Here is a 144,179-nt window from a genome sequence, read left to right as displayed (position 1 = left end):
ACATTTATTCTCTTTGCTAATTTGGTATGCCTCTTATGTTTTTTATTTCTCATGCCATTTCTATAATAAAATGAAATCAATCCTGGCTTTCCCTGTCCTCCATCAGTCTGAAATCTATAGAATTCTAAAACACCTGAAAAATCTGGGAAATAAAGTTAGCAGATTATATTCCATTTACTATATTTAAAGTGTCGTTCACTATCATATTGTTGTTATAGCAAGCTGTCTTATCAATAGAAGCCAGTTAATATACATGAGTCATTATAGAATTCTGCAAAACTTGTGGCCTAATGGTTTTCAAACTCTAAGCTTAGGTATACAGAGGTCACTTTTAACCTACTCCATTTTACTCTTAGATAATTATAAGCTATTCTTGTGGACTAAAAGCATACCAGTCTTAGAAGACCAAATAGAATTGAGGCTACCTCTGTTAAGTGGATACAAGACTATTTTAGATGTCTGAAAAATTCTAAAATTCTATGGGATTAGTAACAGATCTCTCCTCCTATAATCAAAGGAAAGTATGAAGGTAACCCAAAAGTGGGACATATAAAAAGCAGAACCCTTTACAAATTGGAGGTACAATTGCAAAAATTTATCTCACTTATTCTTTCAATAGGTATCTATTAAGTGACAATAGGTATAACATTGATAACCCTTGCCTGTCCCACTTTCAAAGAATATAGGGTCTCATGTGGAAAACTGGTAAGAAAGCTAGCTTGAGTCTGAATTAATCACCACTAGGATCCCAGCTCCTGAACAAGGCTTGGCACTTTATAGGCATTCAGTACACAGGTTGAATTAATTTACCATATTTTTTTTTCTTATTTGTTCTTCTGTTAATTTATCTTATTGTTACGTCATGAAGTTGATTTGAATATCAACAATATGCAATTTCTCTTTTCAAGGCACTTAGAGACCATCAATATCCAGAAACTTGTAATAAAATTTAATAAATGTATTGTCAATTATGGACAAAAACACTATGCAAGAGAAACTAGCATGCCTTGAGATGCAAAGGAGATCAAGATACTTTCAAAGAGAAAGGAATTTCTGACTTGAGGCACTGGCAGGGAACGAGAGTGTAAGTACAGTGAGTAAGCAAGAAGTTAAGAGGACCAGAAGGCAGCATGCGTGAAAGCCAGAGCGGGAATCATTTGAATAAATAGAGTTCCCAAATGCAGGGCATACAACAGAAAATAACAAAGAAGAAGAGACGAAACCAAAATCCCTTCCATGACACTTTTAGGGGCTAATGAATTAGAACTTGATATCAAATGCTTTCCACAGCCAATGGAGAAAGTCAATTATGGGAGTGATCAGTTATGTTTCACAAATATCATTCAGGTTACAATAGAAAAATGTATTAGAAGAAGACAAGTCTGAATGCAGAGAGACCTCATGGGCCAAAGTAATCCATAAGACAAAGCCAGCTATCAGCAGTGGGAAAGAAGAGAAATATATGGTTCCGCTAAGGGTGTAGAATAAATAAGATTCAGTCAGCACTGTTGTGAGTGATATATGTCATGGAGCTGTCAGTGAAGTTCCTGCTGTTCACAGCTAAAACCATGGTGGTGCTGTTCATTTAGAAATGATGTACATCAGGATGAGAAGATTTGCAGAGATTTAATAACAAGTTCCACTTTTTCATATTGTGTTGAACAATACTCCTGTGACATTCAGATGGGTTATATGCTGCAAACAAGTTGGCACAGGAATTTGGAACCCACCATCCAGAGATATAGCTTTAGGCATCTCTTGCATAGAATAGTTGCAGTCACAAATGGGATGAGATTTTTCTGAAGATCATTCCGAGTGGGAAATACTCATGGCATGCACAGAACACAGAGGAAAACATCGAATCTACAAACAGAAGGCGTGCCAGCGGAATGTCTCATTTGAGACCACAGAAGAAATTCACAAAAGGAAGAGCTTCAGCTGCAATATCAAAAGCTGTAAGAATACACTCAGTATGATCAGCAAAACATAAACAAAGGGAGGTCACTGGTGAACTCTTTCCTAAAGTAGTTTCAGTGTAGGAGTGGGTGTGTATATTAAATGAGATTGATTGGAGGAAAGAAAAAAAGTGGAGAACGTGAGCTTGGGCAAAACGTTCCACAAGCACTTTTGAATGGAAGTAGAGAAAAGTATAACTAAATGGTATCTTGGGTCAAAAATTAATTTTTAAGGGGCAAGAAAATTTAAAGTGTTTATATGTATAGCTAAGAACCAAAAGAGGAGGGAAAAATTAATAGGAATACCTGGGCTGTGGATAATTGATGAAGTGAAGCCCTTGAGGACAGTGAGATTGTGAGTTAAGAACAAGAGTGAGGTGTTAACTGTAGACAAGGAGAGGGACGTGCTTTTCACAGGAATTACCTAAAAAGATAAGGGCCTTACATCCTGAAGGACTATTTTCTTTATTTTTCATTTGTTTGTTTTTGTCCAGTAGGCAAGGATATCTGTCGGGATTAAGGGAGAAAATCCAGATGTACAGGAACCCTTAGAAATGTGATAAAGCTTAGAAATAAGTAAAGGTCAAAGCACCACATGGTTAGACACATTTGCATGAGAAATGCTGAAAACAATGTTTCTATTAGAAGAAATCTGTGCATACATGTATTTTATTCATGATCTATAAAGTATTTTTATTTCAGTATTGCAAACTGTTGTCTATTGCTGTACCTTTTATGAGTCTGTTGGCTCTCAGCATGCTCCAAACTCCTTAGCACCCAGAGAATTCCAGTGGGAGCATTGGCATGGGAGGGGGATTAAATGCAGGAAGTCTCGGTGCTGTGCCTTGGGGGCACAGGCTCCTCTTTGCAACTCCTGGCAGCAGCCAGGGCATGGTTTCAAGCAGAAGGAAGCTGCAGCAACCGGAGTTGTACCCCTTCTTGCCCTGGGCTGGCCCAGCCTCCCACCTGCTAATAAATCCCTTTCGCTTTTGCTCTTGCGGCCCATCTAACAACTTTGTAACTGATTTCTTGTGCTAAACTCCTCTCCCTGTGAAAGCTCTAGAGTAATTTCTACATTCAGGTTGACACTGACTGATGCAATTGCCAGGAAACAAATTAAAATTTTATAAAACTTATTGTCTGATCACTAATCATTAGGGAAATGCAAATCAATGAGATATCACCTTACACCCGTTAGAATGGCTGTAATTACCAAGACAAAAAATGAAAAATGTTGGAGAGCATGTGGAGAAAAGGGAATCCTCAGACTCTGCTGGTGGGAATGCAAACTGATGGAGCCACTATGGAAAACAGTATGGAGATTTCTCAAAAAATTAGAAATAGAAATACCATCCAATCTGGTTATCTCACCAATGGATATTTATCCAAAGAACTTGAAATCAACAATTCCATGAGACTTATGCACCCCTATGTTCATCGTGGCATTATTCACAATAGCCAAGATGTGGAAGTAACCCAAGTGCCCACCAACTAAAGAAAGGATAAAGAAGATGTGGTATATCTATATATCTCCATATATATATAGATATATGTATATATATCTATATATATATACACACACATAATGGAATACTACTCATCCATAAAAAAGACAAAATCGTCCCAATTGCAGCATATGTTAAGCAAAATAAGCCAGCCAGAGAAAGACAAACTCTGCATGATTTCACTCATATGTGGAAGATAAACTAACACATGGGCAAAGAGATCAGATTAGTGGTTTCCAGAAGGGAAGGGGATTGGGAAGTGGGCATAAGGGGTAATGGGGCACATATATATAGTGACTGACAAATAATAATGCACAACTGAAATTTCACAATGTTATAAACTATTATGAACTCAATGAAATTTTAAAAATGAATACAGTGTAAACCAAAGATAATTAATATATATATTTGCTTAGTAATTGAATACATACCAAAAAAAGTCATATCTAAATTCTGAGCTCTAAGTCAGTGAACCAAATATAAAAATGGAGCAAACACCTCACCTAATGACCTAAGCCATCAAAATTGCATTATAAAGAGATTTTTATAATGTTTATCGAGTTGCATAAAATAATATACCATCCATAGTTAATGAAAGGTGAACTGCATATTTTAACATAGTATTTTCTCTTATATTGTGATTGCTAATTAATCTGTTTATCACCTTTTATTGGCACTTTTATAATGATCCCACTTCTTTTCTAAAATAGCATATTTCTAAGTTTAGCTCAGTTAAAATTGTATTTTCTTGGGGTTCAGGTTAATAAATATATTTTTCTTTTTCTTTTTAATTAACACATCTATTTCCTCTGACATTTACTTTTTTTGTGTATGTAAGAATATTTAAGTTCTACTCTCAGCAAATTTCAATTGTATAATGCAGTGTTATCAACTGTAGTCTCTATCTTACACATTTCCAGACCTTGTTCATTTTATAATTGAAAGTTTGTACTCTTTTATCTACCTCTCCCTATTTCCCCCACCCTCCAGCCCCTGATAACAACTTTTCTACACTTTGTTTCTGTGAGTTTGTTTTTTTTTTTTTTGTAGATTCCACATAGAAGTGAAATGATGCAGTATCTATCTTTGTCTTTCATTCAGCATAATGTCCTCAAGGTCCATCCATGTTGTCACCAATGACAGGATTTCCTTCTTTTTAAAGGCTGAATAATATTCCTTTGTATATGTATATATTGCATTTTGTTTATCCGTTCATCAGTCAATGGACGCTTAGATTGTTTCCATGCCTTGGCTATTGTGAATAGTGCTGCTAAGAACCTCGGAGTAGGGCCAGCCCAGTGGCACAGCGGTTAAGTTCCCACCTTCCCCTTCTCCGCGGCCCGGGGTTTGCCGGTTCGGATCCCGGTTGCAGGCATGGCACCACTTGGCACGCCATGCTGTGGTAGGCATCCCACGTATAAAGTAGAGGAAGATGGGCACGATGTTAGCTCAGAGCCAGGCTTCCTCAGCAAAAAAGAGGAGGACTGGCAGTAGTTAGCCCAGGGCTAATCTTCCTCAAAAAAAAAAAAAAAAGAGAACCTCGGAGTACAGGTATCTCTTCAAGATAACGATTAAGTTTCCTGTGGATATATATACTCAGAAGTAGGATTGCTGGATCATATGATAGCTCTATTTTTAATTTCTTGTGGAACCTCTTTACTGTTTTCTGTAGAAGCTGTACCAATTTGCATTCCCACTAACAGTGTCCACATCCTCACCAACACTTGTTATCGCTTGTCTTTTTGGTAATAGCTATCCTGATAGGTGTGAGGTAGTATCTCATTGTGGATTTGATTTGTGTTTTCCTGATGATTAGCGATGTTGAGCACCTTTTCATGGACCTGTTGGCCATTTGGATGTCTTCTTTGGAAAAATATCTATTCAGACCGTTTGCCAGTTTTTTAAATGGGTTATTCATCTTGTTGCTTTTGAGTTACATATTCTGGATATTAACCCCTTGTAGGATATGTAGTTTGCAAGTATTTTCTCCCATTCCATATGTTACTTTGCATTTTGTTGGTGGTTGCCTTTGCTGTATGGAAGCTTTTTAGCTTGACATAGTCCCACTTGTTTATTTTGGCCTTTTGTTGCCATGGCTTTGGGTGCCAAATCCAAAAAAATCATTGCCAAGAATGGTATCAAGGAGCTTACCCCTTAACTTTTCTTCTGGAAATTTTATGATTTCAGCTCTTAAATTTAAGTCTTTATTCCATTTTGAGTTGATTTTTGTGTATGGTGTAAGATAAAGATCCAGTTTCATTCTTTTCATATGGCTCTCCAGTTTTCCCGATACCATTTATGGAAGAGACTATCCTTTTACCATTGTCCATTCTTGGCTCCTTTGTCATAAGTTAATTGACTATATACACAGGGATTTGTTTCTGAACTCTCTATTCTGTGTCATTGATCTATGTGTCTGTTTTTATACCAGTACCGTACTCTTCTGATTACTACAGATTTGTAAATTTGAAATCAGGAATGTGATGCCTCTACCTTTGTTCTTCTTTCTCAAGATTCCTTTGGGTATTTGGGGTCTGCTGTGTTCCATAAACTTTAGGATTTTGTTCTTTAAACAGATTGCTGTGCATATTAATAGATCAGCAACGTAATATGCAATACCTGAATACAGTTACCCTGGCTGTTTAAAGCATTGGTGCTAAGCACCTGATCACAGGTATAATTTTCCCTACAGGCCTGGTAAATTCCCACAGAGAAAACTTTGTTCTGTTGTTTCAACCTGCACCCTTCACCCCAGCCAGCTATCTTGTAAAACCATAACTGTATCGGTTATCTATTGCTGGATTACAAATTACGCAAAACAAATTTTTATTATACCACATAGTTTCTAAAGGTCTGGAATCTGCGAATGGCTTACCTAGCTTCTTCTGGCTCAGGGTCTCTCATGAAGTATCATAACCTGATCTAAAGTCACATACCATCACTTCTGCCGTATGTTATTGGTCACACAGACCAACCCTGGTACATTGTCGGGGGGGGCTACAAAAGAGTGTAAATACCAGGAGGTGGGGATCATTGTGAACCCTCTTGGAGGCTGGCTACCACAATGCCCCTTACGTAGCATTGGCCCAATGAGGATACAGTGATTTCGGGGAATGGAAATTGGTTAAATATATACCCTTGGAAAAAAATTAAAAATTCAATATAAATTGCTTACCACCATTTCATCTTTAGCATCATCTTTGCTTATGAAAAACAGAGTATGTATGCATCAAAAATTCTTCTCAAAAGTGGTACATACTTTTAAAGTAAAAGAGAAATAGTTTAAATTTTGTAACAAGAAAGATCATAAAAACGAAGGACTTGTCTTGTGATGTAACAGTTTTTAGACAAAAATCACTAGTAGTGTGTAAGTTCAAAATTTTCTTTTTCTTTTCTTTTTTTTTTTTTGCTGAAGAAGATTTTCCACGAGTTAACATCTGTGCCAATCTTCCTGTATTTTATGTGGGATGCCACTACAGCATGGCTCAATGAGTGGTGCTAGGTCCACACAGGGATCCGAGCTTGCAAACCTAGGGTCACCAAAGCAGAACGCGTGAGCTCAAACACTACACCAGTGGACTGGCCCTTTGACTCTCTATTTTAATCCCAATCTGGTTAAATGTTGCTTTTAGTAGGTGAATTTCAACCATTTACATTTGTTTTGCTTACTAATTGATATATTTAGATTTATTTCTTCCATTTTAATCTATGTTTTTGATATGACATGTTTTGTTTGGTTCTTTTTCCTTCTTTGCTTTATTCTCTTAGATTTATATGATCTCTATATTTACATTTTCCTCTTCTAATGTGGAAAGCGTAGATTATACTCCCCTTTTTAGTGCTTCTCCATACTTATTAACATATGTACGTGTAATTGTCAATTTCTCTAACAAAATCTAGTTTGCCAATTTTTATCACAAATGGACTTAAATTTTAGGTAATCTCATTCTCATCTCATATAAAGTTATCTTTTTATCAAAATTTTAAAATAGTTCATTAAACTTATTTTATATCTATTATTGTATTTGCTCATGATTGTTTATTACATTTCACAACTTTCCCTTGGGATCATTTTTATTTTCTTTGGAGTATGTGCTTTTATAAGTCTTTCAGTGAGGGTCTGAAAATATGTCTACTATTTCTTCAGTTTTCAGTTATATTTAAACTGAGTATATGGATGTTCATTAATTCACAAGGGGTATTTATTGAATTTCTACTTTACACCAGACACTCTTCTAATCACTGAGGATAAGGCAATTGACTAAACATATAAAAGCTGTGCCTTGATGGAGCTTATGTTCTAGTTGGGGAAAATGATGATAATGAAAAAGCAAAAAAGAATAGAAAGAATAGACTAGCACAGGATATCAGTTAGTTATAAAATCTGTAATGGAAAATTAAAGAGAAAAAGAGAGACTGTAAAGGTATTTTACTTTAGATATTGTGTCAGGGAAGGCTTTCTGAGCAGCTTATGTTGGGAGAGAACCAACTAAAAAGTGGAAGAAAAAGTCTGGGTGAAGAATGTACCAGGCAGAGGTAATTTATTCTCTAATACTGGTTCTCTTCTATGTCAAATAGTAATAACGAATAATAAGATTGTAATAGTGATCAAATTAGAGCAGTTACATTAAGGTATTTTGTAAAACTTAAAGCATTATACAAATGAAAAATAATGCTTAATATCATGGATAATGCATAGAGCGTTCTTTTTCCTTTTATGAAGAAGGATTCAGTGTTCATTATTATATAAGGAATAAATGAGAAGGCAATGTGCTGGCTAGATTAAATGAGTTAGCAAATTTTGAAGTGTTTTTTATATTGTAAAGCAGTGAGGGTATATAGTGTCTGTGTGTGTACATGTAAATGCACATATATATATATGTATGTATGTATATTTATACACTTTTTTTTTTTCTTTTTTGGTGAGGAAGATTAGCCCTGAACTAACATCTGTTGCCAATCTCCCTATTTTACTTGGTGAAGATGTGCCCTGAGCTAACATCTTGCCAATCTTCTTCTATTACGTATGTGGGATGCCACCACAGCATGGCTTGATGAGCAGTGTGTAGGTCCGCACCCAGGATCCAAACCTGCGAACCCCAAGCTGCTGAAGCGGAACATGTGAACTTAGCCTCTACACCAATGGGCTGGCCCCTGATATATTTTTTATCAAGAATCATGAATAAGTATTGAATTAAAGAATTCAGATACTTAGGACTTTATTGGTTACCTAACCCAACAATCTAAGTCAGTAGTTCTCAAATCTTTAGTAATCTGTTCTTCATTTTATTTCATTTCTTTTTTCAGTTTTATTTTTGCATAGAAGTTATATTCACATGGCACAAAAATCAAAACGATATTTTAAAGCCTACCCTAAAATGTCCAGTTACCCCCAACCTACCCACTTCTGACCTCTTCCTCTAAGCAGATAATCACTATTTTTAGTTTCTTGTGTTTCTTTACTGATTATCTGTATTCAAATTCAATAAAATACATTTATAAATTCTTAGTCCCATTTTCTTACACAAAATATAGTACTTTATATACACTGTTGTACACTTTGCTATCTTTTACCTACTAAATCCTGGTTATCTTTCTGTAATAGTTGACAGATTTCTTTCTTGGTCTTTTTCACAGGGGCATGGCATTATAGTTTATTACAGTACCATATTTTATTTATTTAGAGTCCTACTAAGGAACACCTTATTTCCAGTTTTGGGCTCTAACCACAATTCTGATATGCAAAAAAATTCAACTTATTCAAATGTGATTTTATAAGTTCAAAATATACAGGTAAGAAAAATTCTCAGGGGTCAGACTGCACCGTTGATAGGTAAATGCTTTTGGAACTTGATATACGTTCCCAAATCACTCTCAAGTGGTAGGAATTTGCACTTGCTCAGTCAACGTGTAATAATGTCTGTTTCCTCCCAGACTCACAGAAGGTGTGAGTTTTCAAATTTTGGGAGCTTTGCCAAAAGTGTTACGTTAAAATTTTTGCTTCTTGTATTTTAATTTACCTTTCTTTTACGAGTTGACTTGAACATACTTTTATACATTCAAAGAAGATTTTTATTCCCTTTCATATGCACTAAATGTTGATATACTTTATGGTTTCTCTAATGTTGTAACTGTGGGCCCTCCGAGACCAGTTCAACTGACCCCATCTTTTCAACAGTGTAATTAAGAAATTGTCTTTCAGAAAATTTGCAAAGTCACATAAGCAGAGCATGTGCAGAAGAAGAAATATTGACCTGAAATGATCTCGGAACCAAAGATGCTCCTCCCCATGGCACCAAAGGACAGGACACGACTGGAACTTAAAAATTGGACTTATCAAAAGTGAGGGCTCTGTCATCTAGGACAATTCGGTGTTAAAATTCCTTCCCCATCTCATCATAAGTGTTTAGAACCTCACCATAAATGCTTGAGGAGTGTTTAGAACCTTACTGTAAATGTTTGAAGCCCACCAAACAAAACCAGTCCTGCCAGTGTTTCCACATGCCAGCTTGTTCTCCCTAACCTCTTCAATTTTACCCCAAATCCTGAATCATGGAGACAGATCTGAGGGTGCACACCCAGTGTCTGCCTGCAGGTCAATCTTGCAGAATAAAGGTGAGTCCTTTTCCCAAAAGCTGATGCCGTAATTAATTGATTTGTTTATGCACATCAGACAGAAGAACCCCATTTTTGCGTGATAACAATGTTGTTGGTCTTTCCTTATGATTTCTAAGAGATCACCTATATTTTTTAATATCAGCTACATGTATTCTGTTCTCATTTAATAGATTATAATTTGATTTTACTTATGATATTTTTATGATATAGTTTTTAAAAAAATTTTTATATAATCAAATTTCTTCTGCCTTTTTTTAAGGCTTCTTAGATTTTTAGGTTGAAATATTTCCCCCTCCAAGTATAAATATAAAGTCACTTGTGATTTCCTCTAGTACATTCAGGGCTTTTAAAAAATGTCTGAATATTTAATCCACTTGAAGTTTACCCTGACATAAGGGATGGCTTTTCAAAAATGCAAATTCCAAAAAATACAAATTCCAAAATTTTGTCATCAGAATCTCTGGGGAACAGATATAGGTTCTGCAGTTTATCAAACATCAGAGATTAAAGATGATTTCGGTGCAGGTGATCTGCAGACCACACTTTGAGGGCATATGAATTACCAATTTCTGTCATATGATTTCCAATATGTCACCATTTGAATCATTCCAATAACATGGAACACGCTGACTCCTGATTATGTCCAGCAGAACAATAAAAGAATAAGACTGGACAATACACATACATACATAAACACACTACTTAATTGTGCAACATGATTATTTGATCATTTGAGTTTCTAGAACTGTGTCACTCAGGGTTCATCAAAGAAGCAAAATTACTAAAAGTAATATAAACTAAGGGATTTTTTGTAAGGATTTAGTTTTACACAATGTCAGGGCTGGTTAAACAAGTCATATTAGACTCTGTCTTGTGCTGGCTCTGTAGCATCAGGACAGGCGTTTGAGGGAGGGGGAGGGAAGAGAATTTGCATGTGAAGTGGAAAGCGTGGAGGAGCATAAACAAACTGTAGCCTATGAGGGAAAGCTGGAACCTGCACTGCTCTCTGACCCTCTGTGAGCCTTCGAAATCCAGTAACAGACAGCAAGTGCCCCTTTTTATTTAGCCCAGGAATTGGAGAAACTGAAGGGACTGTGGACCCAATGACTGCCCCATGGGTGGAAAATGCTGGCCCAGGATTCAGAAACCCAGAGCTAGACTTTCAGAGAAGTGGTGAGCCAGTAGATCAGCGATAGCATGGATGCGCTGAAACAGCAGCTGGTGCTCTGATCCCAGCTTCTAAGCATAAAAAGGATCTGGCTGCTTCGTCTTAGATGCTTGACTTCTGTCATGCAAATTGTGCACAAAATATTTCCTGTGGCTGAAACTAACCTGCAACTATTTGCTCTTTTGGGAAATGTAGTCCTATCTTAGCACAGTCCACGAAGGTCTGCCCATTGTCAATTTGGCTTCACTTAACTGTGCTTACATTCAAATTAAAGCAACAGTAAAATCATGCTATTGTCTAACATAACACAGTCTTCCCTGTAAAACTGAAAACACATCAATCAGAAGTGTACCCTCGAAGAAGGATGCACCATTACTTTATCTTTATAGAAGTTCCTTCTTGCTGACTCATATTCCTCCTTTAATATTTCCAGTAAAGCATTTACTGAGATATACAATTAAGAAATATTATGTCAGATGGCATGGGATTGAGAGAGGGGAGAAAAATTGCAAAATATATTTACAAATATATTTATATAAAAATAAGGAATAAATTACTTATGACCATTAAAGTCCTTGATTTTGGAACTAGTATGGCCATAGCTGGTATTTATGACTACTTTCTTCTGCTATCCATTTCATATTCTCTTTGGCATAAAAAGCTTCTCAGATGCTCCTGGTTCTTTGCCTGGTGGAATGACTCAGATTTCAAATCAAAAATGTTTTATGTGCAAGTAACTTAGAGACAATGTTTTGAGTACCTGATTCATGAATTTCCTCTACCGTTCCCCAAGTCGAGTTTATACACCCAGGGGATGCACTACCTTCTTAGAGAGCCCAGAAAATTATCAAAACAACAAAAGAACAAGAATATACCATACATATGTATTTTCACCTTAAATGTCATTTTTACATAATTAAACTATTGCCTAATTCAGATAAAGTCTATTGTTCATGTGTATGTCCCATAACACGTAGAAAGTATAGCGCATCTTTGGCATTTCTTTTCCATCCTTACTGATTTGGAAACTAAACACCCATTCGGGAGCCAGCCCAATGGCATAGTGGTTAAGTTCACGCTCTCCACCTCAGCAGCCCAGGTTAGCTGGGTCATATTCTGGGCATGGACCTACACACTGCTCAACAAGCCATGCTGAGGCAGCATCCCACATAGAAGAACTAGAAGGACATACAACTAGGATATGCAACTATGTATTTGGGGAGAAAGGAAAAATCCCCATGTAACTTGTCATCTATCCTTAGAACATAAACAAGGGCAAAGCAAGCTCTGTTAGGCCACATTGACAGGAAGATGTTATGAATATCTTCATTTGTAAATGCTAGTCTCCTTTTAACTCTCAAATTTATGCCTCATAAAATTGTAAATTCAATGTCATGGTTGTTTAAAAATAGTTAAAACTGAATTTTGCGTATAGTCCTCACTAAGTCAGCAAACAAATCTTATGTGCTAAGTGCTAAAGAAATCAAAGGAGGAAGGAAGTTATGTGGGCTGAGTCAACGTGGGTGCTTTTCTCCAACAAAGAGATGATACAACTCTATTATTCCTGGCATGTGCTCATATGATTAAGGAGACTACTCTCTATCAAAAATTTTTCTTTGTAGGAAATCTGTTTTTTCTCTTCTGGAAGTCTCTAAGATTTTTCTCTTTATCTTTGATGTTTCACAGTTACTATGGTATGTTTGGCATAAATGTATTTTTATTTACTGTTTCTGGTATTCGGTCTGTGCTTTGTTGACCTGAGTCGTCTTTGGGAAATCTAAGCACATAGTGACTTCAACTCTCCACCATTGTTTCTTATCTTTTCTTTCAAAGTTATTAATTTATGTCGGGATCTCTCAATCTACTCTAAGTATCTGTGGACAAAAGGGTTCTTTTCATCTTCTCTGTCCTTGGGACTAGTCTGTTGAAGGGGAACATTTTTAGTGCCCTTTAACTTGTAAGAACCAAATGCCAACTACCATTGCCAGCCTCAAAACCCAAAGCACAACAGTCTGGTGGCCTCACTCTAAGTATTATTTTGAGTTACTTTTTAATTTTCTGGTCAAAAGAGATAATTACTTTGTTTTTCAGGTAATCTATGACTTCTTGTTTCTATTGTTATATTTTCTTTCCCATTGTTATGTGAAGGCAACTAAGAGATGCATCAGAGAGTGACCTTACTCTGCCAACTAAGCCGGAAGTCCTTTAATCATCTTCTAACTCTGCATTTATTAGTTTCTCCTCTTTAAAACGTTTCTTATTTTTAAAATTTTTCTCATTTTTCCTTTCTTCAAAAGTCTCTCAATAAAGTATAAACTTTCGATGGCTTATTTTTTTTTTCTTTTTTCTCCCCAAAGCCCCCTGGTACATAGTTGTATATTCTTAGTTGTGGGTCCTTCTAGTTGTGGCATGTGGGACGCTGTCTCAGCATGGCCTGACGAGCAGTGCCATGTCCGCACCCAGGATTCGAACCAATGAAACACTGGGCCACCTGCAGTGGAGCGCACGAACTTAACCACTCAGGCACGGGACCAGCCCCTCAATGGCTTATTTTAAACTTACATTTATATACATATATCCCATTCCAATGCATTAGCTTTATAGTCATGTAATACATCTCTATACATGTAATTGTTGGGATTAATATATATCGTATTTGATGGCAGTTGCATAGTTATGTTTATTTAAAGTAGAAATAAGAGTAGAGAGTGTTTGGGAAAAAATACATATTTTAAAAGTTTAGGGAAATAAGCATGCTATATGAAATGGAGCAGAGAGAATAGTGTAAATCATAAATATGAAACAGATCACAGCTTCCCATGGTCAAATCCTAACCGTATCCTCTCTGAGGAGTCAAACCCAAAGTAAAAAATTAAAAAAAATCAAAGAAAATGCTGTTTTGAACAATTTACTAGCTAATGACAGAATTATATAAATATAAATCTTAAAAGAATCAAAAATAGAATGAAGAAATGGAGCAAACAGAAAAACCTGTGAAAAATTAATTCCCAGGATAAGAATGTTCAAACATGATAATAGTGTTAGGCAGGCAAAGAAAAATGTGTGTCATCCTGGACAAGAAAAGAAATATGCAAATGTAATCTTCACTCAAGAGTCTGCATGTTAACAAGCACAGCCCAGCAACTAATCAGTCTCCAATATCCCAAAGCATTGTCTCCTGCTGTAATAGTAATGACCTACATCGTGATGTTTCACTGAGATATAAATATGTAAGTGGAAAAATTTCAGGCAATTGTTTTAGGATGCTGGGCTTTTTAAAAGGTATAAAAGCAGCAAATAACGGCTAAGAAAGGATCTGGGTTCTAATCTTTTTTGTTTGCCCATAGGAAATTAATGATTCCCCATTTTAACCTTCTGGATTTCTTTCCCCCACATAAACAACATAAAAAAACAAGGCTGTTATGTCTTTTCCAGGAAATTCAACTCTCTGCAAGGGGAAGTAAAAGCAAACAAACAAGAATATGTTTAGCCACAGATCATGCCAACTCTGATGGAAGATAAAAATTACCACCTTTTTCATATAAATTACTAAAAAAAGTACTCTAAATTTATTTGGAAATAAAATAAATGAAGTGAAAACTAAATTAATTAAGTTGACAGATATGTATTGAGTACCTTGTTTGTGCTAGATATTTGGGACAAATGAGCATGCAAAACAAACTTAGATGACTCTCTTCGGGGAGCTCACACTGTGGTAGAAGACAATAATTTAATGATAAACAAAATGACTGTATGTTAAGTACATAGTATGTTAGAAGATATTAAGGGCTATGAAAAAATAAACAAGTAGACCAGGGCAGGCAGATTGGCAATGCTGTACTGAGAAAATGTCATTTGACCAAAGATTTGAAAAAGATGAGGGAGTTGGGTATGTGGATGTCTGAGTGATAAGGGTTCCAAGCGGAGACAAAAACTAGCATAAAGGCCTCAATTCAATCTTAAATGTTCTCACCACAAAAAAGAAATGGTGATCATGTGACATGATGAAGTTGTTAGTTAATGCTTTGATGGTGCACTGTGCAATTTATAAATATATTAAATCATCATGTTGTACATCTTAAATTTACACAATATTATATGTCAATTATATCTCAATAAAGCTGGAAAAAATAAAATGAACAATAAAGTGAAAAAAAGAATAATGTTCCTGGTGTGTTTGAGGGAAGGAAGAGGCCAGAGTGAATTAATGGAGTGAGTGAGCAGTGGGGTACAGAATTAGTAGGAGATGAAGTTGGAAATACAACAGGGTTCATATCATTTGGACAGGGTTTCTCCATCTCCACACTGTTGGGTACTCTTTGTTGTGGAGGGGCTGTCCTGTGCATTGTAAAATATTTAGAACTTTCCTGGACTCCATTCACCAGGTGGCAGTAGAAGCCCCTACCGATGCAAAATAATCACATTTGTCTCCAGACATCCCCAAATGTCCCCTGGGGGTAAAATGACCCTCACTTGAAAATACACTGAGGTAGAGCCTTGTGGACCATTGTAAAATTATTGTAAAGGCTCTTTCTTTTATTTGTATCAAAATAGGGGATTACTGGTGGATTTTGAGCCCAAGGCTTATGTTTTAAAAGATCACCCTGGCTACTACCTTGAAAATAGATTGTAGGGCAGCGAGGGAAATTTGGGGATACCAATTAGGAAGCTAGTGCAGTGGTCCGGGCAAGGAATGTTGGTGAAGCCAACCAAGTTCTAAGGAGTGGAGTGATGAAGATGGGTGGAGCCAACATGATTTCTCTAATAGTTTGGATGTGGGATGTGGGAGAAATTGAGAAGTCAAGGTTGATGCCAAAGTTTTTGACCTGAATAACTGGAAGGGTGGAAATGCCATCAAATATGATGGACAAATAATAAAATAAAAATATGGTATTGGGGCCAGCTCTGATAACCTCGTGGTTAAAGTTTGGTGCACTCTGCTTTGGTGGCCCAGGTTTAGTTCCCGGTTGTAGAACCACACCACTCATTTGTCACTAGTCATGCCGTGGTGGAGGCTCACATAGAAGAACTAGAAGGACTTACAACTAGAATATACAACTATGTGCTGGGGCTTTGGGGAGGGAAAAAATAGAGAGAGGAAGATTGGCAAGTGATGTTAGCTCAGGGTGAATATTTCCCAGAAAAAAATAAAATATATATAAATATACATATTTATATAGTATTAGGGTATTTTAAAATTTCAGTTATTTTTCTTCAATAAACTCGAGACAGTACTACTTAAGTCTTAGGGGAAGATCTACTGTAATTTTAAGATATTATAAATATGTAAGCCATTTGGATCCACAATAAATATTGCTTCTTCTTAGTTACTCTGTTGTTCACCAGAAACTTCCATCTGCATTATTCTACATAATAAAAATAATATATTCCAACGTCCTGAACAAAAAGAACTTAATCTCCCTTTACATAATTCTCTTCATATTAATTTCTACATTTCAACTCTTCATATTAAATAACTTGCATTAATAAAAGTAATATTTCTTTTAAACTTTATAGTAAACATTGAGTAAATTGGACATGTGAAAAATCAGCCAAGCAAACTTCTCAGTGGAACCTGCAAATCCTCTGCAGAATCCTCAATAAATGCCCTTTCGCCAAACCTTCTCACTTATTCGGTTTAGAGAAAAATACTTCTTGTGAAGTCCCCATCACATGCTTTCTCTTTCTAGTAAAGCTTTCTCTCTCACATGCCAACTTTCCATTCTTGTCTGCCTCTCACTGACATACATGATAAAAAGGGCATTATGCTGACAATCTTATTCTTCCTAACTTTTTACTTATTCACTAATTCATAAGTTTGTGAAATAGTAATAGGCTGTAGGTAAAAGAGAAAAGGAGTCTGTTGTCAAATTAATTTTGAGACACTGCATTTAAAGGCAAATTTCACCTGGTTTCTCTACCCCAGAGCTTCTCAAAGCCTTGTATATGCTGAATCATATCAGGAAACACCAAATTAGGTATATAGATTACAACTTTTCTCAAAACAATTTGAATATGGATATATTTTTTTCTTTTAAACGTATGTGTAACATCTTATGGGTCTAATATTCTAAAGAATATACTTTGAGAAAGACTACCTTAATATCCCTAACAAATCTACTGTAACTTCTAACAGGAAATTCAAATTGTTATATCTTCATGTTATCTGCCTTTTGGGGAAAACGTTGTTCTCCATCAAATTCTTACCCTTTTGCATATGAGTATTCTGCTTGTGCTCTTCCTCATTTAAGCATATTTTCCTAAATAAGTCTTCTGCATATCTGATCCTTAAAGATAGGAATTTTGTAAAATTCTGTTTTCAGTACCTTTGAAAAATGCCCTACATTATATTTTTTTCATCCTTGCCACCACAATTATCTTCTCTATATGCATGGCTTCTAAGTCTACAGTTTTATTCTGACTTCCTGATCTTTTCACTTTAATTAATTTTTGCCTGTTTATGTAATATCTCCATCTGTTTAAACAAACTGCAATGTCTCAAATTATATTTTTTCTACCTCTTCTCCAAATTTTTCACTCTGCTGTCTTTATTAGCATCAAAATACTTTCAATCTATCATACTAAAAATAGCAGAAATAATTTCAGTTTTCCTTTTTGTTGAGACATAATATTCAGTTGGGCTCCAAATTTTTCCGCGTTCAACTTTAGCGTCTCTTCAAATTTTATTTTTGGTACAATCTTATTGCTGTCCTTGTTCACTTAATCATCCTTCACGTGAATTGTTAACAGGCTTTTAGCTAGAGTTTCTGCTCCAAGCTTTCTCTGAATAAATCCTCCTGGTGCTGTCATGTTGTATGCCTCACCACCATCATGGGCTGAATTGTGCACACGCGTTTCTCTAAGTCTCTGCTTGCTGAAAGTGATCTAATAATTTCATAATCACCACTTCCTATCATAAATTCTTTTTTATCTCTCCATTCATAATAGATCACTCTCTTCTTTAGCCATCCAAAATACTATGTATTTCTACTGATGTGCTTATTGTTCTACTCATTGTAGGTAAATTAGTTGCTCATATTTCTGTCTGTTCTTTTAGATTATAAGCAATATGGTGCTGTGTAAAATACTTGCATTTGGGGATAATACACTCACTCTCTGTGTGACTTTTCCTTTAATTTAAATAACATAATATACATGAGAATTAATAGCAGAGTCCTTGTCAAGTCCTCTATATTTAAGCTCCAGAAACATCTCCAGTCTCCTTTATATACACTCCTCACAATTTTTACAAATGCTGCCACATACTAGGAACTAAAAAGTATTGTTGAACAAAAGAGAATAGTTACATTTCCTTTCCATTCCATTTCCTTTCCATTCCATTTCCATGAGAATGGGGACCAATATTTATTCCATTTGACTGGTGGTGTTCTTTTTAGCAGAATATTCTATGAAGAACTGACACTAATTTTCTGTTGTAAATAAAATTTTTCACAACCAAAGTAACAAATTCAGGGGGCTTTTCCAATCATTTATTCCAAAATGACTTTCCCTTTTTTTTTTATAAAATCATTTTTTAAGAATTCTGCTCATAGCTCTAAGGCCAGATAACAATCATTAGCATTTATTGACCTTTTGCAGTAGTAATTTAATCTTTAGGGGAACAAAGTTGATTAATCATAGCTTGATGTGTTGAAATTTGGCATAATTCTTTCCCAAAAGTGCTTATAGGACAGCAAGTTCGGGGCATTCAAAGTAATAACTAAGGCACATGTTACAAATAAAATGTGCTCAGAAGAGTCTTCTAGAAATTTAAGTCACCAGTTTTGGTAAAGTCTTTCCATCCAGGAAGAGTCTTACCAAGAGTCCAGATGAATTGAGCACATGCTTTAATCTCACCTCCATCCAGAAAATCCAGGAAAATTATGGTTAACAATTTAAAAGAAAGAAAAAGAATGAATGCATAATAATGAGGATAATTCAAAAGAGTCTATCAGTGGGTGAAAGGTTTTGAAAATATGACTGACTTTGAGGATTAGCTAATTTAACAGACATTCAACATCATCTCCTAACATTAAGAGGTTGGAACACTAAAAACTGTATTTTTCAGATCTCATTAGAGAATCTTATAAGATTTCATCAATAAAGTATACTCATAATAAATTTAAATTTAGAACTGGGGAGACAAATGGGGAGAAAAAGACAGTGCTGGCAATTACAGTGCCAGAGGTGGTAGGTTTTTTGCATCTTTCCAAATCAGCAGAAAACTTTCTGATTTTAGCAGAAAGGCCGTGGATCTGGAACCGTTATTTATAGCAGGAAACTCCTAATTTGGTAGGCTGAGTCTTCTTTTTTTCTTTTCTTTTTTCTCCCATATCCCCTCAGTACATAGTTGTATATTTTAGTTGTTGGTCCCCCTAGCTGTGGCACGTGGTACACCGTCTCAGCATGGCCTGATGAGTGGTGCCATGTCTGCGCCCAGGATCCGAACCTGAGAAACCCTGGGCCGCTGAAGTCGAGTGTGCAAACTTAACCACTCGGCCATGGGGCTGGCCCCTTGGTAGGCTGATTCTTAATTCTACAGTCTGAATGTGACAGAAAGCACCTTCTAAGGAAGCCCATTTCAGTACAGTGGCTTTAAAGTTCAGAAATTCAGTCTAGATTAAGTTTCTTCAAACTCCCAAATAATTCAATAAACTATTTAACATTATGAGATCAATTCCCCATCTTCATGCTCGTTGAAGTAGATTGTGTTCTCACCTCTAGTCTGACCAATAGAAAATTGTGTCAGGGATTTCTGTAACTAACAACACTCAACAATATGGAAATCTGGGTTTAATAATCTAGACAGATAGGTTAGAAGAGATTCAAGATCGTGTTCACTTTGTGTATAGGATATTGGCTATTCATATTATAGAATGACAAAACGATCAAGTCATTATCTGTAGCAGTGAAAATGAAGTTCCTATTGAAGGCCAGGCTTTGACACTGGCAGCTGCTATGATAAAACCTTATGGTGACAACAAAGCTTATCTTCCAGGTTGTTAAATTATTTTCAGTTCCCAGTTTCACTTGGTCTCTCATCTTAAAGTTATTTGAATAGAGTTGGACCCTGTGTTGTGCAATGAGGATGTCTGGATGGGTAGAATTAAATAACACTGAAAATCACAATCCTCTTAAAGCCTCTGGGCCTGCCTTGTCATATGAGAGGCCTCCCTGCCCTTGTTTTTGAAGGCTGTCCCCGCTTATCTTGTACTGGCCTCACTTAAGGTCAAGGCTTCCCCAGACACTCCAAGGGATACCGGTTCTCCTTATCTCCCAATAATGTCATTTATTTCTTTTTTTTTTTTTTTTTTAAAGATTTTATTTTTTTTCCTTTTCTCCCCAAAGCCCCCCCAGTACATAGTTGTATATTCTTCGTTGTGGGTCCTTCTAGTTGTGGCATGTGGGATGCTGCCTCAGCGTGGTTTGATGAGCAGTGCCATGTCCGCGCCCAGGATTCGAACCAACGAAACACTGGGCCGCCTGCAGCGGAGCGCGCGAACTTAACCACTCGGCCACGGGGCCAGCCCCTGTCATTTATTTCTTAATGCCTCCAAACTTCAGGTTGCCACCCTGTGGGCAAGAAAATATCTGACCAGAAAAACAAAAGTTTTCCATCAGTAATAATATAAGATTTTGGTTATCTCCAGAAGCACGGAAAAAATGTATGCTAATGGATATAAAACTAGTTGAAAACAAGCATACTGCTAGATTGAGTTGCCTTATAAAGAGAGCTTGAGAGAAATGAACAAAGATTATTAATTATATATCCCAGTTTATGTATCTGCGAGCAGATCCATCTCTTTACTTGGTTAGTAGATCAATTGAACCAAGAATTAAAATTAGTCTATGATTACTGAAGTTGTGATGCCTGCAATTCCTTGTTGTGATAAAATGAAAGAAACTCCAAAACTTGAGGAAATATAAATGTTACAAAGAATTCACTTTATGTAACTTATTTTACTATCCCATAGTTGTGTGGCCAGTAGACTAAGGAACTGTTTAATTCTCAATGATATTGAGGAATATATCATATTACTGTCATTGAAAACACTGCAATGGTTGTTCTCTGTATGACAGGAATAAATATAGGAAATGATTGAAATTAGCTAATTGGTGTTCATGGATATGGTGGAATTCTGTAATGTCAGAGGCAAAGAAACATGTGAATAACATCTACAGGAAAGGTGGACTTGCTTACCATAAGTGGAAACAAGGTTATAATTGGGATGGTTGGCACACTGGAATATGGGCGGTGACTAATTGCTGATCCCAGGACAGAAAGAGATAACCAGCCATCTAACACTGTACTCTTTTGCATAATCAAAATATAAATCTGTCTAATTAGCAGTAGAAAAGTCAAGAATTATCACAATGGAGTGTCATGAACTGTCATCCAATTCCCCTACCTGGTTAAGTTCAGAAAGGTAATGTCGCTCACTTGAAGGAAGAGCAGGCAGGTATTCAAGATTTAATATCTTAATTATGTACCATAAAACTTTCTCTTAAACCTTCCATCCAAAAAGAGACTTGGCCATTTACCAGTATAAATCTTCATTCAGGGAATAAACATTTTCAGTTATTTGATTGATTTATTGAGCTATTAGTAATCCCTTGTGATCCAGGAGTGGTCTACTAGTCAAAGTGGATTTGGAAACTGATTCCATCTCACCATGGGTTTTCTATGTTCATCAACTCAACCAATGAGTACTTTCCCAGATCCTCAATATATTAAAATATACACACTCAACAGTTAACAAAAATACCACCTTGGTTTGCCGAACTTAAAAGTAAGAGTAATTATTGTAGGATAGGGGAAGTGGAATCTCTAGAACCAAAATTCTTTAGCAAAATACCCAAGTAACAGCAATACTATATTCCTGAGTAAGCTTCATAAATAAGTGTTACTATAAACACTTGAAAGTGTGTATAGCATATCCACATTTAACTCATCTGACTGGTCTGTACAGGAGACAGACATGTATTGAAAAATGATAGTAGAAAAAATTACTGCATCCCCTGGCATGAAACTAGCCATCTGCTAAAGGCTTCTTCTCCATTCTCTAAGAGAAAACACAGATACAATTTGATTCAATCTATCAGGAAACGGCAGTATACCCACATTTTCCTACGTCTGTATTATATTAACTCTCCTGTTAAAGGTTCTAATTAACACACAGGGAGCTTGATCATTACACTACCCTGTAGCATACATAGCATATTGGGCTATGACATTTATAGTGCCAAGATCTGATGGGAAGAAAGAAATAGGTGCTCTGAATGAGTTGGTAAGATACATGCGTTCTGGAGGCTAAGAGAGAAGCCCCATGAAAATTCCAGGTCTGCCTACTGAGTGGAGTTTCCAGGAGTTGTTTTTTTTGAGGGGGATGATGTCAGGATAGTCCTTCCAAAGTGAAGTACAGATTGCAGCTCCATTTATCTACTACCACTGAAAGAGAAGCACAGTATTGTTTGGATGTTTTCAGCTTTGGAAACAAAAGTACTATAGATAAGTGTACTGTTCTGACTCATTTTACTAAGTAAGTTGAAGGACTACACGCTTTGATAAGAACTCAAAGCAAGAAGATGCTCTCCACCTTGTCCAGGGTTCATGCCCACCAGCACAGTCACTCGTCCTTATGTCCCAATGGACAAAGTTAGAAGACAAGCAGTAAACATCACAAGTATTGGTTAGACTGCAAGGTAAACACACAAAAGTCCATTTAACTCAAAATGCAGCTTAAATATTCCTTATTTGATTTGAAAAATAAGTTGAAAACTATTTTTGCAGTATTAGAAATGTGTATATAGAAAAAATAAAATAGAGAAGCAATACTTAATGTCAGTGTAAACTTCATAAATTTAAAATGAATAAATATTGATAATAACTTAGAAATAAAAAGTGGAGAAAGAGGGCAATATAGTAGATCAAAAATGCTGCAGAGATTACCCACAAAATTTCAAAATCCTTTTTTAGAGGTGGATATGCAATAGATATTCCTATTTATGGACTGATTTGGAATGCTTATTAGTACTTGTAATTGTCAACAACTTTTCGCAGTTTTCCCTACTAGAGGAGAACTCTCCTGCTCACTTTACCTCTATCTTTAACTCCGCCGAGCTGCATGTGCAGAATGTTCTCACCACTGTGCTGGTGGGGGAGGGGAAGGTTCTCCTTTGGTTTCTCTGTTGTCCTTGAGAGATGATTCTGACGTAGGTTTTCATTTTATATGCAGATGATGATGAACCATAAATTATCTCAGATACTAGGCAATGATCATTACTTTCACAGGAAGATAAGAAAATTTACTGATACAAGCCTTGGGCAGAGGTGATAAAATTGTTTTTAATTCTGGCAAAGGCTAGGCATTTAGCTCTGTGGACTCTCAGCTACCACATTTCTTGTGTTCTGATCCACGACCTTTGAAATGGCCTCTCCCGGCCAGATTGCTCAACATATCTTTCAAAGAGGGTTCATTCTAGATCATTCTCTCATCTTTGAGTTTCATCATCTTCCAATCACATTCATTCCTATACTGCCACCCAAATCTTTTTACACTTTATTTATTTACAATAATTGGTGATGGAAAATGGAGTTCAAAAAGAGTGGATTGTTCAGTTTAACTAGAAGTCATATCACTAAGGAAAGACAGTTCTACCTAACACACAGGTAAGAAAGTTTCGTTCTTCTTAAAGAAAATTGTCCAGGCATCCGTTCCTATAAACAAAGTAAGGGAGATATTTCTTTCTATCCAGGGAATTCAGTTCTTTCTGTGAGAAACATCCCAAATACTCCTAATATAGCAAAGCAAAGATAAAAATCTTTTCCTTCACAAAACAGTTTAAACATTCACATTCAGCTAAGCTTGGATGTTTTGGGTTTGCTTTAGAAAATCTGGATTGAATTTTCCTAATCTTAAGGAAAACATTTCTTTAGGAATCAAAATGATATAGACTGTTCTGATGTAACCTGGTGGTAATTTGAGAAGGGATTTTTGATGATTAAAGATGACTGTTTGTATAAATAATACATTATTTACATGAACTGGAATCGAGTTTTTTACCCGGGACGTAAAAGAGAGCTATAAGAATTGTGTTGGATGTTTTTCCTCAGATAAATGATGAATGGGAAAGAAGCAAGAGAGTTTCTTCAGACAGTTCTTGTGACAGTCACTAAGTGAATTTGTAACTAGATGAAGGCCAAATGGTTATAATTATCTCTGAGTGCAGTGTAAAACAATTTGAAACAACACTGGCACGTAACATGCGACACATTGTTGAAATACACTGTTGTAAGAAAACTGATTATAAGTCACAAATAATCATTGTTAAAGCTACTCAAAATTGTGGGAAATAAAGGAGCATATTAGTGAGGTAAAACATTTTATAAAATAGAAACGTGGATTATGTTTTATAAAATACAAAAGTTGAAATACTTTTTTTCTCATTTTGATGTAAAATAAGGCAAAACTAAGCCAAAAACAAAAACATAGAGGAATCATTATGCTTTAAATCAACTAAACATCTCAGGTTGTCAAAAATATCTATGTACATGCATATGTATATGTGTCTGTGCCAACACGTATGCACGTATACATGTACGTAGTTACACACAGACACACTTATATACATAGATATGCACACACATATGCAATTGATCAGCTGTTTTTTTTAATATGCTAACTGATGTGGTTGCTTAGACATTAGAATTTTGCTAAATAATTGATTATGCAGTTTTCTTGGCATGGTTTCTGAGCAATGATATTTTGAGGCAGATTTTTTTTCCACCATGAGAGGATGCACTGTATCTTGATTTTAAACGGTTAATGTTAGCTTGTATAATTTTATTTCAGACAATGCACTAATCAAATCCTTTTGGGGCAAGGTGCTAATTAGTCATTAACTTTGAGCAAGGCATGTAGGAAATGCCCATGAAGGGATGATTAACAGGTCTTTGAGACATATAATTTGTGATAGTAATATGCAGAATTTTGCTGATATCTTTATTTTCTTTTTGATGACTCTGATATCCCTTTACAATTATTTAGCTGCAGCCTTTTAAAATTTGCTCCTTATGTTTTTCCGACGTGATGCTTCCTTCATGACATTTGTCTTTGAACATTGATAATATATCTCTTTTGTTATTTATTTTTGTATATTTAATGAAGTATATATATCATTCTTAATATATGTCTTTATCATATCTAAATCACTTCTATATAATTGTAACCAATGTGCCTCAATTTATTATTAATGAGCTTCCATAAGATGTGATAAAACTGTCTAAAAAATATTCTTTATGTATCAAAATTTCTGTTCATTCAAATTTGGAAGTGAGTATTATATTTCTAATTTTAAAAATGAAGAAAATCTATCCTTCCTTTTTCTCCTCTCCCTTCCCTTCTCTATAGATATAATGGAATGGCCACAATAATTGCAAATCCTCTTATCACAAGTTAATACCCAAAAGAGGGCATCCACTGTGGAAGAGAACTAAAGAACCATGTAGACAAAATAAATTGTTCAGTTGATGGTAGCCAACTTCTGTTGTTGGCTATCCTAGAGTTAGCACAGAATGCACAAGAATGAAATAACTATGGTGGCAGGTCTGGTGGCTATACATTGGCATAACAAGCTTGGTGAAGCTATTAACATTTTTTTTTTTAAAGATTGTCACCTCAGCTAACAACTGTTGCCAATCTTATGTTTTTTCCTGCTTTTTTTTTTTTCTCCCCAAGTCCCCCCAGTACATAGTTGTATATTTTTTTTTAGTTGCGGGTCCTTCTAGTTGCGGCATGTGGGACGCCGCCTCAGTGTGGCCTGACACGCGGTGCCATGTCCACGCCCAGGTTCCGAACCAGCAAAACCCTGGGCCACTGAAGCGGAGTGTGGGAACTTAACCTCTCAGCCACGGGGCCAGCCCCTACTATTAACACTTTTGATGTTCAACCTGCAAGCACCAAGAACAAATGTTGAGCCCCCCAACCTTTGAGGAGAGCATCTGGAGACTTGGTGGAAAATTGACTGCCTCAGATTTCTTCTACCCTAGAAGGGGTAGCAGTTCATTTTTGACAGGAAAGACACACATTCCAAAATATAGGTTACTTTCCTACATTCAGAGTCTCAGCTAGCAACACTCTCCAAAGACTTACAGAATGATTCACCTGCAAAAAATTTCACATAACATGTCAGACCAATGGGTTGCACAAAGAAGATGCAGGAATGACTCCAAGACCATGATATTCATTGATTGTTTCACAACGACAATATCCGAAATCTAGAGGACTGTTAGAGCAATAGAATGGCCAGTCAAATGCACAGCTAAAGCACCAGCTCAATGGTAACACTTTATAAGAGTGAGGTGCCAATTTCTAGGATTCAACATATCAAAGACTGTTATATGGTGACATGTCCTAGTAGGAAGAATACATGGTTCAAAATCCAAGAGCTGGAAGCAGGAGTAGTCTCATTTACCATTATCCTAGGGAGTGCTCTTGGGATCAATATTGGTGAAAGCAATAGTAAGGAAGCAGGATTTGACAGAGGAAAAATCAAGCTGTGTTACACATTTAACAATAGTGTGGGCTGGCTCAATGGACAGATCCTTTCAAAGCTTCCCCATTTGGGATGAGGGGAACCATGGGCCGCCATGAGACATGCTTGATCCTGGTGAGACAATTCAGTGACTCATTTGGGAAATCTGGACTTCATGTCCCTGCAACTCTTAGCCTCATAGATTGTAGGTTCTATATCCGAGAGGAGAAACACTTCCATCATGAGACATGTAGCAAGAGTCTCCTTTAATCATAAGTACTGCTGTTACCTAGGCACTTCAAGGACTGTCTGCCAATGGTCCAGCCAGCAAGAGGGGAATTCACCATCTTGTCTAGGAAAATTGAACCTGATTATCAAGAGGAGGTAGGGAGGTAGACAGAAACACATTTGACATCTGGGCAGGCCATTTTGGTGCCTTTTGACACTCCTTTGACTAATTTTGATGTTTAATGGATGAACTCAAGAACCTTGAGCTAAGATCATGTGACCCATGACTCGACTCTCTCAGGGAGGAAGGTCTAGGCCATGCCACCAGGTTGCCACGAAGACCATCAGAAGTTCTGGCTGAGCATAGAGGAAATATAAAATAAATAGGAGAGGAGGGAAACTATGAATATAAATTGTAGTCCCAAGATCAGCTTCAATGCCAGGGTCTCTAGTTCATCATCTAACTTATCTCTTTTAAGTTTCATTTAAGAAGTGGTCCATCAGAATGCTGAAGGAACTGCTGTAGGAACATATATGAGGAATAGATCTGAGCAATACAAGAGGTGGAAAATGAAGGAAGCTCTGATGTTCTTATTACTCCAGCTATTGAGAATTGCTCTCAGCTGTCAAGAATCTTTTGAAATTTTTTCCATGATGAAAACTACATCGTGTCTCTTTCCCTGGGCAGCCGGTATTCAATGACTAATCAACATAGGGTATAAAGACGTAGTCTCCTCACCCAACTTGGAATAACTCTGAGGGAAACTCCCCATTGGGCCAGCCACATTAGTATTGAGCATGTGCCACATGCCCAGTCCTACTTCTTTACTCTCCCTTTCACAGATACATGCATGTAATAAATCTCCTGGGTGCTGATTTCCATCTCACTGTCTGCTTCCTGAGCAACCTAACTTAAAGCACTTACAAGAAATTCATTATGTGCCCACAATGTTCTAAATATTTTAAATATATTAATTCATTTTATTAATAGACATATGTATTTGAACATCCTATTTAATAAACACCAATTACATAAGAATATAGAAATGTATATACCAGCTGATCAGGTCATTAATATGACTAAAATAATATTTTTTAAGCTAACGGAAAGAAAACTATCCCATAAAATATGAATATAAGCAATCTGTTTCCAAAGTTACTATGAATATTCATTATCATACACTCTTTAGTTATAATCAGGTGATATAATGACTATTTTTGCCAGGAATTCAGTTTTGTGGACATTAAAAATGTATATGAAATGTAAAATAATCTTATTCTTTCAGTACCCAAGATATTTGTTGTATGTGTGGAGGTTATTGACAGTAATATCAACTCTAATTGCCATCATCGATGATTAAAAAAATAAAGCAGAATATCAAGTAATATATTCTAACGACTCACCAGCTCTTTCGGTTATTTGCTCTTAATCATAGTTGCTAATGCTTACTCCTCCATTTCCATCAAGGGAAACATTGTTTTAAAAAAAGAATACTTTTTAATGAAGTGTTAATTTATACTAACATGAAAGTGAAAATAAGCTATGACAGAAACTCATTACAGATTCTTCCAGAGGGATAAAGAAACTGTAGAAACGAACACAGTTTTATTTTAAAATTAAAATGCATTCAATTTAGAAAGAGTTTAGAAAAATTACTTTGCTTCAGTAACAAGTTTCCCAGAATAAAGTGTTCCAATTTACAATTTTCTTTTGTTATGACAGCAAGTAGAGAAAACTGCCATGGGTAATAAAATGCACGAGCCTTAGATAAAGATCACTGCTTTGCAAGTTAACCTTTTCGTCCCTCTCCAAGGTAATATACAGTGGTTAGTTTTACTTAGGAAATTGTAGGCAAAAATAGCTTTTGTGCATGGAAAATGTATCTGATTACTGATTTTTATTCCTTTGACCTGAAAAGAATTTAAGCTCTATTTTATATTTTTTACTTCCAAAATACACTAACCACACTTGTAAAATTTTTTTCCAAAATAGGAAGTAATTGTGCAGAGGTAGGTAGGTGATTTAACCGTGAATTAAATGAATGACACAATTTGTTAATCAGAAAACAACATTGGGAAGTTCTATTGTCAATTTGCTTGAGTTTTTACTGTATAATTATTCTGAAAGCATTCTTTTTTATAGTATGGTGAACCAAAAGGAAAGTTCGTGGAGTCCTCTTTTATTTATCTGAAGCACATGGAATTATAAATAATCATGTATGAAAACTTTTTATTGTTCAGTGACCTACAAATGAATAGAAATGTACTTGAATTTAAGTAAACGTTACCCCCAGGAAGGAAATTTTTTGGACAAGAGACAGTAATAATCCTGTCATTCAACAATCAGTTTGAAAGTGGAAACCTGGGAGAAGCTGTAGGGCGAATAAGGTATATAATTCCATCAACAAACTCTTAGCCCAGTATCTTACACAGTAAGCAATTTAAGAGTAGCATACATTTACAGCTTCATATAATTCCTTTTCTACATTGTATTATTAATTTATATCTTATTTACTCCTCAATGAATGGAATGAAAGCCATAATATACTCACTTTTTACTCTATTGGAAATTAACAAGCATTTCTGCTAGCCAATAAAATAATCCTTTAGGGGTCAGCCCCATGGCATGTTGGTTGGATTCCATGTGCTCTGCTTCAGCAGCCCGGGTTTTGGGGTTTGGATCCCGAGTGCAGACCTACACCACTTGTCAGCCACAGTGTGGTGGCAACTCACATATAAAGTGGAGCAAGATTGGCACAGATGTTAGCTCAGGGCTAATCTTCCTCAGCAAAAAGAGAAATCCTTTAATTTGAAAAAAGCTATTATAATACATAAATATAGCAAAAAGTTCATTTCAATACAATCACATCGTAAGACATTATTATCCTATTATAACCATGTAGAATATTTAAATTCTATCAGCATATACAAATAACAGATGTCTAGCATTTACAAGCAAGAATTATCTCAGCTAATATTTTTATAAAATGATAATTATTCATGGATTGTAGGGATTGCTCTTATTAAATAAATATTATATTCATGCTGAATTATAATTAGAGAAACAATGAATTAATTTGTTATTAAACATTCTTTAGCCCAGATATGTATGGTGTACCCTTATTCAAGAAGTTGAATGGGATATTATTTTAAATGAAATAAATATTTGATCAATTTGGAAGGCCATTTGTCAAATTTCTGGATTCAAAGATTACATATACTCAGCATTTTCTAAAATACATCCTTGATTATAAGAGATATCAGGTCAGAGACTGTGAAAGCATCAAGTAATTCTATTATCCATATTGAAAAACTACACATAAAACAACAACAAACTTTGAGTATTGCTCCTTAAATGATTGTATGATCACTTAACAGAAATGTTGGGTATATAAAACTGATCAAGGGGGCTGGTCCAGTGGCATAGTGGTTAAGTTCCGTGCACTCAGCTTTGGTGGCCCGGGGTTTGAGGATTCAGATCTTGGGTCAGACATATACACCGTTCATCAAGCCGTGCTCTGGTGGCGTCCCATTTACAAAATAGAGGTAGATTAACACAGATGTTAGCTCAGTGATAATCTTGCTCAAGCAAAAAAGAGGAAGATTGGCAACAAACATTAGCTCAGGGCCAATCTTCCTCACCAAAAGAAAAAGTGATCAAAACTAAATTTATAAAATCAATATTATGTGAAAAATTATTTAATACATATTTGTTTCATCATAAATGTAGAAAGCACTGCACTATTATTCTAAAAACTGAGGAGCTGGACAAAAAAGAATGAAATATGACTTCCTGTTTTTAGTAAACATACATTAGAAAATGCAAGTCATATAATATTGAAATAATATAAAACAAAAATGTGAGCTCTTATACATGCATCTTACTAACAGTAAATGACCTGCATATATTAGGCTAACTAGATGGAATATAATACAAGTGTTCGGGAGTTCAGAAGACTATGTGTATTTAAATGAGCTCTATTGGCTAGATGGAGCCCAAGTCCTGAGTGCTTACTACTTGCTAAGAATTGTACAAGTTACTTTGTCTATTATCTCCTAAAACAAACACATTGAATGGATGGGTGAAGTTGGAAAAGGATGGAAGACCAACAGATGGATATTTTAATAAAGGAGACAATATCTATGGTTACATAGACCAACTTTAAATGGAACATCAGAACTGAGGAGTGCAATTGGCAAAGTTTGCTAGGGCTGATGGTGGAGGGCTCTGGATGTTAGAAGAGATGTATCTGTTATAGGTGCTATGTTTTATTAAGTAGTTACTATATTTGTATATTTAACATTTATTTCTACAAAAACTGTATTGAGTAAGCACTAGCATTTCCTCCATGTTTATAAACAGTGAAATTAAGAATATAAATTAAATGAATTAACTTGCTCCAGGTCACACTGATACCAATTGCTATAAATAAAATTTATGCCCGAGCAGTCTGATGACAGAGCTCCTCCTCTTAATCACACAGTACGAGGCCATTGCAACGAATGAACTTATCTTGACTCTTCATTTTGTTATTAATTTTAGATGGAATGTCTCTAGCTACTCTACAGGACAATTATCTTGGGTGTCTATTTTAAACACATATGATCTATAATTTACGAAAATATATTTTTAGTTCATGGTGTAGTTCACAAATAAAATTGAAATTTTAAAAATAATTAGAATCTATTCATATAATGATATTTGCATTTTTATATTAGTGATTAATAGTATAATTATAAACAATTTTTCTCCTGTTAGACAAGTTCCATTAATCTTCTCATAAAAGGATATATATCTATATATTTACAATTCATTTAATTAAAGTAATCTTTATTATATAAAGGATATTTATTATTGAAAGAATCAAAGGAGAATTCACCATTTACATTTTATAGTATTCAGTTTTCTATATAGAAGTTAGTCAAATTAAGCTATATTTTATTTACTTGTATTCTCATTTTTCACTTATTTCTGGATTACAGATGCTTTCTATTTATAAAATGGCAGATACTATAGAATGTTAGAGTGAAAGCAAAAAGTTCACTTTCAACATAATCCAGTTTTCAAAGTCAAGAGCCAGTTCCCCTTTCCAGACATAATTCTGTCACCAATTTGATATGTGTCATTCTAGAAATGTTCGTTTGAGCCTATATGTGTTCCCACATGTATGTATATACATATGAGGAGGTTTCTTTTTATGTAGATAGGGGCATACTTTATATATTGTTTTTGATTTCAATTTCTTTCAACTTAATTTTATTGCAATTAGATTGATGTCAATATATATAGATATACAGAAATTTTGTAAAGAGTATATTGTATTCCATGTTATTCATGTAAAATTTTATTTAATAATTTATCTATTGATGATCATTTAGATTGCAACCATATGCATAATATATTTGCATATGTAACATTGAAAAACACAAAAACTTTTGGCAAATGTGTATACGATATAACTTCTACTAGCTACTGTAATCAAAATTTCTCCTCAAGATAGGTGAATTACACTCCCATCAATCACGTTGGCACATATATATATCATCAAACTTTAAAGTTGTACCAATAGGCTCTCTCATTATTTTTTTTAAAAAAGCACAGTAACAAAAAAGACAAGTAATGGTTATATAAAATATTACAATACATGTAACTGACTACAGAATAATAATAATATATAAAAATCTCCTTGAATCAACTAAGGACATTCAAATAACCCAGTTGTAAAAGAGGTAAATTATATAAAAATACTATTTAGAAAAGAAAATACAAATATCAGTAAATACATGAAAAGACACTCATATTGCAAGAAATTGGAGAAATGTAAATGTGTGTATTTGTGTGTGTGTGTGTGTGTGTGTCCTAACTTGCATACTGTGGTTTCCCCATTTACCAAACAAAGGATTTATTGTCTCTGTTACGATGTCTTCTCCCACTGTTTAATAATTTATTAATCAATTTTAACAAAAACAACAAAATATATTGATTGAAACATGCAAGAAATAGTCTAGAAATTCTGCAAAAATTCCAAGGAGGATATAAAAGTGGCTGTTACACACAAGTTTTAGGGTATCTTGAGTATCCTTCAAATAAACAATTGAGGAGATGGGAAATTGGGATGCATGCATGTACCTTCAGAAATTTGTCTAGTAATTACATAAATAAAACCAAGAATAAAGTGTGACTATAATCTTATCAATCAGAAGATGTAGCAATTTGAAAAGTGACACTTTTAATAGAAATACATTTTCAGCAAAGTTATGAACATTTCTTGTTGAATCATCTTATACGTATTTTTATGGTTATGCTCTTGTTGGAAGTAAAAATGTTTCTTCCATTGTATGATCTATTTAGTAATTGAAATGAACTGATTTTTGTATTTTAACTTTGTTAACTTCAGTACGGTATCTAATAGTTTTTCAACTGATTTTCTTGAAATTTCAGGTACGTAATACCAGATAAGAATGATTTTGCTTCCTTGCCAAATTTAGCCTCTTAATCTCTCTTTTTACATTAGTTTTGAATATGATTGTTGGGATACTAGAAAAATAGGCCTAGAGTGGTTATATTCAGCCAGTGTTGCATTTTTTAAGCTCATTTCTGATTTTTAATTTGATATATGCTTATATAGCTAGAATTAAAATATCTATTTTATCAAAAGACATCCTGCCATCTAGGAAAATTATATTTTTCTATTGACTTTAATATTTTGAAATATAGAAATAGATTTCCTATGATTGAACCATGAAATAAAGCCCCATTTGCCATGCTGCATAATCCTTTGAAAGTTCTTCTGTCTTCTACTTTATATTTTATTTAAGATATTTGCTTCAGTATTCACAAGTGAGATTGTTCTGTACTTTTAGGTTTTGGCATCAATATCATACTGACTCTATTAAAGGAATTTCAAAGCTCCTCTTTTCTTGCCGGGCTCTGAAACAGTTTAAATAACATTTGGCATTATCTATTCCTTGAAGTTTTCAAAGACTTGGCTTTGGAGCTTGACACTTTTTGGGAAAAGTAATTTTTTGACAGCATTCTCAATTGCCTCCAGAGCAATTGGTCGGTCTGGATTTTCCATCTCTTTTACTGCTTATCAATACTAATAATTAGAATAAATAAAATAATTTAGTAAATCTGGCTTATTCTCTAATACTCTACAATATAAAAGACTTTTCTGAGAAGAAGCATTAACTATTTAGAAAAGAGTAATAAAGAAATCCCACTCACGAATGTAAAAATAGATGACATCTAAGAATAACCATAAGAAAGCCTGTGTAGTACCTATATAAAACAACTACAAAATCTTAACAAGAAACAAAGAAATATGGACAAAAGGGAAGACATACTATTTATTTTCTGGATGGAAACACTCAAAGATGTTAATTCTTCTACAAATAATCTAATCATCCAATTCAACTCTAAAGGAATTTAGAATGTCATAAGATTATTTGAAAGTATATCAGAAAAAGAACGTGTGCAGGGATGGTCAATACAGTGTGAAAAAAGACCAATGAGAAAGAACTTGCCCTATACAGTATCAAAACATATTCTATGTCAATATTAATTAAAATAATGTGAGATTAAAAGAGAAGTCACCTCACAGGGCAGTGATACAGAATGTTATTTAGAAACAGGCATATTTTGTGATTCAGGTAATATTTTTAACTAGTGGATACTGGATACTATGCTCATTAAAGAATATCTATTTAAAATATTAATATGTTAGAAAAATAGATGTAGGTACATACATCATTCAGAAATGAATAGTAATATTGTAAAAGAAAGGGGGAAAGTTTTATAATTTATAAATTAATTAAGGCCTACTTAGAATAGGCAGCAGCCCACAAAGCTCTGACACTTGCCAATCGGAGGGAACAGCAAATTAGGTACTGGCACAAGTGCTACAGAAAATGCACAGTCAGTTAGTAACCGTTCTGGTTCCTGGGTAATTCGCTGACTAAATACTAACCCCAACTTTGACGATGCGTAAGCTTGTGTTGTGGTTTACATTTTCTGGACTATCTGTGTTCATTTCTGTCTCAGACATATTCCTGCATAATAATGAGTTGAGATTTTTAAATTGTGTTCTGGATTCTGAAAAGATTTCAATAACAGAAAGGTTCCATACCATGGTTTAATAAGACTCATCTACAAACTCACTAGAATTTGTTTTATTATTTACTCAGTATTTCTTAAGTCTTCGGGGGTGAATTTTTTAGCTCATTTCCAAGTAAAATATCTAGCTTATTTAGTTTTTCAATAATAGTTATGAGCTTCTTCAGGTTAGGGTGTTGAAATTTGCAGGAGAATTTCATTTCCATTCTAACATTGTGAAAATATTAAATAAACTACAAAATAATAGCTTCTTAGAAATATAAACAAAGTAATGCAAAGTAATGTCCAGAGGAGTAAGCCCTTTTTAGGAGAAAATAGATCAAGTAATGCTTACATTGCTGCCTCACAGCGGGAGGAGGTGTGAACCCAACAGTGACAGAGGACATTTGCTGGAGTAAGGGCAAAATTTCCCTGCTTTTAGTGGCAGGCGTTGGCTGGGGTGAGAGATTAGAATCCCACCAAGTCTCAGAGCTGGAGTGAAACCACAATTGTTTGCCAATTCTTTTCCATGGGACCTTCACCAAGTACACAGAGCCAAAGTCTGGGGAAGTGTAGGAGTGTGGACAGGACACTTATAGTTACACAAATAATCCAAGACTGTTAATGGAGGATATTTTATGCACCATCAAGAAAGTGAGCAGGATGAACTTTAAAATTGTTTTCTTCCCATTCTTAACATTAGCAGTTACAGCATTTTCATACTGTAGCTATATTTTCATTAACTTTAAGATTACCTAAATCTACATTTTAATATTGCAACATAATTAGTTACTAGCATTTTGTTAGGTAACAAAAATAGCATCTTTATATATAATGGTTGAAAAAAGTTAAATATAAATTATCATAAGGTTAAAATACAAATTACTATATAATACTAAATTGCAAATTTTTAAAATATAATAGAGAATACATATTAGCGAAATGGTATAATTATAAGTTGTAGATACTAGGAGTATTAATATTTCTTGCATCAAAAGTTATTAATTTAAAGTTTAGAGAAAAATAATTGTAAAAACTCTATTAATTTTTTAATCATATTAGCTTTATTGCTTTATATGTACTTACTTTATAATAAGAGATTATGGTTTTATAAATTGTATTTTAACATTTTTGGAGCAACAAGAATACGTCTGTCGTGTAAGATAACAACACTCTAAATTATTGTTTTATAGACCAAATTTGCTTAAGGTATTAAGGTTGATTGTGCTTTTTTGGGGGGGTAAGTGAGGAAGATTGTCCCTGAGCTAACATCTGTGCCAATCTTCCTCTATTTTATATGTGGGATGCTGCCACAGCATGGCTTGATGAGCAATGTGTAGATCTGCCTCCAGGATCTGAACTGCAAACCCTGGGCCACTAAACCAGAGTGAGAGAACTTAACCACTGTGCCACCAGACAGCCCCAATTATGTTTTGATTATCAATGTAGAAAAATGTGTAGTCTGGCAACTGGAATTTTTAGACTGTATTTATCTACATATTATTTCATATTCATATATATATATTTTTTTGGTGAGGAAGACTGGCCCTGAGCTAACATCTGTGCAATCTTCCTCTATTTTATATGTGGGATGCCTCCACAGCATGGCTTGATGAGCAGAGTGTGTGTCCATGCCTGGGATCCAATCCCACGAACCCTGGGCCGTTGAAGTGGAGTGTGCAAACTTAACCACAATGCCCCTAGCCTGGCCTCTGTACTTCTATATTTTTTTCAGTGAGTTTCGCTAAGGCATGTCTCCTGTGTTATGAAGAGTTTCTGTGAATTATCTTCAGATGACACCATAATGCTGGTGAAAGTGAGAGGTGAGAACTGCAGATGCCTTTCTTAACAATTCAACTATTCTGAATTTTATTACTTTACTCAATATTTATTTTTATACATATTTTCATTAGATTATTTATATTTTTACGGTTAAAACAATTAGAATCAAATTCTTTTACTCAGTAAATACTTTGGGTGTCTAATTTTTGTCAGACTAATTTCAGGGAGACAGGTTTATAATGATAATACATGGATATCATGAACCATTTGGGGGAGCACATTTTAAAAATGCAGACTTTCATACTGCGAAGTATTATTTACTCTGATCTCTGGAAATCTCTATTCTGTTCTTCATCTGTGTAATTTTGTAATGTCAAATTATTATATATTAATTTCAGCATAATTTCCTCTATCAATATAAGTTCTTGCATAAAATACTGTAATTTATAGAGTGTGTATTGACACAAGGATACACAAATAAGTCAATGGAATAGAAATATACCATTTCAAAAATAAACTTACACATATATAGGCACTTGACATTTGACAATGACACCAATGAAATTTAATGAGAAAGGAAAAGATTATTCATAAATATTGGTGGGGGCAACTGAATATTCATCTGGCCAAAGGTTAACCTTATCTCCTACCTCACACCACACACAAAATTTAATTTCAAATGGATCATCAATCCAAGTATAAGGTTTAAAACTGTAAAGCTTCTAGAGCAAAGCCAAGAAAAATGTTTTTTTGACCTAGGTTTGAGCAGAGATTTCTTAACAGATTTCAAAACTCATAAAAGAAAAGTTACCACAACTAGAAGGACCACAACTTAAAATATACAACTATGTATTGGGGAGATTCGGGGAGAAAAAGCAGGAAAAAAAAGAAGAAAAAAGGAAAAGTTAGACACAGTAAAATTTTAAAAATACTGTTCACAAAAGATGTCATTAAGAAAACTCAAAGGCAAATCAAACTGTGGAAGAAAATACAATATATTTATCTGGCAAACCTTCATACTTGGAAGCCTTCAAATATACATTTGTCTAACGTAGGTCAACATCATCAGTTAACAGTATTACTGAAATACAAATTTGCGCCGCTTTGCATTACTAGTACACCCCCTCAGAATAACTAGAATTCAAAAGACTGATAAAACCAACTTAATAAGTGGATATGTGATAACTGAATCACTCAGATGTGTTTAGTGCAAAGAGCACAATGAAAAGTTCTTGTCAGTTTCCGATAAATTTGAGCGTATGTCTAATCTGACCCAGTTCCACTCCTAGGATATACATGCAAGAAATAAGGGCATATGTTCATACACACAAAAAAACTTTAGAATTATTCATAGTTGTTTTACTTATTATATGCCCAAACTGGAAACAGCTCAAATGTCCATCAGCAGAACAGATAAACAAATTGTAAATTAGTTCTATTGAATGTTACACAGAAATAAAAGTGATGCTTGCAACTACATGAATTTAAGTTAATGGCAATACTTGACCCAAAGAAACCACACACAAGAATGTTAATGTTTATATTACATGGTTACATTTATATGAAATTCTAGAATAAGAAAACCAATGTAATTTAATAGAATTCAAAAGAGTGGTTAGCAAGGCAGGCGGGAGAATTGAATCCAAGGAACATGAGAGAATTCCCTGCGTGGATGAAAATTGTCTCTGTTTCGATCTGGGTAGTGGTTACCCAGGTGTAGTATAGGTTAATATTCATCAAGCTGCATGCTTAAGAATTATGCATTTTACTTTGTGTAAATTGCACTTAATATACAGAAAAAAGAAAGAAAACAACAAAACAGCTTCCTGTCTGAGATAAGAGGTGGAGAAGAAAGGAAGGAAAACAATGACAAGATCATGTTTCAAAAAACACTGGACACATGGGATTTAATGTTAGCTACACTGATCTATAGAAACAGAGAGGATGTGCCCTTCTGGAAAAGATAACATAACTGATTTTATAAGAAGAATTTAAGGCTGTTTAAGCTCACTATATCACCCCTATTTCTTCCCAGCATACCCTCAACAAATAGCTATCTGCTCCCAAAGACGTATAATGACTGTAAGGAATCAATATCAACGTTGTTATACTGTGCTATGCTGTGCTATGTAGAGATGCTATAAATGAGTACAATGTCATGAGAAGAGGATATTTAAGAATATCAGAACAATACTCCCAGGAAACTGCAAAACTGCCAAGAAATAATTCTATGGAGACTCAAAGAAACTAATGGCAAGATGATTTCCTTTAAAAAATCATGAAAATAGAGACACCAAGCATATAGAAGCCAGGGAAGAAATATATAAATGCAATTTTATGAAGTTACCACCATTTTGAAGCCTCCATAAGAAACAAAAATATTACTGAAAGCCTTGCCGGGGAAATTGAAGTGGTTTGAAGGAAATACAAAAGTAAATGAAAATGAAATGAAATGAACTATCAAAAGAATACAGATATGAAAGAAATGTAAAGGGGGATCACCACGTGCATAACACTTGCTCATTCTTCCATTCAGCATGTTTTGTATACTTTCACAATTTGCCCTCTGTATGTGTTCATTCAGGACCTCTGAAAATCACCAAGGAGTTTATTAGAGGTCGTGCTGCCTAAGAGAAAAAGAGATAGGAGTCAAAAGTATGGAAAAGCAGTCAGTAGACAGAGGAGTTCTGTGTCTCTTAGGAGCGAACCTGCTTTAATCATGCCTCCACACTCTGTTATTAGCTTGAAGCAGCCTGTGGGAAGCATGGTCTTTGCATAAACAAAGGATGGATTGCAGAAAGTTGCTGCTGGGGTCTTTAGTCAATACAACTTCCTGCAGGCGGAAGACCGAGAGGTCCATCTCACAGCTGTCAAATTAGGCTTAATGTATACAGGATGCATGTTTATTATGGAGCACTGCTTCACCAGTCTCCTTCTTTCCTTTGGAGAACTTGATCACTGATTATACCATGTTTATCTTTGCAGTGCTTCAACCATTCTTATGACAGCTGAGTCAGTACTAGATGTGGTTAGTACAAAACTAGTGTGCTCTTCATATTTAATGATACATCTTAAAGCTATTTTCATATCAGTGCTTAAATATCTATCTCATCATTTTTAATAGTTAACTAGTATTCCATTGGATAAATTTTCCAAAATATGTTTATTCTTGTATTAATAAGAATTAACTTTGCTTCTAGTTGTTTGCTATTAACACACTTGATTGAACACACACACATACACACACACTCACACACATTACTGTGAATCTATCTAAAGTTAAAAATCTATTGCTGAATAGAAGCGAATATGCAATTTCATTTTTACAATCTCCAAATTTAAAACAAAACTAGTGAAGAGAAATTATTTTATGTATAACAAATCCAATGTATTTAATGTAACTAATAATACTTTAAATTGTCATTTATATTTGGCTAATAATTATAAAGAGTTAATTGTCTTTTTTGTTTTCATACCCTGAAGGAATTTATTGAGTTTAGGTATATATACATTTCAAGCTTTTTTTCTCAGAAAACTGACATATAATTGATATCAGGTACTTAACACATACACATTAAAAAGACTTTTTGAAATGATCATGTTTAATATATCTATATAGTATTTGTCATAGAAAAGTTGCACAAAATCATTGGAACCGTTAAAATTCTTGCTAAAATGCATAAATATCATTTATTGTATTTAAGTACGTAGTAGATTGATTTGGCAGTAAACAAAGAGGTGTTCAGAAACATCTCAACTTACGACGTGAATGGAAATAAGTTTATATTTGCACTTTCAAGTTTGATGTGATGAGATAAATTTGGATAAATTTTCCATTGGGTGTTGAGTACTACTTAGATTCAGTCCTTATAAAGCTTTTAAAAATTATTTAGTAAGTTATTTAAGAAGACTCACAAATAATACATCTTTTTTTCTCCAACTCTAAGCTAGAATAAACTTGGGTATGAACCTGTCATTTAGACCATAAGCTTTAAACTAGTTTCTCCATGTCTACTTTAAAGTAGAATTTTTAACCTGTTTAACGGAACATGGATGAGAATACTTTGATCTACATTTCCTACAATTTTCTAACTTTCAGAAGGATCAAAACTAAGGCTTAGAATTAATTAGAAAGGATACCTCACATCAAAATGTCATTTAAATGTTGTCATATATTGAAGATTATATTTCAATACCTTCATGTCTGCTTGGTACGTGAATGGTATAAAATCAGAATCCATAGCATTAGGTATACACTTATTTTATTCAAATTTTCAAGATGAGTATAAAATTTATAGTCACAAAAAACCAGTGTAAAATATGATTACATGAAACTATTTTCTGAAATTCTTTAGGAATCTAAAACTGGAAAAATAATATTTTAGAATTTAATTTTCAACATTCTATGTGATATATTAAGTACCATTCTTTGTTATGATAAAGATATCAAATTCAGGGGCTGGCGGTGGCGCAGCGGTTAAATTCGCACGTTCCACTTCTCAGTGGTCTGGGATTCGCCGGTTCAGATTCTGGGTGCGGACATGGCACCACTTGGCATGCCATGCTGGGGTAGGCGTCCCACATATAAAGTAGAGGAAGATGGGCACGGATGTTAGCTCAGGGCCAGCCTTCCTCAGCAAAAAGAGGAGGATTGGCAGTAGTTAGCTCAGGGCTAATCTTCCTCAAAAGAAAAAAGAAAGGTATCAAATTCAAGGGAATAGTCTTCTGATGGAGAAGGAGATTTCTTTAAATGCTATAGGATGCATGATAGACTACTCAGGATTATTCAGACTCCATTTTTAATTACTTGATTATTGCATTTTGGGTGGTTTTGGCTCACTGTATTCAAGATACGGTAATGTTTTGTGAAGGCAGAAGTAAAGCTGAGAATGTTTTATCCTATTACAAAACAGAGGGAAAAAAAGGCAATACTGAAATCACCTTTTATATTTTGAAAGAATCTTTCATTGTATATATATATGTATTTTTTTTTTACTGGATATTTATTTTTTAGGTACTCACAATCTGAGAATTCTTCTAATCATAGGCCACAGGTCATTGAACATTTTTGTCACTGACCTCTCTCTAGGTTATTTCTATATCAGTTCATTTTAAATTCTATTTTCCATTCCCATGTATTTTCTCCATATGTATAATTATTATATTATGTTTGTATGGACATTTGTGTTCTTCTGAAGTAAATTTTTTGATTTATGTGTAAATGTGTTTATGTTTATGTCTTGTCCATTGCTTCTAACCAATACACAGTGCTACATGATATATCTATGTACGTACTTCCCACTAATGGTTAACCAGTTTAGTTGGTATCATATTTAGTTTGGGTTTAACAGATATATTGACGTGCATCATAGTTATTTCTGGAGTCAGCCCCACTATCGTTGCATGAGGAGGTCCTAGTTAGTTCTAGTATCTTTCAGTTATTGCTGGTCATCCTCCTGTAGGAATGTCTTCCCACTGTGCAGTCTCATCTGGCATCATGACATGAATGAGTGGGATATAATGAGATGACTGTGGCCTGTGTCATCCAGCCCTGCAGGATCTAAAGCATACAGAGCCAGAAAATCGTAGACAGATTTTTTTTTCCTCCAGTCATTAGATGTGTAATATTCTAGGAGGAATGTATGGTTTTCACGGATGCATATTCAAAATGAATGTTCTCTTTTTTTCAGAAATATATTTGGTAATACAGTGCATACAATACAAGGACACAAATATTCCTTTATAATAGGAATCATGGGAGGAGGATTGTATCTTTATTTGGAGAGAGCAGGGAATACAAACAAACAATATGCCTGGATGTGAAATCTCATGTTTATGCATCTCAATGTATCAGATAACTTAGCATAGCTGACACAACGTGTTCTGACAAAGTCACCAGCTCCAAATTAAGTGCCATGTGAGATTGCTATTGACACAGAAAAACTGCCTGAAGATAAGTGTTCAGTGACAAAACGCCTACACATATTCACTAATAAGTAAACGCATGCTGTGAAAGAGTAATTTGGTTATAAAAATATGTAGAAATATGTAGGCAGATGCAGTACAGGGAAGTTTTAAAACACATTTGACATGTATATATTTTAGAATATTTGTGAATTTTTTACTGAATTATTGGTCATGCTAAAATGCAAACATATAAATATCTTAGTGGAAGTACACAATGTAAGCTGAAAGAAAGTATGGTATTTTTCAGCTTTTCCAAATTTGTGTTTATTTTGACTTCTGTTCCCATTTAAAGTAATTTCTTTTCTCATATATATTTAAATTTTTTTTAAAAAGAGACTAAAATTTGCATATGCCTCAAGCCTCATAAAATCTGCTATCTCTACCTGAAAATTTATTTCTTTAAAAATTGCACTGTTGAATTACTTTAGTATATAATGTAGAAATTCATCATCTACATTCATATATCAAATAGGCAACTAATAGGGTATTTCCTCATTTGTGATGGTTGTATTTACCTGAGTAAATCAAGATTATCTAGTCTCTAAAAACAAAAGACCTCTTGTTTTGTTTTGTTGTATATATTTAGGAACAACTTATATAAGCTAGAATAATATATAATTCAAAACTTTGATACTATTCATTCCCTGGTTAAACCGTTTGAGTTCATTATTATAAAAAGATTATTTACTACCAATTCATTTTTAATAGTTATTTTTAATTTCTCTTTTTATACTGACTTTGCCGTTTTACATGTTTCTAGGATTTTATCTATATTTTCATTTTACATTTTATCTATATTTTACATTTTATCTATCTTTTACATTTTATCTATGTTTTCAAAAACGTTAGAGAAAGTGGTTCAAAACATTTTAACATGTATATAATGTCTGGGGAAAAAATATGCCACCCCAAAGTGTGTCTCTTTGGCCTGAGGATTATTTTATGCTGATTATTTTTAAGAGACAGAAAGACTCAGGAAATTTTGCTTTTTACTTCCTCAGCTGCCTGAAAGAATTTAGACAGAGGGCCTGTTCCGGGAAGAGCACTGTCACCAGAGATATCTACAAAGAACATGGGCTAGGTGTGGTGGGGGCAACTCAGCAGGGCCAGAGATCAGAGTCCTCTCCGTGTCGCATTGTCTCTGCATGACATGGCAAACATTTTTTCACCAAACATTTGCTTTTTGCATCTTCCTGGGAATTGTTTTCTTCCCTTTTAAAGCCCCAAAACCCTACCCTCTTCTCCTCAGCTGAGGATAGCGTGTAAAATCTCAATTGCCGACTGTCAGGAAACCTCATATTCTGGGGATTCCCATACATACAGAATTAAATTCGATTTTCTCTCCTTAATCTATTTCATGTCAGTTTAGTTCTTAGAGCATTCAGAACAACTTAGAAAAGCTGGGATTGGGGGTGGGATTTCTTCATCCCCAACAATAATTTAGCATTTTAGTATATACATAATTATATCCTTTTTTTATTTTTGTGCTTTTACATAGATAATATCTATATAAATATACAAAAATTTATAATGTGATAATATCATTAGTGTTGTCAGAGTTCTGTTACTGCACAAAGTTGGAGTTCTCTTGCCAGATGGCCATAAATAAAAAAAACTAATTAATTAGAGCATCAGCTCTTGGGGGAGAAATCAGCTTTATTCTATGAGATCCATCTGCAGGCAGACAGGGGAAGTTCACCCTCAGATCTGTCTCATCCATTCAGGATTCAGGGGAAAATTTAAGAGGTTAGGGCGAACAGGCTGGCATGCGGAAATGCTGGCAGGACAGGTTTTGACTGGTGGGTTTCAAACATTTATTGTAAGGTTTTGAACATTTATGACTATGACAGAGCTCTAAGCATTTGTGATGAGGTTCTAAACTTTTATGTTAGGGTTTTAAACATTTGTGATGAAGTGAGGAAGGAATTTTAACACCCTGTCTTCCTGAATGAGGGACCCCTCACTTGTGATAAGAGTCCAACTTCCAAGTTCCACTCATGTCCTGGTCCTTGGGTTCCATGGGAAAGAGGATCTTTCATTCTGCGGTCATTTCAGGTCACAATTTCTTCTTTTGTGTATGCTCTGGCTGTGTGACTTTGCAGTTTTTCCGAAAGACAATCCTAATCTCTGTTAATAAAAGATGGGGTCTGTTCAAATTGGCTCTAAATGGGCCTATGGTTACAGTTCTACCATTTTTTATTTTCAAATAACTCACCTTTGTTATTTTTTATTTTGTTTTTATTGTTCTTAAGCTTATTGATTTTGTCTCGCAGTTTAATGTTAATATTTTCTTTTTTCTGTGGCTTACTCTATTGCTTTATTCCATTTTTTTTAGTTAAATTCTGAACATTTTTGTTTTGTAAATTGTTTTCTTAATAAATAAAGCTAAAATTAACCTATGTTTTGCCTTAACTAGATCAACCAAGTTGTGCTATGCAGGATATTATTAATCAAGTCTAGGCTTTTCTTTCTTTCTTTTTATTTTTTGGTGAGGAAGATTGGCTCTGAGCTAACATCAGTTGCAATCTTCCTCTTTTTCTCTTTGCTTGAGTAAGATTGTCGCTGAGCCAACATCTATGCTAATCTTCCTCTAGTTTTTATGTAGGATGCTGCCAGAGCATGTCTTGATGAGTGGTGTATAGGTTTGCACCAGAGATCCGAACCAGTGAACCCCTAGCTGCGGAAGCGCAGCACATGAACATAACCACTACACCACTGGGCCAGCCCCCTTAATTTATTTTTTAAAAATTTACCATGTCCTCTTTTTTTAGCCCACATATTACTTAATACTGTATAAGGTAATTTTCACAAGTATGGGACATTATCAGGTATCCCTTTGTTATTAATCTATTGTTATAATTCACTACTCTGAAATAACATAGTCTAGATAATAGAGATTATTTGAAATTTTTTGAGGCTATTTTCATAGCCTAATACATACTCTATATGTTCTATTTGTATAACACTTGTCCGCATGCTGTAAAGACAAATGAAAATTTAAAACAGAAGCTTAATTTTCCCTGTGGAAAATAAGGGCAGAAGTTCTCCTTCTCTCCTTTTTCTTAGAGCATTTATTCAGAAAACGTGTAATTCTAAGTACTTTCTCCTCTCTTTGAAATGTACATAAACCCTTTTGAAAACTAGGTAGTCCCTTTCTCAGCTTTGAGACCCAGGAATGTGTTTCTCAAGGACTCAAGAAGCATCTCACTGAGGGGCTGGCCCTGTGGCCCAGTGGTTAAGTTCGCGCACTCCACTGCAGGAGGTCTAGTGTTTCGTTGGTTTGAATCCTGGGCACGGACATGGCACTGGTCATCAAACCACACTGAGGCAGCATCCCATGTGCCACAACTAGAAGGATCCACAACGAAGAATATACAACTATGTACTGGGGAGCTTTGGGGAGAAAAAGGAAAAGAAAAAAGAAAAAAAAAAGCATCTCACTGAAATGTAAACATCAAGGAAGATAGCGCCCAGATCTCCCAGTTTCTGTGGGAGGGTAGGAGCCTTTGGGGGTTACTTAACTCCAAGTTGCAAAAGTACTTCCTGTCATAAACAAAGGAGAAGTTTGTTTCTCCTCCGAGTAAAGCCAATTAGCTAAGACAGGTGGTCACTCCAATTACCAGGTAAATTTCTGATGAACTACCTGTGACAAATGCTGCTGTCAAGTCCTCTTACTTGAGAACTAGTTTTTGTTTATCTGGAAACATGTCTGTAATGGGTTGTATCTGCTTGGCCATATAAAAGGGTGGGATTTCTCTCTGTCTTTGCAGTTTCTTACAGGCTTGCTTGTGATTTGCATCACATTCTCGTTCAATGCTTATTCAATAATAAAAGTGTTTTCCTGCTACAAATGTTGATGCATATATTTCTTCAATTTTGGCAGGTGTTGCACTTATATTGTGAAGCTATATTGTTAGTTACCTACATATAGATGACAGATAGTCTTTCTGTATTTTTTATTTTACCCATTTATAACTATTTTCTATTTCTTTATTTTTGCCTTAAATTATATATATATATATCTCAGATGTTGATATTGATTCCAAAGATTCTCTTTAGTTCACAAATTTTTAATATATCTTTTTAATAGTTATTTTGAATATTAAGATTTATTTTGGCTTGCTTATTATATTAAAGTTATTCTTTATAAAGAACATCTTTTGCATGTCATATAATGCCGTTTGTGTTAGGATGTGTGAGTTCAACTCATTTATATTAAATTAACACCTATTTTATTTGGAGTTATATTTTCAGTTTTATTATTTTTTATTTTGTAGGGGAGGAAGACAATTCCTCTACCCACTGTGGGTTCTTCTGGCTGGAGAACGAATTAAATTCACATGAGACAGAATAGCAGGAGAAAATTAAACAAAGCTTTATAACATGTATACATGGGAGAGGCTCAGGCAAGCTGAGCAACTCACCAAAATGGCTGAAGCTACCACCTTAAATATTGTATTCAGCTAAAGACAAAGGAGGATGTTGGGGGTGGGGGGTATCACTTACAGGAGGTTACCAGACAAGCACAATAAACAGGAATAAGATTATTATGCATATTTAAGTCCTTGCCTTCTGCATTGAGAAGAGTTTCTAGAGATAAGGTCACCTGCCCTCTTCCTGGTACAGAGAGGGAGACACCTTTACAGATGGAGATTTCCCTTACAATCGTAAATGTCTCATAACAAAGGGTAAGTAAATTCTACTTTTCAGTTGCTTTCCTGTCTGCTGTTTATTAAAAGTAACCAGCCCCAAACAGTCATCATGCCAAAGAGACACATCTTGGGGTGACCAATTCCAGGCCCCCGCAATTTCAAATCTACTACTCTATATCATCTTGTCTTGTCTTTGATATTTCTATTTTTCTCCTCTCTTGCCTTCTGCTGTATTGAGTTATCTTCTGCATGTTTAAAATACATACATATTTGTTGTAAAATACAATCCTTAAATTAAGACGCATGTCATCATTGTTAACCAATTTTCATATCTTATTTGTAATCATATATATCTTTTTCAGATCAAGCAGTATTTTAGCAAACTCAGATCTCTTTGTCCTCTTCACTTTTCAGCCACCTTTTGTTAACACAGATTAGATTTTATAATGTATTTTTAGAGATACACTTTCTCATTTTTTTTTAATTCAAGAAATGTTTATTGAGCAATTACTATATACCAGGTAGCCCTAAGTTCTTGGAATACGTCAGTGAAGTGCACAGGCCAAAACCTCTGCCCTCCTGGACTCATATTCTGGTCATTGTTCTCTATGGCCCTTACCTTTATTCTTTGAAATATTTTTTTTTCCATTCTGCTTGGTCACTTCTGAAGAGGGCATTTTTAAAATTCAATTTCTAAGCAACTTTTTAACCCATTTTCTGCTCGGGAATATTGAAGGCCCAGTACTTTTCTGAGTTTTATACAATCTCCTTCACCTTTAATCCAGGCTGGTAGCACTTTTGCCCTTACAACTCCCTTAAAAATTTTTGGGCTTCCTATAAATATAGTTCATATCCACAAATGTGGCAAAAGCCACAGCCAAAATTCTATTTGAGACAAACTTCTTTTTCTTTAGTTTTTTAATTTGATTTAAACAATTTATTTAAATTGAAAAGAAAAAAAAGTCACCCATAGAACAATGTTCATATATTTCTGAAAATATTTATATTACCTAAATAACATATGTAAAATATGTATAAATAAAATTTTATATTATTGATAAAATATGGCATGAAATAGAATTCTAATTTCTAGTTATTTACCTGTAAGACCAATTATTATACCTTTTTGTTCTTTGCTATTCATTATTTCCATTAAAAAATCTGAATGTGATCAGATAGTTTACCTTTTTTGCATGACCATTTTTTCTTCTCTGGAAGAAATAGAAAGTTTTTATTATAATTCATGTTTTTAAATTTTATTTTAGCATGTCAAGTATATTTTTACTTATCTTTCATTTGCAAGTTCATACATAAGTAAGAACAATCCTCCCTTTTGATTCTTCATTTAATTTCAAATTTCATGGTCCTCTACTTTTTACAAAAAAATTGAGACTTTCAATATTCTGATATTAGAATCTTTCCTTTTGTCCTGCTTTTTCATTAATCCAGCAAAATGTAGTTCCTATCAATTTTTTTTATTCAGCCTTAAATGAGCAGCTCTTCCAACTCAGTAATTTATTCTTCATCTATATCCATGGTGTTACTTATCACATCTATTTCTTTCTTCATTTCATTTTTCACAATTGGTAGTTTCTATTTTTTTTTTTTTACCATTTATTATTGCAGCATCACATTGCTCATAATTACCCTAATTTTCTTAAATATATTTAATATCTTTATTTTTAGTCTATCTGCTCCAACAGTTTCACTTCAGATAGCATATACTATTGATAATTTGTATGTTTTTATTGAAGGCATTCTGTTATTTTGGTCTTGGAGTGCATATTCTAGTGGAGGCATTAGCTGTTCTTAGGTGAAGGAGATTAGAGAAGGGCAGAAAGGCAGGCCCTAGACTGATTCATTTCAAGTGATTTTCAGGATGGTGCAGAGCAATGGGCTCTCTCCTCTCACTGTGATCTGAGCCAATTAATCTCAATGAGTTAGAGATCAAGAAAGAAAGTTTACTCGGATTAGATTAGCCAGCAAACCAGAATATGGGTGACTAATGTCTCAAAAACGCATCTTCAAGGATGACAGAATTTTGAGGCAGTTACATAGGGAAAATGAGCAATAAAGAGGGAGTTTAAAAATATGCATGACTCAGGCTGGTGGCGTGGCTGAGTGGCTTAGTTCATGAGCTTTGGCGGCCCTGGGTTTCACCAGTTGGGATCCTGGACCCGGACCTAGCACCACTCATCAAGCCATGCTGAGGTGGTGTCCCATATAGCACCACCAAAAGGACCTGCAGCTAGAGTGTACAGCTAGGTACTGAAAGGGGGTTGGGGAGTGGAGGAGGCGAAAAAAAAAAAAAAGATTGGCAACAGATGTTAGGTCAGGTGCCAACCTTGAGAAAAAAAATATATACATGACATACATGATGGACTCTAGGATCTCTTACTGTTCTTTTCTTCTGTGGCTGATGATGAATATTCTACAGGTGCTCTTTCTTTCTGAAGGCCTTCTCATTCCCTGGGAAACTTCATTAAAATTTTATTAAGAATGAAGCTATCAGATTACCTCAGCAGGGGTGCATGCACAGGCTCAGGGCCAGAAAATCATGAAGGTGTGCAGCAATTTATAATGATCACATGCTAGAAAGATTTCAACTAAGAAAGGGTTATTCAGTGTAACAAGATGGCCTCACTTATGTTCACTTACAAGATGGCCTTACTTATGTTCTTACAAGGAGAGTGAAGAGACGAGCCCCTGGGCAGAGCCCAGGTACCAAAGAACCACAGAATTTTGTTTACTGGTACATAAAAGCTGACTATTTCGCCCACAGTTTAACTTCATTGCTTTAGGAGGAGCTGCATTTTTGAAAAAGACATCGCTCCTGGTAGTCATCCATCTATCTTGGATATTTTGAGTGCTAAATATCAAAGGAGTGAAACCTAAAGCTGAACTCATTGACTGGCACAGACTTTCCTCAGTCCTCAATACTGGCAGGAACTTCTGTGACCCTAGTGTCACCTCTGAAGTCTGTAGGAGAGAGGCAAGGTAAAAAATGAAATATTGTACACCAAAAATCCTTTCAATGTCCTTTCTGAGCCACCTGCTTAAAAAGCTCAAAGCCACTCACCAACTCCCAAGTTAATTACATTATGGTGATCAGAACAGGATTCAAATTCCCCTTGCAGTTTCTCACATATGTTGTTGTTGTTGAGTTATTGTCATTGCTGTTATTGCTGTTGTTAATTACACAAAGCCAAGCTCTTGTCAATTTTAACTCAAACCCATGCTGTTTATTTTCATGACTTTTTAAAAAATGATACACATTTTATATTCGTATTGTAAACTTACCCCAAACTTGTCTGTGTAATTTTTTGTCTATTTTAACATGCGGACCTAGAAATGAAAGCCAGATGGAAAATGACCTAATGCTGGAGATAATAGGTCAAATAACAATAGAACAACCTAATTTCCAAATTTAGATTTCCACTATCATCCTACAATCCCTTAATAATTTAAGATACTTATAACTTTATCTCTCCACTTGTAATTGGACTTATGTGTTGTATTTCATGAAATTAAGCCTCAGTGGTATATAATTTATGACTCATAGAATTTATACTTGTAAATTAGATGGAAAATGAATTAACTTCAACTGAATTTCTAAGTGTATTTTGTAGTTCCTACTGTAAAAAACAATAGCTGTCAAAATATGAAATCATCCATTAAATAACATTTAAATTGGTCATACTGAGAAGAAAGTATCATAGCACTTAAACTATTATACTCATAATGTACTTTGAAAATAAGTATAATGCATATACTTATGTAAATAAATAAATATATGATATATAAAATTTTAAAATATTTAAAATTTAAAGAAAAGTCAAAATAATGAGATACAGAAAATTATTCTTAAATAGGTATCTGGTAGAAAAAGCAATATTATATGTGAGTGAGTATAATGGTAATTTAGTAAACTATGGTCTCAACTTTGGTGTAGAATCTACTCTTTTATTTCATAGGAAAAATATTTAAGGATATATGCAACTTAAAAAAATAAATGAAATAATTGCATTAAGTATGATGAGCAAATTATTTTGGCTTGTTAGATTAACCTTAAATACAAATACATACAAATGAATGTTGTGGTATGCAGCATAATGTCACCCCTCCAAAATAATGTCTACGTACTTATCCCTGGAACCTATGAATTTGTTATCTTATGTGGCAAAAGGGACATTGCACATGAGGAGATGATTCTGTGTGAGCCAAACTACTCACGTGAGTCCTTATAAGCAGAGAACCATCCCAGCTGTGGTCAGTGGGAGATGTGACTTTAAAGAATGGTCAGAGATGCAGTGCTGTTGGCTTTGAAGATGGAGGAAGGTGGCCACAAGCCAAGAAATGAAGGACACCTCTAGAAGTTGGAAAAGCCAAGGAAATGTATTTCCCTATAGAGCCTCGAGAAAGGGGTGTGTCATGCCTGCACTTTGACTTTAGCCCAAGGAGACCTGTGTTGTATTTTTGTCCTACAGAACTATAAGGTAGTAAATTTGTTTTGATTTAAGTATTTTGAATTTCTAAAGAATTTATATAATTTCTTAAGATTTATGTAAGAAATATGCCCCTATCAAATAAGTTTACCAAGTTAAGTATACAATTTCCATTGTTTGGAAGATTCAAAATACATTTTAGCATTAGATAGCTATATATTATATTATCTGTTATTACATATTTTATTATATGAAAATATCTGGCGTTGCTGTATTAAACATACTAGTTTGACTATTAGGAAACCTAAAAAACAAATTACAAACTAAAAACAAAGCAAAACTAAAATACACAACAAAACTCATTAATTTTATCATTTGCAGAGCATTAATATTTGAAAATATAAAGAATTACTAAAAATTCAGGAGAAAAACACTGTCACATAATTGAAAAATCTTTGAAACTTATAAACTACTAGTTCTCAGACAAATCAACACAAATGACTCTCTATGTCTATAGGAAAAATGGTCAATATCACTTATGATAAGAGAAGGCACATTCACAATTCACTAAGATGCAATTTCCTATCTACTAAAAATCCAAAAGTGTGCCAGCCCCAGTGGCCCAGTGGTTAAGTTCAGTTTGCTCCACTTCAGTGGCAAGGGTTTGGTTCCTGGGCACACACCTACGTAGCTCTGTCAGTGGCCATGCTGTGCTGGCGGCCCACATACTAAAAATTAGAGGAAGATTGGCATGGATGTTAGCTCAGGGCAAATCATCCTCAGCAAAAACAAAAAAAATATAACAAACAAAAATCCCAAAATTTGGCAACGTACCCCCTGGATATGATTGTGAGGAAACAGGCACTCTTATATAGTGACTGTACATAAACGAAACAGTGGGATTTTTACTCAAGAATACTTAGCAATGTCTAAATATTTTCCATTGATCCAGCAATCTTTGTTTTGGCAATCTATTAAAAAACAAGTCCAATATATCGAATAGCATATATATAAAGTTATTCATGGTAACACTACTGAAATAAACAGATCCTAAAAGATGCTTACAAATCCATCAAGAAGAATGCATTGAACAATATATGATATTGCTACAACATAGAATACTATGCAAGCTTAAAAAAAGAGGTGAGAAAATAGCTATATATCAATAAGGAATGATCCCTAACTACATTATTAGATAAAAAGTACAATATATAGAATAATATTTAAAGTACGATAGTTTTGTGAGAATAGGGAGACATGAATAAATACACATGGGGGCTTACATGTATCTTAACATTGCCAATACAGTCCAAAAATGAATAAAAAGTAATTCACTGTACAGGGAAGAAGTGAGCATAACATAGTGGAAGAGTTGCGAATTTAAATGTGACTTCTGTAAATGAGCTTTGCTATATAGTTTTGACTTTTGAACTATTTAAATACTTTTGCATAATCAAAAGGAATTAGGTAAAATTAAAACACACACATAGCAACCCCTAAATATTAAAACAAATTACCTAATTTATATTGAGTTGATGGCAAAATAACACAGGGAAAATAATTACGTTATGGGATATAAAAATACAGTATTTTGAATGTACGTCTTTAACGATATATTTTCCTAAGGAAAGAACTACAAAGAAATCTTAAATTGTTTTCAGTAGTCTTATTATCAATAGTAGATACAGTGAATCACTATATTTATTTTGAAATTATTAGAGGTCTATTGCAGAATAAATTGTGCACATAGTTATATTAGTGCCAACAGGGATCAAAATGTTCAGTCAGAGAAGAGACACAAGTGTAATAACAAAGAACATAAATGAAATATAGTAAGCTTACAATTGAAAGGGAAACATGGATGTGAACTTATATTCTCTAGTGAAACATATGTATATGTGGATGTGTGTGTATTATTTATATACAAATAATTTTGTGTATATTCCTATACAGACACACACATATACACATAAATTCACATATACACTCATTTTTTTTCCTAGCATTGTTCATGAAAGAAAGACCTGGAAGCAATAACAATTCAATAGAATAAACACCTGAAACATCAAAATTGTGATGTTAGAAGCTATTTCTTACTAAAAGGAAATAAAGACACTTATAAACATAGGTTATTCTGAGTCAAGGGCAAAGCAAACCAACAAAATGTACAGGAGAAACTTGGGCATCTTCTTTTGCCCAGTAGCAGGGATACTATTTAATGTTTTGGGGGACATATCAAAAGGACACAGGAACCATCTTAAAGACCTGCCTCCAACCAAGGATGGACGTACTTAATCATCAAGCAAAAGAATGGCTGGAGTTTTCATTTTTCTTACACACATACACATTAGTTAGCTAGCTAGCTAGCTCTCATCTGTCTACTTATCTCTCTATTATCTGCCTAACTACTACATTGTTAGGGAACCGACTCATTACTAGAAACATTGAAAAATAAAAATAAGGTTAAATAATTTGACTGTTAAATAAATAAATACATTTCAAACTGTATTTCAAGGTACCTGAAGTATCAAATGAAAGTTCTCTACATAAGATTCTAGCTGTATTGTTTTCTAGGTCTGCTGTAACAAGTTACCACAAACTGGGTGGGTTAAAATAACACAAATTTACTCCCTTGTAGCTCTGGAGGCTAGAAGTCTAAAATCAGGGTGTTGGCAGAGCCATGCTCTCTCTGATGCAATCTTCTCTTCTGTTGTTACATATCTTTCCTTCCGTTGTGTCTGGCTCTGTGTCTCTGTTTCCCCGTTTTATAAGGACACCAGTCATTAGATCAGGGCCCACTCTAATCCAGAGCAACCTCATTTTAACTTGATTATATCTGCAAAGATCCTATTTCCAAAAAGGTGTCACAAAGATATTTGCGTCCCATGTGAATGCTCACAAAAGGGTGACCTCAACAGAGGGAGATTTTAATAATGAAGTTAGTAGAATGACCTATTCTGTGCATACAGGTCAGCCTCTTTCTCCAGCCATTCCTGTCACTGCCCAAAGCACGCATGAACAAAATGGCCATGGTAGCAAGGATGGAGGTCATGCATAGGATCAGCAACATAGACTTTCACCTACCAAGGCTGAGCTGGTATGGCTACTGGTGAGTGCCCAGTCTACCAGTAGCCAAAACCAACACTGAGTCCCTGATATGGGAGCATTCCCTGGGATGACCAGCCAGCCACCTGGTGACAGGTTGATTCCATTGCACAACTTCCATCATGATAGGGTCAGTGCTTGGTTCTTACTGTAGTAGACACTTACTCTGGATATGGATTTGCCTTCCCTTCACAGAATGCTTCACCCAAATCTACTATCTGTGGATTAACATAATTCCCTATCAACCATCATGATATTACACACAGCACTGCTTCTGATCAAGAAACTCACTTCGCAGCAAATGAAGTGTGGCAATGAACATTCACTGGTGTTATCCTGTTGCCCAGCAGCATACTGAAACAGCTGGCTTGAGAGAATGGTGGAATGGCCTTTTTAAGATGCAGTTACAGTTGCCACTCGATGGCAATACCTTATAGTACCAGAACAATGTTCTCCAGGAGGCTGTAGGTACTATAAATCAGCTTCCAATATATGCTGCTGTTTCTCCCAAAGCCAGGATTCACAGGTACAGAAATCAAAGGGTGGAAATGGTAGTGACATCATTCACCTAGTGATCTCTTAGCAAAATTTTGCATCCTGTCCGTGGTAACTTATGCTCCATTGATCTAGAGGTCTTAGTTCCAAAGGGAAGAATGCTTCCTCAAGGAAATACAACAATGATTCCATTGAGCTGGGAGTTAAGACAGCCATGCACCTACTTTGAGCTAGTCATCTCTGAATTTGCAGGCAAACAAGATAGTTACTTTAATGCTGGGGTAAACGATCTTGATTACCAAGGGGAAACTGAGCTGCCACTACACGATGGAGGTAAGGAAGATTATATCTGGAAAATAGGAGATTCCTTAGGGTGTCTCTTAGTACTACCATGACCTGTGATTAAAGTCAATGGAAAACTACAACCCGATTCATGAAGGACGACTGTGAGCTCAGACCTTTTAGGGTGAAGGTTTTGGTGAGCCCATCAGGCAAAGAACCACAACATCTGAGGTTTGCTGAAGGCAATGGGAATAGGGAATGAGTAGTGGAGAAAGGTAGTTGAAAATGCCAGCTACAACCATGTGACCAATTGCAGAGATGAGGACTTTAATTATTATAAGTATTTTCTTCTTTTTTGTTTTGAATGTGTTTTTGTGTTTGTGTGTATGCTTAATATATATTTATATATATTAAGCAAATGTTTGTGTTTTCTTCCCTCTCTTATCCCCTTATCATGTAACATAAGATGTATTAATAAGAGTTAATTTTGAATCACAATGCTAAGTCACAGGGTATCAAGGAGGAGAGCTAACAGTACCCAAGGACTTTGCATCCTTTTCTGGGTAAAGGAATAACATGTTGTTAGTTGTACACGGGATTGTTGTATCATGTTAGGTAGAAGTGTGACTGTCATAGTTTTTATTTGGAGATTCAGTATGGTTTAAGGAAATATGTATAACTGTCAGATTGACAAAATGTGGACTGTGATGAATAGTTTCACTTGTCCATTTCACTAATCTGTAGTACCCACTTATTCAAGTAAGCATAAGTGTTGCTGTAAAGGTATGTTATAAATATGGTTAATATCTACAGTCAATTGAGTTTAAGTAAAGAAGATTATCCATGATAAGATGGGTGAGCTTCAATCCAAACAGTTGAAAAGCCTCAAGAACAAAATTGAGGAAAGCTCCCTCTCTCTCTCTCTTTCCCTCTCTCTGGTACTGGTTCTGTTTCTCTTGTAGGACCCTGATTGATACAGAAAGTATGGGAAATAGAGCAATAAATTGAAAAAAAAGATGAGGAACCAGTCAGCCAAATCTAAAATGTATTCTACAGAACCAAAGGTCTAACTTCTCCAAAATCTTTTTTTACCAGTAATTTTTATAGTTTTTTATTAAAAAAATTTTATTATTTATTTATTTAAAAAATTTATTTTTTATAATATTCACTATTTTATTTCACTAATTTCTGCTTTTTAAAAATATTTCTTTCTTTCTAGAGTTTTTGGTTTATTCGAATTTTATTTTCAGCTTTGTTATTCAATGTTTAACTCATTCACTCTCTTTCTTGATTTTTAATTAAATATATGTATCTAAGGATAAATATTTTCCTCTAAGAATCTCACAAGATCCTATTTTTATACAGTGCTCTTATTTTCTTTCAATTTGAATATAAGATTATGTTCAATTCAATATATAGAAATATTACTCAAATATTATTTAACTTATTTTCTGTCATTCTGTGTTGTCCAAATATATATGTGTTTTGTTTTTCCTTTGCTTCTGGTTGTGGATTTTTATAATTGCTTTCATATGTTACTTCATTCTCATCAGAGAAAGTGAATTTTTCCCCCTTTAGTGTTCATTCAAGCTTTCTTCATAGACTTGATCTGATCATTTTTTTAAAACATAATATTTATTTGAAAATAGTATTTATTAAAGTTCTGAATATGCCTTTCACAATTTTTCCTTGGGTTGTTTAAAGGAGGTAACTTTATTGTTGTGAATAAAAGTACTGGCTTTAGAATTGAACTATTCCTGGTAATATATTTTCTAGTAGTTTTATTTTAGATTAATTACTAAATCTCTCTGTTTAGCAGTTAGATCATCGTTTAAAGGAGGATAAAATTATTTCCTTATCCAAAGAATTGTTCTGAGTATTCAATTAAATAAATAATGTAAAGTGATAATGGTAGTCTTTATGTAGTTAGGGTGTCAGCTATCATTATTATTGTCTTAATCAGTTTGTTTATTACACAGTCTTGATAAATATTTTCAAACATGATTATAGATTTGTTAATCTAATTCAAAGAAATTTTGTCTGGTGCATAATATTTTATCTCTTTTATATATTTGTTGGTGAACTCCTTAAATTTTATATTGGCCAATAAGATTATTGCCACACTTTGATTTTTGTTATTTTCTTTTCAACTCTTTTTTTTAATTCCTTGATTTTTAAATTCTATCATTATCGTATTAAAGAATATATTTTGAAAAGCACATAAAGTTAAATTTTTTTCTACCCATTTTTGTGGGGTTTAATCTACTTTTTGTTTGGCTTATATTTACTGAATATTTATATTTATTGCTTTTATCTTATTTAATATTTTCTATTTAGAATGCATTCCAAATGCTCCAATATTTTTTTGCTTCTTTGCTTTAAATGTCTTTTCCTCACTCTTTTTATCCCTCTGTTAATTGGAGAATTAATCATAGTATCTTAATATTCTTTGACTGTTTATATTTCCTGCTATACATATTTCACATACTATTTTCTTATAAATTCTAATTTGTTACCTTCTGAATTTAACTAGAAGTTTTAGAATATTTTAACTTTCCTTTTCTACCTTCTTTTCTTGTTCAGATACTTGAGATCTAGACTTTTAGTTACATCTTATCTACCACCTATTGAATTTTTTATGTTAATCATAATTTTATTTATTTAAATAAATTTGCCAAGTACTGTGCTCATCCTTGCATCAAGCATCTTATTTCTTCTTTCTGGGTTTCCTATTATAGTCATTTTTGAATAAGCATCTTCGGTTAAGATCAACTAGGTAAAATATTGTAGACTGACAGGTATTTCTCCTTTTGCTTTGACACCACCATCTATTGCTACTGACTGGGAATCTCTTGTCAGTATATTTGCTGTTATTCCATGGAAAAATCTGCTTTATGATTTTCCCCTACAAATAGACATATTTTTATTTTATCTTATTAATATTTAGCATTTTAACTATCCCTTTTTGGTCTTGTTTGCTATCATTTTTCAATCTAAATGTCTCTTCAATTCTAGAATAGTTTCCACCATTATCTTTTAAAATAATAAATCTCATATTTCTTCTTTCTCTATTTCACAGCCTCTAGGTGCCCTAACTTATGTTTTATTTCCTGTCTCTATATCTAACTGACAGTTTTCTTCCAAGGGTATTCCCCGTGATTCCTGGTTTATGGCTGTCTCTCCAAGAGGATGTCGTCTTTGCTGTTGGTAATTCCTGTTATTTTATGGGTCCCGGAGCAGCTGCCTTTGACTGCAGTTTTTGCCCTTGTCTCATGGACGAGAAAGCATTAATGAGGCTGTAGGGACCAGCTAAGATAATAGCTACTTCAACTCTTGTTCACTATTGCGGCTTTAAATTTCTTTTGCAATTCAGTGCCTTTGGGATTTGATTTTATTTCTTTTGATCCTTGATATGGAAAAATATAAATATATCATATGTATTAAATACATATATATTCATCAGTAAATTTTGCCTTGTTAATTACTGAATTTATTCTAAGGCAATCTTGAGGGAGCTATATAAGTATATCTAAGTTACAATAAATATTCAAAATTTCTATATTTTTTATAAACTAAATATCAGCATTTCAGGTCTAAACAAGTACTTTCTTAATTGTTTTACTATGATTCTTGTGGCAAATTTTAGAGAGTTAAAATAAGATTGCTATATAACTTACAGGGAAATTTTCTAATTATAAAAGCTGATTATTGGTCTATGAGGGAAAAAATACTGGAAAGTCAAATATGCATATCTTTTATATTAAATTTACATGGATTAGGATACTACAGAACCTTACATCAAAATTTTCAGTGGCCAGCCCCGTGGCTGAGTGATTAAGTTCGCACACTCCACTTCAGTGGCCCAGGGTTGCGCCAGTTTGGATCCTGGGCGCAGACATGGCAGTGCTAGTCAGGCCATGCTGAGGCGACGTCCCACATGCCACAACTAGAAGGACCCACAACTAAAATATACGACTGTGTACTGGGGGGATTTGGGGAGAAAAAGCAGAAGAAAAAAAAGATTGGCAACAGTTGTTAGCTCAGCTGCCAATCTTTAAAAAAATAAAATAAAATATTTCAGATTAAAATTGTTTTTATGACAGTAGAAGAGAAATTTTCAATGTATTATTCTCCTAATCAACAAGTACTTGATTTATAATATGCAAGACATAAAATCTAATGAACTGGTGTGAGTGTAGCTGGACTGAATCATTAATGTATCATAAAAATAAATATCTATAGGAACATTTATACCTAACTACTCCATGAGCCTCCTTATTCTGTTTTACTAACTCCCCAAATAATTTCCTATTGCAAAAAGGTTAATAAAGAAAACCACAACACAGAGCTCTACCTGTGTTAGAGACCCCCTGGAAAGCAGGAGAGGAGTGAGGTTAAAGAAAGAGTGAAGAAATCTTTGATCTATTATTTGAATTGTAGATTAGTCTGTGGAAATTTTGGAAACTTTATGGGTGTGTGTACCACTAAAATTGTTTTTATTTCTCACTTTGTTTTAGAGGATCCAAAAAGTAACTTTTCAAAATGTCTGACTGCAGTGATGGACACATCATGTAGGCAATAAAGGGAATTTTTTTTCTAGTAATCACAGCTGCTAGAGGGAAAGGTGGCAGGCAGAAGCAGCAGGACGGCAGCAGGAAAGCCATCTGCTTCACAGACAGCAATATGCAAGTCTTTGGGATTGTTGATTAAACAAGCCGATTTCACTTTTTTTTGGAGAAAGATCTTCCGAGATCATAAATTCAGTTAATAGGTCATTCGTTATCAAGAAAAGGATACCTTCATTTTCATTTTACATTTTCTCCTATGTTAAGCTGCTGCCTGTCTATGGTACTCTAACATTATTAGATTTGCAGATTGTGCTATCCTATTTTCATAGGAACTATGTAATCAATTAAGGGCAATCCACATCCTACTTTCACTCATCTCACATGGAAAATTGCAAGTTAGATATAATTTGTTAAATGCTATTCAAACATATAAAATAATCATATAAATACCTGGAGTCGATTATCAATAATTTACGTCACTTAGATTGGTTTCCCTTATGATTACATCATCAATTTCATCAAGAAGGGAAGAAGTGGAAAAATAGTTCAATTCACACTGGTCAATGTAGGTGGAACATAGATTAAACCCTAATTAAAGTGTTTGTGAAGACTTGCCTGAAGTTTCTTCCTCATAACCAATAAAAATGACAGAATTTGGCCCCTTATCGTCCACCCTTTAAAAATAATTTAAACTCGATCACTAATAAAAATGGAGTAAAGAATGGCATGAGTAATTGAAACATAATTTCAAAACTGTGTCTAGCCAAAGGATTCATTTTCTTCTCCGAAATATATTTTACAAGAGTAACAAGCAAGTAACTTGACTGGAATTTGATTAATTCTTCTTCTACTCATTTCAGTTCTCTCTATTTTGCCCAAAGCAGAGGTAATTAATTAAGATAAAAATAATATGAGATCAGAAGCAATTAAATTGGTATAAATTTTCCTTATTTAAGTCTCTCAACTTGGCAGTTTATCATTTTGGCATTTTTTTTTTTTTCAGATATAGCTGAACGAATTGTCAGATATTTTAGGGGAAAGTGGTATAATGATATATTTGTATATACACTGTAGCAATGCACCTTTTGTTAGCACAGAATAACTTGATTTTCTTTCAAAATTGTTACTAAGTTAACTAATTATAAAAGAATAAAAACAAAAAAGAAATTGTTATTTTTCAAAAAGAAAACAAATGTGAATCCAGTTTTGCCTGGAGTGTTGAAGCCCCCAGTGTTTGTGATTATTTGCATCTTCATCCAAACAGATGGCATGCTTAAATTCTCCAAGCGCTATCAACCTCTTTGCCTTTCCCAGTTCTCTGTCAAAGTAAACAGTAACTCTTAACAGAAAAAATAAAAAGTATAATGAATAGTACAAGGTAAATGATAAACTTATCATTCCTGTATCAAAAATATTCATTAACAAATTAAACTATTAAAAGTTTAACTATTTTACCAAATTAGCAAATTAAGTTATTAAACAATATAAGCTAGTAATATAAAAAGAATAGGATAACTGAACTCAACCCAAAGATCTGATTGTTTTTTGGTCTCTCATCTCATTTTGGAAAATATTGGTTGGAAATATTTTATTATGATAGCAGTTCTTAAGCTGGTTGGGTCTTGGATCTTATTGAGAATTGGATGAAAGCAGGTACATAAACACCACACTGTCAATTTACACAATCAAGAGTCTCTCTTGTGCTCTTATGTCCTCCTTCCCTCCCTCCATCACTTCTTCCCTCTCTCATTCTCCTTGTCCCTCTCCCTGTCTCTCTTCCTCTGTCTCTCTCTTTGTCTCTCTCTCACACACACATGGAGACACAGAGGCTCACAATTTAGGAAGCGCTATAGACCTCCTAGATTTTGTGCTTTGATATTGATTTTAAAATCAGGATGTAGACTAAAGGTTATTGTTTTAAATATCACTTTTTAGCCACCCTCCTCCCATCACATCAGTTGATATCATCACATGGTTTTGACCTTTTCATCATTTAAGTCTCAAATGAAACACCAACTCCCCAGAGTGCCTTTCTCTAGTTAAGTAAGCAGAGTAGCCTAGTTCTGTCACCCCACACTCTATTCCATTATCCTTTTTACTTGGTTTATGGTATTAATTGCCATTTGTGATTCTCTTTCTCATTTATTGGGTTACTTATTTGTTTTCTACCTACCCTTACCAGATTATAAATTACATGAGAGAAAGAACAATGTGTGTTGTGTTCTTTGCTACAACCACAGCAGCTGTAACAAAGCCAAACTCAAGGAAGTGTTCAGTAAATTCTGGTTGGAAAAAAATGAAAACTGAATGAATTCTATTTCTCTAAAAACATCAATGAAAGTTACTAATCATGCGGATTAAATCATTTCTTTCATAAGTAATCCTTTTCTTAAAAAATTAGTATTTAATAAGTGAATATATCTTTTTCACATTTGAATATGAGCACAGGCTTCTCTCAACTAATCTAAGAGCTGGATGGATATTTTTTTTTTTTAAATATTGGCACCTGAGCTAACATCTGTTGCCAATCTTCTCTTTTTTTTTGTTTTCTTTTTCTTCTCCCCAAGCCCCCCATAGTTACATATTCTAGTTTTAGGTCCTTCTGGCTGTGCAACACGGGACACCTCGTCAGCATGGCATGATGAGTGGTGCTAGGTCCATGCCCAGGATCCAAACCAGTGAAACCCTGCGCCGGTGAAGTGGAGCGTGGGAATTCAACCACTAGGCCACAGCACCAGCCTGGATTTTTTAAATCAACATTAACAATATAATTTCAATATTCCAGATGACTGTGTTTACTGAAATGGGGTATTGATCCCTTTAATACTCAATGTCCATTTATGGACAGGAAACAAGTATTACAATGAAACTATGTATTTGAATGTTATAAACAAAAAACAAAATTAAATATACAACCCCTAAGTCTGAAAAAGAATCGCTTTGTGCTCTCTGAGAACTTTGTATCTATTTTTTTTTCATTAATTGTAAGAAATTTATTTATTTATTTTTAAAGATTGGCACCTGAGCTAACAACTGTTGCCAATCTTCTTTTTTTTTTCCCCCTGCTTTTTTCTCCCCAAATCCCCCCAGTACATAGTTGTATATTTTAGTTGTGGGTCCTCCTAGTTGTGGCATGTGGGACGCTGCCTCAACATGGCCTAATGAGTGGTGCCATATCCATGCCCAGGATCTGAACCCTGGGCCACAGAAGCGGAGTGTGGGAACTTAACCACTCAGCCATAGGACTGGCCCCTGTAAGGAATTTAATAACCATTTTTGCTTGCTTTCAACACAATGAGGGCAGGGCACGTCCTTGTCTTCCACTTTTCTTGCGAAACACAAGTGTGGGAATTAATAATACCTCAAGAACTGTATGTTAGGAGGAAAATATCCCTGTGTATTATTATTCTCCACTAAAATTTCTTAGGCTTACAATACAGCAGAATATCAGTTAAAGCTCATACAGTAAAATAATGAGACTGGAAATGAATATCAGCAGAAATATATTCACAGTTTTACAGCTATACATGACAAATTATATTTCATTATTTATATCACAAAATATCCCACAAAAAAGTTACTATCAGTAAACTTTAGTTCTCAGAGCGTCATCTTATTTGATAGTTACATGTGGCAAATAACTTGTTTGCTTAATATGTACAGATTGTGCATTTTTTGCAATAGATTGCAATATACCTTAAATTATTGAAAAAGTGCCATTGTATAATTTACAAGGTTTAGCTGATTTAATCTTTCAAAAAAATCACAAGAATATTTCTATGTGATGCATATTTTCCCTCATTATTCAGCATCTTAAATGTTATTAAGTCATAAGATTTTAAATAAAGTTTATATATATTGCTTATGTACCGCCATGGTTTTTTGCCATCAAAAAGATATATATTATACAGCAAAACTAACTTGAATTGAAAACCAGACAATTAATTTTTCCTTATTGAGGTTTTTTAAAATATTTAGATATAGCTTAGTCCTTGAAGTTATAATCTGGCAAATTTTGGAGATCAAAAATTAAAACTGCTTCCCAGATGTCATTTATGGCAAGTATAAAATGTCACTATGTACTAATCTGCTTTTTTGAACTAACAAATAAGAATCAGTTTGCTAAAAGCTATTTCCATAAATGCTAAGACTATTTTTGCTTAGAATTTGTAAAACAATGTGGCATCTGATTCTAAATAAAGTGAGAATTTTGCAATTTTATCTAAGGAGCATATTTGTGAGATACCCATATGATCAAGGGAAAATTGAAAAATAGCCAACACAGCAATTACTCCTCCTCTTCACTACAACCACCACTGCTATTGTTAATAATCACGACGTCAATAACAAGTCACACTATCGGACAGTTTCTCTATGTTAGGAATTGTTCTACCCTGTTCAACTCTCCTTGTAAACCTATAAACTAACTTTTAGTATCTTCCATGTAGTTATTTGTGTGTGTGTGTGTGTGTGTGTGTGTGTGTGTGTGAGGAAGATTGACCCTGAGCTAACATCTGTGCCAATCTTCCTCCATTTTACGTGGGATACCGCCACAGCGTGGCCTGGCAAGAGGTGTTAAGTCCGCTCCTGGAATCTGAACCTGCAAACCCCGGGCTGCTGAAGTGGAGCACGTGAACTTAACCACTATGCCACTGGGCAGGCCCCTATTACCTTCCTTTTATGATGAGGAATCTTAGTTCAGAGAAATGAAGTAAGTCAAGGTCATAAGTTAGGGTGCTGCGAGAAACCTAGGCCAGGAATTTTGCTGTAGCAAACTTGTATCAGTCTCCCAAAATAAATATTTTTATTAACATGAATATATTAATCTATTTCTCAGAATTTAGTTATTTTATTACATTTTTGCTTTTATCTATTTATTTTTGTTTGAAAATTTTAGGGACTTATCGGTTCCAAGTTTTAGGATAGAAACCCTCCAGGATCCCATCACACCTAAGCATCAGGACTCCACACCCCCAGCTGCTCTGGGATTAGGCAAATGTTTGCCTGTGTAGACTGCAGATCAATCAAAGGAAACCACACTGCAGTAAGCTACTCCCTCTCTTATTTCTTTGGAATATGTTTAGATCCCTTATTTTATCTATAAGAGCTTTTGGTATTTGTCTGGACAAGAGGAAGGAATCTAAGTTCAAAATGGTGGCAAATACACCTTTGTGGATTTATGGGTTATATGGTCATAAGTCACCACAGAATCTCTGTTAAAAATTGGCTGCAAATTTGTACTGACAAGCTTATTTATTCTGCTTTTCTTCATTCTGCTTTTCCTACTCTTCTGGTCTTCCCCATCATATATTATAGATGATTGTGTTATGCTGAAAGAGAAGAGAAATTTGGAAACATGCAAGATATTATTTTGGAGGAAGGGGCTTTTTATTAATGACTTAAGCCATACAAAGGGAAAAACAACAAAAAAAGCAAACCAGGCTTCAGCATCACCAATATTCTCTAAGGCTTATTTATTGTATGAGGATAAAATCTCAGATTGGTTATGGTGTTCTTTTAAAGTTGCCATATATCACCAACCAGTTTAAAAGAAGGTAACAAAATATTGTCACCTGTTGTACTTGTTTAATGGGTTATCTTAAATTATGTTTTAAATTATAAATTTATGATCCAGGTGAATTCATAAGAAAGACAAAGGTGAAATTCTACTTTTCAGTGAACTATTACCTAACAAAACATGGATACAATGCATTAATTAAGGTTGTGGTATCTGCGGGCATTAAGCCACAGAAATGCAGGCTTAATACAAGTAGAAACTTATTTCTAAATCTAATAAGAGACCAGTGTTGGTTTTCCTGCTCAAGGGCTGAGATAATTGAGTCTAGGAAGTCATTAATGCACCAAATATGCCTTGGGAACAGGTAGGTCACCATCAGATGGTGAACGAGCATAGAAGAGAGATTGTGTGTGGTATCAGAGGCAAGATGGAAGTGGCACACTGCATCTCTTCTTGCATGCCATGGGCTAGGATGCAGTCACAGGGCCAAAGCTAGATATAAGCTTAGAGGAAAGGCAAGTTGTGAGTCCAGGAGGAAGAAAACCACACATTTTGTTGAGCAGCCAGCATTCTCTCTCCAAATCTCCAATTACATATATTTTATTTGTATATAGTGATTTGCAAAGATTTTATGATTCAACATTTTTTTTGTAAAAATGAATGAAAATAATAAATATAATAATGACTTTTATAGGCTTTAAGTGTATTAGAAAAATATACACAATATATTGCCAGCATAGTGGCATAAAAATTATATTTTTCCAGAAATTAGTTATATTTCTCAAAGATTATTACATTTACTTATATGGATTCTTTTATTTTGTTTTAATGTATTTTATGAGATGTGCTTTGAGAAGACTTTCTTCTGAATCAATAATTTTAATTATACAAGTTTTAACTAAATTTAGGTGGTACTGTGAATGCAATTATTCCTAAAGCCTACTTGAAGTGTTGCAAGTAACAAAGAGAAAGATAGAACCAAGAGCATTTGGATAAAAGGTGACAAAATCTTAAATGAATAAAAGATAAGGGGAGATTTGATATTCAAGAATTCCAGAGAAGAGTTTGGTTAACAGGATAATGAGTAGCAAAGCTTCCCATCTCTATTAAACAGGTGGAACTCTCTCTTCAAGCTGCAGCAGAAACAAGCGTTTGAATAATCCTCATGCAGGAGCCAGAGGAGGAAAATAAAGAATCAAAGAGAAGAAATACTTTTTCTAAGCTCCTAAATGACTTTTCTAAGAGCTTTCAACTTTTCTTAGGAGCAGAATTAGAATAGAAAAGAAAAGATTTTGCAGACTATTATCTAGAATGTGGTCTAAGTTTAAAATTTGTCCAGAAATTACGGCAACACATAGCAACATGGAGCTAAGGAATCTTAAAGAATAGCTATTTCCTGGCAGAGACGTATATAAAATCATCAAAAGATCAAGAAAAGTTATTCCATATAAAAGAGATGATTATCAGAACAATGGCATTACCCACTTAAAAAAAGTATTATTAACTGTGTCAAGCTGTTATACATCTAATTTTACTCTCAGGAAGTATTAATTTCTTAAGCTATTTGCATCAATTTACTACTTAATTGGTTTTAGCATATATGTAGAACATCGATTTTAAGTAAAACAAAAGTTAAATAAGGGGCTGGCCCAGTGGCGTAGTGGCTGGGTTTGCACATTTTGCTTCATCAGCCCAGGGTTCATGGGTTCAGATCCTGGTCACAGACCTACACACAGCTCATCAAGCCATGCTGTGGCAGCGTCCTATATACAAAATAGAGGAAGACTGGCACAGACGTTAGCTCAGCGACAATCTTCCTCATGCAAAAAAAGAGGAAGATTGGCAACAAATGTTAGCTCAGGGACAATCTTCCTCACACACTCACACACACAAAAGTTAAATAAAAGATAGATTAATTATCATGTTTAATAATAAAATATATATGATAATTTACAATAAGTAGTAATAGTAAATTACCAAGTGACACTCATTACTACCTCCACAGGAGGACTTCCATTTTCTGGAGTTCAGCAAAGAGCATAACAACACCTGCCACCAGGGGCAGCAGGATGTCAACCTACTGCATAGCTTGCAGGTGTCAGAGTGGCCAAGAAAGGCATAACTTACACAGGCCCTGAATGGAACACAGAGATAGGAGGCAGAGTGAGGTCAGCGTCAATAGTGAGCGTAGGTCCCCTATGGCCAGAATGTCTCGCCTGCATGGCGGCTACAGGGAGAGATGGTCTGCACGCACCCAGTGCTACAGACAAAGGACCCTATTGCTTCCCCACTGGGAAGGAAAACAGCAGTGGGGTTGGCCAGGTACTACATGATGCACACACTTAAGCTGAACAAAGAAGTACACATCCAATCCAGCACAGGGGAGGACTACCAAATAAGTCCTTAGGAACAACCTTGTGCTCCTGATAGAAAAGGGAGGAATTATTTTTTATCTATTATTACTTTCTCCAAGGCAGAATGTGTGGATCTTTGTTAAAATATAATTCCAACTTTCTCTTACTCTTCTAGAGACAATGTGACAAAATTTCTCCCTAAACCATGAAATTGAGTCATAGGTATCAAAACTAGCAAGCAAAAAGGATTTGTAAACCACAGCGTTTCAGCAGTGGAATTACAAATGAGGCATGTCTGCCCTTGTGCTTCACATTCAGGCAAAGGTGTAGCGAACTGATATTGATGAGTATTCCCAGAAAAAAATGATTGTAGTGTGGACTCCATTTTAAGCACTACTGTATGGATGGCTAGCCCTGAAATTGTAAAAAGGTACATCCCAAATAAAAGGTGGACAATCGAGGTGGACAATCTCAGGTCCCAATTACAGGCAAATTCTCATCATCATCTCATTTATTTAGCCATGCCACCTGAGCAAACTACTTGAAATTATACAAGTAGTCTCTACGGACTTTACTTGACTCAAATAGTTTTCAAATTTTATTCCACAATCCATAAAATCATATGAATATTTCTCCTACACATCCGATATATCATGGAGAAAGTATCTTACGACTGTGGTCTGGTTTTTCCACTGAAAATGGCAAAGTGCAATTGGTCATATGCACTAAATGCACTATTTGTACTATTTACTTCTTCATTAATTGAAATCAACAGAGGAGAGGAGCCTAAGAAAGCTATAGCAGAAATATGAACTCTCGCCAATCCACAACCACCTCAAGAAGCACAAGAAACCAAACTCTCAGACATTCATCACAGCATTCCTGCTCCAAGACGGTGTGGACACAAAATAACCAATAACCATTCTGTAGATAAGAGAAATAAGCTGAATTTTACTTGAGCCAAAACTGAGGATTATAACCCGGGAAGGCCTTTTCCAGAAAAGAAGAAAGCGTTCTGGAGAAGCGTGGTTTTCAATACAGTCTTATACTTTTCTTAAAACGAAGAACATATGTTAAAGACACCCAGGGTACATATTCACCAAAGTTTCAAAGAGGTATTCAGTTGCAAATTAGCAGGTCAACATGCCCCTGATGTCAGGAAAGGAACTAATGTGGGCCTTACCAATAGGGCGTTACTGATAGGGTGTAGGAGTGGAAGTATGCATTCTTTTCTTGAGAGAGGGCATTCTTTGCCTTAAGGGTTAAAGCAGATGTACAATGTGTGTTTGATAGGCCCTGAGTCAGGCATCTTTATTTCAAGCTGAAGCAGTTTTGAACTGGAACAGTTATCCCATATACCTCAGCATGTGAAAAATCTCTTGTCAGAAGGGATGTGTCCTTTTTCTCACATCAAAGGATTATACTTCTAGCTGAGTTCAAGATGGGGCGGGCTATTAGTGGAGATGGTGCACCTGGCAAAGTGGATTTCAATTCATCTTGCACGTCATCCGCACTCGGGACCCTAGGTGTTTTTCTGGTTACTTGAAACATGGTAGGCATGCAGACACGTAGGCAGACTTCCCGCAAAAGACAAGAAGTTCCAGGAAGGTATATCAAAACACCTTGAAAATGCAAAACAAAGCTTCTTAAAGGACCTTATACGTTTCTCACCTTATCAAGTGGTAACAATTAGTAAATCTCTGTTTGGAGACTTGAGGGCCAGGGCAAGTTGCTACTCTAACCAGAAGAACTATATCTTATGTCTTGAATGACCTTCTTCACAGTTAATTTCTTGTATTATTTACTTAAAGAAATATGTAACTTTTACGTGTGTAAATCTCAGTGTCTGAAAGTAAATTCTGTGAAAAGAAGTTATAGCTATATTACTTGGGAGTGATCTGAGGAAGCAGGAGTGGGAATAAGGAGTATGAGATGGTGAATATGAAACAGCCACAGAAAGGTGTTTTGCTTGTGAAGTTCCTGCTGTAGGCTATGGGGACTCGACTCACCTGAGACCTCTGAGCCCAGAGCTGACTGTCTGAAAGACAAGAGGCTCTGCTGTTCATTTAGCACTTGGGCACTACTGTCCATCTCCCATTGGCTGAAGGTTGTTGCTAGAGGTATTAATTGCCCCACACATCGGAGAAAGCTCTGAGGAAGAAAAGCAGAAAGATTAGTGTCATGAAGGATATCTGACATTAGATTCTATTTCTGTACACAAAACAGTCCATCATCGTTATTGTTGGTGTCAGAGATGAGCTGTGGGAAGATGGCATAGGGAACAAAAAATGACTGCTCCACTCAATGTCTTTCCATTAATCGCTGTCATCCTTTTGCGACTGTGCACATACCACACATACTGAACAGTATGGAGGTGTGTGTTTTTCAGTCATTTATACTGTTTCTACTTTTAAGAAGACCAATCCTGTTTTAGCTCTTGCCAACAAATTATACCATGAACTCTCCCACTTCATATCTAACATCTACTCAAATGCAGGATACTATTTCCCATTCACTGATGAATTTAGCATCTAGCTTGTTGTTCTCTTTTCTGTCTCTACTCTGTCCCTATTATTACCGTTATAATAGTTTTATCTCTTTCCACAGACATCCATTTCCATGGTATGCACTTTGCTCACTATAAAACACTGTACCAATTCCAATATATCAATTTCAGAAATCCCTTGCTCTGGTGGCACCACTTATATCACCAGTTCACATACTCGAATTCTATCCATTTCAGTAATTCTTTGAGATATTGATTCATCCCATCCATTAACTCCATCATTATTTCTTGGCCCATCACCTCCTTTATATACTCAAATTTTTTTATGGTCTATTCTTGTAGTTGTTCACTTAATTTCACTTTTAAATATCCCTCTATGCTATATCTACTTCTTTCCGTGTTACACTCACCTAGTGATAACAAATCCAGGTTAAACCCCAAACATCCACACCTTGTCTGCCTAAATCTAAGGAATTAAATGTTGAAGTGGGGGATAACACAGTGGTCCTGATATTTCTCATTTTATAATCAGAATGCTGAACCTTAACATATATTTTTCATCTTAATTTAGCTTTCCCATTTCCTTGATTGACTATTTTATCTTTCTTTTCTCTGAAAACCTCTAGCAGACTTGCCTTTTCCCCGTAATCTCAGCTGTTGTCCTTATCTTTTGTAGAAAATATAGAATAAATTAAACAGATACTCACTCAGCTTCCAAGGACCAATGTATAAACTACCCTATGTCTGTGCTCCTATTTTCTAGTTTGCTTCATATGGATGGGAGATATATCCTTACCCCTTTCAATGCATTCCAACTGCTCTTGCTTTATTTTTTTTGCATTATTAATTTCTCTCTCCCACATGAGTCATTTTCAACAACATTCAATATGCTTTAGTATGTCCCATCTTGAAGGAAAGACAAATAATTAAATTGAATAGTTATCCTTGATATTGGGGTTTTTTCTCTGCTATCATTGATAGAAATATCATTGGAAAAGTTTTCTTTAATTATTGACTCTTTTATATAACTTTTGATGAATAAATGAAAAGCAATATGATATTTTGGAGTATATGAGAAAGCCATTTGGTTTGAAACTAATTCAGCCTGACATTGTTTTTCCAGAAAGTCATGACATGGCCTGTTGAGCATGCATTGTACATCTGCTTTAAACATTTACAATGTCCCAAAGACAAGAAAATTGCCCTTAAAGATAGAGATATAACTTTCTCCCACATCAGCATTTCTTTAAGGATAAGCATTTCTTCCCAGAAACCAAGGATTAATTACTGACCTGCTGACCACTGACTTGCTGTGCTCACCTTGTGACCACTGGCCTGCCATGCTAGCTAAGCATCTCATGACTGTAGTAAAAGAGATGTATCCTATGCAATGTGTGCTCTTTGTTCTAAGATTTTATATAACCACTCTGTACACTCTACTTCTTTCATGTGCTTCCTTCCTTGTGGAAGAAAGTCCCCAGGCTGTAGTCCCCAGACCGGGCTCATACAATAAACTTATACCAATTTTGATTTATAGATTGAGTATGGATTATTTGCATTGAGATTTTTATTGATTTTAACATTCAGCAGGTAGGCTTTTCTCCTCTGGTGAAACAGCTTCTTTCAAGGTCAACAAAAACTTGAATGTTGTAGGCCCATTGGCTGGAGGATTTATTATTAATTATGCTCAAATAACTATGAAATAATAAGGTTTAAAGATAAATCTACATTTTTAATTCTAAGTGTTAATAGCAACATTGCTAGGATAGCTGGTTATTTTAAGGAACAAAAATTATATAAATATGAAAATTCAAAATTTATATGAATGTATATTTATAAAATATTAAATCAAAATACATTTTGAAATGAAACCATATTGCATTTCTCCACAGACTCATCATGTAGTCATAGGAAATTTATATTAAAAATTCTTATTTGATTATTAATAGGACATCAGTATGTAAATGATAATAATTACAGTAATTTTAACTATCTTAAAATTAAAATGCTGGCAGTTTTCCTGTTTGTTTTGCTTTGTTTTATTTTTATTTTTTTTACTAGCCAAAAACTTCCCAAATACTGAATGCACTCCTCACATATTTTGGAAATCTATCATAGATTTATTAAAAAAAGAACATATTTTCTCTATATCTTCTAAAGTGAGATATTAATAATCTATCTATATCGTTACCTAAGATTTTAATTTGTTCTTCAATAACTAGAAGAAGATTTAAATTCTTTTGTCCAGATAACTTGATGTGATGCTATCTATTACAAAGTACTTCTTTGCAGAATTGGTTATGCTACATACACATACAGTGAAATTTCTTAAAATAAGATACAGTACACTTTTCAAAAATTATTATATAAGAAACTTAGAAACACAGTATTAACACTCGGTGTCATATATAATATGTTTTCTTTAATAAGAAATTTAAATATTGTTAACCTTTTAAAAAGATATACGATAAAAGATTTCACAGAAATAAAACTTTACTAAATGGATTTTCTTCGTGATCTTAAAAATTATGGACATATACAATATACTAAGTTGGCTAATGTGTACCTATCTGTGTAGCATCAAATATAAATTTACTTGATTGCTTAACATATACATGATAACCAAATGGAATAGAAGTCTAAAGACATAAAGAAGGTTACACACCTTTATAACCTGAACAGAAACTGTTCAATATTATATTTTAGAAAATTAAGTGTGAGATGGTGAAGGGACATTCTTCAGAGCAGTTTGTAAAATCCCATATTTTAAAATTATTTTCACAGAATGCCCTCAGACATTTTGAATTTCATATATTGATAATACCCACATACACAACATTTTTATCCCTTTTCGTTTACAGTGTTAGAATAACATGAATTTCAAATAATCTTTGACATAAGGATAGGATGTTAAATGATCTAGCTGCCATCAGAATGAGAAAAGAAGCAAACATGTGAACATGCAGATAGTGACTTTCCAGAGTCTGATCCTTTATGGATGAGGCAGTTCTTTTCCAGACTGATTACTCTGTCATTCACTGGAGCCTGTCTTGTCTGGGGCTGTCACGCTCGGTCTTTGACATTAACAATAAGATTAGGGCCAGCACTGACTGTCACAACAGCAGCCGGAGTCTGGAAAGATAGTAGGGAGCTCGCTCTGATACAATTACATTCAAAGAGAGACCAGTAAATCCATACTTCCAATTATTCTTCAGCTATACTGAGGGAAAAAAGATTGCTGAATTTTTACACACTTTAAGTTCACAGTGTGAAAGACATACACAATGTAGCCTGATAATTATTGGATTATTTATTGATCTAGTTAATGCATCTTTGCCCTGGTGATGAAAATCTCAGTAGGAAACTTTACATAGTCTATAATGAGTAAAGAATAATTTGAATGAGCTTAAATCTTCCCTTTGAGCTTGACAATACATAATTTCTGAGCATGAAGATGTGTAAGTTTTTAACACTGTTACTCATCAGTTTGACTATCTACATCAGAGAAAGAGTCATTTTCAGAAAATCAACAATATGAAAGGCCTTCTGCTTTTAAAGAAACATTTTTCTTTTTTATCTCAAGATCTATATAAAATATGGAGTAATTTTTATACTTTATATGCATATTTTGTACTTTTATATAAGTTTCTTCCTAGTGCATATGTTAACTTGAAAGAATAGTATTACTTAATGTTGAGATTTTCTGATAAAAGATAATGAATTATAGGAGACATGGCATGAAGGTAATGAGACATTAGTGATCATATAAGAAAAGCTGAGATCTTTGGAAAAACAGTATTTAATAATAGTATTACAAAAAATAATAATATTAGTTTCCTATTCTGTGTAACAAATTACCACACACTTATAGGTTTAAACTAGCACATATTTATTCTCTCTCAATATCTTGGGGTCAGGAGTCGAGGCACAGCTTAACTGGGTACTCTGCGCAGGGCCTCAGAGGCTTCAATCAAGATGTTGACTGAGGGGCCAGCCCCTTGGTCAAGTAGTTAAGTTTACATGTTCTGCTTTAGCAGCCTGGGGTTCGTTGGTTCAGATCCTGGGTAGGGACCTACACACCACTCATCAAGCTGTGCTGTGGAGGCATCCCACATAGAAGAACTAGAATGATCTACAATTAGGACATACAACCATGTACTGGGGCTTTGAGAAGGAAAAAAATAAGAGGAAGATTGGCAACAGAAGTTAGCTTAGGGCCAATCTTCCTCAAAAAAAAAAAAAGATGTTGATTAGGCTGTGTTCTCATCTGGAGGCTTGACTGGCAAGAGTCTGCTTCTAATATCGTTCAAGTAGCTGGGAGAATTTATACTGTTGCAGCTAAAGGAGGATCTTCTTTCTTTCTTTTTCTTTGTTAAGTTCTGTGAGAGTGGGCACTGCCTCAGATAGCTCAGTGCTATATTCTTTTTTTTTTTAATGAAGATTGTTGTACATAGCCCTAGTACATAGTTGTATATCCTAGTTGTAGATCATTGGAGTTCTTCTATGTGAGATGCCACCATAGCGTGGCTTGATGAGTGGTGTGTAGGTCCACGCCCGGGATCCAAACCAGTTAACCCCAGGCCACCTAAGCAGAGTGTGCGAACTTAACCACTATGCCACAAGGCTGGCCTCTCAGGAGGCTAAATTTTATGAACTGCATCAATGCACTCATTTGTTTTCTGACTTCCACTTGGATTTGGTCAAAGGGAGGCACATGAAAAAGATCAGACTGAAGAAAGAAAATGAAGTAAAAATAATAATTTACTCTTTTAAATCCCCAAATTCCTAATTGGCAGCCATTACTCTTCCTGTTGTATAGTGACCACTCCCTCTTTCTGCCTCTGCAGGCCAAGGGTTAGTTTCCTGTGGTTGTTAACTATGCCCTAAGCTCTTATTAATTTCTCACATCTTCATAAATTGTTGTGACAGGAAACATGAGATCTCTGATTCAGACTGTTTATTACTCACATAGCATCTTAGATTCAATTTCTTATTCCAGGATTTTCCATGGGGGACATGACAAGAGCCAAGTGTTCACCTGTTCATTCGTGGAATTACACCACAGGAGAAAGACCATGAAATTATGAGACTCATAGTTTGTATGTGGTGATTGGCACATTGGCCCAATCTCCCCTCAGGAGAAAGACCTTTACTCTGAAGTAAATGCAAATAATCTCGTGAGAGGAGAGGTGAAAGTCTCTCTAAAACGTAAGCAAACAGTTCTGAGGGAGATAAGCATATAAATATCTATAGAACAATACCTAATCTCTAATTTCCAAGAAATGTTTTCCATTCAATCATCCTTTAACAATGTTTTTTGGTGCTCTTATAAAAGCATATTCGTGGATATTTGTCTCTTAACCTCCTTTATTCAATTTTTATCATTTAACCCATTTCTATTTCCTGCTGGGACCTTGTCTGATACAGCTAATAAGTAGTACAACTGAGACTTTAACCCATACAATTTGGCTCCAAAGACTGAGTTATTAATCACCACGGTATATGTCCTGAATCCATGAGTGTTATTCTGATGCCTGCAACAAAGGAATTATTCACTTAAAGATCTTCTATCTGCTACACTAGCAGGATCTGTAATTGAATTAATATTTTCAACATCTTCCCAACAAAACAGTACAGAAAATATCAGCAAAAAATGAGAGATATTAATAAATTAGAAACAATTGAATAATTCTTCACTTAATATGGTATCCTTTCAGCTCAGCCTTCCTTAATGGTTCCAAAAAATTGCATGTGAACTAAGCACAAAGACATCTTGTTATTCTCTAATCTTCTGCTGTGTTTGTTCCAGGTGATTTTCTTCAGTTCACAGCCTATGCCTTCACCTAGACTATAACAGGAACATAGAAATTTTCTTTTCCAAATAAAAATACCTTGGAATTTATCTGTTTATAAGCATTAATATGAAAATGTAAATGACTGGTAATAAAAATAGCTTTCTTCATTTCTATAACCCTGTAAGATCCTGGCTAGATTACTTACCCCATTTCCTCTTTCCATGCACATGGAATGAATCCTTCTCACAGTCTCACTTGTGTTTACGTTAGGCCTTGTAACAAGGTTCTATCTAATGTAATGCGGTTGTAATTGATGTGTACCTCCTCTAGACTTGATCCATAAAAACACCTTGTTCCACCCTGAAGTGTTTCTTCAGCCAGCTCTTTAATCTGGCAGCCTCAAAAGTCAGATGGAGACTGAATCCCTAGGTCAACACTTGGAGAACATCTGCCAAACTGAGTTTCTCACTAGCATTGAATTATGACATGAACCAGAAAAAAATTATACTGTTAAGCCACTGAGATTTGGGAGTTGCTTTTTATATCAAAAAATAAAATAAATTACTCTAGCTAAACACCTAACTTCCCTCCACTACCCTCCATTTCATAAAACACAAATATATTGGTAACAATGATAAATTAATTGTAGATACTGATAAATTAGGTCAGGTATTGTTTCAGTTTCAAAAGACCTCTGACTTAACATCACCATCGTCATCTTTAACATACTGGGCCTCCCAAATAGCCAAATCCTCTACCTAGTGATATCATATGACCTCGGAACCAATTGAAAGGACTGGGAAATCCTGAGGTATTTCTTGTATCATTCTGGACAAGTTTGTTGAGGTCTCTTGAGATGAATAGTCTAAGCTGAATCTAATGATTCCACCTGAGCCACAGAGTTAAACAGCCATTTCAAAATGGGCTGCGTTTAACTCTTCCTCGTCAATAGATTTCTTTCTCTTGACATTCCTTCACAAGTGCTTTCATAAGGAAAGTAAAAATTTCCAGGTATATAAGAAGTGTTAAACTAAGCACTCTGAAATTCTCTGAACAAATGAAATAATTACATTACATTTTTCTCCTACAGTTAAATATCTGCCAGTCCTCAAATATGTTAAATGATAGTGTTCCAAACAGCAGCTGTTATCCACGAATGAAAATATTATGTATGTTAAGAAACCTACGGTGTTTTTTGTTTGTGCATTTATATATATACATATATATATATTTTTTCTTTTTACATAAAGGAGAATGACCTCTGGAAAAGGTAAAGTCTTAAACGCAAACAGGCAATTACAACAATTCAGCAAACTATCTGTTCCAATTATAGGAGGAAGAAATAGAAGTGAGGATTTTAACAGAGATGCAAAACATCATCAAAAGTAAAATATCTAATGTTTATTGATGGAGATAAAATATGTTGACTGCATGAGCAAGGATTATACATAAACTAGTGAAACATACATAAAAGAGTGAAAGAAAATTTAAGAGGTCTTATAGGAAAACTATTCTGTGCCAAGATGCTTTATTAGACTGTGGAGGGGTTTTCTGAAAGATATACAGCATCGTCATTTAAATCTTTTGGAGATAGACAAGAAAAACTCTTCCAAGATAATTATCTAAATACAGCCCTGCCCATTTGCTATTGACAACAGTATTATTCTGAGTAATGCTCTCACAAAATGCTCTGAACTTCCTTTTTCCCTTTCTTTAGCAATAATATTGACATTTTACCCACTTTATAGACATAATTAATTATCCCTCCAAATAAATGAGGTTAAGTGTGTTTTTATTTTGATGATTACTTTTAATCTCTTTCCCAATGGTTGTGGGAAGTTTGGGAAAAAGTTACGAGGAAAATAAAATACCAACCATTGAATTAACTAATTTGCTTGATAAAAATCTCTTTGAGATTAAAATGCAATTTTAAACTATATATCTTTCTGTCTAGAGGTTGCAAAGCTCATTCTATTACTCTAAACTCAAAATCTTTTTGACACAGTTTCTCCTATTTCCAATGAGTTAGGGTATCTCAGAGCAGATCTCTGAGTGAGGGTAAGTGCCAAGTAGATACCTGGGGTGAGAGCGTTGCACAAGGGGTGACAGCAATTTGAGGTCTCTAAGAGGTATTTGAGATGGGTGCCTGCTTGACCTTTCCCAGGAACTGAAAAAAAGCAAAACAAGCCAGAGTAGTTACAACAAAGTGAGTGAATGGGTAAGTCAGAAGATAAAGAGGGTTAGCTCAGGTATCAATTTCCAAATCATGGTAAGGATACTGAATTTTATTCTGAGATGGAAATATTAGAAAGTTTTGAGCAGAGATACACCTAAAAGATTACTCTGGTTCTGTATGAAAAGAAGAGACTGTAGGAAGGCAAGAATGGATTCAAGGAGGGCAGAGAAAATAATACTATCCAGAGAAGAGAGGATGGTTTTGGGAACTAAGGTGGTTGAAGTGAAGGTGGAGAGAGAAATGGTCAGACTCTTGATACATGTTAAAAGAAGAGGCAATAACTTTCTCTAACAGACTAATAATGGGTGTGAGGGAAAGAAAGTACAGAATAATGCCATGTTTTTGGGCCTGAGAACTGGATGAATGGAATTGAAAACAATTGATATGGAGCAACTAGAGTAAAGAGAGGAGGGGACAGAGCAGATATAGAGGAAATAAGAAGTTGTCTTTGGACATGTTCATTTTATCAAACATCCAAATGGAAATGTTTAGTAGATAATTGGATATATTTATCTCTAGAATTTAGGAAAATGATCAAAGCTGGCCATAGGAATTTTGCAGTCATCATCATATAGATACTATTTAAAGACTTCAGTGTAGATAATATTAACTAGAAAGCAGGTATAAACAGAGCAGTGAGAAGTCTCAGAACTAAGCCTTCACTTTGAGATGTCAAGATGAAAAGGAATATCCAGGAGTGTAGGAATAACTATAAGAGAAGTCATTCTCTTCTGATTGCTTCCATTTCCTCAGTAAATTGAGGAACAAGCAAGCAGCTGAAAGTGTGTCCCAAAGAAGAGTACCAAAGATTTAGTAGAGTATAAAACTTATGAAATATTGGAGTGTAGGAGAGTGTAACGACTAAAGAAATGTAAAGTGATTGGTAATCAGCATTGAGATTCCACCTGAGCTTTGTGTAATGAACTGAAAGTCAGTGTGGTTGTGTGTTTTTCACCAAGCTTACCCAACTACTTGGCAACAGATAAAGAAAAGGTGGGAATCTGAATTTCAATCACTGTTGGCATTTTGCCCAAAATATTTGACAGAAAGCAAAGGATAAAATCGTTGCTTATATATTTAAATGAGTACTTTGAAGTGGAAGGTCAGAGATAGTAAGGACAACCAATTTGGGGTCCTAGTAGAATTCAAAATTGTTAAATTGGGATTCTATAGTGAGTGAGTTGAAAAGTTAAGATGTGATATTCTGAATGTCAGATACTTGAAACTGATATTTTGAAGAGCTTGCCAATATCAAGGTCTTCTAATGTTTGACCATGGGAACGGATCACTGAATGGATTAAAAAGAAGACGCCAAAGGGAGAAGACATCTCAAACATGAAAAATTAGGATATTAGGTCGAAACATCTATAGAGAGTGTATATTTCGATAATAATGGCAGGATAAATGGTTGGGAAGGAAGTGTGATCGAGGTCTTAAAATCTCCAATGAAAGCAATGGTAGATGGCTGAAGCAATGGCGGCTAATGGGTAAAATAGATGGATACCATGTGCTTCGAAGTGAGTAGGTGATAAGGTTAGAAATCTGGAGAAACAAACACTGAAATGTCAATAAGGAGTAAGGAGGACTCTTATTTCATCTCCAGGCTCCATTGTATGTGAAGTATAGGAGAATGAAAAAACAGCAACAGAGACTACTTTAATGGAGTTTGCACAGGATACACTAACGCTAAATGACAACCATTTTTGAGTAGAGAAATAAAGTGACAGGAACACAAAAACATGTTGAGGGTATAGGAAATTTTGCTGCTGACAGAGTTCAGAGAAATAATAGAAGGTTTGGTATTAACTTTGTAGGCTGTGACATTGGGCCAAATTAAGAAGTATACAAAGCTATATAGAGATGAAAGAGGTTAAGTCTTGAAATTCTTATGGGAGATGAGATAAATAGAGATATAAGGCATGATGGGGTTAATGTTGACAGTCTCTGAGAAGGACATGAATAATCAGTTAAAATTAAGTCTTCTTCCTTGGAACTGATCTCTTAGGCCGTGTTTCGTAATGAAGCGGGGGAGTTATGGGAAGAGGGAAGGGTATTGCTAGGAGAATGCTGAGCACTGAGGGCCCAATCTTCAGTCCTGAGGAGCATGATAGTAAGATCAAGGTTGTTGCTCAAAATCAAAGAGGAAAAACTAAATGAATTAGATTTTGAAAAATTTGAAAATAATTAATTTCAGGTAACTAATGAAATGATTAGCAGATAAGAGTAGCTATATGTCCAAATTTAATGTAAAAGTGATTTTTCATTTTGCTTTACTACATTAGTCTTTTAATATTCCCCCAAAGGAGAGGCTTACATATTTCTCTCTTTTCTCTTTCTTCCCCCTTTTTTTTCTTTTACCTTCTTTCATTAACTTTTGACCTCTTGTTATGTGCCAGGTCCATTACAAGGTCAATGAGTGGTATAAGGAGAACAAGTTTTCACATTTTTGAAGATACTACTCTCCAGGAGAGGAGATAGTTACATGAACCAAAAGCGTAGTTCTAGATAGCTTATCATATGTGGTAAATTGAAGTGCTGTGCTGCTTATGGAAGAGGGGAAGGTGGCTCCTGTATTAATTTGGTCTGACAGACCCAAGTAAAATTTTATCTGTCTGGGCAGTGGAAAATAGATCATGTCTAAATAGGTTTATGTTGGGTATTTAGAAGTAGTAAAGGTAAGTCGAAGCAAGTGAAAATGGGAAATGCATGCAAAACTTTTCCTTTGTAAAGAAACTTTTTTGTAGAGCTTTGTCTTTGGGAAATATATTTGTGGAAAATAGTCATATAGCATTTTTCCCTTGATGATCTTGCTTTCTCAATATTTACATAATGGTCCCTCTCAAATATGTTCCTACAGCTAATTCTGCAATATAAGTACAATTTTAGTAGAGACTTGGAATGGGGCATATAAACGTAACCTTCCCCTGGCCTCACATTCAGGACAATGTGGATTGGTACACTATTTGGCATAAAGCAAAAAACCGGTACTCCTATAAGTTAATTTCATCAAGGATCATGATATCAGTCCTTTTCATTTTATTGATGAGGAAATTGAGTCTCAATAACATTAAGTCAGTTATCTATGTAGGCACCATTTTTCAGGACAAAATTAGTAGGAAAATTATAAAAGCTGACATTTATTGGGGGTTACTAAGTGCCAGTCACTGGACTCAATATAATAGTCACCACTTAGATGTTCGATGTGTCTTCCACTCTACTACACTAAGAAACAAAATGCGTTCAGGTAGGTATGTTTTAATACAATAGAAATTCATTAAATGTCATGCATTGAGAAGGAACTTTAAATATCAGAATATTAAGAAGGAGCAAATCAAGAATTTCTTTCTCTTTTAATTTAATATAATAGACTACAGGTGCAATTCATAATGAAAGTTTGATAGAGAATTTTGCAGAACATTTTGAAAAGTCAACATAATGCCATCAAAGTTATGTCTTAAATACACTTTATTTTATAATTCGGTTGATCATTTTAATTAATATCAGAGTAAGGATACTGTACAATTCCTGTAAAATTCCATTTTATACAATTCCAAATTACTTTGGAGAAGACAAGAAGAAAATCTAAACCAATTCTGTAATGGTAAAATGCCTCTTGAAAAATTATTTTACCTTCCAAACACTGAAACCAAATTGGGTTCTTTAACCTATCTTTGTTAAATTCCTTTGATTCCACTTACATCTAATTTGCATATATTATTTTTATCTTTCCTAAACAGTAGCCAAGTAACACTGCCCGAATCAATGCAGGTGCCCTTATTATATTACAGTTTAGTTTCTATTTTGCTTGTTTTGCTAAATCACATTTCTGCACAAAATATTAACTCTCAACTATTTTCTCAACTAACTAAGAGTTCTAAGATCCGTTAATCTGAGACAAGGAGAGCTGGAAGTCATTGCCTTTAATAATTATAGTATTTTCTTTATAAAGAGCTAATAAACATTAAAAATCAAGTTAAAGATAGCTCGGCAGGACATGGGAACAAATAAAATTCTGCTGAAAACTGCATACTTACAGTATGAATTTTAAAAAGCTATAATCATAGAAAGATAAATTCCTTTCAATACTGCATAAGCAATAACACAAGAATTGACCAGTTTTAATGTGCATTTTGGAAATAAATTAGAAATGGCACAGAACAAGGGTGACCAAAGATGCAGATGTGAAGGAAAACATGCCTGAGGAAATTTTGGCTGTTGGTGGAAGATTTCGGATCTCATTTTAATTTTACTTTTTTAATTGTATTTTGATACTTTGCAATTTTTATTTCCTCTTGGTCCACTTTTGCCATTTTATAATTTTTCCAGAAATGTACCATTTCATATTGTTTTCCAAAGTTTTTTGGCATACGACTGTTGTATATTTCATTTTATTTTATTCTATTTATATTTTATTTATATTTATTTTATCTTACTGCATCTCCAGTTGTTTTTTCCCTCTTCTTTATATATTTCCTTACTTTAAAATATTTTTTCTTGTTTCATGTTGCAAAAGTTGTTTATTTATTAATCACTTTCCAAGAATCAGATGTTCTGTTTTATTTAACTGCACTACATTTTTCTATTCCTCTCTTCGAAGGTTTTTGTTCTTATTTTTATCATTTCCTTTTGTCTTACTTATTTGACTTTTCTCTATTGCTCAATCTTCTTGAATTGAATACCTAGTCCATTTTTAAAAATTTGTTCTTAATTTCTGATAAACATATCTAAAGTTTTAAAGAAGTGACACTGTCACACAGGATGTTTTTGTAGTGTTTTAATTGCCCCTAATTTTAATTATGCTATAATTTCCTTATACTTTCTTATTTAACACAAAGGATTTTCATGTTATACTTTAGTCTTTAAGATATATGATTTTGGATAATCATTTTTTTATTGATTTCTAATTTACTCAGCTTTTCCGTTGGAAACTATACACTTCTACAGGTGTTTTTAGGCTTCCCTCAAGATCTAATGTGTGTCTGACTTTTTAAGATACTGCATTTGTGATCCAAATATTGTTGTTTTTTTTAATGTATTTATAATTTCATTGTGTGTTTGATCAGAATTGTATACTACAAGACAGATACATCTTATAAAACATTGTGGATTTAATTAATTATGAAATATGACAATTTAGAAGAATAATTTGTATAAATATGAATACATAGTTACAAAACTTTTTAATAAATATTTGAGAGATATACTCACATCTCTGGGGATTTATACCACATGATTGCTAAGTTTCTATTGACACACTACCATTTAAAGAGAAGGTTACCCTCCACCTCTCTTTCGCTTTCTCTCTATGCAGGCACACACACAGACACACACACACACACACATACACACAGAGGAGTAAGTCTGTGTTATGGATATAAAAGGAAATTAGGTGGGCAAACAGATAAAAATACAATAAAAATGACTATAGGGACAGGACATTGGATGGACTGTCAGAATCTGTTAAGAGTTTCACCTATATTATTTACTCATTACGGATTGAAAACTCAAAGATATAAAATCAAATTCAAGGTTACCTAGACAATAAGTATTCAAACCAGGATTCCAGTGTTTATTTTACATCATATTTTAGAGAATGCACGAATATTTTGACAACACTGTGTTCTACATGCTATTTATAAAGAGATGTAGTTGGTTCTGTATAAATTTGCATGTGTATCAGTGTAAATCACTATTCAAACAATTTTATAGAGCTATTCCATAGTAAGGATTCATTCACTTTTCAAATGACAACTTGTTTTAGGATAATACGCTATTAAGGGAAGGAACTCTTAAGAGATTGTGAGTCTGGACCAGAGGGAGCGAATTGATAACTGTAGTCAGGACTAATTTTGCCAAAATGTATGCTAACCTGGGCACTTAAGCTCTTCAGGGTAATGCCAAAACAAGATAAAGGAACGCCGACCATCAGGACTTGCAAACACTGCGACTTGGCAACATTCTAGATTTTTATTAGTGATTATTTCCCTTGAAAATAATAGAACTTGTTATTGCTCACATCAATTTATTCATAACAAGAATTTAAGAACTGGACTGTATGTCACAGTGAGCCCAACGGGCTCCACAGTATCCAGAAGAAGAATTTGAGGACTAATAACGCTCACAACATCTCAAAACTAGTTAGTGGCAGGGCAATTTAAAAAAAAAGTGTTTTTATAGCACCCAGGCCAGTGTCCAGAGCCTATTTATGGTGCTATTAAGCCATACAAATAATAATTACCTTTGTACATGTTAGGACTCTTTCTAACACAGAGCTCAGCTATTGAGTCTTAATACACAATGTCTAATTGCCATGTTAACTTATGCCAAAGTCTCCAATATACACTAGCCATCCACATTTGTATTTGGAGTCAGAAAAAGATCCCAATAAATTATGTAATATCATTTATCTTTCCCTTTTTTACTGTGATGTTTGGAAAAGGAAATTTAAAAGAAAAAATTTTTTATATATGATAATGTTTTCTGCACAAATTCAAGACCCTAAAAACTTTTGAAAAAAATTTGGCTCAGTTAAACCACTTCACTCACTATGGATATTTTATTTACAGAAAAGCTAACCAATTATGTAATTACACTTTACTTAATATTAGACCTTACTTCAGTAATTTAAACGTACTTAATTTTAATCAGAACAATTTTATGTGTAAAAAATCTGTACCATATTAATGTGACCAAAAATTACTAGTTGAAAAATAATTCTCGAAAAGTTTGACATTATTATCCCAAAATATATTAGTTAAAATGCAAGGTTATGTATATTAATGCAGACAGCTAGTATTGTCATTTCTCCTTTAAAGGATAAATATTTTTTAGTCTTAAATTGTTAAATAGTTGAAAAAACAAGAACATTTATATTTTACTGGAGTAATTACATCACCCAAAATTTAGACTCATAAATTATGAAGCATATGTGTATGTCCCAATATTGCTTATAGCAGAAAAGAGTCAAACTTTCTTGAAATATGTTTTTGAGCATTATAAATTTCACTATGGTACCTAAAAGATCGTTCAGAAAAATCATAATTATTTTCTTGAATTGAATATTTGTAGATTATGTAAATTCATTCCAATGAATTTTAAGTGCATTGTTGCTAGAAATTGAAGTAGAAAAGATGAAGATATTTCATAAACCTCATTTGGGACTCCTTTCCATGTGTCAGCTACAATTTCAACAGCTATTTAGAATTCAAACTCTTTAATTTATAATTTAATACCTTTAAATGCTGAGGGATTAATTTATGCTGATTTTAGTACTCTATGCTGATTTAGTACGTTTTGGATCATCGTTCAATATGTTACATGGCTTAATATGTTATATGGCTTAATCTTAATAATCTTGTTGGACTTTCCCACATTATTGCTGATCTTTTTAAATGCAAGCACTCCGAAGTTATGTGTTCTGTTAAACAGAATAGACAATTTTGTGCCTAGAGAAATGTCACTACCCACATTTGATAAGTAAAATATCATTCTATTGATAGGAATTGTTATCACAGCGTGCCATTTCTAGGTCAGGAGTGGATAAACATAAATGATAACAGGTTTTATTTGAATGTATATATAGATAAAAATATCAATTAATAACCAAAACTTCTTTCTCTCTACACATATATTGTATGGAATATGATGAGATGTATATGCATTTTTGTCAAAGTACCTAAAAGGAAATATAAGACGTGCTACCATTTCAGGCAATCTCACCATCTATTAACCTTCTAAGTGCCTCCTTTAATCATTATGGGCAAGGAATCTTTCCCTTTCTTTATTTCTGCTAGATTCCCTTTTTCCATCTGAGCTGACAAATATTTTTCCTACTCATTTTCAAATAGCCAGGAAGTTTATGAAAATTATCAACCTGTCATGAACCCTAATTTAATAAAATTTTTTCGGGGGAAAGGTTTTTATTTTTTCTAATTAGCTGCAAACTTTGGAACATTGGAGGGAAAGAGGCTGGAAGTGGGTGAAGCCCACACTGATTGTAGGGTTAGAGCTGTGGGAAAGGAAAGGATTGTGACGATAAATGTGAGGTCTGGAGGTTTGAGTAAAGAAAAAAAAAAGACAAAAAGAAAATTCAATACCTCATTTCTTCCACATCAGTGATATCGCGAGCGTTCATTTATTGGGAAGAGCAGGTTATGGTGCAGCCTGCTTGTCAAGTTAATTTCTCCATCATTAGTCTCCCATTTTTTGATATGAACCATTGAATTTTTTATACCTTAAGTAAAAATGCAAAAGCAGCTTCTAACAGTTTCCCCATTCATCCCTTTTCCCACTTGCACTTTCAAACTTTTGCCAATTTTAAACTTCTCTTCTTCGGAAATCTGCATGTGAAAGGCAGGCTTTAGGTTTCCAGGTGGTCAGTTTGGAGCCACACAATCAGCTACCTGACCTTCAGTCAAACACATCAATGTTCACATATTCTACTTAAGTAAATTTTATTATAACCATGTTATAGCTTGCCTTCTGCTCAAATACTCTTAGCACATGTGCTACACGCTACTGAATTAAGAGCATAAACTGGTGCAGACAACAGAATACAGACTCATAAATCTATCAATAAAAGATTGAATCCCCATAAAACCAACAGTTCTGCATATGAAAGAATATGTTCTGCAGCACATGTAGTTTCATGGCTTGATAGATTAAACTGAGTATGTGTGTGCATGTATGTGCATATGGAAAGAAAGAGAGAAAAAGGGTATCGGAACAGATTTTTTTCTCCTTCATATTTAAGATAGTGCTGTAAATTGCCTATGCAGGCCAAATGTATTATTTTACTAGAGAAAGGAAGCCATACCAGGAGGAAAGTGGCTACCTCTGCATAGAACTAGTCCTTCTCTAGCACAATTCAGTTTTAGGTCTTAAGCCTGAGTGATCCGTGCATATACCATCCTAGATGAAAAGGACCACTCAGGACCTCCGGCTTCCTTTCACTCCAGCAGATGGTCTATAATCTTTGAATATTCAAAAGGTTAGGATGCCATTTTCTTTCCACAAGAAGTCTCCTTGGCCTCCCTGTAAAGATTTCAACATCTACTTATTAAGAGGTAAGGAGATAGTCGGTCTTTGACAAGAAGAAAATAAAAAATAAAAAAATAAAAAATATGTATAAAGTAAAAGGGAATACTCAAATGCTTTTAAGCTAGATCATATTATTGCAAATATTTACTTAGTACATTTATTTGCTAGATACTGTACTAATGAATTTATATCAATTATAGCATTTAATTTGCACAACGAAACATAAGGTAGAAATTATTTTTATCCATGTTTTACTCTGGCTTACAGGGTCAAATGACTGGGCTGTATTTAAATTGGCTAAGAAATGAGAAGAGAAGTTTTAACCACATCAGCAGTCTCTAAAGGCCATGTTCTAAGGCAACTACACATCTCTTCCACTAGAAAAAGGAGTGATTAGCAACATTTAAATGGAAGTTGTTCTCATTAGGAAACACATGTAAAGATCTGCTGCAGCGCATAATCTAAAAAAATCCATGTATATTTTCTTTATTAAAACATATTTGTACCTGATCTAAAGCAATTTTAAAAATTAATATTCTTGCTATTTAACATAGTCAAAAGTTCTAACTGATACAGTTCTCTATCTTCTCTGTCTCTGTTTTGCTAGTGAAACCAATCAGGTTATATAGACCGAGTAATTAACCAGTGAAAAGAAGTCATACTCCAATCAGATTGCCTTCGTTTATGCGCATGTAATGTTAACTATTCAACACAGTTTGTTGAGCTATTATCTAATAAATGCTTGACTACCAAATAGCAAAATACTCGTCTTTTCCCAACTATTTCTTTGCACTACATTCAGCTTGTCTTCACTGGGGATTGTGGAAATTATGAAGAGTATTGTGTTTAATTATTACAGTCATTTCACGCCTTGCTTATAAAGAGAAGCTGTGCTTGAAAACTGCTTCAGAATTATCAACATCTCTGATTTAAAACACACACAGTTGCTTCAGTTATCTATTGCTGGTAACACTTTACCCCAAAATTTGTAACTTAAACAGCCATCATTTTATGATACTCAAGGTCTGTGGGTCAGGGATTCACACGGAGTTCAAGTTGGCAATTTTTCTGCTCCATGTGCTCCATGTGCCTTAGTAAGGTGACAATGGTATTCGGTGGACAGCTGGGTCGTGCTGGAGGGTCCAAAAACGCTTTGCCCACATGTCTGACACATAGACGTGGATGATTAGAAGGCTGGGCTCAACTGGGCTGTTCTCTCTCTCCATTATCTGCCAGGTCTCTCCACTCAGTCTCACCAGCGGCATAGTTGAACTTCTTACATAGCAGTTCAGGAAATGTTCTTTGAGAGAGGCAGTTGAAGATCCTCCAGTCCCCTAAGGTCCAGGCTGGAAACTGCAATGGCAATACTTCTGCCACTCTGCATTGGTAAAAGCAGTCCCAGTGCCTGTCCCAATTCAGGGGGAGGTGAAAGACTCACCACTTAATGTGCGTTATGTGAGAGAATTTGTGGCCATTTCTAATCCACTGAAACAAATAAGAAGCTGACACATTTGAAGAAATATGATGTTTATATTCTATATTTTGATTGAATATATGTCTTGTTTTTAATCAGGAGAATCTAAGCATATGAACACATATATAATTATGTGTCAAATTATATACTTTTATTAATTATACTAAATATCTTCATTAGGTGGAAGAGAGAGACTTTTTTTTATTTGTCGTCATAGGTTAGAGTAATTTCATTGTTGTGTCATTTAAAAAATAATAGGTTTTACTTAAAATTATTAATCGTATACATTATTCCAAGAAAAAATATATTTATCCACCCAGGAAATTATTCATTTTGAAAAATGTCATCTTATTTAAAATAAGTTCCTATGCATATATGCATAATAATATAGTTTTTGACTCCAACAACAATAGTTACACTTGCATTATTCTGAAAACCTCTCTAAAGATCTTTAACAAAATCATTGTAATAGCTTCAAAACTTCAGCTCTATCCTTCTTCCTCTAATTTTGTAAAGGAAGGAAATTATTTGGTTATCAACCAAAAGCAATGGAAGCTTCTATAAATCACTTCAATTTGTAGGCATCTTTTGACATTATAAAGCAAAAATATCTGCAGACAGCAGACCAGCATTACTTTATTCCAAGTGGTAAAATTAACATGCAGACCAGTAAATGGAATTTTTAGTTACAATTCATTAATAAGTTGTTAAGCATTTTTTTCCTTGGGAACTATCCATGTACAAGAGAGTCAGCACTAGCTCCTGACAGCTGTCCCCTGTATGCTTTCTGTAAACAGAAAATGAAGCAACATCCCAGCCATTCTCCCTGGAAAGGCAGCTTTCAGAGCTTTATGCAAATAACATGACCCTCTAGCTGTGGCACATTCTTCAAAAAGACACCTACCTTCAAAAGTGACAGCAAGTAATAATGTGACAAACGAGCATGCAGCCTGCACATGTGCCACATATTTCACCTAGAATCCTTGGATGTGATAAAATTAACGTGACCTCTATCACCAAGGACATTATAATCAATGGAACAAAGCCATAGGAGAAGCAGAAATGGTGGGGGCCGGGTCCTCATTGAGTAGGCTTTTCATTAAAGCTTTCTAAAATCAATTTCTAAATTTTAAAATCAATTTTTTTCTTTTATTTTTTGTCCTGAGATACTCTTACTTGTAAAATTTCTATTGTTTTCCTTATAAGAAGAAGGAACCATATTTGCTGATCATCAAGGAAGAAAAAGAGAGGTTACGTATGATATACTCGAGTAATTAAACTGTAGCTAGGCAATATAAAACTTTAATGACTATTGATATTGGGATTAAAGATCTTGGCTGATTGTTAGTATAGCCTGCTCTACATCTTGCTTTGTTTTACAATTGATTTTTTTCCCTTTTAAAGAGAGAAGAAAAATGATGCACCTTTTCCTTTTTTTATTGATGAGAGAATTATGCAAAGAAGTGTGATAAAATATTTCCAACTGACTTTGTAAAATAAGTAATGTACAAATGAACTCTTTTTAATGTACCCCCACACTTGAATGCAGTAAGCACACCATGAGAGTTTTATTGGATCTTGATTGTAACAATCAAATTTAAGAAAAAACAATAGGACACTTTTTCAATCCTCCTTCACAGACTTGGCAAAAATTAAAAAGTCATAAACAAAAATAATCTTTGTGGCATCAAGCTGAGATCGAGGCCAACAACTGATATGGACATCAAAATGCATCAAAAGCAGATTTAGACATTTGCCTATAATTATTTTGAAGCTACTGAACAGAATATTATCTTTGCATAATTTATATTCAGAGTTCACAGTTACTGAAGATATGTGGAAAATGAACAAGAACTAACGAATGTGATGATTACGTTTCTAGTAACGGAGTTGTGAAAGAAATTAAATGTGTTCATCATAAAATAAAAATGCATTCAAAACACAAACAAAAAGTATTGTTTGATCCCAGGTTCAAAATAGCACTATCCACTCATTTCTTATATTTTTTAAATATGTATGTAGTAATTAACAGAAAAAGACCTGGATTTTAACTGTTATTCAAACAGGACATCGAATGTTGGAAAAGATTACCTATACACACTCCAAGGAAATAAAAACAGGTCAGTAGATTAGGAATGAATTTTTAACATTACTTCTAAAGACAAAATGACCTTTGAAATTACAAATTGAAAAAAGGAAAGGTAAAACTCTGTTCTATTTTACAAGGAATCCCATCTGTTCATATGTTTCTAATTACACATAAAAAGGAGTGGGCATAGTAAGGAGATTTGCTCATTTTATAAAAATGTTTTTAAAAGTTTGAGAGATTTCAAGTGCTCAGAAGAATGCAAAATTATGGCTGTTTTCTCACTATTAAATTTGACAGACGTTGAATCTGATATTTTTGTTTGCTATTTTTATTTTTATCAAAATTATGCATGCAAAATTATTAAAGGCAAGTACTTCCTTCTTGCCTTGTTTTCTGCAACCCAGAGGCAAGAACTTTGATTATTCTAGCTGTTTACTTTGGTTTTGACCTTCACGACTCTGAATAAGATGTTTCTGTTTCTATTTCTTTATCTTTCAGTTTTAGGCAATTTCCAATTATTTGCAGTTGGGATAGGTTTTCAATCTTCTTCTCACATCGACCCTGAAACACATGCACACAGCTCTGCCCTATCTTTCCAATAAAACCGCATTATAGATTTTGTGGGATCAATATTTAGATTTCACATTGTAATGGCGATACAGACACTATTCGCAAGTGACTCACCATGTATGATTCACCATGCAAGCACCATTCTACAGCTTATTTCCCATTCTAGTATACACTTTCATATTCGTTAACATAATTTTTATTTTAATGCTTATTTAGCTTTCTATGTACTCATTCTTAATGTCATAGCCATTTTTAAAGACATAATATTTCCTCATCACAAATATTCTCATGTATGTTATACTTATTTTCTATTTCCTCTGTCAAATACCAGTTTCTCATACAGAAAAAGAGAAACTTTCTTGACTTCTGAGTTAGTTTTATTTCTTTATGTCTTTATCTTGTTTGTTCTACAGACAATATTGTTCTGCCTTTAATGTTTGAATGTATGGATTGTGAGTATGTGTGAAATCAGATTAAAAAAATAAGTTCCTATAATAGTCTATTTTTTTGGATCATGTAGTTTTGACTTTACTGCAAATATTAAGGAGCAGTTTATATCTCACATCTTCTACATCTGATATTTCCTTTGATCTTTATCTCTGAGCTAAGGTGGATGGAGATAATTCTGTTTTATCAACAAATTTGTTGTCAAATTTTCAAACGCTTATCTAGATATAAATCACAAACTATAAAATTCATCCATTTAAAATGCACAACGCAATATTTTTAGTATATTCCTAGATTTGTGCAACCACTGCCATGATCTATGTTTAGAATATTTTCCTCTCTCCAAAGAGAAATTTCACTCCCTTTACGGTCACTACCCTTCCCTTTTCCCTCAAGCCCCTGGAAACCACTATACTGTCTCTATAGATTTGCTTGTTCTGGACATTTCATATAAATGACACCACGTAAATTTCTTTTGTGACTGACGTTTCAATTATCTTAATGTTTTCAAGTTCTATCCATGTTGAAGAATATATTTATATTCATTCTTTCAGATTTCTGAATATTCCATTTAGTAAATATACTATATTTTAATTATCTATCCATCCACTGATAAACATTTGGATTGTTTCTACTTTTTGGCTATTATAGAGAATGTTGCTATGAACGTTTCTGTACAAGGTTTTGTATGGATACGAGTTAACAGTTCTCTTAGGTATACATTTAGCGGTATAATTGCTGGATCCAATAGTAACTATGTTCAATATTTCGAGGAACTGCCAAATTGTTTTCAAAGGTGGCTGTACCATTTCACCTTCCCACCTGCAATGCATGAAGATTTCAATTTCTTTCTATCTTCATCAGCACTTGTTAGTCTGTCTTTTTATTTTAGCCATTTTAATTTGTGTGAAGTGATATCAGTATAGTTTTGATTTGCATTTATCTAACGACTATTGACACGTATTTTCTTGGGCTTATTATTGTATTTTATTTATTATTATTATTGTATTTCTTCTTTGGAAAAATATGTTTTCAAATCTTTTTCTCATTTTAAAATTGAGTTGTCTTTTTATTGTTTTATAAGTTGCTAAATCTGTTTTGCTAGTACCTTTTTGAAATTTTTTTGCCTATATTCATAATGTACATAGGTCAGTAGTTTTCTCTTTTTTTTCATGATATCTGTGTCTAGTTTTGTTATCAGGCTCATACAGCCCTCTTAGCATAACTTGGGGAGTGTTTGCTCCTCTTCTATTCTTTGGAAGAAAGACTTTGTGAAAGATTGGTATTAATTCTTACCTAAATTTTTGATAGAATTTGCCAGTGAAGACATCTGAGTTTATGTTTTGTTTTTCTGTTTTTCTTTGTTTTATTTGAGGGAAGTTTAAAAATTACTAATTCAATAGTTTTGGTTGTTAAAAATTGATTCAGATTTTCATTTTCTTTTTTCTTTTCTTTTTTTTGTTTTGTTAGGAAGATTGTCCCTGAGCTAACATCAATGCCAGTCCTCCTCCATTTTGTATGTAGGCTGCTGCCACAGCATGGCCCGACAAGCAATGTGCAGGTCTGGGATCTGAACCCTCGAACCCTGGGCTGCTGAAACAAAGCATGCAAACTTAATCACTATGCCACCAGGGCAGCCCCCAGATTTTCTATTTCTTTTTGAGTCAGGTCTGATAGGATGTGTCTTTCTAGGAATTTATCCATTTCATCTTAGTATCTTAGTTATTGATTTTGTTGGCATACAGTTGTTTTTAGCACCACCTTATATTCCGTTTTATTTCTTTTTTTTTTAAGATTTTATTTTTTCCTTTTTCTCCCCAAAGCCCCCCGGTACATAGTTGTATATTCTTCGTTGTGGGTCCTTCTAGTTGTGGTATGTGGGACGCTGCCTCAGCGTGGTTTGATGAGCAGTGCCATGTCCGCGCCCAGGATTCGAACCAACGAAACACTGGGCCGCCTGCAGCGGAGCGCGCGAACTTAACCACTCGGCCACGGGGCCAGCCCCCCGTTTTATTTCTTTATGGTAGGTACTGATGTCTTCTCTTTCCTACTGGTATTAGTGAATGCTGACATATCCAGGATTTTTTCCTTTGGTTGGTTTGTTTGTTTTGGTCTTGCTTTTGTTTTTCTTTAGTCGGTCTGGCTAAGGATTAGTCATTTGTGGTGTTCTTTACAAAGAACCAACTTTTTGTTTGATTGATTTTCTCTTTTGTTTGTCTATTTTCCATGTCATTTATCCTGTTCTATTAGTTATAATTATCTTCCTTTTTTTGTTTTTAAAGATTGGCACCTGACCAAACAACTTTTGCCAATCTTCTTCTTTTTGTTCTTTCTTCTTCTCCCCAAAGGCCCCAAGTACATAATTGTATATTGTAGTTGTGAGTGCCTGATCGGTGGTGCCATGTCCATGCCCAGGATCTGAATCAGCGAAACCCTGGGCCCCAGAAGTGGAGTACGCAAACTTAACCACTTGGCCACAGGGCCGGCCCATCTTCCATTTTTCTACTTGCTTTGGTTTTAGTTTGTTTCTTTTTTTTTCTAGTTCGTTAGGAAAAAATGTCAATTTATTTGAGATCTTTCTTCTTTTGTGCTATAGGCATTTGCTTCTATAAATTTCCCTCCAAGCACTGCTTTATCTACATCCCATAAGTTTTGGTATATTGTGCTTTCCTTTTCATTTATTTTACCTCAAACTATTTTACAATTCCTCATATGATATATCCTTGACCCATTGGTTATATAAATTTGTGATGTTTGATGTTTATTTCTCCGTGAATTTCCCATATTTTATTTGGTTATTGACTTCTAATTTAATTCTATTTTGGTCTGAGAACATATTTTTATGTGATTTCAGCTCTTTAAACTCTATCCAGGCTTGCTTTATTGTCTAAAGTATATTCTATCCTGGATTGTGTTTCATGTGTGCTCAAGAACAAAGAGTATTCTACTGTTGTTGATTCTGGTGCTACATAGATGTCTATTAGGTTTAGTCATTTTATCATATTATTCAAGGATTCTACTTACTTTGTGATCTCCTGCCTATCCACTATTAAAAGTGGGGTATGGAAATTTCCAACTATTATTGTTGAGTTGTCTATTTCTCCCTTAAATTTTTTAAGTTATCTCTTCATGTAATTTGGGGTGATATAGGTGGTTATAATTATCATATCTTCAGAGTGAATTTACTATTTTATCATTATAAAATATCCCTCTTCATCTCTAATAAAAAATTTTTTGTCTGAAAGTCTATTTTTTCTGATATCAATGTAGTCATTTAGCAATCTGTTGGTTACAGTTTGCATGATATACATCTTTCCACCTTTTTACTTTCAACCTATTTGTGTCTTTGAATTTAAACTATGTATCTTGTAGACAGTATATAGTTGGATCATGTTTTTGTATTCATCCAACCATCTCTGCCTTTTAATTACAGGGTTTAATCTATTTACATTTAATGTAATCACTGATTTGATAAGATTTATGGTTTCCATTTTGCTATTTGTTTTCTATTTGCTATTTGTCTTATGCATTTGCCTCTCTTTTGCTCTATTATTGCCTTGTTTTATGTTAAATAGATATTTTCAGCATGCCCTTCTAATTCCCTTGTTGTTTCTTATAATAAAATTTTTGAGATGTTTCCATTGTGGCTTCTAAGGGGATTATATCATAACTTAGAAGAATGGAGATCAGATTAATAGTAACTTAATTCAATAGCATGCAGAAACATTGCTCAAATGTAGACCATTTGCTCACCCCTGATTTGTGTTATTTTATGATAATAACATCTTTATACATTGTTAGCCTATCAACATGGTTTTATAATTATTACTTTATAAAGCTACATTTTAATAAGGAAGTTACAAAAATACCTTTCTGCTGTTCTTTATATTTACCTATGTAGTTAACTTTGCAAGTGTTCTTCATTTCATGGTGCTGATTTGAGTTGAAGTGCCCTTTCATTTCAGCTTTAACAATTCCCTTTACTACTTTATGAGGGGCAAGTCTGCCAATCACAGATTCTCAAAATTTTTGTTTGTCTTGAGCTATCTTCATTTCTCCTTCATTTTGGATGGATAGTTTCATTTTGATGGATAGATAAAGATTTCTTTGTTGACAGTCTTTTTTCTCCCCCACCACTTTGAATACAGTGCTCTACTGCCTTCTGGCTTCCACGGTTCCTTTGATATGATGACGTCTTTTTCTTTTGTTGCTTTCAAGATTCTGTCTTTGTCTTTTGAAAGTTTGACCTTTATGGGACTAGACGCGGATCTTTTTCATTTAACTCTACTTGGAATTTGTTGAGTTTCCTGGGTTTCTGTAGATTGATATTTTCATCAAATTTTCAAAGTCTTCAGCCATTATCTCTTCAAATATTTTTTCTGCCCACTTCCCTCTCTCCACTCTTTCTGGGAGTCTTATTATGCATATGTTGTTGCACTTGATGGTGTCCCTCAGGTCTGCTCATTTTTGTTCGTTTTTTTCTTTCTCTTCCTCAGACTGGGTAATCTCAATTGACCTATTTTGAATTGCACTGATTCTTTCTTCTATCAGTTCAAATTTGCTCTTGAGCCCTTCTAGTAAATTTTATATTTTGCTTATTGTACTCTTAAACTCCAAAATTTATATTTGTTTCTTAATTTCTTTTTTGAAATTTTCTATTTGCTGAGATATTGTTAACATACTTTCATTTAATTCTTAGACATGCTTTTTAAAATATATTTATAATAGCTGATTTAAAATCTTTGTCTAGTAAGTTTAACATCTGTCTTCTACCTGGGATAATTGCTATTGATTGATTTTTTTCTATGTTGAGACCACATTTCCAGTTTATTTTCAAGATTTCTATTTTTTGATTAAAAACTGGATACTTTACTTAATGTAATGTGGCAACTCTATATATCACATGGTCCTCCTCCCCAGGGTTTTCTGTTATTGCTATTTTGTTCTTATTGTTGCTGTAGCTATTGTAGTGGACATTTGTTTGTTTATTGACTTTCTTGGGCTAATTCTGTAAAATTTGTTTCCTTTCTAATGTGTGACCACTGAAATCATTGCTTTGTTAGCTAAGTGGTCAGCTAATGATGGCTAAGGAGTTCCTTAAATGCACTGAACCAATAAACCTTCTACCCTTCATCAAGGGACTCTGTGTATGAATTGAGGCATGCCTTCAATTCTTAGGCAGTTTACAACTCTGCATTAGCTTTTACTCCCTGCTTGTGAAGGGCCTCAGGATTAGCCAAGCTGAGATCTTGGCACCCACTCAGATCTTTCCTGGGCATGCATACAGCCTTGCACATGAGTGTGACTTTCTAGATTATCCAGGAAAATATTAGAGCTTTTCAAAGGTCACTCTATGAACATAGCATTTCCAAGCTTTTCCTTTTAAGTTTTGTCCTTGCTCTTGTGTGTATCATGAGGTATTGCAGCCTCAGTCACCTACAATATTAAACAAATGCTACTGATTGCTTTCAACGAATACTTTGGGGGTAAGGCATTTCACAAAATGGAGCTCAGAGCTGAGTCCACAGATGACAAAAATGCCTTGAAAATGAGTCTTTCTCATGGAGTTGCAAAAGAGGTCATGAAGTGAGAATGCTATGGAAATAGGAACTTTAAGTAATCCATATATTATCTGTCCCATTTGGTAGTTTCAAGTATGCTAGTTTCATATCCACTGTATTTGCAAAGTGATAGTGATGAGTGTGTGCTGGGAGGAGATTAATTTACAACATTACAAATTTTGTTATTATTATTGAGATTCAGCAATTGTTCTTGAATAAACAATTCTTAGATTTTTTTAAGCCTTTGTTTAATTTGCAGAGTTTGAAAATGTTGATTTTGACCATTTTTGCCAGAGTTTTCCTTCCTTTCATGGAGAGTTAGGTTATAGAGTTCTCCATCCCGCCATTTTAGCAGTCCCATCAATATTATTTTATTTTAAGTCATGAGTTTTACTCTATTAACAATCTCTGTCCCATTGCTTAAACCATGAAATAAAGAGGCACATTTTATTCTTTGACATCTTTGCCATTATGCAGATTTTTTTCTAGTCTGCTTTTCCTTACATTGTATTCCCATCAAACTTAGTTTAATGAAGGGGGTTTCAGGTTTGACCATAACCACAACAGAATAGTTCAAGTTGGATTCAATCTATACATATACAGGTTTTTGTTTTTGTTTTTGACTAAACCTGGGGTAAAGACAAGGCACTTCTCTGGACTCATGGATGGTGTTAATTTTGATCTCCTTTTGCACAGGGGCTCATCTTTATGTAAGAATCTCATATCAAATCTCTCACTGTATGAAGGTCAAATGCCATTATTGCTTGTTCATTTGGCTATTAAATCTCAGATCATAGCCCTTAGAACTTAAATTTTTCTTGAATCCCATTGGGCCACCACTTCTTTAAATTTTGGCTACCCTTGCTGTAGCCTTCTCTCTTTGAGTTCAGAGATATGTTGAAATTATTATTAATATCTTTATTTTTGTCCAGGATCTTAGTGTGCAACACTAAGGCATATGTACAACCTTAGTCCTCCATGTTCCAGATTTATTCTTTTATTGCAAATATAATTTTTATTTTCATACCCAAATTCACTTCAGTAACTCCCCACTCTTAATGTATATTTAGTTACGTTTGCCTGCAGGAGAATTTATCAGTGATATGACTCCTGACAGCCTCTTCAACTTCATTTCTTAGAAAGTACTCTTTTTCATATGTTCTTTTCAATTCTGTTTTATGGATCTGGGTTACACATTTGCCAATCCCTTTGAATTCTAAGAACACTTCTTGGTTTTCTAACTTTTCTTCATCCTTCAAAGACTTCTCCTTTATGAAGTTTTTGGCAAGCTAGATATAATGCTTTCACCCCCCCCAATAATATAAATGTTTTTATCGTTTATTGATTAAAGGAACTGTGGTTAATTTGTATTTTTGTTTCCAGTACTCATCACAATTTCTGACTTACTTTATACACAGAAAATATATATTTACTGAATAAACATGTCAGTATACCATATAGTATATGATTCAGAAAACTGAATAATGATAACAATAGAGGATCATACAGCACAAAATATTGTTCACCTACGCATTTAAAATTTATTCATATTTGAAGTAATCAAAAACATTCTGTATAGAATGTGATTTATTTCAATAAATATGACTTTCTTGGATAAAATGAGTGACTATGTTCATTAAATAATCAACTTTAAGGTTATTAGTAAATTGTTAGGAAAACAATGATCAGACGATTCAAAGAAGATAAGCATTTTCAAATGAAGTATGTCATTTGAGGTAACAATTTTCAAGTCAATTAAGAACCAAGTAAATGGTTTCCAACAGGATTAGATTTAGGGCAGAAAAACATATATCTATTTTGTTTTATTTATTTTTTTCCCATTAAAGAATAGCATATATGCCATAAAATATTTTTTAAAACAAAGTAAATATGATGTAAAATGTTTATTTCCAACATTGTGCCTTATAGTTGCTATTATTATGGTATATTTTTATCTAGGTTGTAAAATGCTCTATGCATATCTCTATCTATCTATCTCTTAATCAAATGGCATTACTGCTAATATTGTAATGTTTCTATTAAAATATGTTACTAACATTTATGCAAATGATTTCAATTATTCTATAGCATTACTCTTAAATCTTTTGATTATCCTTATTTATATGTGTACCAAATTATATTTAGCTTATTCCTATTATTGGATAATTAGGTTATTTCAATTATTTATGAATATATATGGTGCTCTGATGAATGTTCATTTATGCTTATGACTCACATAGTATATAAATATTTTTGTGTGTATTGTAATTTTGTATATTTCCTCCAGAAATTTGAAATTTATTGGAACATATAGTACATAGTCTACAGTCCATAATGTTGTGGTATGTTTAGCCTATTTGTATTTATAACACTTTTTTTATTAATATATTTATTTTCTTAGTAAATAAACTTGCCAGAAATTTGTTGTTTCATTGCATGTTTTAAAAACAACTATTCTATGTTTATCAATTTTACTATTTCATTCTGTTGTATATATCCTTGATTGTAGCATTGTGCAATTTTTCCTTTCCAGAAGCTAATTCATATTTTTTTTATGGGGCAAAGCAGAGTGAGTATTGAAATGCAGATGTAATTAAGTTACTCCATAACGAACATGTGAAATATGTCTGCCAGAATGACTTGTCATTGTATACTGTCTTTTATTAAATAATGTAGATTTACTGATTGTTATATCTATGCAATTCAATTTCATTTGTAATTAAGGCCACGCTCTCACAGTAATCAGTAATTACATTATCTTTTCATTCTATTATTTAGACAACAAGATAAGTCATTTGAAAATTAGAACATAGATCAAATTTAAATAAATTGTTATTGTATTTTAAATATTGCATTTCATGTACCACCAAGTTCAAAAAGTAATTTAGAACTCTGTAAACTTTTGATGCAATTGTTTTTAATTTCAATTTTTTTAAATATGATATTAGTTTATGTAATTATTTAACATGTACCCAAAAACACAGATTGAATTTAATAAAAAGTCATGTCTACTGATATATTTAAATTAATTATATGCTTGCTTTTAAGAATTCATGATTTATACAAAAATATCAAAGCAGTCTATTATATTTAAGGCAAGGTAATAATATTTAGTATGTCATTTCACAAAAAGCCACAGATACACTAAAGCGTGTAGTTATAATGTTCTAATTACTTTTGGAATAACAGCACTCATTCCTGGTTAAACACACACACACACACACACACACACACACACACACACAATGAGAAAAAACAAAGGAAAGAAAACATTACCACTATCCATTAGATATACAATTTCCCACTCCAGAGATAACCATTCTAACAGAGGACTAATATTTCCTTCTGAATTTTCCAGAAATGTCTCTCCAAATGTGTGGGGAGAGGGGCATGCATGGATATGTAGCTGATAGTGTGCTAAATACTACATTCCTTGTTTTTCTCTTGCTTTACTTAACTACTATTCTTTTAATTGGTTGTGATTCACTGACAGAATCCACAGAGCCTCCATTTTATTAAATTGTGGACCACTATAACTTTAAATGGAAGCAATTTAATACACCTAACTAGTCTTCCATATAACTTTCTATGGGAGCAGTTTAATATACACAATTAGTCTTAGCATACAGTTTTCAAATATTTTATCAAATAATGCTTTGATAAACAATTTTTTAAATCAAACAATAAATCTTTTCTAATATTCACATGTTTATAGGTAAAATAAAATTTTACCCAGTACAAATCAAAACTTTTTGTTAGACATTGCCTTTCTCCAAAAATGTTTAATAATTTTTATTGACACCTGGAATGCATGATGCCTTTTTGTCACATCATCATCAACACAAAGTGTTCTTAACTCATTTACACTTTTTCTTTGCCGAATAAGTAAAATCTAAGTTTTCATAATTTTAATTTGTATCTTTTTTTATAAAGATTGGCACTTGAGCTAACAACTATAGCCAATCTTCTTTGTTTTTTTCTTCTTTTTCTCCCCAAATTCCCCCAGTACATAGTTGTATATTTTAGTTGTGGGTCTTTCTAGTTGTGGTGTGTGGGACACCGCCTCAGCATGGCCTAATGAGCAGTGCCATGTCACCACCCAGGATCCAAACCAGTGAAACCTTGGGCCACCAAGGCGGAGTGCACAGACTTAACTGTTGGCCACAGGGCTGGCCCCTGAATTTTTTAAATTATGAAAGAATTTGAGAATCTTTTCAAATGAGTAAGAAAGCAAAAGCCACCTGAAAAATAAGCTATTCTTATTCTGCCGAGTATACATTTTACTCACTTAAAAATATTGTTTGAGAGTCTAATCCTACTACAATTCATGACGCAATGAATGACACATTTACTGTAACTCTGACTCTCAGGAATTTTACTAATGGTCCATTTAACTTTCCATGAAGGTGAACATTTATACTGAAGGAAAGCTGGCAGCCACAATGAACACCGCAAGCTGTCGAAGTTGACAGTTGCAGCTTTATTTCAAGAAGGCATTTTAGCAGATTTCTCCCGTTTGTAAATTGGACACAAAAATTTCACGAAACAGTATAGCCACACACAACTGAGGATGAAATTGCCTATTATAATGTCCATGGTAAGATTAACATCATTCCTGAAGTTTTGATGATAAAATTTGATAGAACAGCTTGAAATACAGGTGTAAAGGAATAAACACGTAGTCCTGTTGTTGCTTCAGAAAGAATTGGGATAGCATCTTGTTTTCTGTTTTTTTGCACCAAATGAGCTATGTTTTCCTTAGTCATTTATTGCTAAGGACATTTGTTTACCTATAAAGTTCAAGGAGTGATAGAATATTAAGGTTAACAAAAACAAGAATGGACATTGGGGTTATAAAATGATTGCTTCCCCACCAGCCTCAGTTAGCCACTTCTTCATTCTGTTTTTGTTTTCAGAATTTAACATTTTTGAGGGCTTTTTTGTTGTTGTTAAAACATGTTGTAACATTCACCCTCATCATGCTTTTGCATCACTATTGCTTTTAGTAATCAAATTATTTGAGACTTTGTTTATGATGACTATCCACTGAAAATAAATTAAATAACGAAGGATTTTTAATATAATTTGTACTCCTAAATTTTCCCCCACAACGTTAGAGATCAGCAGTTTGTGTGATTATGTGAGTTTGTGTGTGTATATATTCGCTAGTTTGCGGTTGGGTATTAATCTAAGTAATAAAATCAGGATAACTATCCAAGATTTCTGTACGTTCTTTCTCTTTCTTTCCTTCTTTTTCTTTCTTTCTTTTTCTTTTTCTTTCTTTCTTTCTCTCTCTCTCTTTTTCTTTCTTTCTTTCTTTTATTGCAGTAACATTGGATTATAGCGTTATATAACTTTCAGTTGTACATTGTAATATATTTCAAATTCTGTGTAGATTACATCATGTTGACCACCCAAAGACTAATTACAATCCATCACCAGCAATTTGTGCCTAATCACCCCTTTTGCCCTCCTGCCTCCCCCCTTCCCCTCTGGTAACCACCAATCCAGTCTCTGTTGCTATGTGTTTGTTTGTCGTTGTTTTTATCTTCTACATATGAGTAAGATCGTATGGTATTTGACTTTCTCCCTCTGACTTATTTCACTTTGCATAATGCCCCAAGGTCCATCCATGTGTCACAAATGGCCAGATTTCATCATTTCTTATGGCTGAGTAGTACTCCATTGTATATAAATACCACATTTTCTTTATCCATTCGTCCCATGATGGGCACCTAGGTTGCTTCCAAATCTTGGCTGTTGTGTATAATGCTGCAATGAACACAGGGGTGCATGTATCTTTATGAATTTGTGTTTTCAAGTTCTTTGGATAAATACCCAGCAGTGGAATAGCTGGATCATATGGTAGATCTATTCTTAATTTTACGAGGATACTCCAAACTGCTTTCCATAGTGTCTGTACCAGTTTGTACTCCCACCAGCTGTACTTGGGTTCTCTTCTGTCCACATCCTCTCCAAGACTTATTATTTTCTGTCTTGCTACTTATAGCCATTCTGACCAGACTGAGGTGATATCTCATTATAGTTTTGATTTGCATTTCCCTGATAGTTAATGATGTTGAATGTCTTTTCATATGCTTGTTGGCCATCTGTGTATCTTCTTTGGAGAAATCTCTGTTCAGATCTTTTGCCCATTTTTTAATTGGGTTGTTGGTTTTTTTGTTGTTGAGACTTATGAGTTCTTTGTATATTTTGGATATTAACCCCTTATGTGATAGATGGTTTGCAAATATCTTCTCCCAATTGTTAGGGTGTCTTTTAATTTTGTTGATGGTTTCCTTTACTGTGAAGGACCTTTTTAGTTTGATGTTGTCCCATTTGTTTATTTTTTCTTTTGTTTCCCTTGCCTGGTCAGACATGGTAGTAAAAAATATGCTGCTAATACTGATGTCAAAGAGTGTACTGCCTATGTTTTCTTCTAGAAGATTCATAGTTTCAGGTCTTACATTCAAGTCTTTAATCCATTTTGAGTTGATTTTTGTGCATGGTGTACTTTCATTATTTTGCATGTGGCTGTCCAGTTTTCCCAACACCATTTATTGAAGGGACACTCCTTTCTCCATTGCATGTTCTTGGCTCCCTTGTCAAAAATTATCTGTTCATATGTGTGTCGGTTTATTTCTGGGATCTTGATTCTGTTCCAGTGATAAGTATCCTTCAGACTCAGTACAACTGAGATGAGTGTCCTACTATCTGGCTTCACTGGCTATTAACTGCAACAGGGGAATACCCCGAGAAAAGCTATTGGAGGAAAGCCAAAAAACTCTTAAAACCCCTCTTAAAAAAAACTCTTAAACCCTGGCTCTTAAAAGACCCACACGCAAATTCATCTGTCTCAGAGAGCAACCTAAAATCACCAAAAAGAAAGCTGCACAGTCCCTTGGTGAAAAGAGACTCATCTGGGAGGCTCTGGGTACATCTCGACGAGAAGTGAGAACTCTCCAGAGATTGAGACATTGGTGGTGGTCATTGTTGTGACCTAGTAGAGGTGTGCTAACACAGACCCTGGCAGATGCCATTGAAGTTCTTCCACTGGCTGTATATCTTAGGGTGGCTCCCACCCAGCTGGCTGTGAAGCTCTGCTTCTTGCAAAGGTGGCTTTTTTTCTCTCCAGAAGGAATTTCTGCCTCTTCTGTCTCATTGAGGACTGTCCCTTGTGGGGGTTCTTTTTATCCAGTTTTCAGTTTTCTCTCCAGGGTAATTTTTCCATTTCTGGATGTAAATTCAAAGGAAATGGAATCAATATATTTGGGTTTTTTTGAGGAAGATTAGCCCTGAGCTAACATCTGCTGCCAATCCTCCTCTTTTTGCTGAGGAATACTGGCCCTGAGCTAACAACTATGCCCATCTTCCTCTGCTTTATATGTGGGATGCCTACCACAGCATGGCTTGCCAAGTGGTGCCATTTCTGCACCTGGGATCCGAACCAGCAAACCCCGGACCGCTGAATCGGAACATGTGCACTTAACCACTGTGCCACAAGGCTGGCCCCTAGAATCACTACTCTGAAGAGATATCTGTACCCTCCCATGTTGATTGCAGCATTATTTATAATAGCCAAGATATAGAAACAACTTAAGTGCCCATCAATGGATGAGTGGGATAAAGGGAAAAATATATATGTATATACATACATACATATAATGGAATATTATTTGACCATACAAAGGAAGGAAGTTCTGTCATTTGTAGCAACATGGATGGGCTTTGAGAGTACTTTGCTAAGTGAAATAAGTCAGAGAGAGAAACACAAATACCGTTTGATATCACTTATGTGTATAATCGAAGAAACCAAACTCATACAACCAGGGAATAGATTGGTAGTTGCCAGAAGTGGGGAGTGTGGGGTGGGAGAAACAGATCAAGGTGGTCAAAAGGTACAAACTTCCAGTTATAGAATAAATAAGTTCTGGGGATGTAATGTACAGAACTGTGCCTATAGTTAATAATATTGTGTTGTATATTTGAAAGTTGTTGGAGAGTAGATCTTGAAAGCTCTCATTATATGAAAAAAATAGTAAGTATATGAGGTGACAGCTGTTAACTAAACTTATTGTGGTAATCGTTTCCCAATATGTACATATATCAAATAATTACAAGTACACCTTAAACTAACACAATGTTATATGTCAATTATATCTCAATAAAACTGGAAAAAATATCTTTAGTGGGTATTATAAATGTAAATAGTGTTAACTCTGCTTTGCAAAGCAAATTGAAAAATATTTCAAATGTATAAAATGGATTGGAGAAGTAAGATCATTGGTGGATTTCAGGAAACTTTATTTTTTATTTCTATGTTTGGTGCAAGTTTTTCAAATTCTAGAGCCCAGTAAAAGGAAACAATACGATCAAAATAGTGAAAAATCTAAAATTAGCTAATATATTGTTAACTAAATACAATCTAATTTTTCATATCAAATAGTTAATTTAAAAGGAAGGAGTATTTCTTTGTAATATATAAATGATGCTAACATTGGTCAAATAAATTTTTTAGAGAATCTCATCACTCATAGGCAATGGTGATACCTCCTTTTCAATTGTTTATCAAAACAGAATATTTTTAATATTTAAATATCACTTATTTAAATGAGATAGTCTGAGATGTTTCAAACACATTACCATTTCAATGTTAAATACTTTAGAATGATTCATATTGTAATGGAAATTATATTTACTGTACTTAAGTACTGAGAAATATGGTAAAATAATTAGGAAATAAAGCATTACAAATTATGCATCTTCTTACACATTTGTGCTTGATTACTTTTTAATATATGACAGGATGCTTTAGCAACTCTTGCTTCCTCATTAGTATATTCAAATTTAATGTTTCCTTTCTAGAGCATGTGTGTGATTTATTTAATACTAGCTTATAAATTTTAGAAAATTAGGTTCTATGTTCATTAAATTTGAATATTATGATAAATGAAAGTATGACTTTTGAGTCTTTAATGATATATGAACTAACCAACAGAGAGCTTGTTTTCAAGTTTCCTTTTTGTAAAATATTGTATCAGAGAAGAAATTATTGCCAATGTCTTCATTATTTTCCTTTTTTTATGCTAGACTATCCCTACAGAGTAGACAATGCTGTGTGTGGGTGTTTGTATAATAAAATGATATAGAAATATATATTACATAGTAATCATAGTATTATATTTATTAGTATAAATGATGTGAATTCACTTAAAGAAATAAACAGGTTTTTATGCAAGTATATTACAGAGAAATCACCTGAGGTAGACTAAGAGATTAGGGAATGGTTTTCTGAGAAAATTTTGCTGAAGGAAGGTTAAGGATATAAAATTATATATTTTGATTGTCTTGTTGATTTTGAAGTATCTTCATAAATCTACAAGTAGAAATGATGAGTGGACAGTTGAAACGGTGTTTCTAGACCTCATAGAAGAAATCTCATTTGTGATATAAATTTGAGCTATTGGTATTTATGTAAAAATTAAAGATTTGTCTATAACTGAGAGAAGTTTCTTATGGAGAAGATAGAAACAGAAGGTAGGGTTATATTTATGTATTCATAATAAGCATAGGTTTTGAAAAGGGACAGAGTTTTAGCTGACAGATAGGTTATTTAAAAAATCAAGATGTGTGCCTTCAGTGAAGCTAAAGAAAATGACAGTGTCAAGAGGTGACTAGTTAATAGTGGTAAAGAATCATGTGTTAAATCAGTGATTTTTTTCAGTACATAATTTCTTCTGTGTTATGCTCTGTTCTATGCCTTGGAGATGAAGCAGTAGATAAAACCACGCCCCTGCCCTTATGGAAGTCATATTCTCATTAAGGTAGAAAAACAATAAAGAAATAAGCTAACACATACTATGTAAGATGGTGGGAAGTGCTATGAAGAAAATGTGGAGAAAGAGAGTTGGGGTGTCGTAGGGGAGCTTGCTGTTCTGGAAAGGGTGGAGAGGGAAAGCCTTGCTCCTGAGGTGTATTTTGGGAGAAACCTGAAAGGCCTAAGAAAGCAAATTATGTTGATAACTGAAGGAAGAAGTTTTAAGACAGAGTGAATAGAAATTGCAAGGTTTCTGAGGCAGGAGATGGCTTCTAGAACCTCCAAGAAGCCGCGAGGTCCCTAGTTAAGCATTAAGCATATTAAAGATAGAATAATTAGAGATTAAGGTGACAAAGGTAAAGAATGCAAGATCACGTGGGACCTTGAAGGCCATGCTAAGGGATGTAGATTTTATTCTGAGGGAGTTGGAAATCCAAAGTGAGACTTGGGCAGAGGAAACTAAAATACGACTTACATTTCAAAAGAAACCTTAGGTTGCTAAATTACTGTAATAAGCTGCGGAAGGAGGTTAATACACCAAGAGGATTTTCTCTTCGTCTGATGTGGCTTGCATTAGACTTTAGCTGTGGAAATGGTAAGAAATGCTTGAACTCTGCATGTATTTTAAGGTAGAACTGCAGGATTTGCTGAAGAATTGTATACAACTAGGCTTATTAGGAATGGATTCTAAAACTATTCTCTAAGATATTGACTAATATTTATTTAAAATAGTTTCAGTTTCAAAATGTTATTCGTTTAAAGACGCATTTTATTGTTTTCTGTATCTTGTGGACAGAAGATTTTCTTTTTTTTTTTTAAGATTGTCACCTGAGCTAACATCTGTTGTCAATCTTTCTTTTTTTTTCCCCTTCCTCTCCGTCTCCCCAAAGCCCCCCAGGACATAGTTGTATATTCTAGTTGTAGGTCCTTCTGGTTGTGCTTTGTGGGTTGCCAACTCAGCATGGCCTGATGAGTGGTGCTAGCTTCGTGCCTAGGATCCAAACCTATGAAATCCTGGGCCGCTGAAGCAGAGTGCGTGATCTTGACTACTCAGCTACAGGGCCAGCCCAGACTGAAGCTTTTTAAATTTCTTATTTATCAGAATCCATATTGGTTAACATTTCTTTAATTTTATAAATCACAGATTAATGTAACATCCAATGAGAGTTTTCTTTAAATTGAAATAATGTGAACCACTAAATTGTAAAATTTCAACCTAAAGCAAATACCTATAACATTTTACTTAGTTTGTTTAGACATCTCAAAATTAAATTATTTTTTTTTAAAGATTGGCACCTGAGCTAACAACTGTTGCCAATCTTTTTTTTTTATGCTTTTTCTCCCCAAATCCCTCCAGTACATAGTTGCATAGTTTAGTTGTGGGTCCTTCCAGTTGTGGCATGTTGGACGTTGCCTCAGCGTGGCCTGACAAGTGGCGCCATGTCTGTGCACAGGATCTGAACCAGCGAAACCCTGGACCGTCCTAGCGGAGCACACAAACTTAACCACTCGGCCACGGGGCTGGCCCCTAAATTCTTTTTTTCTAAAAAATTTTTATTGAATTTATGATAGTTTACAACCCTGTGAAAGTTCAGCTGTACATTAGTGTTTGTCAGTCGTGTTGTAGGTGCACCACTTCACCCTTTGTGCTTTCCCTCCACCTCCCCTTTCCCCTGGTAGCCACTAATCTGTTCTCTTTGTCTATGTGTTTAACTTCCACATATGAGTGGAGTCATACAGAGATTGCCTTTCTCTGTCTGGCTTATTTCACTTAACATAATACCCTCAAGTTCCTTTAACTTTTACAAGGGTGAAATATAGGTATACCAAGTACTATCTTCATGACCCTAAAGATTTCTGGAACTTCAGGCTGAGAACCACCATGAAACCTGGAGGACAAACTACTAAAGAGTCAGGGTGAATCTGCAAAATGACTTCAATGAGATTGAAAATTTAAAAAAAAAAATGTAATAGAACTTTTTTAAAAGAGCTGCTTTGGGGCCAGCCCAGTGGCACAGCGGTTAAGTGCGCACATTCTGCTTCAGCGGCCCGGGGTTCGCCCATGAATCCCGAGTGCGGACAGGGTGCCACTTGGCAAGCCTGCTGTGGTAGGCGTCCCACATATAAACTAGAGGAAGATGGGCACAGATGTTAGCTCAGGGCCAGTTTTCCTCAGCAAAAAGGGGAGGATTCGCAGATGTTAGCTCAGGGCTAATCTTCCTCAAACAAACAAACAAAACAACCAAACAAACAAAAAAAAGGCTGCTTTGTTTTTCAAAAACTAAATTTCTTTATTAAAGATGGAAACATAGATTTGAAAAACAATTATGAGAAATTAAAATCATAATATGTTAGTTAAGCACACTTTCAGTGTGATCTAACAGGGTGTTACATCTCCAAATAAACACTCACTCTTAACCCACATTAGTAGAAACTGCTATTTCCTAACCACAGGAAATATTCCCTTGTATTTTGTATTGATTAGATCATTTGAAGAATATTACATTCAACATCAGATTCATTTTTTCATGTATTCATCCGTCTTCTATTTATCTACTTATCAACTGTGTCAAGTATCATCCTCTCTTCTGGTGATACATAATGTGTATGTGTTTGTATGTGTGTATGTGTGTGTGTGTATACATATTGTGGGAGATCAGAATTTGCCGTCCCAAAATGTGCCTCTTTGGCTTAATTATTATTATTATTTTTTGAGGAAGATTAGCCTTGAGCTAACATCTGCTAACCATCCTCCTCTTTTTTGTGCTGAGGAAGACTGGCCCTGAGTTAACATCTGTGCCCATCTTCCTCCACTTTATATGTGGGACGCCTGAGACAGAATGGCTTGCCAAATGGTGCCATTTTTGCAGCGGGGATCCAAACTGGCAATCCCCCAGCTGCTGAAGCAGAACATGTGAACTTAACTGCTGCACCACCGGCTGGCCCCCTGGCTTAATTATTTTTAAGAGTAAAAGACTCAGAAAGAAACTTTGACCTTCCCCCTAACTTCCTAAAAGAATTTAAGATAGAAGTTCTGTCCCAGGAAGGAACTATCGCCATAGATAACTCAAGGTGTGGTAGATAGGAAAGCACTAGCAATGCCTATTTTATCAAAATTCTTTCTTGGGTCCCATAGTCTATAAATGGGCCAGCAAATTTACCAAAAATTTGCTTTTCCATCTCCATGTAAATTGCCTTCCTCCTCTTTTGAAGTCCCAGACCACTAGCCCCAACATCCTCCTTTGTCTTTAGCTGAAGATGGCATTTAAGATGGTGGCTTCAGCCATTTTTGCAAGTTACTTAGTTTTCTTGGGTTTCTCCGATGTATACGTTATTAAATTTGCTTGATTTTCTCCTGTTATTCTGTCTCATGTCAATTTAATTCTTATACCAGCCAGAATGACCTAGAGGGTGGAGGAATAGTTCTTTCACCTCTACAATACGTACATACATATATTCTCACCCAGCTCAAACATACAGTCTAATAAGTGGAGCAGGCTACAGACTGTAGTAGCAAATATATAAAGACACAAACACAGCAGGAAGTAACATATTGGTGAGAATTTGGATACTGTGGCTTTTGAATAATAATGGGTTCAGTCAGGGAGGAAAAGGGATGAAAAATACATATATATGTTTTACATACATATATAAAAATACATATATATATTTTTAAAAATACATATATGTATATATGTATATATATAACCATAACGTGAAAGGTGAATATTGGTAATAAACTGAAAGTAGAAAATGGGATACAAATGAAAGAAAATGTCTTCTTTTCTAGAGCACAATTCATATACAATGAAATTTTGTGATGACCATATTTTAGTTAGTGTTAAATATATAATATGCATATAGGTAAACAATGTAACATAGTACATATCATATATCGTATGGTGGTTGTATTTTTATGGTCCATAATAAATACATTAAATAATCTACTTAAAAACATGATACAAATATAATGCAATTTCAAAAGGAATAAAAAATGAAAAAATATTAAATAATTCTTCTCCTGCAAAATTTATAGGAGGGTACAACTTTGAGAATCATAAATACATGTATCTGCGAGTTGTTCTTTCAAGCTGATCTTTGTGACTTCGTTAGGGAGCTGTTGTAACTGATAAACTTGACCTCTCAGTAATTTAACAAAAGAAAAATTTATTCCTTATGTAAAATATGATTGGGAGTGGGAGTGGGAGTGTTGGATTCAGCCTAATGGGATCCTGTCATCTTCAAGCTGGTGCTGCCCTATCTCGCTTGTCATTAACAACTAACTGACAGTTGGAAAAATACGAGGTTTTAAGTGGTCATTCCTAAAATTGGTGGACAAGTTTTGCCACCAGTCATTGGCTATGGCTCTGTGATATCACCACCATTGTCTGCAAGGGAGATTGAGAAACGGAGCCTAACTCTGAGCTCAGGAGGAAAGTGCTGTGAATTTTCTCAACAGCTAGCTAGTTTCTGTTATATTTGGATATGCATGACTTTAATGAATGTTGATAATTTGGCTGGAAGACTTTTGTGTGTTTTTAAATTTATATTAAAAGGAAGAAATTTGGGGGCTGGCCCAGTGGCGTGGTGGTTGAATTCAGACTCTCTGCTTCGGCAGCCCAGGGTTCATGGGTTCAGATCCTGGTTGTGGACCTATGCACTGCTTATCACACCATGCTGTGGCAGCATCCCACATACAAAATACAGGAAGATTGCCACAGATGTTAGCTCAGTGACAATCTTCCTCCAGCAAAAAGTGGAAGATTGGCAACAGATGTTAGCTCAGGGCCAATCTTCCTAACAAAAAAAAAGAAAGAAAGGAGGAAATTTTGTTTCTGAATCATATTGAAAATTCAGGTGACTTTTGATAGTATACTAGTAGTGAAATCATAGAAAAATTTAAAGTCTCTAAAGAATGTGAAAGAATACAACCAATTCTTTTTGTATGACTGAATTTTATCTTTTAGAATATTTTGAAATTTATGGGATGTATTCCTAGGGGAAAAAGATGGTTTATGTATGCATATACCCTGAAATTTAATCTCATTTTGATAGTATATAGGTTCAAAATTCCTGTCTTAGAAATTGTGTGACACAACATACTTATGTTATAGGTCAGAAAGGTGAAGTTCAAGTGATAAACCAACTACAAATTGACAGTGAGAAATACAAACACAGTATGTACAGCCCTTCACTCTTGTTCTTTCCACTACTTCACATTATCCTGCCACGTAAGTGTTATCTTGTTCTGAACTTGAGTTAATGCCAGAAAGACACATTACATTTTTACTGTAGCAGATAAAATGTAAAAGACCAATGCGTGTTAAATTCAAGTTATTCTCCAACATAAATATGTTTTCATCAGCTATTTTTAATCACTCATTTTAAAATATTTCTGCCAGAAACTGAATATAACAGGTATAGTCTATTACACAGAGCATAATTGAACACTCTCACATACTGAACTCACATATTCAACATTTTATAAGCTCTCATGCTCATTGTTTGTGTGGATGAATGTCAGTGAATTAAGTGAATTTTCTCTATCACAGCTGGCTGTTATATTCAGTTTGTACCAAGATTTATTGAACTTGAATGGAACTTAATGTGTTATTATTTTTCTTCCTTAACCTTAACTTAAAAAATATAATTGTCTTCTCAGCATTCCATTTAATGAAGCACTATAAACTATAGTCATTTAGAGGATTGCATTTCTTCAAATTATCCTGGTGTGCAACAAATACACATTTTGGCAGAGAGGAGACAACTCATCTCTAGTTTCTGGTATTCAAAATATTTATGAGGTTGGAAGATAATATCAAGGGACTGTATGCTTACTACCTATTGATATAGACTTTTAGTAATTCAGCATAAAGCTGTTAAACGTTTCATACCTCCGTGATAGGTCTTCGGAATACAAAGGTTAATGAGAATGATACTCAACCTACCGAGAGCTCATAGTCCGGAAGACAAATATGACTCTAGTTTCAAGTGAGCAGTTTTATACTGGAGGCATGTATATCATGCTGTGGAGAAAGAGAGCAGTGAGAGACTGCCTGGTGAACTGAAGGAAGTTTTTCAAAGGACATGACATTTAAAAATGTCTTGTAGTAAGAATAAGAGTTCAGCATAAGAAGATGGGGAGCTGACGCTCAAGGTAAAAGGAATTGCATGAAAAAGGTAGCACAGAGACACCAAATAAAATACTTTTTGTTCAAAAACAATAGACCATTGCATTATAATGTCAGATTATAGAAGAGCATGGAAGATATGTGCCCAGGACTAAATGAAGCACATAGCACTTTGGCTTATATTCTTTTATCAAGAATTTAGTCACAGATGATCACACTTGACCAGGCTCATCTGATGATCACAGGACCCATGCAGTTGCAAAGGGCCCGTGCTTAGAATGGCCTGTGTTTGCTTTAGTTCTCTCCCTTCACCATCTGGAAATTCTTGATAAGTTTTCAACAAGGGGCCTCATGCTTTCATTCTTCACTGGGTCCTGCAAATCATGTAGCTGGTTCTGCTCCTAAAAGCAAAGGAGGATAGGCAATATAGTCTAGCCGTGTTCCATGGAGAAAGGTATATTTGCCTTCAATGGCTATCTAACAGGCTTTGCCAAGATATGTATGACAAAGCAGTGATAGAACCCCAGTTAATCAGTCAGAGATTATGTGTCATGCTTTTTATAATGAGCTTGGTTCTCTGACTCTAAGCCCATTGATTTTTTTTCTTTTCAAAACTGAATTTATGACTTATTCTATAGTCCTATGTGTGGAATTTGAAAATACTGTCATGGAAAAGTAATGAATTTTTTGTTTACCTTTCTTTTGTTTTTGTTTTGTTTTGTAATGTTTTCCCTGAGAAAACTGTACAAAAGTGATACACTAAAAAAAAAAGTAAAAGGAATTTACTCATCTAGAAGCTGTTGCCTGAGTCACCTTGTTAGACAGCTTTACCCAAAGTGAAATAAGCTAAAATTTAATTTTTGTTTGAAGAGTTAACTAATTCAGTCATGTAATACGAAACAAGAAAATGGAGCTTATCTTAAGAAATAAGACTTCAGTAAATAGGAAACAAATTGGAAAAGAGAACTGTTACTCTGTGTTTACATGAGGGAATATTGGAAAGAGATTATCCCTAATCAGCATGATGAGCTAATCAGGAGGTTTAATTGAAAGCCAAATCCTCAAGTCAACATTTCCACAACAACAACAACAACAACAAAAAGTAAAAGAAAGAATCAAAATGTGGTTAAGAAGCCCAAACAAAAAGAGAACATGAGCCTTCAGGTACAGAAAACCTTCAGTTGTTGCTCAGTGTTAGAGTTATTATATTTTTAAATAAGCAGTGTGAGGCAGCATGCATATGTGAGGGGATGAGAGAATAGTTAGGAATTGAAGTTCAAGGGTAGAAAAAGAAAAGAAGGAAGAGAGATGAGGATATTGGAGGAACAAAAGAATGGGAGAGATCACCTCCAGATATTCTTAGCTTTGCCAAAATTTTCATCAAGCTGCCATGCCTAGTTAAAATCTCTTCTTTTCATGAAATCATTTTGTTGTAGTCATCTTATACAAAATTTGCACCTATCTGCCATCCAAGAAGAACACGGGTATAAATGGACACAGGTACATAGTACATATGGATGTAGTATATCACACAGGAAAAACTGCTGCCTAGTTGAAGATCATTTACTCTGATTATTGATGGATTTCTGAAAGCAAGCAAGTGCTACCAAGAAAAAAAAAAAATACAAACCAATAACTTGTCCCATTTCTTTCTTCAAGGATTTGCAGCTTTTCTTGATACTTTTCCTGCATTATAGATTTTAAAAACCACTCATCCATTATATGCTTTAGAAATAATCTGTTAAAAGAACTTCATTCTAGAAAACAAACGTATGTCCAAATTTTTTTATATTGAATGGCATATTCACATTTACACAACTAGTTAAGGAATTGAGCTAAGGAGGCCTGATTCCTTTCTCTGAGTTCAAGTCACTGTCCTGGAAGGGAAGGAACGAGAGGAAAGTGGATGGAGATGAGGTCAGTTACACAGACAGGGTTTTGATCATTTAGGGCCAGAATAGGAAAGACAAGGAAATTAAATTTCTTCTAGGCATCTGGTGAAGGAATGAAAGAGTTTTGAATAAAAGTGTATTTTATATTCATGTATCAAAAATTATTTCTGACTTCTTAGTCTGAGAGAATATAGTGTGGAAGTAAGAGACTAGTTGGAGGCTATTTCAGTGGTCTACGTGAAAGATTGTTGCAGTTAGGACTAGCTATAGTTCTTGAGGATTCACTGGACTAGGGCCATATTTGGAGGATAGAGAAAAGAGGATTTGTATGGGGATTAGATATCAAATGTAAGGACAGGGGAATCAAGTATGAATCCTAGGTTTTGAACTGAAAACTCACTGATGGTTCCATTTACTCAATGAAGGTGATGTTCTGAGTTAGAAAAGAAAAAGGAGAAAATATCAAGAGCTTTATTTTGAGGTGTTTATTTCAGCTTTTCTATATGGTTGAAGACTTCATAAGAAAGACATGAGAAAAATTAGTCTTTTGAAAAATACAGTAGAATATCATTATAATGTCATAAATAGGTGAAAAATTTCAATTACATAAAATATAGGATTAATGCAATGTATCTGGCTTAAGCCTTTTGCAGAAAGGGGTTCAATGACGTATCTGGATTCACTTTTTTTTTTTTTTTAAAGATTTTATTTTTTTTCCCTTTTCTCCCCAAAGCCCCCCGGTACATAGTTGTGTATTCTTCGTTGTGGGTTCCTCTAGTTGTGGCATGTGGGACGCTGCCTCAGCGTGGTCTGACGAGCAGTGCCATGTCCGCGCCCAGGATTCGAACCGACGAAACACTGGGCCACCTGCAGCGGAGCGCGCGAACTTAACCACTCGGCCACGGGGCCAGCCCCTGGATTCACTTTTTAATGGGGCATGTAATTGAAAATTGACATTCTGCAATCGTTTAAGGCACATATGGGGCATCGAAGTCAAGTTGTGGAGTAAAGAGGTGAATATATAAATCTGGAATGCTGGAGTGAAGGGGAGAAATCAAAATCTGGCAATAGAAATGCAAGAGCTATAGAGACTGAAACAGAGATACAGAGATAGTGAAACAGATAGAAAGAGTGAGCTAGTGATAAACATGAAGATGGAGAGCTATGATATTCCTTTTGTCCTGGTTTTGATAAATACATTGGTGATGAGAGCCGAACGTAAGTGGGAAGGGCTGTGCTAATTTTCTTCTCTAAGTGGGAGGTGAAGGTAGGAGACACTGCTATTCAAATAGGCTGCCTGATTTCAACATAGGTCATGTCATTGCTTTTAGCTTCCAAAGTGTTGCCATAGTTCTCATTATAGGCAGAAGAACTAGAATGGTATTGGAACAGCCTGACCTACAGAGATCTTTGGTGGTTGCAAATATATAATCAATCACTCAGAATCAAATAGATGGTAATCTTGATAAGTAAGTTCTTACATGATCCATGTAATCATAAAAAATAATATATCTGGTAAGCTAAGACTTGATTTGGCTTACCGTAATAAAGTGTCAGGAGCTTTTACTCAGTTCTGAGAGAGGATTCAACTGAGAATCCTAAAGCCCTTGAATAAAAGTGTATCTGGTACACTTGAGGGAGGACTCTACAATAAGTCTGTACAGGATCTTCCTTAGCCTTTGGATCAGGGAAAATGGTAACTGCATGCTTGGAAACCGAAGCTATTCAGCCTGTTAGGAGTTATGGAGCACTGCTCTGAACCAGTCTCTGGGAATACAGAATGTAACTGTGAACTACCAATTAGAGTGAAAGCTTGTGGAATTTGGGTTGGAAGAGGGCATTTCTACCTGATTGTACCTCACAATGGGTAAAATGGAATGACAAATTCATACTCACGTCATGTCCCAAAGTCTTGAGCTATAATTAAGATATATATGCTTATCTGTGTTATCATCATATTGGCTCTCCAAATCAAAGTATAAGGGTCATTGGGGGAGAAAGAGAAAATGAAAGTTTCTGTATTTACTGTTCCATCAATTGCATACACCAAAAGGAAAAACACATCTGTGGTAGGGACAAAGATACTAGAAATGTGATTAATTTACAAAAGATAAATGAGCAGTAGAGTGCAGACGGATTTCAGCAATGGGTCCCATCTGCTCCACACGTGTGACTTGCTTTGGCAAACAAGATGTTAACAAATAGGATGCATGCTGAAGCTGGAAAAGTAATTGCGCAGTAGAATTTGCTCTTCAGCCCATTTTGTTGTTCTAACTAACCATCAAAATGTACCCTGGTAGCCTGCAGGAGGATAAAATGTGTGGAGAAGGGCTGCTGGAGAGCTGATTATCCCATCTGAGGCCATCCTATACCATCCCGTCTTCTGATCGCAAATGTGTGAATGAGATTAGCAGATAGCAGTCAAGTCTGGTCCTGGTCAGCAAAGCCATCCAATGGAATTTAGATTCATGAGAAATAATGGAGCTGTTCTTTTAAGCCAGTAAAATATTGCATATCTGGATATGCAGTATTATTGGATCAATAGTTAACTGTCACAGGTGGTTACCAGACCATCTCCTTTATTTCACTTCTTAACCTAAAGCTCAAGAGAGAGTGATTTCATAACATGAAAGTGGATTATTTTAAGTTTAAGGAGGAAGTAACTTCAATTTAAGCTATTCATCCAGCTGTTATCTCCTTACTTGAGGAAATTAAACACAAATAAAATTCTAAGCACTTGTTTTACAGCTAATTACAAAACCAGTTTTTTTAAAATTGTTATTACTATTGATTTGGAAATTCAATGTCTCTCTTCCTCTCTCTCCACATTTCCCCTCTCCCAAGCACTCTGAAGCAGTTTGCTTCCACACGGCAAGAGAGCAATACATCTTTATCTTGCTACTATATTTAGCACACATTTTAATTTGCAAGGATATTGACCATTGAACTGTCCCAGAGGACATCACATTGTCCACCAAATAATGATATTATTCTGATAAGAAATCCAGGAAGAAACACATCATTCTATTAAATTCTGTGATTCCAAAAAATAAATGGCTTCTTTACTCTGTGAATGTTTTTGGAGGTCCAATGATCTGGATACGTTGAGATAGCCCCTCCAAAATAAAAATAAGTTGTTATACCTTGGATCTCCTTCTATTCAGAAAAAAAAGAAATAATCCAAATAAAGCCCCCTCTGTTTTGTGTTTTTAATTTTTTGCTGAGGAAGATTCGCCCTGAGGGAACATCTGTGTCAATCTTCCTCTATTTTGTATGTGGGTTGCCACCACAGCATGGCCACCAATGAATGGTGTAGGTCTGTGCCCCACACCTGGGAACCAAACCCAGCCACTGAAGCAGAGCATGCCAAACTACCCACTAGGTCATGGGGGTGGCCCCAAACAAAGCCACTTTTGATTTTGAAAGCAATTCACATTTGGATGTATTGTGCTGACCATTTGAGTTACTAAGATGCTTCCATTTTTATCCCAGAAAAGGCTTGTCAGATGGTCCCAAACAGGAAACAGGAAGCTCTACCACCCAAACTTCAGAAGAAATGAATCACATGGTAATGAAATGTTTGTGCCAAAGCAGGATACCTCAAGGACACTGTGGTGAGCCCAGCACAGAGGGAGATCCCTAGGTTTTAGTAGCCAAGACATAACAGAAAATATTCCATGTTTGTCAAACATGCTTTAAGGCATAATAGATACAGAGAACATACAATAAGTTCACTGTTCTATAGACCAAATCATTGTCCAAAAAAAAGTACTATATTCAGAACAATTTCTGAAGGCAGAAGTAAGTTGCATGAGCAGGGAGCTCACATTGGACCTCAAGGAATCCTCAATATGAGGTAATGTAATACATTTTACATAATACATTTTAACAGTGATAACATTTATTAAATTATGACATCAACTCAATGGTTTATATTCTTTGACAGTGAAGTTTTGGGCTGCACTAAGAGGTAGAAAATCTATCAGTGGGGCAGGCCCAGTGGCACAGCGCTTAAATACACACATTCTGCTTCGGTGGCCCAGGGTTCACCAGTTCGGATCCCAGGTGTGGACATGGCACTGCTTGGCAAGCCATGCTTTGGTAGGCATCCCACATATAAAGTAGAGGAAGATGGGCATGGATGTTAGCTCAGGGCCAGTCTTCCTCAGCAAAAAAGAGGAGGATTGGCAGCAGATGTTAGCTCAGGGCTAGTCTTCCTCAAAAAAAGAAAAGAAAAGAAAAGAAAACCTATCAGTATTGGCTTAGAATGCCAAATGGTTATATAGGAGGGAAATCATAAATGCCAAATATGTCTTGAGACCATTTGGAGAAATTAGTACTGAAATATCTCCTCAAATAATCCTTCTTGATATATTTCAGGAGATACTTCAGTATATGTGCATAAATATTATATCTATAAGTATACATTAATGATATAAGTATTTTTAAAAATGGATTTTCTGTGAAACTGTATATTTGTGTGTTTGGGGTAGACTTTAAAATCTAGCCCATAAGTTAAAAAAAGATCATGACAGTACGATGAAAAAAATTTAAAGAGAAAGAATGGACGTGTTCCAAAGAGGGTAGATTTAGATTTACATATAGTAACTGCTAAAGTTTTTAAAATACCCCCCTCCAAACTTTTAAAGTTTGTCAAGAATCAACTGACTACGTTTGTGTGGGTCCATGTCTGGATTCTACTCTCTTCCGTTGATCCATGTGTCCATCCCTTTTGCAAGTACTACACTGACTTGATTACTATGCCGATTATTTTGAACTTTTAAGTGGTGGAGATGGTTTTAAGAAGTTTCTTAAGAAATCTGAATTATTAAACATGGTCATAGCAACACAATGTTAATTATTGGATTCTGAAGTAGAATTTCATGAAAAATAAGAAAAAAAAGATGCTCAATGATACCATTTTTACCACATAGTTAGTTTTTAAAGTGTTTCACTACATGGTTTTCACAGGTATGAACGTATTTATTAAAATGGCAATAATAATTATTTTTTATCGCTGTTTGTAGAATTTGCTCAGGGTCTACTGGCTGTACGTCATGGTTCAGGTCCACAGATCAATAAAATGGTTCTGCCACATATGTGTTCATTCTAGGGTTTTAACTAACAGTGGAGAACATATTCAGGAAAATCTCTTTTCACGATGGTGGCAGAAATACAAGAGAGCACGCCATGCAAGTACATTTTAAGCCCTTGTTCATTTAACACCTATTGATGTATATATTGGTCAAAGCAAGTTATGTGACTGAGCCCAAAGACAAAGTTTAGGAAGTCGATTCCTCCCATGCAAGTAAAGTAGAGGGAGTAAATATTTTTGAATAATATTCAAGCTATTATGATCTGCCTACTTGTTCAAGTCTCTCTGACACACAAATATAAGATCTCTAAAGGTTCTGTCAAAATCATAACATCAAGTTTGAAGTCCAGGTTCTTGAAATTTCTATGAAATCTTGTTGCAGTTCCTCTTTATTTGGAGTTCTCTGAACCAAAAAGCCCAGTGATTACCTTCCCTCACACTCAACATCAGTGTGTGGAACAGGGAGCTGTTAGCCTCCCAAGGCGTCTAGACGGGCTTGGTCCTTCACAATTCTGGATAAATGTTACTAGGTATCTCGACTCTGAGGGAAAGGAATATTTCTTCATTAGGTCCAGTTTCTGTTACCACAAGCTGTTGTACCCTCTTGGCTCTGCCTTCTGGAAATTCCTTCTTTTTGCATCATGCTCAATAGCTAATTCTGAAAAATTAGGTAGGAATAAAAGAATTCAAGAAAATGCCCTTTGGGGAGTCTGAGAAGCTTCCTCATCCTGACTCCTGTCTTTGAAAATTTGGAGACCAAAAGATTTCTTTTAACTTGAATAATTTCAGTTTCTTGTGATCTGGCTGGCAGAACTTTTGACAATAGTCTTCACAAATGTTTTGGTTTTATAAGTATTAAATTCCAGTCAATTCCATGTGCCAAAAGCTGCACCCTCAATTATTTTCAGGACATTTGTCTCTCCAGACTAAATTATAGGTCCTTTGGACAAATCAGGCTGCTCTACAAATGCATTTTTCCTTGTATCCTTTTATCAAGCTTAAAGGGTCTATGTGACACTAATTCCTTTCAGAAATGGTAACTACAGGTATCTGAGTAACACACCTAATTTGGGCTTTTTCCTTATCAATAACAGTCATATTTTATTTGATAAAAAGCAGTTTTATTTTCTAAACCTGTTAAGTTATGACTTCCCTATATTTGCTAGAAATCCTGTTTGCAAACTGGCAAATACTTTTGTGAGCTATCTCTATCTTATAGGAAATTATAAAATACAGCTAATAGCAACCAGCTTATGATGTCAACATTTTGCCTCTAGCTCTCCAAATTCTATGTTGAAAATATATTCAGAACATTTTCTGTCTTTCAGAATATCATAAGCAAAATTCCCCCCAATATTTTGGCACTAAAGAAAATAAATTGCCATTTTTCCTACCTCTGGTATGAGTTTTCTCACTTTAAGCACTTGGTCCAAAATTCACAGCCATATAGTCTAGGGTCTTTTTAGAAATGCTACTCCTCCTATTTCCATTGCCAATTTTTATATCAACTTTTACTATGTAAGAAAAGAGAAGCAAAAACCAAAAGCTTCTAGCTTCTAGCTATGGGTATTTATTTTTCTCATGGCTCTGCAGTTTAGCTTAAGAGTCTCTGCTTCAAAGTGTTCCTCCTGAGCCCAAGGCTGAAGGGCAAGAGCTACTCAGTAGCAGCTCCTCTAGAGATGGCAGATGTGCAAGATGACACACTCGAGCACACAGACACATTACAAGCCCTGTTAATGTCACATCTGCTAACATGCCATTGGCCAAAAAAGTAACATAGCTGAACCCAAGTTCAACTAGTAGTGGATGCACTCTTCTCCTGGAGTTCAAGTAGTGGGAGTTACTGTTTTTCAATAAAAATGTGTCTTAGTTTGTTCAGGCTGCTATAACAGAAAACCGTAGACTGGGTAGCTTATAAACAATAGAAATTTGTGTCTCACATTTCTAGAGTCTGGGAAATCCAAGATCAAGTCACCAGCAGATTCGGTGTCTGATGAGAGCTCGATTTCTGGTTTATAGACAGCCATATTTTTGCAGTATCCACACGTGGTGAATGGGACGAGGGAGCTCTTCCAGCTGTCTTTTATAAGGGCACTCATCTCTTTCACGAGGGTTCTGCCCTCAGGAGGGGTTAGGATTTCAACATAAGAATTTGAGGGAGACACAGATACTCCATCTATGACATAATGTAATATAACACAGTCCTACTGAAAAGAAGTTTGGATAAAATAAAGAATGGCTTCAAAAGCAGTTTTTCAAGAGTGAAAAACAAACTAAAATAAACACAAAAGAAGCATACATTCATACTAAAATAAATCATTATCCATTTGAAATGTCATCCATTTGCAAGTGATTCTTCTTAGCTGGAGTTGTAAGAGATGAGAGTGGGAATTTTCTGTTTCCACTATCATGATATTCTCATACAAATACTATTCAAAGGCAAGTCATCAAGGAGCTTCTGGTTGGTTTATTTTTAATATTTTCTCTTTAGCCCTACTTGTAGCAACATGAAAGCATTTCATAATATTTGACTCTAACATAGTCTTTTAAAAATATTATTTTTTATGCACCCTTCTTGTAAGAGAGGTACTGGGACTTGTTCCAACAAAAAAATGAAACAAGAAAGAGACCTAGTGAACTGGTGTTTCAAAACAGAAGTAAGGCAAAATGTATGCTTAGGGTCCTGGTGAAGGAAGGCTCCAAACTGTGCCTGTGTAAACAACTGAAAGTCAAATAAATCCTGAGAGGAGGAGGCAGACAGAATGCTCTAAAGGCATAGCTCGAAGGAAAAAAACTATGATAGAGAATTTAATGTGTTAATTTTGAGAGAAGTTATTGCTTCAGTCAGCTATCTCAGACTCTCTAAGCAATGTTTGCCCTACAACTAGAAATTTTGAATCATTTTCTATTCTTTGATTATAGGAATTTTACCAAGTGATACATGAATATGATCTTTTTTTTGGTTAATCTTGATGTAATACACTTTTCCAATGTGAAGACTCAATTTTGCCTATGAATCAGGTAAATACTCTTTAAATAGGAATTCTTGTTTTCTTTGCATTAAACAGGAATTCTATTTTTCCTTTTAGAATGTCTATTATTCTCATCTTAAGATACCTGGTTCTACCGACTCTGCTTTTTGTTAAATAATTCTCTTTAAAATAGGATTTTAAATCAGAAGTTTATACTAGACACCAAGATGAAATAGACACAATATTTGAAAATGATGTGCCGAATAACCATGTACTGATTTTCAAGTAATATTGACTGTAAACTGTCTCTTTGATCTTGAACACCCTCACATACCTTGAGAATACAAAAGTTTTGAGAGAAGGAGTGAGATCATTTTGTAAGGATGTTATTTTAGGGAAAATCTCTGCTGTGCTCCTTCCACCTTCCGCCATGGAAAACCTAGTGCTAGTCCCCTCACCTCAAACACTGGGTGGGGCAGTGTGCTCTAGAATCTGAGATAAGCCTGAGAAGCACTGAGGACAAAGAGTGTCTTTGACAGTTTGTTGTCAGAGCCGGGAAGCATCATTACTACGGGATTTGCCGACTTCTCATAGTTTATTGGCAGGGATTATGTATGCATTTCCAGATGTGGGCCCCATGAGAAAGAGAAGCAATAGGTCCTGCAGGGCCACACAGATGGGTATAAAGAACTCAGTAGCAAGAAACTGGAAGTAAGTGAGCTGGGACTGAGGATGGAGTACCAATGGACCCCCTATAATATAGAAGAACCTGCAACAGCGAAGGGAAATTTACTTGGACCCTCCTGGCGGGAAATGTCTGAATAGCCTCAAATTGTGTCCCAGGAGACAAGAGTCATCTTTAAACTACTGTGAGGCCCATAGAGAATGAAGCCAGCTTAGGACAGTAGTAATGAAAGCACACAGTGTCACACTCCTGTGCCTCTCCTACCATAGGGATCAGCGGAACAGCTGGCGAGAGATGAGTAAGAAGAGAAGCAGCCAGGAGGAAATTACAGGAGCCAGTAAAGTTTTTTCCTAGTGCAGATGCCCAGCCTGAAGCTGCCTGAGCTGCAAGAGGGGTATGAATTTATCACTGGATCAATTCAGAATTTTGATTAATGTCTTTGGCATTCTAATGATCAAAGTGAATCTGTGTTTAAAACTGTTATCAACAGACTATCTGCCACATAAGATTAAGCAGACAACCTATGGGAATTGCCAGAATTCTTATCTAGACAAGACTTACTTTTCTTTTTTAATATAGGAACAAAAGAATATTATTTCAATCAATAAAATAAAGCTATGGTAAGAAGTCAGTATATAGTGTGGTTTAAATGCATTGTGAGTCTTTTTTCATCTTTTTTATAATTTATTCTGGCTTGTGTAATATTTCTTCCATTTGATCAATTAGTTTATCTCTCTCTCTATATATATATGTTTATTTATTATTCTATTCAACTAAAATTACCATGGTTAGATTAAATAAAATTCACAAGATATTACAGAAGCATAGAAAATTAAGATTTGAAAAGACCTGAGGTTCTACTCAACCATTCATCTTTATTTTTTACGTGCTTTCTCCATTCTCCTAACTAATAACTGTCCCAGCTTTAAAAATTTATAATGAGAGAGCAGGCTACTCTTGGAGGTAATTGAGCCGGAGGTAAGGATTCTTAGTAGAATCTTCCATATATTCAACTGAATTCATCTCCTTGCATATTTCACTATTTTACTTTTTCTACCAAATACTATAGGTTCTCCCTCTGGAACAGTATATAAAAAGGATTTGGATGAAAAATTTTTAAATCAACTGAACTCAGCTATCATGTTTTCATACTATCTCTTTGCAAATCACTTAACCCTGGATTCTTCATAAGTCATGGTTTCACACACCACAGGACATGTTTCTGACTGTTATCTATGTCCATCTTAAATGATGGCTAATATAAATGGTCTAATACTCCAGACAGAATTTTGGATAATTTATTTAAACATTTATATCTATTAATATTAACTAATTTCACTTTTATTCTATCAATCAGTGGGACACAGACCCCACATTGAGTTCATCAACTACTAGAACATCACGTATTACTCAAATAAGCTATTAATTCAAGTTCACACCATGTTATGCCATATAAATTAATGTAGAGTTTTTAAAGTTTTATTTTAAAAAGTGCTATTAGTTCAGCTTGCTAGATTTAGATCATCATTCTAATATTGTGAAGCAATTTCAAATCTCAATTATTTTATCTAACTCATTAGATGTCCTTTCAATTTTCCTATATCCAGAGTTTTGAAAACAGTATCTCATATTTTAATTTGATTAATTTATAAATGACATGTGGCTATTCATAAAATGAAGCACCAGAGACCTCAATAACTCCCATATTGCTAGTTTTGGGGCATTTTAATATAAATGGTTTTAGTGTACTATAGTTCACATTTTAAACATTTTCACAAGGATACCAAAAGACATTTTTAGTAGTTTGCTAAAATAAATATATCGTATCCACAACTGACATCAACTCTGTCCTATTTAATGACAAATTCAATGGACATTTTCATCTACTGTCTTATTTGACTTCACAACACAATACGATACTATTTGATTAGTTAACACTATTTTGGTTGCAATAGACAAAAACCCAATATATAGTATTTTTGGAAAAAGGAGGAATTTATTGGATCTTAAATTTCTTTTTTTATTTTTAATCTTTGATTATGGTTCTAGTCTGAAACACTGTTATTTATTGGCTGAGATATTAAAATAGCTTTCTAACTAATTTCCTTTCTCCCACTGAATTCGTTGACTACTGAGATATTTATAAAACAAAATCAGATCATTCTACTCTCCTAATATAAATCTCTCCAAAGACCTTCGATTGCCAATGAGGTCAAACATAATTTCAAACATGCCGACCTCCTTGGACATATATCCTACTCTTATCTTCTTACTTTCCTGAAATCTGGTACACAGATCGTCTTTATGTTTCTTGAATATGCTAAGATCCTCCCAACTCTTGGTCTTGGATTGGTTGTTTCCTCTGTCTGGCATAGTTTGTTCTCTGACCTTCCTTTGGTTGCTTTTATTTGTTGTTTAGGTCTTGACTGAACCACCTATTTTCAAACTCTCCAAACTAAATTACTCTCGCCATCAATTCACTCTCAATCATTTCATTCTGCTTTATTTCTTTTTAACATGCATTATACTCTACCATTATGTTATATTGTTTATGTACTTATATGCTTACTTGTTTTCAGTATCCCCTCATAAGAATGTAAGCCAAATTAGAGAAGAGACACTGTTTGTTCATACCTACATCCCCTACTCTAAGAGAACAGTGCCTGGCAATTGGTTGGTACTCATAAAATACAACACAAATGAATATAAATACCCTGGAGAAAGAGGATAGAGGCAAGAACCAAGAATATATAACCTGTTGCCACTAAATCTTTTTCTTGCACCTCAGCTTATCTCCAGGTGTCTGCTTTCTCTGAACTAGCCTATTCCACAATGCTAGAAACAAAGTTCTTGGCAACTCTAAGCTATATGTTTGTTTTGTTACCTCTTGATGTAAATGGTTTTCTCCATCTCAGCTGAATTTCAGAGAATTTCTGGAGAAAGACTGTGATTAGTCTCATTTTGATCATATACCCAATGTTTGGACTAATTTAAAATACTGTGGTAGAGACTGCTGGTGGGAACTAATATCAGTTCTCCCCTCCTCCCTCTGAGCGCATCACCAACCTGGGTTCACAAGACTCCAGTTTTCAGGTAGTTCCTGTGTGTGAAATATGTGTGGGCATTGATGTGTGTCACTTCTAGCTGAGGTAGATAAGAGTGGAAGAGCACTCATCTTGTTCTCTTTTCTTTGCTGCCAGCCAGATAGAGGATGCAACAAAGGACTTAGAGGTTGTAGGGTATAGTGGAGTCAATTAATGGAAGGAAATTGAATGCCAGAATGATTGCATCAAAATGACTCATTGACCTCTAATCAACTGTATTTTCAGTTAGAAATACACTTTTATTGTGATAATCCACTGAAACTCTACATTATTTGCTACAATATTTATCCTACCTTAATGATATATATGCCTCCATTCTCCAATTTTCTGATACAAGTATTCCTTTTACTTGTGTATAGTGCATTATTCTGAGTGCCTGATCAATCCATCAAAATATATCATTTTTATAAAAGTTAAATAAAACGTATCCATTTAGCTTCATCTATTTTTATACTTTCATACTACTTACAAGAGAGTAAAAACTTATAGATATTGGCAAATAAATCCACATGCATAGCACTTCTATATTTTTTAAATAGTTTTTTATTTCTTTTGTATTTATGACACTCAGTGTTGTTTTGCTCTCAACTCGTCTTGATATAGTCTTCCCAACTGACTCTAGTTAATTTTTAGAAAAACATAACCCCTTCATTCCAATACTCATTTTCCATCTTTTTACTAATACTTAATTAAATTTGTCAATTAAAAATGATTAAAACTAGCATAAAACACTGTTAGGAATAAGTATAATTGACTTTTGCTAAGAGCACAATTCAAGTTGTAGATGGAGAACTTTGAGAACATATTGTTCTCAAAGAACAGTGCAGCCTATTGGCAGAAAGCTTCCATCACGCATAAACATCAGTCTTTATTTTTCACAAAGAGTGGAGAGCATAGAAGCCAGGTCACTGATTAAGAGAAGGTTGATTAGAGAGCTTATAATTTCCCACCCCTACTATCACCCAATACCACTACACTGGTCACAAACTCGTTTCTGTTCAATACAGCTCTTCTAAATGTACAGTTTTTTAGTATTGCTACCATCTAGCTAGTTTCTAGAAACAAAACCAAGGGAATTTTTCTTAACTAGTTTCTTCTACAATTGATTCAAAGATCTCATCAGATAGATGTTAAACTATTCTATGGGTCCAGCCTGGTGGCGCAGCAGTTAAGTGTGCACATTCTGCTTCTCGGTGGCCTGGGGTTCATTGGTTCGGACCCCGGGGGCAGACATGGCAACGCTTGGCACACCATGCTGTGGTAGGTGTCCCACACATAAAGCAGAGGAAGATGGGCACGGATGTGAGCTCAGGGCCAGGCTTCCTCAGCAAAGAAAGAGAAGGACTGGTAGTAGTTAGCTTAGGGCTAATCTTCCTCAAAAAAATAAATAAATAAATAAAATAAAAATTAAAAAATAAACTATTCTATTACAGCTCCCAGATTTGCAGAGGGTGTTACTCCTTCTTTATCTTATTTAATAATAGAGGGCAAATTTGTGTTGTAAAACTATGTAATTTAATTATTGTTTATCTGTAGCCTCTCCTACTGCACTGGAACACGGACCATGAGATAATCTAGAGCAGAAACAATATTTCCTCATGTTTTTAAATTATTCCGTTTTGAGTAGGGAACATGGGAGGCATTCAGTGAAGAGCTAACAGGTATTGATTGCTTACTAAGCTTCAGGAACTCTGTTAGATGTTTTACGTGGATTATTTTCTTACCTATCTAAATGACACTACGAAGTACTACGAAGTAGATACTATTAATATTTTAATTTTACACATGATATGTTGAAAGTGAAAGAATTCACATGTTTGATCAAGGAATGTCTTGCAGCTAGTAAGTGTTCGAGCAGTCTGTCTGGGCAAATAAATCATGGTGAAAATGTGTCATAATGTCCTGCTCTTCTGGTGCTCACACACTAGCAGGGTAGTCACGTATCAGTCAAAGGGTTTTAACAATGAATGCATAATTACACATTGGGATAAATGCACTGAATCAAAGAACGCATTACGTATGATTATATTCTGTGTTTTTATGCTTGAATTCACCACATAGATCACATTTATTTGGTGTACAATGCCATCAGCTACACATTTGTACTCTTGTCTTACGTTACTTTGTGGATAACAAATATTACCCATTATAAATTAATTTTATTTAAGTCATGGATACAAATTGCTTCCAAATTCTAGAAATTATCCTGATGTGTTAGATTCTTTGAGAAATTCTGTGTTCTTAGATTTAATATCTGTTAATACTTGCAATGTTACTAATATTCATTGTGTCTCTCTTTCCACCTTAGTGTTATAATTCCCAAAACATGTCCTAAATATGTGCAAAAGGTTCATTAAAAGAATTGCTTAAAATGAGATTTTCTTTTCTTTCTTTTTTTTTTTTTTGAGGAAGATTAGCCCTAAGCTAACATCTGCTGCCAATCCTCCTCTTTTTTTCTAAGGAAGACTGGCCCTGAGCTAACATCTCTGCCTATCTTCTTCTACTTTATATGTGGGACACCTACCACAGCATGGCTTGACAAACGGTGCATATGTCCACACCCAGGATCTGAATGGCAAACCCTGGACCTCCAAAGTGGAATGTGTGAACTTAACTGCTGCACCACCAAAATGAGATTTTCTTTTTGATATTCTTTTGAGAAGAGTGAAATCAGTTTCTTAAGAAAAATGTTCTTGTAGACTTGTCACTGTACTATTATTAATTAGAGTTTTGTTCTCACTCCTTAAACTTCATACTTATCCACATTTGCTTTTTAAATAAACCACTTCCTAGGAAAACTGGTTGAATATATTTTTGCTATTACCAGTGTGTCTGATTATTGTGGTTGTCCCTTAATCCTATTGATCTTAGTCTTGAGTCATATTTACAGGGTGGAAATCAATATTAATTGATTAAAACTGTCACCAGTGAAAGTAGTAGACTGGTTTTGCTGCTTAGAGTTAATTTTCTGAATGGATCTCTATTTCTGATGGGTCTATTGTTTTTATTATTTTACCAATGTTTATAGCGGTGATTATACAACCATGTAAGAGAGTCTAAAAGTCATGCATGCTATATACCAACAAAGAAGTTTACAATTAGTGAGGGAAAATAATTTTTAAAAAGAAACAGTTTTACCCAAAGGAAAAATAGCATTTTATGAATGAAAGGATTATTTGAGAAAGAGTTAAGACAGATTTTTTCCAAATCTTATTATTCTCTAATTGCAGCCAAAAAATTAAAGGTTGCCAAATAAATACAAACATACATAAGTGGAAGAGATTTACCATCCAGAAATAAAGCCATTATACTCAGGAACCTAATATATAACAATGTTCAATTTAGAAATGTCTGCGTAAGGAATGCTTTAGTTTATAAATGAAATTGGCATGTGTAACTTTCTATTGGAAGGAAAGCAAATATAAATCCACACTTCATATCATATGCCAAATTGATCCTTAATAAAAACATTCACTGAAAATAAAACATTAAAATGTTAATAGATTATTAAAGAGAATACTTGAATATTTGTAAAATCTTACGGGGGGAAGACGTTTCTGAGTAAATCTTCACTTACGCCCACTCCCCCCCAGAATTCAAAAGCCAAGTGGGACCATAGCAGCTCTCAAATTATCCATGCCCTGAAACTCACTTTTAAATAAACTCAGTGAATTTTACAGAAGTTTCAGTTTATGGCTGTAAATACTTGATCTGGTTTACTATATTTTTTTGCAGGAAATCACCAATAAGAAAATTATTGAGAGACTTATGAAAATTAGAAAATTATAAGGAAGAATGCAAATTTACTTAAATTTTAAAATGAGTTTAAATAGTTGGATTTAAAGAATTGAAAAAATATTGTCTATGTCATGGCTCTAATCAATGTTTCTGTTCTCTGAGTAATCAACACTATATTAGTCAAAAATATAATATAGTGGTAATTCCCCAAAAGGAGGGAAAACAATACCTTTAGTTCATTACTTATCTCTGTAACATGTCTTAGAATCCATAATGGAAAAGAAGGAGATACTGGAGTATGTGAATTTTTGAAATTTGCATGTCAAACTATATCATTAAAAGATAAGCTGAAGATACCAGGCTAAGGAAGAAAAAGTACAAATTATATGTAAAAGAGTCTTTATCCTAAATAACTAAAGCATTAATAAGGCATTTAAAAAAGAGAGACAGAAAGCATCATGTGGTGGCAATTTTCAGAAAATAAATTAAAATGGGCAATGAAAAAAAAGGAAAGTGTTGCAATAGACACTAGGTCTAAGAATCTCCTGGTAAACACAAACATTAAAATTAAATCAACAAACAGATAATATCCTAAAATCAAACCTAGAGTTGGTAGCCACTGGTAATAAAGCATTATTTTTAAATTGAAAATCTGCTTCTACCACTACATATATTAAAATATTTCAATGTAGAGGAAATTATGAAACAATATTTGATATGGCTTTAATCGAAACTACAAATCATATCCTCCCACAGAAAACTTTTCTCCTCTAAATTTCTAGATTATTTTTCTAAAATTTTTTCTAAAGTTAAAACAAGTAGAAGTTACTATTCTCATTAGGGAACCAAGAGATTCAAATTGCTTCTTTGTGGCTTGCTCACTCATGGATCAAATACCGAATATAATTGAGTCTGATCAGTCACTCACATATCCTCTGATATGTAACATTGTTAAATATTCAAAAAAAAATTTCAAATAGAAAAACTAATGCAAAAAACTAATTAGTATGTTCTTTTGCGTTCCCTGTTGAAGGCAAAAATATATATTATCTGCTATCAAAAGTTTTAATTGAACATTCCATTTATAATTTAACTCTAAATTCTAGTTATGGTGATATTTCAAGTCTATTTTCCCCATAAGCAATGATGATAATAATTCTTACTTTACCTTTTTTAAGAAAGAAAAAGAAACATTAAGGATAATATAGCATTAAGAGCCCATCTATCTAAATTTATAAAATGTTTTAAAAAGTAAGCAAATAAATTCTTTGATAAAAAATTGTTATATTATCCACTGTAACTCTAGATGGGAAATTTGGCTTATGTTAATATCACTTTTGTCAGATGAGATGTCCTTTGTGAATAACAACTGACAGATGTCTTTTCATTGCTCTAAAATTAAAGGAAAACCACTTAAAAAGACTATCCTTTGCCTGAGACTATTTTCCTCCTTCACTAGAGGTTTGTGAACAACATCAAAAACTGTTCTCTGCCTTTAACTTATGATTTCTTTTAATTGTATATCTTTTCTTCCTGGCCTTTCTTAACATAGCAGGGATTCCTCCTGTCAGAGAATTCCTTTTTATACCTCAGGAAGAAGGTCTAATTGCCCTCACATAACTACTTTGTCATTAACAAAATTCTTATTGAAAATTAACAGGGTTTTTGGTCTCTACCTATGCAAACCATCATATATTTACATCTCTTCTAGGTTTATAAATGTCCTTTCCACAACTCCTCCACCCCTTAAATATTGATGAACAAAAGATATGCGCACATAAGAGAATAGTGATTATCCAGTCTAATTCTTTTTTTTTTTTTTTTTTTTGAGGAAGATTAGCCCTGACCTAACATCCACTGCCAATCCTCCTCTTTTTGCTGAGGAAGACTGGCCTTGAGCTAACATCCATACCCATATTCCTCTGCTTTATATGTGGGACGCCTACCACAGCATGGCGTGCCAAGCGGTGCCATGTCCGTACCTGGGATCGGAACCGGCAAACCCCAGGCCACCGAAGCAGAACGTGTCAACTTAAGTGCTGTGCCACCAAGCTGGCCACTATCCAGTCTAATTCTAACATGTATATGGCAACATAGTCCATATTGCCATTGAAGACATTTTGAAGTAATGTCATCTAAACCTTCGTAAAGGAAAAAGCGAGAGTGTTTCTTTAAAAAAAATTGTTTCTTAGATATACTCATTTCATTAACCTTCTCATAGCTTTGACATGAAGACGCGGAAACAAATTTTATGTACTAGTCTAGTATACTTTTGTTATGGATTATTTTTGAAAGAAACACAGTGAGCAGGAACAATGAATAGAATGCATAATGTATGGGAAGATGAACAGCGAATAATAAATTTTTAACTTAAACAAGAGCCTATTTCTCTGGAGGCTCAATAGTTTGATCAAGACACTGTGTTTTAAAATGCAGCCTATAACCTACCACACTGAAATAGGTAGCAGAATGTGTGTCAGCTAAGATGTGAATTAAGAAATCTCATCCTTTGGTTACATGTCTCAGAGAGCTGGATTTTTCCCTTTAATAAATATTTCAATCTAAAGAGAGACGCCTCAGTAAAATGGAAACAAATGACACCGCTATCTCCAAAGAGACAGTGTATTACTTTAAAATGGATGAAATGGTCCATGCTCTGCCCTATGACAGTTAAATGCTCAAAATGAGACAGTCAAAAATAGAGTTAACTCATTCCCGTGGACATGAAATTGAGTCTCCATTTTTGTTCTAATTTGCGAAGAAGAAAAGAGAACGAAAAAGAGCACCAAGTCTAAATAATATTCTTACAAAGATTATCTAATATCTTTGTAGCATTCACCAGAGGCATAGCACAATCTTAAATAATGTCATTTCAACTTAGAGATTACCTTATTGATTAACGCCCTAATATTCTTCATTATAGGCATTCAAAATATGGAAAACAATCGTTAATTAGTTATTAATAGATGATTAAAAATTTTATAAATGAGCTATTTGCTGAGTCTTTAGACTCGAATTTGAAATTGTTATTAGACAATGAATGTGGACTTGAATGTGAAACAAATACAATTACATGGCTTCATATATACTCCTGACATCATGAAGCTTAATTGTTTGACTCACATCAGGGATGTGCATGGAATTACGGTCTGACTGTCCTGAGCTAATTCAAAAACTTTTTGAAATTTCAGGACAACATGTCACTCTATTTTCATGTTACTCACAATATGATAGAGGGAATTTTGTGAGTGAATATATAAAGATATATAGATATTCGGTAATAGGATTTTTCCCCATTTTTTCATTCTCATCTCACTTTATTGGAGAAGACTATTTTTTAGGCATTAAAATGTAGCCAAGTTAGGCTCTAAGTAGTGATTTCTGTTAGTAAATAAAGTTCGTTTATTTTTCAGATGTTTGTTTTTGAAAAATATGAAACTTGAGTAGGACAAATTTTATCCTTATCCTCAACCAATTTATAGTTTGGTGGGGTTAACATAGAAGTGACACGTGGTGAACAAAATTACAGCACAGTGTGATTGGGTCCCACTTGAGAAACATGTAAAAGGCTATGAAAGTACTTAACATAGAAAATCAACTCCGACTCGAGAATCACTGTAGTCTTTCTGGATGACTATTAATGATTCAAGCAAAGGAAAACGGAGAACTAAAGTTGTCCATGCAAAGGAACAAGACTTTGAGGTAGTGTAATTCAGTTAGCCTGGGCGAGGTTCACATAATCCGGGAAATGAAGAAACTGTATGGCCTGTGAAGGGATTTGAATTTTTATCTTGAGACCAAGGGAGAGTTATTGAAGATTTCTAAGCCAATCAGTGGAGCTGCAGTGAGAACCAGAGGTCTGAGTGAGTTGGCAGAGATGGGGAGAGGGCGCCAAACCAGAGAAAGGGAGACACATTACAAGAAGGTGCAATGATTTAATCTTTTTGCAAAGATCACTTCTTTTCTTTATACCAGTGATCCTCAAGTGAGATCCTCAGATCCCTGGGAGCTCCTGAGATCAGTTCGTAGTTTCCACAGAGGAATTCTATTTTTGTAATAATGCTAAAATGTTGTTTCTTCTTCATTGTGTTGACATTTACACTATGCAATCTTGGGGGAAAAATCCCTTTCCTTTAAGAATGTCATTGGTAAAGCAATAAAAATTTTTAAAATATATTAAACTTCTACCCTTGAACCATGTCTTTTTTATATGTGTTACAGAATGGAAAGTTTGCATAAAGCACTTGAGCTGTGGGGGCTGGCCCCGTGGCCGAGTGGTTAAGTTCGCGCGCTCCGCTGCAGGCGGCCCAGTGTTTCGTCGGTTCGAATCCTGGGCGCGGACATGGCACTGCTCGTCAGACCACGCTGAGGCAGCGTCCCACATGCCACAACTAGAGGAACCCACAACGAAGAATACACAACTATGTACCGGGGGGCTTTGGGGAGTAAAAGGATTCTCTTAAGTGATATCACTTTTACAGTTGTTTGTCATGTCATTTACAGTCATGTGGGGTTAGCATAGAAGTTGCGAGTTGAACTAGCAGCTTTTGTTTTTATGGAAAATCATATTTACTTAAAAGAATGACTGAGACAAAGTACAGCTTTGCTTATTTCTAGGCATCTTCTCAACAATGAACAAAGTAAGCCTGCCACTTCAAAGAAAACAATAGTATGTTTTGATCTAGAATATAATGTGCTCAGAGCAGTACTTCCCCCTCCTCAGTTCTGCTCAGGATGAAAGAATTTAAGTATTTTGTCCCAATTTGTACTGCCAGCACATATTTGTGTGAATTGTAGTCTCTATTATTTTTCGCTAAAATTCCCAATATCGGAAGAGAAAATTGACATACTATTGCTCTTGTAATTTCTAGAATTACACGTGTGAGCATGCAAGTATCAGAAATAAGAATGATGAAACAAATTAGATAGCATTTTTATCCTAGAAAATACAAATATCTGGGCCCCACACTCAGAGATTCTGAATTAGTCATGGTGAGTTGTTTTCTTTTTTTCATTAAATACCCTAGGTAATTGTAATGTTAGTCAAGATTGGCCTACATTGTGGTTTCCCTGTCGAGTAACTATGCTATTTAAGGTAACAATAATAAAATCTTCGTTAAATTTCATTGCATCTACAAGTATCTCAGATCCCTGTACACTACACAGGTTTTTCCTTAATTCATCATTGAAAGAATTTAATGTCCTTGCAAATGTATCTTTTATGCAGTGATCAGTTAATTATTACTTCCATGATCTGAAGCCCTTTGAAGACAGCTAATTTCCCAATTTCCCAAGAAGTATGGTTGCTAGACTGCTTCCAAAGGATGACTGGATGTGATTAAAAATGTGCAATTGCAAGCCACTAGTCTCAGTTACATAACTTATCAACCTATGCATCTTTACTGCACACTGTAAATTGCAGCCAAACACTCCACTTCGATTGATTGGAATATCTAAGAGTTATAATCGCCTTAGCAAAAGCAAATTTGTGGCTTAGCAGAGAATCTTCATTCTTTAAGCAAAGATGCTAACCAAATTATCTCTCTCCTGACAAAAAAGAAATCAAATGAAATATTTCAAGTTTGATTAGCTATTTAACTTTTTGAAATGCATAGATAATATTTATATTCTACACAAAGCTAACATTAAATGCTTATAGCTCTAATGGCATAGGATATACATAATGTATATTCATGAATTAGTCGCACAATACTTAAATGCATCAATAAGTAACAGTTTTGCATTCTATAACATACAAACATTCATTTACTAATAGTTTGTTGATCCATTTGCAATTCTTCTACTGTTTATTTAGACCTAATTTCCATATTCTTCCTGATATGTAAACACGCTACCCTATTAATTTAACTTCAGAATTCCAGTTCACTAGACAGCTTAATGCCCTTGTTACACAATTGCTCTTGTTCTTTGTACTAAAACTGCAATTTTATGAATTCTTGTAGTAAGTATGAATATAGATTTACTAATGAAGTAAAGCTATTAATATGTGAATGCATTCAACTCCTGAGAGTGCATACTTAATGGAACATACAGTCAACTAATATACTAGAAAAACTTTGAGGATGAGATTAACTATCTGTGTGCAATTTAAGCTTTTACTTGGGAAATACACATTTCTATCAAATTAGCTGAACCTACTCTTTTAAAAAAGGTATACAAATTTAAATGAAAAAAACTAGGAATTCTAGGAGATACAGATTTTAACCATACTAAAAAGAAAGTGAGGCACTTCTGGCATTACAATTTATCTTAGTTTGCAAAACTGAAAATTTGAGACAGTTGTTTACTGAATATAGAGAATATGTGACAGAATCCATGGGTGTGTATCACAGTAGTGGTTAAATAGCAGGCATGAAAAACGACTATCCAAGCTGGTGACTGCATAAATTTGTTGAGTGTCTCCCAAAAGAGAAATTTAACTTAAGAATCACAGATGCAAGTTAAACAAGTTCATAGTTCTTCTTAAGGAATTATTTATAATAATTTTTAGTCATATATCAATTTACCTTCTTGGAGTAAAACTGTCACCCAGATTTTGTTTATCTATTTGTAAGTCCATGAGAGCACAATGTCCACCTTAACTTGTACATACCTTTGTAAACTAGGATATATTTATTTCCTGTAGTATTAAAATGTAAAATATAATTAAATAATGCTTAAAATATTTGACCGTGTGTATGTAATATCAGTTGAGGAAAGCGAGTTCCTCAGAAGAAAATAACTTACCCAATTCTGTGATGAGTAAGTCAGGACAGGAATACATCTACTTCTAAAGTCCTTGGCTGTTACAGGACACACTATGACAAATCAACTAAGGGAAAATCTTTTGGAGTAGTGAAGAGATTGTACTGTGCTTTTAGCTCTACCATAGATTATAGGAATCTATTATGCTTTGGATTTTTTCCCCATATTTAGTGTCAAGTGGTTAGACAAGTTTACCAAAATATTTTGCATATAGAATCTATTCTAGACTACAAAAATACATGTTCAATAAATATGTTATTTCTTGTCCTTTCAAACTCTCTAATGGTTCCTAAGCAACTGTTTCACTTGGTAACTAAGATTTCCATTTAAATACACCTTAATAAGTGTATAAGTTGCATTACTGATATTTTTATTTAAGGCATTGTATACAAGATGTCAGATGAGCCACCAAGCAATTTAAAGTTAAAAAAAATAATTTTGATCAGTTGCTGTGTTTTCTAATCTAATAGCTCTTTTTGAATTATTGACAAGGAAATCCTCTCTCACCATTCCTCTTCAACAATGTACTAGAAACCATAGCTATTACAATAAGACAAGTTAAAAGAATGAGGGGTGTACAGCTTGGAAAAGGGAGAAATAAAACTGCGCTTATTCATAGATGTCATGATTATTTATGTAGAAAATGCTAAAGAAGCTACAAAAAATTTCTAGTATAATAAGTGAATATAGCAAAATCACAGGATATAACATTAATATACAAAATTCAATTGTTTTTCTACTTCCCAACAATGAACAATTGGAATTTAAAATATAAAATAACTACCAGTTAAATTAATACTATAAGGCAAAAGACGTGGAATAGGGGCCGGCCCCATGGCCCAGTGGTTAAGTTCACAGACTGTGCTTCGGTGGCCCAGGGTTTCGCCAGTTCGGATCCTGGATGTGGACATGGCACCGCTCATCTAAGCAATGCTGAGGCGGCATCCCACATGCCACAACTAGAAGGACCCACAGCTGAAAATACACAACCATGTACTGGGGGGCTTTGGGGAGAAAAAGGGAAAATTTTAAAAATTAAAAAAAATAAAATAACCAAAACAATACTGAAGCAGATGAACAAAGTTGGAGAAGCCACAATACTCTCTCAATAATTTCTAAAAAGTTTAGTAATAAAGACACTGTGGTACTGGCAAAATAATGGACACATAGAACAATGCAAGATAATGGAGAGCCAAGAAAACAAACCTGCACAAATATAGCCAAATGATTTTTTATAAAGGCAGAGGTATTACCGAAACCAAAGTGGGTTCACCTCCCTGTGAGTCAAATAAAACTCTCCACCAGAAGTAGTTGTCTCACAAAGTAAAGTATATTTGCAGAAAATAGGAAACCATGTGGAATCATTCCCAAAGTCATGGCTTCCCCAAACAAAGGGAAGCCGGTACTTTTCATTTCGGATGGGGAATTAATATTCAAAAGGGAGAGGTGGGTATTTGTTTGCACAGACTTGGCTGGAAAACATGCTTCCTCATACACTGCAGGTTATGGAAATAAGGCCTAAACTCCTCCAGGGGAGATCTTATCCTTAAAAGTAGGCAAAGGTCATAGGCTTAGCTCTTGTGGTGAGACTTGGTCTGGCTCAGGGAGGTTGGTGATTGCATCTCCGTAACATAACAAGAGAGAAAAGAATACAATTCGGAAAAACAGTTAAATGCTTCCAAACCCACCCTTGATTTCCTCAGGGCAATTAGTCGGTGACAGAGGGACAAATCAATAGAGAAAGGACAGTCATCTCAACAAATGGTGCTGGAACAATTGTAAGTCAACATGCAAAAAAAAAAAGAACTTAAATACAGACCTTACACTTCTCAAAAAAGTTAATTTAAAATGCATGAGTGACTTAAATGTAAAAGGCCAAACTATAAAATGTCTAGAGGGAAACGCTACATTATCTTGGTGATGAGGGTTTAGATACAACACCAAAAGCATGATACATGAAAAAAAATTGATAAATTGCACTATATTAGAATTAACATTTATGCTCTATAAAAGAGATAGTTAAGAGAATGAAAAGACAAGCCATGAACTGAGAAAAGATATAAAGTTATCTCTTGATATCCACGGGGAATTGGATCCAGGACCGCCCGCCCCCCCCCCCCCACACACACACCATGGATACCAAAATTCAAGGATACTCAAATCCCTTATGTAAAATAGCATAGTATTTGCATTTAACCTACACATATCCTCCTGTATACTTTAAATCATCTCTAAATTACTTTTAATAGCTCATACAATGTAAATGCTATCTAAATAGCTGTTATGCTGTATTGTTTAAGGAATAATGACAAGAAAAAAGTCTGTACGTATTCAGTACAGATGCACTCATCGTAGGCCTTTCAATCTCTACTTGGTTGAATCCATAGATGGGGAACCCTTGCGTATGGAGGGCCGACTGTATGTAAAACATATCTGATGAACAATATTGTGATGGTTAATTTTACTTATTAACTTAACTGGTCATAGAGTGCCCAGGTTAAATATTATATCTGGACATGTCTGTGATTGTGTTTCCAGATAAGATTAGTATTTGAGCTGGGAGACTCAGTAAAGTAGGCATCAGTGTGGATGGGCATCATTTAATCCACTGAGGAGTTGAATACAATAGAACAGAGGAAGAAGGAATTCATCTCTTTTTTTCCTACCTTACTGATTTCCTACCACATCTCAGCTCTGGCCTTATGAGAAGATTTAAATGCCCTGATTATTTCTAGTAGTAAAGAGAGGACTGGTAGTCCATGACTTGAACCCTTCATAAATATTTGCAGAATATCTGCACTGGATACTCGTGGTCAATTACTCATAAGAAGTAAGGAGCTAGATCGCTCTGTTTACTTTCAAGCATTTTTGGAAAATCATAACTATAATGACATTGACTGATTGCTCCTAACGTTGCTGGACAAAGTAGTAAAAGAAAAGGATGAGCCCAGAGATTCAGATTCCTATCTCAAGGACCACAAGAATGACCTAAGAGTGTCTATGTGTGCCCTGAAGGAAACTCTTATCTCTTGTAGCTGCAGGACTGAAATTGCTGAAAATCAAACACAACCTCATTCTGCCACTGGCTGAATTACAACACCAGTTGAACTCATCCTAGAGAGCTGTCTACTTTTAACCGAGGGCATCAATTGGGAAAGAATGGAGTCAGGACCTGGACATGTGGGAAGACCCTGATGAAACTGGGTACATTGAGCCTGTAAATTCTATTGAGTCTTCTTTGCCAGTGGAAGGTCTCCCCAACAAATGACAGTGGCATCCCTTCCCCTCTCCCAACTGGTATTGGCCTTACCCTCCCATCTGAGGGGATTAGTCCTGCATTGCCTGAGAAAACTGTAATGACCTCCCTAAGGTGGTTGCCATGCAAGACAATGCCGATTCTCCTCCAGACCCATGTCTATACTCCCTCGTTGCTTCTAGGCTTATAACTAATTCAAATTTAGCTGGTTTCCTAAAGATGAGGTACTATATGTGACCCCATTAAGAGGTGTAATATACTCTAAAAGAACTACTTGAGTTTTTTTAATTTATATAGACAGAAATCCAGAGAATTTGTGCAGGAATATATATTAAAGGTGTGGGATAATGGTAGAAGGAACATAAAGTGGATCAGGCCAAACTTACTCACGTGGACTCACTAAGCAGTGATTCTGCAATTAGTGTTGCTCCTCAGGAGTCAGAAAGGATTCTAACAGTTTGGTTAGTTGGTTGCTGAAACATGGACCAAATGATGGCCCCCTGTGAGTGAACTGGAATTGCCTTGACATGCCTTGATTTAATGTAGAGGGAAGGATTCAACTACTTAGGGGGATTAGAATGTTAAAGTAGATTTGTCATTTAAAACCTAGTCACCTACTCTTCAGAAAACATACCTTTCACCCATACTGTAAGGTACAAATTTGTGAGAGGAACCCCAGCATCCTTGAAGAGCTCTGTGATCACTCTTCTCTGTAGGCCAGACCTCACAGAGGGAACTGTAGTCACTGAATTGGGAAGTCTAAATGCAATGGGAGTAACTCGGATCTCAGGGTGGCAGGGACCAAGTGATGGCACTCAACTGCCAAGGCAAATTAGATATGGTTCCTGTAATGGATGGCAGTCAAAGTAGCAATCAGAATAATCTTATTCCCACACACCTATGGGATTGCCTAATTGACCGTGGTATTTTCAACAGCATTGCTTGAGATCAAGGAATTCACTTCACAGCAAAAGGAGTATGGCAATAAGCCCACACACATGGAATTCGCTGGTCTTGTTACCAAACCGAAGTGGGTTAGCTTCTTGGTGAGTTGAAATCAGAGCCTTCACCAGAAGTAGTTGTCACACAAAGTAAAGTGTATTTGCTGCAAATAAGGAGCCCACAAGGAATTATTTCCCAAAGCTGTTGCTCTCCTGGCTTAGGAAAGCAGAGACATTTTATTTCAGATGGGGAATGAATATTCAAAAGGGAGAGGTGAATATTTGCTTGTGCAGGCTCACTTGGAAAACATGTTTCTACATACATCACAGGTTAAGGTAACAAGGCTTAGGCTCCTCCTGAGGCAGAGATTTTAATATTAAAATAAAGCAAAGGATAATTTCGGCCATCTCTCAGCTCATTCACGCAGGTGTACTCTTGTGATGGGGCTCCGTCTGGTTCCGGGTAGTCGATAATTGCATCTCTTAACATAACAAGGACAACAAAAATCTATTTGAAGGAACAGTTAAATTCTTCCAAAACCTCTCTTGAGGTCCCTGAGGCAACTATTCGGTGTCAGTCTTATCATGTTCCCCACCATCCTGAAGCAGCTGGCTTGATAGAAAAGTGGAAAGGCTTTTTGAAGACTCAGTTACAGCACCAACTAGATGACGAAATCTTGCAGGACTGTGGTGAGGTTTTCCAGAAAGCTGTATATACTCTGAACCAGTTTCCAATATTTAATGCTGTTTCTCCCATAGCAAGTGTCCAGGAATCAAGGTCTGGAAATGAGAGTGGCACCACCTGCTACTACCCCTAGTGACCCACAAGCAAAATTTTTGCTTTCTGCTCCCATCACTTTATGCCCTGCTGGCCTAGAGGCCTTAGTTCCAGAGGGAAGAATGCTTCCAGCAGAAGACACAACAATGATTCCATTGAATTGGAAGTCAAGACTGCTATCTGATCACTTTGGGCTCCTCTTGCCTCTGAATCAACAGACCAAGAGGTGGATTGGTCATGAGTACATCCTCCTTATTTTGGTATGAATATGTTTGTGTGTGTGTGTTTTTCTTTCCTCTTTATCCTGTTATGTAACAGAAGATGTATTGATTTTATATCATAGAACTTAACTATTGTTAATTTTACATCATAGGTTTTAAGTTACAGGATGTCAAGGACTAGAGTAAATATGACTCAAGGACATTACCTCGTCTTCTGGGGAAGGGATTAGTGTGTTTTTGGTAGTACTCAGGATAGTTGTATCATGTTAGGTGGAATTATGACCTTGTTATTGTCTTTATTTGGAGATAAAGTATGGCTTAAGAAGATATATAAGGGTGCCAAGTTGACAAGAGGTAGATTTGTGATAATTAATTTTATGTGTCAACTTGACTAGCCACGGAGTGCTCAGATTAAATACTATTTCTGGTTGTATCATCAGTAAGGCTATTTCTGCAGATTAGCATTTGAATTGCTGGAGTCAGTAAAGTAGATTGCCCTCCCCAAAGTGGCATATCCAATTTGATGAGGGCCTGAATAGAGCAAAAGAAGGAAGGAAGAAGGAATTTATTCCTTTTTTCCTGCCTCTTCGTTTGAGCTGACATCTCATCTCATCTTCTCTGGCCCTAGGAGTGGGATTTACACAACCAGTTCCCCTGGTTCTGGGGTCTTTGGACTCAGACTGAGTCTGAAACTTTCCACCAGCTTTCCTGAGTTACCAGCTTGCAGATGGCATGTATCATGGGACTACTCAGCTTCCATAACTGCATAAGGTCAAATTTTCATAATAAATATCCT

General features: G+C 34.8%; 1 long non-coding RNA gene across 1 annotated transcript; it reads left to right on the top strand.

Moving 5' to 3' along the window:
• Positions 1 to 23,809: 23,809 nt before the first annotated feature.
• On the top strand, positions 23,810 to 138,107 carry LOC139076474 (uncharacterized). Its single transcript, XR_011528118.1, has 3 exons — positions 23,810 to 23,916; positions 124,850 to 124,974; positions 135,644 to 138,107. It is a non-coding gene; the product is annotated as an uncharacterized lncRNA (long non-coding RNA).
• Positions 138,108 to 144,179: the final 6,072 nt, after the last annotated feature.

The sequence above is a fragment of the Equus przewalskii genome, chromosome 16 (genome assembly GCF_037783145.1).
Source record: "Equus przewalskii isolate Varuska chromosome 16, EquPr2, whole genome shotgun sequence".
In the NCBI taxonomy this organism is placed as follows: Eukaryota; Metazoa; Chordata; class Mammalia; order Perissodactyla; family Equidae; genus Equus; species Equus przewalskii.
Note: the sequence above shows the minus strand (reverse complement) of the source record. Positions and strands in the feature narration are given on the sequence as shown.